Source organism: Abramis brama, assembly GCF_963993115.1.
Source record: "Abramis brama genome assembly, chromosome: 18".
Lineage (NCBI taxonomy): Eukaryota > Metazoa > Chordata > Actinopteri > Cypriniformes > Leuciscidae > Abramis > Abramis brama.
This window is the reverse complement of record NC_139980.1, coordinates 28,470,399-28,614,577: the sequence shown is the minus strand read 5'-3', so window position 1 is coordinate 28,614,577 and position 144,179 is coordinate 28,470,399. Positions and strand designations below refer to the sequence as shown.

Sequence of the window (144,179 nt, the reverse complement as noted above, 5' to 3'; positions counted from 1 at the left end):
GATCTTCAATTCTCGCGCTATAACGTTATGCAGATTTAATGGAGTGCAGCGCGTCACCGAAAGCAACAGATATGAGCTGCATTTTATAGATCATCAGCTAAAATTTCAAAATCAAAGACCGCAATAAGAGAGAGCAGTAACAGCCCTGGTAAGATCATTTAATTTCTTTACTTTTAATGATGAAGATTGTGTGTTAAGCGTCTGCGACTTACTTTCACTTTGATTTGCGATAGTTTGCACGTTGGCTTGATGCAGTTGCTCATCTGCGGTGATGAGCAACGACATGCTATATAACATATAGCCTATAACACGCTCTCACACGTTTTCTTTTTTTTTTTTTAGCATTTTTGGGAGGAGTACAAATTACATATGTGGTTTCAACAACCATATGCATTTACACTTGTCCAGTTTTGTCTGGAATGCGTCTCAGACCTCCTCCTGAAGTGGTTTGAGCGGTCGGATTCAAATCCGTCTCAAATGCGTTTCGGAGGGCATTTAAACCTGGACTTTTCACGATCGGATAGCTATCCGATCTGAGAAAACGTATGAAGTGGCCAGGTGTAAACAGCCCCCATGACAAAAACATACGCACGAAAGCCGAAAACAAACGCTGGTTGGCCTCTCACGTCCAAATTTGACGAAGTGGTGGGGGAAGTGACGTATGCCGTAAAGCAGTCGAATTTTGTAGTTCTTTTTGTGCTCTGGTTACTACCCGAACCCCGAAGTTACATAGTGCCAGTAAAAGCGATACAGACCCCGTCAGGCTATGGCAGACGTGTCATTCAACCTATTGTAAGTCGATGTACCATCACAAGGGTCTTGGAAATATATTATGAAGGTTGAAAAGTTACATAGTGTTGCTTTAACTAATATCAACAAATGAAACCTTAATTGCAATGTGTTCGCTTTACATTGATAAGATCAGTTATATTAATATAATTTGCTATTTACACGCTGACACAGTCTACACATTGTGAAAGAAAATTATATCAGCCTCCTAACCATTTCCCTTCAGGTCTCAGTTCAGTTCTAACCACCACAGTCCCTCAGTAGCAGTAAATCTGAGATGCAGTAGGCCCTACGCTGGTTCTGCCTCACTGGGAATCTGATGGATCACCTCCACCCTGCATATAAGCCATGATCAAGAACGCTAGCCCACACAACTCCCTGGAATACTGATAGGATTACATTCAGATTTCAAAACTTTAGCTTCTGCAAAACTTCTTACACTTTATTCACTTGCAAAAAGCACCAAAACATGGTAGGCCTACTATGGTAAACTTGCCTGCATAATAATAATAATACCAAAAAGTTGTTTCAAAACATTTTAGAATACTGTAAGACCCATGTAAAGGGTTGGAATCTGATAATGTCGGTTTCTTTTTGTGTTTTATGTAACAAAATATTGTATTTCTGTTTGTATACAAAATTGTATATACTGCCCGGCAAAAAAAAATTTGCTTTTTGGATTTAAATAGGCAAATGCTTAAGAGTCTCTGACTGGATCATTATTGCAGATATTATGTTTCTATCATGTTATATGTTCGGCAACAGTTCTTCTAACCCTAATTGACGGAGTTTGCAGCTTTTCATTTCTTAAACAACCATGTAGGAAGACACATATTCCAGGATGAAAATGTCAAGATTCATCAGGCTCAAATTGTGAAAGAATGGTTGGGAGGGAGCATGAAGAATCATTTTCTCTCATGAATTGTCACCAGACCTTAAACTCATTGAAAGTCTTTGGGATGTGCTGGAGTAGACTATGTTCATAATCAAAACATCAGTTTGTATGTCCGCTCAGGAAAGTGATATCTTTGTCTATGTCCTTTAAACACTTAAGGGGATTTCCCATGACAGCGCTTGTCAATGCATTGTCAACTGTAAGTTGCATCTTATTGTTTACAAGTCCCCCTTGTTTCAGTCCCTTTCAATATAAAAGTCTTCGCTACTGACTCACTCATAAAGACAGTCTTTGCTGCCATCTAATGGTGTAATAATGTAGCTAACTTTCACTGAAGTCGAAATCACAATCACTAACCAACCAATACCAATTACTCAATACCAAATGAAATGGTGATACTGTGGTGATACTGGTAGATTATCGCATGGCTGGAAAAGGCTGTCAGCCAATCAGATTCAAGAACCAGAAAGAACTGTTCTATACATATTATATATGCAATTATTAAAGACAAATGTGAGTGAGTCAAAAATGTGAAAAGGATAGATTGATCGAGTGGAGAATGTGTGTGTGTGTTGGCATGGTTAGTGTGAGGATGGGAATCCAAGGCTATTTTGCGAGTGGAGAGATTCTGTATTAATAATGCAATGTTGTGATTGGATGCACTCAAGCCCCATTACTCATCGCTGAGCTGATATAGCTCGCCAGTAGTGTGAAGGTCACTTCACATAATGTGCTGGCTGCTTTTGGTGATAAAATGTGCTGTTTTGTCACCTATGGCCAAACTGCATCTTCTTTTTCTCCTGGGGCCTATACCATGAAACCGGTTTAGGTGGATGTTAGATAGCTATGTGTCAGTTTAGTTTGTGCCAACCCTGGTTTTCATGTACCAGGAAATTGGCTTAGCTTTTAGCAGTGTTCATCGTGCAACTTACAGTCCACGGCTAACCTTCTCCGGGGCAGGTTATGTTCTCTGTAAGAAATCTCAAACCCAAATTGAACCAATCATCTGTGAGCAAAGTGACACATCTCTGATGCAATAAAGTCACTCCCTCAGTTACTCTTGCTCCAAATTAATTATGTTGGGTTTTCATGTTTTATGGGCTTTCCATAGACAGTGATTTTTATACTGTACAAACTGTATATTCTATCCCCTAACTCGGTACCTGTCTCTGAAAACTTTCTGCATTTTTGCATTTAAAAAAAGAAAGATTTATAAGCTGTTTTTTTTGTGGGGACATTTTGTCATTTACACACGCGCGCACACACACACACACACACACCTTATTTTCAAATATCATAACTGGCAATAAAATTGGTAATTTTTGTTTAGAAGGAAGCACTATATTCAGTCACGTAATATATGCAATGACTCCTAGATAGAGTCATGGCATATTAAAACTGCGGCAAATAATTTTCTCACATGCAGGTTCAAATAATGTTGGGAGTGGAAAATGAAATGTATATGAGTGTTTTATGACACTTTTTTTTAAAAATTGATGAAAATGCTTCAGGCCTCCTTTTAAGAGACTCCAATACTAAAATGATTTTATAGACTTGCAGTCCTACAATATGTTCAGCTCTGGAAGATAAAGTAGAATAATTTAGAATTACTTACACAGTAGCCTTTTATAATCTTCAGATATGTATTGTAGATCACGGCTCATTTTTTGACATATGCATATACGCATTTGAATTATACAATAGAAACATGTATATATAAACAACTGTATATATTACAATGGTGACATTAGTCACCATGAAATCAAAATGGGCAATTCTTTTTTTATGCAGTTGCAGTATTTATTATAAGTTACTTATCCCTGCACATCATTACTATTATTTTTAATTCATCTGTCTTTGTAATTTTTAATCAAAATAACTTCCCCTCCCTCTTGCAGCATTGGTTTCAGACACCTCTTCTCTGATGATGTGTTTACTGGCACGAGGGCGGGACAACCTGTCACTAATATGACATCATAGCAGTAGCAAACCCCAACCATCCAATCAATTCCTGATGGACAAAATCAAGTCCCGCCCTACATTTTTTCTTGTTCCATCACAATAGGAAATAAAAGACTATCACAACTCCCGTTTAATGCCTAACTTTAAAGTGTCTCTATTCCTGTATTAAAGTATGCATGGTTCTCTACAACACAATCAGCTGGGAATATATTTATTTTCCTTACCTGCACACCTACAATACTTCACTGAATACATCACAGCCTCTGAAAGTATGATGATAACTTATGTGTATTTAGACATAGTCCCCTTTGAGATTGCAGCTGTGCAGAGCAGTGTCTCTCTCCCATCCGCTCCATTCAGCTGCTTTGAATCATATCATTAGAAACCATTAGAGAGGAAAATCTGTGTCACCTGACCATTTCAGCAGTTCAGTCCCTCTGGCTTCTCCAGAACTGATATGCATCACTATACTTTTCTCCACTCATACAGAATATCCTCATCTCTTCAGTCCACTGCAGGATTTCATGATTTATTACTCTCACAGCTTCAATGCTAATTCCCTGGTGCTTCGCCACTGAAGCTCTTCATATTCTTCTTCCATACACATCCCTTGTAGCAGCTCTGGTCCTCTGTGTTTTATGATGATAAGCCAGACTTTGACTGCAGGAATAAAAGAGAAATTTTGAATGAATCTGATGAAAGAAATACTTTATCTAAACTACAGTGCATTACTACATATAAATCTACAGGATATAAATGTCTGAGACCACATCGGAAATCTGGGATGCAAAATCGAATTTGAATCTTAAAAATTTGACACAATTTAAAGCTGCAGTCCGTAGCTTTTTTGGGTTAAAAATGATCCAAAATAATTTTTTGAGCAAGTACATAACCAGCCAGTGTTCAAAACTATCTGCTTGCCTTAGCTCGATTCTAAACGGTAAGCTTGTAATAATGTTTTTAATTCCAGTGGTACTGGTCGATTTCCGCGGGAAATTCGAGCATGTCTTTGCGTCATTACGTCACATCTGTACACATAAGGTGTCTCGGCTCGTAGGGAGGATGTTGGTGGTGGAGTGACAACTGGAGATTCGCCCGTTGTAAAAACACGAAAGACTTCGGACTTGGGAGAAAAAAAAGAGACTGCAACCGGGCCCATGCGAAAACAAGGATAAATATCAGAAGGGCATTAAATGTAGTCATGCAATGCTGATGTTGTTAACATTAACAATTTGAGAACAAAGTATAATTTGCACGGTTTGACGTGATATGATAAGCGATCGTTAGATTTAATCGGCGCGATTTACTGAAATGCACTGAAATGAACCGATTTAATGACCCCTTAGTTGGTCAGAAGAAAAGTGGATGTTACTTACTTGTTCAGACGACATTTTCTGTTGAAAATTCTTATGTTGGTCATACTTCCAAAAAGTAGAATCTGTGATTGCGAATGACAGTATCCACACCACCAGCGCGGTGATTGACAGCCGCACATTCTCCTCAAAACATTGGATTCATCCGCGCTGTGCCATGCCGAGGCACAACGCACGTAAAGTTGATAATTCCGCGAATAACTGCAATTGCAGATTTCGAACAGAGATGGCGACAAAGAGGAAAAACTGCTGACTGCAGCTTTAAGCAAAGAACATGAAATAAAATTAAGAAATGAGTACGATTCTGCAGTATTACATGGTCTCTATGCTACATTCACACTGTCAGTTTTTGGGATTGACAACTGCATTTACTCGAAGGTGTGAGTCTCGAAATGTCCTGTTTACACAGCAACTTAAAGTACTGTCTCAAATACTGTCTGTATAGACATGCAACAGGAGTCAAGCCTGTATTCTTTTATTTTTTTTAAAGGGCTCTTAACAAAAGTTCATCCGTCAAATCTTCATTAAAGGAACACGCCAACTTTTTGGGACTTGAGCTTATTCGCCGTATCCCCCAGAGTTAGATAAGTCCATACATACCCTTTTCATCTCCGTGCGTGCCGAAACTCTCTCTGACGCACCCACCGCTAGCCTAGCTTAGCACAAAGAACCAAATTGCGTGTGAACGTAACCGTATTAAGGATTAAATCCAGGACTGACAACCGTATTTTGTTGCTGTGTGAATGTGGCCTTAAAACAAGTTAAAGTGTGATGTTCTTGCTTCCAGTGAAGCTGAAGATTCTCTTTAGGACATTCTCAGATCATGCTGGAGAATATGATCATCATTTGTTTATGAAGCTGAAGTGCTGTTGTTATTAAGTAAAAGCAGGGCAAAATAAATACTAAAACATTTTGAAATTCATGTCAAATTGCTGATAATATAATCAGAAATGATGTTTTATTAACAAAGTTCAGGAGGAACATGTTCCAATGATCTATCCAATCAGCAACAATATGCAGCCTTGGTGAATATAATTCTTTCAAAAACATTTACATTTACATTTACATTTAGTCATTTGGCAGACGCTTTTATCCAAAGCGACTTACAAAGCAGGACTAGATTAAGCGGATCATCATGAAGAGGCAAAAACCAAAGCTACGCAAGGAGTGCTCAAGATACAAAGTTCAGGCATTATTCAGAGTAGCATAAGCCCGATAAGTGAGGTTTTTAGAGGGAAAGGGGAGGGGTTTTTTTTTTTTTTTTTTTTTTTTTTTTTTTTTTTTTTTTATGTGGTTAAGTGCTCACGGAAGAGATGGGTTTTCAGATGCTTTTTGAAGGTTGTCAGGGATTCAGCATTCCGGATGAGGGAGGGGAGAGTGTTCCACCAGCATGGAACTGTGAATGAGAATGTTCTGGAAAGTGATTTTGTGGCTCTCTGCGATGGAACCACGAGACGTCGCTCGTTGACTGATCGTAGGCGTCTGGTAGGGATGTAGACTCGTAGGAATGAGTTAAAGTAGGAGGGAGCTGAGCCTGTGATAGATCGGTAAGCAAGCGTCAATGCCTTGAACTTGATGCGAGCAGCGAGAGGTAGCCAGTGCAGAGAGATGAACAGAGGAGTGACGTGGGCCCTCTTGGGCTCGTTGAAGACAAGACGAGCTGCAGCATTCTGGATCATCTGTAGAGGTTTAGTTGCACTTGAAGGAAGACCGGCCAGAAGAGCATTGCAGTAGTCAAGCCTAGAAATGACCAGGGCCTGGACGAGAAGTTGTGTTGCATGCTCAGTTAGGAAAGGCCTGATCTTCCTGATGTTGTGCAGTGCAAACCTGCATGATCGAGCTGTCTTTGAAATGTGATCTGTGAAGGTCAGCTGGTCATCAAATGTTACTCCAAGATTTCGGACCGTCCTTGATGGGGTGATTGAAGATGAATCTAGCTGGATAGTGAAGTCGTGCTGTAGAGATGGATTGGCAGGGAGGACGAGAAGCTCAGTCTTTGGCAGGTTGAGCTGTAGGTGATGTTCCTTCATCCATGCCGAGATGTCCGCCAGACAGCTTGAGACCCGTGCAGCTACTGTGGGATCATCTGGTTGAAACGAGAGGAAGAGCTGTGTGTCATCAGCATAGCAGTGGTAGGAGAAGCCGTGCGCTTGTATGATGTGTCCCAGTGATGTGGTGTAGATGGAGAAGAGGAGGGGTCCAAGAACTGAACCCTGGGGAACCCCTGTGGTCAGCTGATGCGATCTGGATAGCTCGCCTCTCCATGCGACCTTGAAGGACCTACCTGTGAGATAGGACTCAAACCAGTGGAGTGAAGTACCTGTGATGCCCAGTGATGAGAGGCTGGACAGAAGGATCTGATGATTCACAGTGTCGAAGGCAGCAGACAGATCCAGGAGAATGAGGACTGAAGATTTGGAAGCAGCTTTTGCGATCCGTAGGGCTTCTGTGACTGATAGTAGTGCAGTCTCAGTAGAATGGCCTTTCTTGAAGCCGGATTGGTTGACATCCAGCTGGTTGTTTCGAGACAAGAAGGATGTTACTTGGTTGAAAACAGCTCTTTCAAGTGTCTTTGCAATAAATGGTAGGAGGGAGATGGGTCTGTAATTCTCTACAGTTGATGTGTTTAGTGTTGGTTTTTTAAGCAGTGGAGTAACCCGAGCTTGCTTGAATGCTGTAGGGAAGGTGCCAGTATGGAGGGATGAGTTTATGATGTGTGTGAGTGCTGGTAGAAGTGTCGGAGAGATGGCTTGTAGAAGGTGCGAGGGGATGGGGTCTAGAGGACAGGTGGTAGGATGACTGGAGAGGAGAAGTGTAGATACTTCTTCCTCGGTTAGCGGAGAAAAGGAGGACAGAGGGACATTGGCTGAGGAAGGGGTCGGTCTGGGTTCCTGTGTGTGTGGAGCCGAGAACTGATTGCTGATAGTTGTAGTTTTGTTGGTGAAGAAGTTCGCAAAATCGTCAGCAGTTACGGAGGAGGTGGGTGGTGGTGGAGGTGGACAGAGGAGAGAGTTGAATGTCTTGAAAAGTACTCGTGTGTTGGAGGAGCTGTTGATCTTGTTGTGGAAGTATGAAGATTTTGCAGCATGAACATCTACAGAAAAGGAAGAGAGGAGAGATTGATACATACCCAGGTCAGATGCGTCTTTTGATTTGCGCCATTTCCTCTCCGCTGCCCTGAGTTCAGTCCGGTGTTCACGAAGAACCTCAGATAACCAGGGGTTGGAGGGAGTAGCGCGTGCTGGCCTGGAGGAGAGAGGGCAGATAGTGTCTAGAGAAGAGGTTAGAGTGGAGCATAAGGTATCCGTTGCGGTATTCACATCCAGAGATGAGAATTTTGAGGGTGGGGGAAGAGAAGATGACACGGCAGAGGAAAGGTGTGAGGGAGAGAGTGAGCGCAGGTTTCGCCTGAAAGTGACTGGAGGTGGGGTTGGAGGTGCAGGGGTAGAGAGTTGTAGACTGAAAGTAATGAGGAAATGATCTGAAACATGGAGAGGTCTCACCAAGATGTTCTCTGTGGTGCAGTTGCGTGTGTAAACCAGGTCCAGTTGGTTGCCTGATTTGTGAGTACCTGTGGTGATGAGTCGTGTGAGATCGAAGGAGGCTAGGAGGGAGATGAAGTCTGCTGCATGCGGCTTTTCGAGATGGATGTTGAAGTCACCGAAGACTAGGAGTGGGGTGCCGTCCTCAGGGAAAGTGGACAGCAGCACATCCAGCTCATCCACAAAGTTACCCAGCTGACCTGGGGGACGATAAATGACTACAATATGGATCTTAATGGGAGTTGTAAGTGTAATAGCATGATATTCAAATGAGTTGTTGTTGCATAGAGAAGAGAGCGTGGAGTATTTGTAATTGTTAGAAACGAGGAGCCCTGTACCCCCACCCCTCCCAGACTGGCGAGGGGAGTGAGAGAGGGAGAAATTGTTAGAGAGAGCAGCGGGGGTTGCTGAGTCTTCTGGCCGGATCCAGGTCTCAGTCAAGCCTAAGATATTAAGAGAAGAATGAGATGCAAAGGCTGGAATGAAGTCAGCTTTATTGACTGCTGACTGACAATTCCATAGACCCACGGAAAGAGAGAGAGGAGTGTGTGAGGATGAGAGAATGGGACGCAGATTGGCAGTATTGCGCTGCCTTTTGCACGTGATGAAAGGGCGTTGCCGAGAGATAACAGGAATGTATTGAAGGCACATGTTGATTAAGGTGAACAATAAGATAAAAGAGTGAAGGAAAAAGGGAAAAGGAGATACTTAAGTGCCTTTCTGGTGTCCTTGCTCGGTGGAGTCGCGCAGGTAGAGTCGCTGGTCTTTACCCGAGTCGGTCTTCACACGAGGAGGCTGAACACGAGAGCTGAACGCTTCCGCTGACGCTTCCGCGACAGCGCGCAAATTACACAGATATACAGATAATGCTTTCACCGCTTGAGTGAGTACAGCTGTTTCTCTCGGGCAATTAAGTCTGAATAGCGTGAGAATGCGCTGAATCGAAACTCTTCAATAGCAAAGGCTTAAGTGCAAACTAGAAAGCAATATTAATTTTCACTCGCGGCTTCTGTTTAATGTAGCAGCGCGTCTAATTAAAATACAGAATTATGTGAAACTAAAAATACAAAATGAACAGAGAATCGAAGAAGGGCTTACCTGGACTAAAATACAGCACTAAAATAACAGAACAACAGAGAGATCCAGAAAAACACACTTGCGCGCTCTTGCCGTGTCTCTTATGATGAACGCTGGTCCTGGCGAATGAACTGAAGCTTCCTTATTTATATCTATTCGTACAGATGCTGTTTCTCTCGGGCAATTAAGTCTGAATAGCGTGAGAATGCGCTGAATCGAAACTCTTCAATAGCAAAGGCTTAAGTGCAAACTAGAAAGCAATATTAATTTTCACTCGCGGCTTCTGTTTAATGTAGCAGCGCGTCTAATTAAAATACAGAATTATGTGAAACTAAAAATACAAAATGAACAGAGAATCGAAGAAGGGCTTACCTGGACTAAAATACAGCACTAAAATAACAGAACAACAGAGAGATCCAGAAAAACACACTTGCGCGCTCTTGCCGTGTCTCTTATGATGAACGCTGGTCCTGGCGAATGAACTGAAGCTTCCTTATTTATATCTATTCGTACAGATGCTGTTTCTCTCGGGCAATTAAGTCTGAATAGCGTGAGAATGCGCTGAATCGAAACTCTTCAATAGCAAAGGCTTAAGTGCAAACTAGAAAGCAATATTAATTTTCACTCGCGGCTTCTGTTTAATGTAGCAGCGCGTCTAATTAAAATACAGAATTATGTGAAACTAAAAATACAAAATGAACAGAGAATCGAAGAAGGGCTTACCTGGACTAAAATACAGCACTAAAATAACAGAACAACAGAGAGATCCAGAAAAACACACTTGCGCGCTCTTGCCGTGTCTCTTATGATGAACGCTGGTCCTGGCGAATGAACTGAAGCTTCCTTATTTATATCTATTCGTACAGATGCTGTTTCTCTCGGGCAATTAAGTCTGAATAGCGTGAGAATGCGCTGAATCGAAACTCTTCAATAGCAAAGGCTTAAGTGCAAACTAGAAAGCAATATTAATTTTCACTCGCGGCTTCTGTTTAATGTAGCAGCGCGTCTAATTAAAATACAGAATTATGTGAAACTAAAAATACAAAATGAACAGAGAATCGAAGAAGGGCTTACCTGGACTAAAATACAGCACTAAAATAACAGAACAACAGAGAGATCCAGAAAAACACACTTGCGCGCTCTTGCCGTGTCTCTTATGATGAACGCTGGTCCTGGCGAATGAACTGAAGCTTCCTTATTTATATCTATTCGTACAGATGCTGTTTCTCTCGGGCAATTAAGTCTGAATAGCGTGAGAATGCGCTGAATCGAAACTCTTCAATAGCAAAGGCTTAAGTGCAAACTAGAAAGCAATATTAATTTTCACTCGCGGCTTCTGTTTAATGTAGCAGCGCGTCTAATTAAAATACAGAATTATGTGAAACTAAAAATACAAAATGAACAGAGAATCGAAGAAGGGCTTACCTGGACTAAAATACAGCACTAAAATAACAGAACAACAGAGAGATCCAGAAAAACACACTTGCGCGCTCTTGCCGTGTCTCTTATGATGAACGCTGGTCCTGGCGAATGAACTGAAGCTTCCTTATTTATATCTATTCGTACAGATGCTGTTTCTCTCGGGCAATTAAGTCTGAATAGCGTGAGAATGCGCTGAATCGAAACTCTTCAATAGCAAAGGCTTAAGTGCAAACTAGAAAGCAATATTAATTTTCACTCGCGGCTTCTGTTTAATGTAGCAGCGCGTCTAATTAAAATACAGAATTATGTGAAACTAAAAATACAAAATGAACAGAGAATCGAAGAAGGGCTTACCTGGACTAAAATACAGCACTAAAATAACAGAACAACAGAGAGATCCAGAAAAACACACTTGCGCGCTCTTGCCGTGTCTCTTATGATGAACGCTGGTCCTGGCGAATGAACTGAAGCTTCCTTATTTATATCTATTCGTACAGATGCTGTTTCTCTCGGGCAATTAAGTCTGAATAGCGTGAGAATGCGCTGAATCGAAACTCTTCAATAGCAAAGGCTTAAGTGCAAACTAGAAAGCAATATTAATTTTCACTCGCGGCTTCTGTTTAATGTAGCAGCGCGTCTAATTAAAATACAGAATTATGTGAAACTAAAAATACAAAATGAACAGAGAATCGAAGAAGGGCTTACCTGGACTAAAATACAGCACTAAAATAACAGAACAACAGAGAGATCCAGAAAAACACACTTGCGCGCTCTTGCCGTGTCTCTTATGATGAACGCTGGTCCTGGCGAATGAACTGAAGCTTCCTTATTTATATCTATTCGTACAGATGCTGTTTCTCTCGGGCAATTAAGTCTGAATAGCGTGAGAATGCGCTGAATCGAAACTCTTCAATAGCAAAGGCTTAAGTGCAAACTAGAAAGCAATATTAATTTTCACTCGCGGCTTCTGTTTAATGTAGCAGCGCGTCTAATTAAAATACAGAATTATGTGAAACTAAAAATACAAAATGAACAGAGAATCGAAGAAGGGCTTACCTGGACTAAAATACAGCACTAAAATAACAGAACAACAGAGAGATCCAGAAAAACACACTTGCGCGCTCTTGCCGTGTCTCTTATGATGAACGCTGGTCCTGGCGAATGAACTGAAGCTTCCTTATTTATATCTATTCGTACAGATGCTGTTTCTCTCGGGCAATTAAGTCTGAATAGCGTGAGAATGCGCTGAATCGAAACTCTTCAATAGCAAAGGCTTAAGTGCAAACTAGAAAGCAATATTAATTTTCACTCGCGGCTTCTGTTTAATGTAGCAGCGCGTCTAATTAAAATACAGAATTATGTGAAACTAAAAATACAAAATGAACAGAGAATCGAAGAAGGGCTTACCTGGACTAAAATACAGCACTAAAATAACAGAACAACAGAGAGATCCAGAAAAACACACTTGCGCGCTCTTGCCGTGTCTCTTATGATGAACGCTGGTCCTGGCGAATGAACTGAAGCTTCCTTATTTATATCTATTCGTACAGATGCTGTTTCTCTCGGGCAATTAAGTCTGAATAGCGTGAGAATGCGCTGAATCGAAACTCTTCAATAGCAAAGGCTTAAGTGCAAACTAGAAAGCAATATTAATTTTCACTCGCGGCTTCTGTTTAATGTAGCAGCGCGTCTAATTAAAATACAGAATTATGTGAAACTAAAAATACAAAATGAACAGAGAATCGAAGAAGGGCTTACCTGGACTAAAATACAGCACTAAAATAACAGAACAACAGAGAGATCCAGAAAAACACACTTGCGCGCTCTTGCCGTGTCTCTTATGATGAACGCTGGTCCTGGCGAATGAACTGAAGCTTCCTTATTTATATCTATTCGTACAGATGCTGTTTCTCTCGGGCAATTAAGTCTGAATAGCGTGAGAATGCGCTGAATCGAAACTCTTCAATAGCAAAGGCTTAAGTGCAAACTAGAAAGCAATATTAATTTTCACTCGCGGCTTCTGTTTAATGTAGCAGCGCGTCTAATTAAAATACAGAATTATGTGAAACTAAAAATACAAAATGAACAGAGAATCGAAGAAGGGCTTACCTGGACTAAAATACAGCACTAAAATAACAGAACAACAGAGAGATCCAGAAAAACACACTTGCGCGCTCTTGCCGTGTCTCTTATGATGAACGCTGGTCCTGGCGAATGAACTGAAGCTTCCTTATTTATATCTATTCGTACAGATGCTGTTTCTCTCGGGCAATTAAGTCTGAATAGCGTGAGAATGCGCTGAATCGAAACTCTTCAATAGCAAAGGCTTAAGTGCAAACTAGAAAGCAATATTAATTTTCACTCGCGGCTTCTGTTTAATGTAGCAGCGCGTCTAATTAAAATACAGAATTATGTGAAACTAAAAATACAAAATGAACAGAGAATCGAAGAAGGGCTTACCTGGACTAAAATACAGCACTAAAATAACAGAACAACAGAGAGATCCAGAAAAACACACTTGCGCGCTCTTGCCGTGTCTCTTATGATGAACGCTGGTCCTGGCGAATGAACTGAAGCTTCCTTATTTATATCTATTCGTACAGATGCTGTTTCTCTCGGGCAATTAAGTCTGAATAGCGTGAGAATGCGCTGAATCGAAACTCTTCAATAGCAAAGGCTTAAGTGCAAACTAGAAAGCAATATTAATTTTCACTCGCGGCTTCTGTTTAATGTAGCAGCGCGTCTAATTAAAATACAGAATTATGTGAAACTAAAAATACAAAATGAACAGAGAATCGAAGAAGGGCTTACCTGGACTAAAATACAGCACTAAAATAACAGAACAACAGAGAGATCCAGAAAAACACACTTGCGCGCTCTTGCCGTGTCTCTTATGATGAACGCTGGTCCTGGCGAATGAACTGAAGCTTCCTTATTTATATCTATTCGTACAGATGCTGTTTCTCTCGGGCAATTAAGTCTGAATAGCGTGAGAATGCGCTGAATCGAAACTCTTCAATAGCAAAGGCTTAAGTGCAAACTAGAAAGCAATATTAATTTTCACTCGCGGCTTCTGTTTAATGTAGCAGCGCGTCTAATTAAAATACAGAATTATGTGAAACTAAAAATACAAAATGAACAGAGAATCGAAGAAGGGCTTACCTGGACTAAAATACAGCACTAAAATAACAGAACAACAGAGAGATCCAGAAAAACACACTTGCGCGCTCTTGCCGTGTCTCTTATGATGAACGCTGGTCCTGGCGAATGAACTGAAGCTTCCTTATTTATATCTATTCGTACAGATGCTGTTTCTCTCGGGCAATTAAGTCTGAATAGCGTGAGAATGCGCTGAATCGAAACTCTTCAATAGCAAAGGCTTAAGTGCAAACTAGAAAGCAATATTAATTTTCACTCGCGGCTTCTGTTTAATGTAGCAGCGCGTCTAATTAAAATACAGAATTATGTGAAACTAAAAATACAAAATGAACAGAGAATCGAAGAAGGGCTTACCTGGACTAAAATACAGCACTAAAATAACAGAACAACAGAGAGATCCAGAAAAACACACTTGCGCGCTCTTGCCGTGTCTCTTATGATGAACGCTGGTCCTGGCGAATGAACTGAAGCTTCCTTATTTATATCTATTCGTACAGATGCTGTTTCTCTCGGGCAATTAAGTCTGAATAGCGTGAGAATGCGCTGAATCGAAACTCTTCAATAGCAAAGGCTTAAGTGCAAACTAGAAAGCAATATTAATTTTCACTCGCGGCTTCTGTTTAATGTAGCAGCGCGTCTAATTAAAATACAGAATTATGTGAAACTAAAAATACAAAATGAACAGAGAATCGAAGAAGGGCTTACCTGGACTAAAATACAGCACTAAAATAACAGAACAACAGAGAGATCCAGAAAAACACACTTGCGCGCTCTTGCCGTGTCTCTTATGATGAACGCTGGTCCTGGCGAATGAACTGAAGCTTCCTTATTTATATCTATTCGTACAGATGCTGTTTCTCTCGGGCAATTAAGTCTGAATAGCGTGAGAATGCGCTGAATCGAAACTCTTCAATAGCAAAGGCTTAAGTGCAAACTAGAAAGCAATATTAATTTTCACTCGCGGCTTCTGTTTAATGTAGCAGCGCGTCTAATTAAAATACAGAATTATGTGAAACTAAAAATACAAAATGAACAGAGAATCGAAGAAGGGCTTACCTGGACTAAAATACAGCACTAAAATAACAGAACAACAGAGAGATCCAGAAAAACACACTTGCGCGCTCTTGCCGTGTCTCTTATGATGAACGCTGGTCCTGGCGAATGAACTGAAGCTTCCTTATTTATATCTATTCGTACAGATGCTGTTTCTCTCGGGCAATTAAGTCTGAATAGCGTGAGAATGCGCTGAATCGAAACTCTTCAATAGCAAAGGCTTAAGTGCAAACTAGAAAGCAATATTAATTTTCACTCGCGGCTTCTGTTTAATGTAGCAGCGCGTCTAATTAAAATACAGAATTATGTGAAACTAAAAATACAAAATGAACAGAGAATCGAAGAAGGGCTTACCTGGACTAAAATACAGCACTAAAATAACAGAACAACAGAGAGATCCAGAAAAACACACTTGCGCGCTCTTGCCGTGTCTCTTATGATGAACGCTGGTCCTGGCGAATGAACTGAAGCTTCCTTATTTATATCTATTCGTACAGATGCTGTTTCTCTCGGGCAATTAAGTCTGAATAGCGTGAGAATGCGCTGAATCGAAACTCTTCAATAGCAAAGGCTTAAGTGCAAACTAGAAAGCAATATTAATTTTCACTCGCGGCTTCTGTTTAATGTAGCAGCGCGTCTAATTAAAATACAGAATTATGTGAAACTAAAAATACAAAATGAACAGAGAATCGAAGAAGGGCTTACCTGGACTAAAATACAGCACTAAAATAACAGAACAACAGAGAGATCCAGAAAAACACACTTGCGCGCTCTTGCCGTGTCTCTTATGATGAACGCTGGTCCTGGCGAATGAACTGAAGCTTCCTTATTTATATCTATTCGTACAGATGCTGTTTCTCTCGGGCAATTAAGTCTGAATAGCGTGAGAATGCGCTGAATCGAAACTCTTCAATAGCAAAGGCTTAAGTGCAAACTAGAAAGCAATATTAATTTTCACTCGCGGCTTCTGTTTAATGTAGCAGCGCGTCTAATTAAAATACAGAATTATGTGAAACTAAAAATACAAAATGAACAGAGAATCGAAGAAGGGCTTACCTGGACTAAAATACAGCACTAAAATAACAGAACAACAGAGAGATCCAGAAAAACACACTTGCGCGCTCTTGCCGTGTCTCTTATGATGAACGCTGGTCCTGGCGAATGAACTGAAGCTTCCTTATTTATATCTATTCGTACAGATGCTGTTTCTCTCGGGCAATTAAGTCTGAATAGCGTGAGAATGCGCTGAATCGAAACTCTTCAATAGCAAAGGCTTAAGTGCAAACTAGAAAGCAATATTAATTTTCACTCGCGGCTTCTGTTTAATGTAGCAGCGCGTCTAATTAAAATACAGAATTATGTGAAACTAAAAATACAAAATGAACAGAGAATCGAAGAAGGGCTTACCTGGACTAAAATACAGCACTAAAATAACAGAACAACAGAGAGATCCAGAAAAACACACTTGCGCGCTCTTGCCGTGTCTCTTATGATGAACGCTGGTCCTGGCGAATGAACTGAAGCTTCCTTATTTATATCTATTCGTACAGATGCTGTTTCTCTCGGGCAATTAAGTCTGAATAGCGTGAGAATGCGCTGAATCGAAACTCTTCAATAGCAAAGGCTTAAGTGCAAACTAGAAAGCAATATTAATTTTCACTCGCGGCTTCTGTTTAATGTAGCAGCGCGTCTAATTAAAATACAGAATTATGTGAAACTAAAAATACAAAATGAACAGAGAATCGAAGAAGGGCTTACCTGGACTAAAATACAGCACTAAAATAACAGAACAACAGAGAGATCCAGAAAAACACACTTGCGCGCTCTTGCCGTGTCTCTTATGATGAACGCTGGTCCTGGCGAATGAACTGAAGCTTCCTTATTTATATCTATTCGTACAGATGCTGTTTCTCTCGGGCAATTAAGTCTGAATAGCGTGAGAATGCGCTGAATCGAAACTCTTCAATAGCAAAGGCTTAAGTGCAAACTAGAAAGCAATATTAATTTTCACTCGCGGCTTCTGTTTAATGTAGCAGCGCGTCTAATTAAAATACAGAATTATGTGAAACTAAAAATACAAAATGAACAGAGAATCGAAGAAGGGCTTACCTGGACTAAAATACAGCACTAAAATAACAGAACAACAGAGAGATCCAGAAAAACACACTTGCGCGCTCTTGCCGTGTCTCTTATGATGAACGCTGGTCCTGGCGAATGAACTGAAGCTTCCTTATTTATATCTATTCGTACAGATGCTGTTTCTCTCGGGCAATTAAGTCTGAATAGCGTGAGAATGCGCTGAATCGAAACTCTTCAATAGCAAAGGCTTAAGTGCAAACTAGAAAGCAATATTAATTTTCACTCGCGGCTTCTGTTTAATGTAGCAGCGCGTCTAATTAAAATACAGAATTATGTGAAACTAAAAATACAAAATGAACAGAGAATCGAAGAAGGGCTTACCTGGACTAAAATACAGCACTAAAATAACAGAACAACAGAGAGATCCAGAAAAACACACTTGCGCGCTCTTGCCGTGTCTCTTATGATGAACGCTGGTCCTGGCGAATGAACTGAAGCTTCCTTATTTATATCTATTCGTACAGATGCTGTTTCTCTCGGGCAATTAAGTCTGAATAGCGTGAGAATGCGCTGAATCGAAACTCTTCAATAGCAAAGGCTTAAGTGCAAACTAGAAAGCAATATTAATTTTCACTCGCGGCTTCTGTTTAATGTAGCAGCGCGTCTAATTAAAATACAGAATTATGTGAAACTAAAAATACAAAATGAACAGAGAATCGAAGAAGGGCTTACCTGGACTAAAATACAGCACTAAAATAACAGAACAACAGAGAGATCCAGAAAAACACACTTGCGCGCTCTTGCCGTGTCTCTTATGATGAACGCTGGTCCTGGCGAATGAACTGAAGCTTCCTTATTTATATCTATTCGTACAGATGCTGTTTCTCTCGGGCAATTAAGTCTGAATAGCGTGAGAATGCGCTGAATCGAAACTCTTCAATAGCAAAGGCTTAAGTGCAAACTAGAAAGCAATATTAATTTTCACTCGCGGCTTCTGTTTAATGTAGCAGCGCGTCTAATTAAAATACAGAATTATGTGAAACTAAAAATACAAAATGAACAGAGAATCGAAGAAGGGCTTACCTGGACTAAAATACAGCACTAAAATAACAGAACAACAGAGAGATCCAGAAAAACACACTTGCGCGCTCTTGCCGTGTCTCTTATGATGAACGCTGGTCCTGGCGAATGAACTGAAGCTTCCTTATTTATATCTATTCGTACAGATGCTGTTTCTCTCGGGCAATTAAGTCTGAATAGCGTGAGAATGCGCTGAATCGAAACTCTTCAATAGCAAAGGCTTAAGTGCAAACTAGAAAGCAATATTAATTTTCACTCGCGGCTTCTGTTTAATGTAGCAGCGCGTCTAATTAAAATACAGAATTATGTGAAACTAAAAATACAAAATGAACAGAGAATCGAAGAAGGGCTTACCTGGACTAAAATACAGCACTAAAATAACAGAACAACAGAGAGATCCAGAAAAACACACTTGCGCGCTCTTGCCGTGTCTCTTATGATGAACGCTGGTCCTGGCGAATGAACTGAAGCTTCCTTATTTATATCTATTCGTACAGATGCTGTTTCTCTCGGGCAATTAAGTCTGAATAGCGTGAGAATGCGCTGAATCGAAACTCTTCAATAGCAAAGGCTTAAGTGCAAACTAGAAAGCAATATTAATTTTCACTCGCGGCTTCTGTTTAATGTAGCAGCGCGTCTAATTAAAATACAGAATTATGTGAAACTAAAAATACAAAATGAACAGAGAATCGAAGAAGGGCTTACCTGGACTAAAATACAGCACTAAAATAACAGAACAACAGAGAGATCCAGAAAAACACACTTGCGCGCTCTTGCCGTGTCTCTTATGATGAACGCTGGTCCTGGCGAATGAACTGAAGCTTCCTTATTTATATCTATTCGTACAGATGCTGTTTCTCTCGGGCAATTAAGTCTGAATAGCGTGAGAATGCGCTGAATCGAAACTCTTCAATAGCAAAGGCTTAAGTGCAAACTAGAAAGCAATATTAATTTTCACTCGCGGCTTCTGTTTAATGTAGCAGCGCGTCTAATTAAAATACAGAATTATGTGAAACTAAAAATACAAAATGAACAGAGAATCGAAGAAGGGCTTACCTGGACTAAAATACAGCACTAAAATAACAGAACAACAGAGAGATCCAGAAAAACACACTTGCGCGCTCTTGCCGTGTCTCTTATGATGAACGCTGGTCCTGGCGAATGAACTGAAGCTTCCTTATTTATATCTATTCGTACAGATGCTGTTTCTCTCGGGCAATTAAGTCTGAATAGCGTGAGAATGCGCTGAATCGAAACTCTTCAATAGCAAAGGCTTAAGTGCAAACTAGAAAGCAATATTAATTTTCACTCGCGGCTTCTGTTTAATGTAGCAGCGCGTCTAATTAAAATACAGAATTATGTGAAACTAAAAATACAAAATGAACAGAGAATCGAAGAAGGGCTTACCTGGACTAAAATACAGCACTAAAATAACAGAACAACAGAGAGATCCAGAAAAACACACTTGCGCGCTCTTGCCGTGTCTCTTATGATGAACGCTGGTCCTGGCGAATGAACTGAAGCTTCCTTATTTATATCTATTCGTACAGATGCTGTTTCTCTCGGGCAATTAAGTCTGAATAGCGTGAGAATGCGCTGAATCGAAACTCTTCAATAGCAAAGGCTTAAGTGCAAACTAGAAAGCAATATTAATTTTCACTCGCGGCTTCTGTTTAATGTAGCAGCGCGTCTAATTAAAATACAGAATTATGTGAAACTAAAAATACAAAATGAACAGAGAATCGAAGAAGGGCTTACCTGGACTAAAATACAGCACTAAAATAACAGAACAACAGAGAGATCCAGAAAAACACACTTGCGCGCTCTTGCCGTGTCTCTTATGATGAACGCTGGTCCACAAATTTGGTTAAAAAGCCACAAATTTGTAATGGTATCTTATTTTCATTTCTGGGTGAATTTCTCTCAGGTCCAAAATCAACCATATTTGAATGCATAATGTCTATCAAAGCTATAACAATACAATCTTTACACAAACAATTACTTCAACAGAAAGACATTTTAGTTGCTCAAGGGAAGAGAGAGTAAGGTTGAATGGGCCTCATTTACGAAACATCACATTCAATTAGTGTAAAAATGGTTTTGTGAAAGATTTAGACTGAAATCCATTCTGCTCGTGCTTCATGAAGGCCAAATTAACATAAAAAGTCCCACAAAACTTAATGGCCCACATGCAGGGTTTTCAACCAAGGATCTGTGGAGGTACATAAAACAGAATTGTCTTAAACTTTCATGAAATTTGTATCTATTTGATTGAGCATTATCTAATGTACCAATAAGCATTATTTAATGCAATGATTTTAGTTTCTGTTTTTAATGAACATTATAACATGCTACAGTTTTAGTTTCTGTACAGATCTTTTAATAAAGGTTGAAAAAACCCCAGCTCACATCATTGCATCTATATGAGAATGTCAGTCAGTACTAAAATGCATCAGAAATCATCATCATCTCCACACTGATTTTCTATCATCTTTTCTCATTTTATGCTGCCATGCAGATGTGACAGTGCAAAAGCTACAGTTTTCAAAGCATCTCTATAGATTTCAGAGTTCTGTTCATTTATTCATCAGCACTGCTGGGACTCACTTCACAGAAGCAAATCACTGCTGGAGGAGGACATGTGAAGACTCTTTTTCAAAGTGTACCGATCGGGTGCACCAATGGTCCTATCTCAGATGCTTTTTAAAAGAGATTCTAAACTTTCTTATTATTTTACTTTATTTTTTCGCACAATTTCAGGATCATTTGTAAATTATAGATTTCACATCTGGAAGAGAATCACGTGTACGCACATTTGAGAAATGATCTTAGATCAAATGTATGATGGTTTCTATGCACCTTTTTATAAATATATACATTTTATAAATACACCTATGCAAACCTGACAAGACTTCGTCTCCTCACAAACATCTGCAAGCGAGAACGAGAAAGGTGTGCGGGTGTTACAGCAGCAGACAACTGTGACAATCGACTTACATTATGGAGTTGTATGTGAGCATATACACTGTATGAGTGTGTGTGTTCCTTTGAAATATTATAATCAAAACAATTCTTCCAATAAAATACTTAAGTACTTTGAAATTGAAAACAGAGAGAGATCTCAGAGGAGGTTTGTGGAAATCTGAGCAACAGAGAAAGAGCAAATGAGAACTGATTCTCTGTCTCATTCTGTTTTGAAGTTGTGTTCCTTCTATAATTGTTCATTCCTCCTCATCATCCACGTTTGACATTGCTTTTAACTTGTCTCTTATGTATTTTTTATATATATATATAAATATATAGAGTATATCTCCACTGAACAAACCCTCTTCCAGCTACTACTTATTTGATGAAAAAAAACACTTTTCATTTATACAGCACCATCACATCTAAAGTCAAATTATATGGTATCAAATGAATTTGAACAAGGGCAGTTTGAGCTGTGGGAAAGTTTAGAAGGCGTGTAAGAAGGCTTTTGACATCGAATAGGTTTTAGTGAGGGGAAAGATAGCAATTAGTTTCTTAGATACGCTTGATTGAATCTTAAAAATGGATTAATAGCGAAAGAAATGGAATTTCCCTTCACTATAATTAAACTAAAATCTTTGCTGAGCAGTAAAAGTCTTTTTTAATGGACCAAAGGTGGGGGAAAAAACCTGAATATTGAAGACCTTGAGAAGTGGTACATATATCTTTTTATTTTATTTCATGGGATATAAATGTTGTGGAGTGATGTCAAGATTTCATTCCCCTGTTGAATTAAATGTTGCACCCGGTGCACCTGTTACCGTTGCCATGAGCAACGACATTTAGCCAATCACAAATGCAAGCGTTGAAGAAGCAAAAACACCTGCAAGTGATTAAAAATAATCAGGGTGAATACAAAAGGGCGATGGCACTTAAGAAAAATGCTTGCTTAGGCAGGTGATCTGTCAGTCGGCAAAGTCATGACATCATTTTATTGTAATCATGGCATTTACAGCTAAGGTCTAATTGTGTTGAGAACATGAACAAAGCTGAATATATATGCTCACAGCTTACCCTGGGTAATAGATTCCCTAGTTCCAAATCCATCAGCACTATCTCTTTTACATTAGCAATATCTCACAAGTAAGAGTGCAGCACTTCCTGATCATCATAAGCAGAAACAACAACAGCATGACTGCAAGTGTGATATTGCTTTAATATCTAACAGTTCAATAAACAAGACGTTAACATTGAGTAACCTACATTTTAGTCACAATTAGCTTATTTTGTCTCTTCTTGCTCTGTCAGCAAAAAACCCCACAGCAGAACCAAGCTTAAACAGTAGAGCATGGTGCTAAAGAACAGAAAGAACATTTAAATAAGACTAAGGGGTAAAATAATAAACAACAACAATAATAATAGTGTGAAATAACTAACATGTGAAATAGCTAGACTTCTGACAGGAAGGTAAAAATGCAAAAACAGACACTCCACTGGCTTCCTGTTTGAAGAGGACACTAGAGACTTGTTCAGTGCCATACTGCCAGGCAAAACGGTTCAAGCTCAGAGCGCTGCATGCATCAGAACTCAAACTCTGGGACCCTGTGATAATCTCACCTTGGCACAAGTATTAAACTTTAATCACAGTGTCACATTGCATATAAGCTGAAGAGGATATAAGCTCCTCTTAGTCATGGCTGAGGGCCTCTAGATGCGAATCATTCTCAGGGACGAGATTGATGGTGACAAGCCTTAACAGAATAACACGAGGACAGATCTGTTGTTGGAAACCATACATGGCAATCTAAGACAAACATGGCAGTTAAACTGATATAAAACTATAATGTTGGATCTTGAGGCCTCCAGTGAGGTGCTTTGTTTAAAGACTTCTGGGGATAGTTCAACCAAAAACACAAAAGGAGATCTTTTGCAGAAAGTCGGCAGCCAACACTAAAAAAGGGTGATAATTTACAGTATCAAGCTCCAGAAAAGATCAAATTTCATAAAAGTATCATGAAAGTAGTACATGTGTCTTGTGAATTATATTTTTAGTCATTGTTCATAGAAATTCTTGGTCAATGAGCACTACAGAAAAGTACAGCTAATTTTGTGCTTCACAGAATAAAGAATGTCAAAATATTCTTTTTTGAGGTGAACTATTCCTTTAAAAAGATGTTGCAACAGTTTCATGAAATGTCTTTGTGAATATTCATTACATACTGCTTTATTGCATCATAAGTCAAATAATAGCCTATGAACCATTAAATATGAATTTTTAGCTTAAAGTCCTTGCAAAAACTTTTATTCCACTGCCTTTTGCTTCTTAATATTCTACAGTTCTAATAAAATTAAAAGTATAATGTGACTGTGGATGCCTGGATGCTACATCTCACATTCTATTACCCAAAAACATTCCCATTGCGTAGGATTTACAAAGATCACGTCCCCTTGTTGCCTTCATCCATGGCTATTTAATTTAATAGTTTTTTGCCTATTCTGCCTATGAATCTGATGGCATAAAAATTTCATCCATTACCATGGGTAAAAAAGTTCAATTTAATTTCTGTAGAATCATATTAGAATCTCAATTGAAAAACAGAAATCTGAACCAGACTTTTCCAGGCATAAAGGTCATGTTTTTAACTTGTATCAAGGTCAGATGCTGGCAATGGCTTGTACATTAATGTGTATTTTGGGTATTACAAAATAAATTAACTGAATATCCAATGGCAACAGTACTTAATACCCATACCAAATGTCAAGAACAGAGAAAATAAAGATTAAACATGCACAAACAATTAAGTTAACTAAAATGTGGATATTTTCCTTGTGAGAGAATTGTTTTTTTAAAAATACAGTTGCATTATATTTTAAAAATACAGTTGCATTATACATTTGCAATAACAATGCATTTAGGCCTAATTAACTATAGTTATATACTTAAATGTAAGTATTACTTACTTACATTTAAATGTATTCTTTTTCAAATTTTAAAAAGGATTTAAATAAATGTTTTTATAAATTTGTACTCGGTGGTATCAATTTATATAAAAACTTTTTATAGGTACTTTTTTGACAGTAAAATAAAATAAGAATAAAACAAGTAAAATAAAATAAAATGAAATGAAATAATGGAAAACAATAATAATCTTTAATCCAGAGTCCATCCCACCACCGATCCATGAGTTATCTATGAGAACATGCTTACTGAACCGAAGACTCCACTTCACTCTGTATTTACCGCAGCGGTCAGAGCTCAATTAAACAAGCTGGCCTGTTCATGAAGACATCATCACTGACCTGAGCAGTGTACAATGACTCAATGTTTGTGCTTTATGAAGCAGGAAAGCTTTGGAAGTGTTTACCTTCACACTCTCAAATCGATCTGACTTACAATGACCTTATCATCACCTGCAATCATTCTCAGCCCTGAGTGGTAATATGCCTCATGCCCGGCCCTGGTTTGTTTTCACAGACAAATCACCTCACTTCCGACTTACCACAATGCTGGTGTGTGTGTGTGTGTGTGTGTGTGTGCAGTCATGCCAGTAGAATTAGATGGTCCGATGGTGAAGGCTGTACTTCCTGTGATGGATGCGACATTTTAAGGATCTTATTTTCTGATCAGTCCTTACGGAGGTGAAACTGCAGGTCTTTATATTATGCTGAGAGAGCAGGTCCAACCCGTTCTCATCTCAGGGCGTCATATAAGGCCGTTTTGTCACGTCCTTCTGCGTTTTCTGCCCACGCATATAGCACCCTTTTGCGTATATAGATGACACGCACATGGCTTTCAACCAACTTCAGTGTAAAACCATCCGCGATGTAATTACACGCTCAGGGCTTCGCCATCATCAATTCACCTCAACATTGACCGACTGCACAGACTAAAGACGTTTTCAGCAACGACTTATGTTTGCTCTATGATTAGGATTGCTTACACCTAAAATAGGAGGTCATTGTTTTCCATTATTTATCTTTCAAGAGGAGTCTATTTGCCATTTTCAACACCCTTATCGTCTGTGAGAGACGCTCGCGGCTTAACCACCTCCAATGCAACCCACCCGCGTTTTACAGGACGCAGTTGGACTTTGCTAGCCAATTCAAGTGCGTGATATCAGACGCTTTCAGCAACAGTAGCGTGCGTAGGCTACAATTTCGTTTAGTTTTAAATTAGCCTGTGGTAGCCTACTCAATTTAAACTTGAATGTGTGCTAGGTATCCTAACTAAAAACACGACAATATAGGTTCCATCATCCCTTAATTGCCCGCAGGAGTATATTGGCCGAATTCAACACACACCCTTTATCGTGTGTGAGAGACGCTCATGGCTTTCAACCATCAATGCAACCCACAGGCGTTTTACAGGACGCAGTTGGACTCGTCACATATGGACGCTTGGCCAGGATCCCTTGGCGTCACTTGTTAACGCACTGGGTATAGGCGTAATTTTTCAACGTGCAGGGTAGTCCGATCAACATTATAGAACTCTGAACCGGAGCCTGCAGCGTTGAAATTTGACGTCTTGGGTAACACCGCAACCCGTCTGCTGTGTATGGGTCGAGGCTACAATAAATAATAAATAAAAAGGAATAGACTACAATAAATTATCTATGCCAGGGCTAGTCAAATGGCGGCCCCCAGATGATCTTTATCTGGCCCTCCAACTGGTTTTTGATGTTTAAAAACCCTCGCAATGTGATATCAAAGTGCCCTCTGCGCAAAGCTAGCGCGTTCATAGGCAACCGCATTCAGCGGTGAGTTCAACAACGCTCAACTGCAGGTAAAACGGCATTCAAAGGTGAGTTTAACAACGCTCCACGGCGCGTAACAGTTTAAGCGTTTGCTTGTCATACTGGTATAGGTAGGCAGGCCTACACTGCTTTAACTAGAAAATGCTGGGTAACGTATTTTTATCAGAGGTTTGTTGATGTTAATAAATATATATGTAATATGCTACGATTGTGTTCAATTAATCTTTTTATTTTATTTTATTTTTTTATTGATTAAATCCTCTAAATTAATAACGCTGACGTCACTGTATGGGGCGATCCCATGGGCGATCCCAAGGTCCATTGCGATTTTCCACTCGGTAAGTAGAAGAGTTATTTAATAAAGATTTATACTATTCTTAAATTGACACATCAAAAACTGTTGAATCAGGACAAGAAGTTGTGTTTAGAACCCTATGTGTAAGGTGGCAATTTCGTATGACGGTAAATTATACATTATAAAAATGTAGCTTGCTGCACCAAATGTGCAGGCTAGCAAAGCTAATTGAATTCAAGTTAATTTTTGTCGCATATAATCATGTAAGCCAAGGTACTATCATAGGAGAATGTAAGATTTTCAGTATTACATTAGCCCACAACTATTATCCAACATTAGAACAGTGTTGCCAGATTGGTTTGTTTTACAGCCTAATTGTTTAAAATCCACGCAAAATTATATAATTAACACCCAAATAAATCTATAATAAACTATACAAATGAATTCATAACTACTAAATTGTGGCTCATAACAATTTTTCAATATGAAATAAAACAATTAATGTGTTTAATAATGTAATAACTTATAAGTAATGCTGTCATAACTTATTTACTGATTCATATATATATATATATATATATATATATATATATATATATATATATATATATATATATATATATGAAGTTCTGCTGTGGCTTTGTTTGGAACTTTTTTTTTGCGAAATAGACCAAAACTTACATTTATTAACAATTTGTCTAATTTCTGTCTAAAATGTAATTAACAATATTAACTTCTTGTTTATTGAACTATATAAAAGGAATATCACATACAATCTAGCCCATTCTGGCAACACAGATGAAGAGAATACTGGTTTTTTGGTCCCTATTTGACAGCTTCAAAAATTATTTTCAGTCTTACCCCACACCACACACACACACACAAACAAAGGCACTTTTAAGAGCCATGTCCATCTTGTTAATCTGTACTCATCTCTCTCTCTCTCTCTCTCTCTCTCTCTCTCTCTCTCTCTCTCTCTCTCTCTCTCTCTCTCTCTGTTTACATCTATATTTGTTTTATCTGTCCATCTCTTCGTTGTGAGCCTTTCTGTCTGTTTGTGTGTCTGCCCATCACAATGTCCAAGAGTGATTCAGAAATCCAAGAACACCTCATGATCTTGGATAACCTGGTTGATGACCAAGAACTGAAGGATGAGCTCCAAAGTCTTGATGACCTCCTTGGTGAGCTGCAAGAAGAGGAGGCAGCAGCACAAGTGAAGAGACCTGAGCTGAGGGTGGAATGGAGAAAAAGAGACATTACTGGAAATATTGTCTATGCGAGGCCAAGATCAAGCAGGAATCAGTCAAATAAGGGTCAGTATTGTTTTTCATTCACAATATTTTGAAGATCTACATTGTTTAGGCACTTATGAGTGTATCAAATCAAGGAATACATGTATAGCTTGATATGTCATAGAAACAATCAAACCAAAACCAATCATTTGATTTTTTTACATAAAAAGTAGATTTATTAAAGATGTCACTAGTCTTGGATTAAGTGAAAGACACATTAAGGCTAATATTACATATTTGTGTAAAGCAGTATAAACTACAAAGTAGGGATGGGACGGTATGAAAATTTTATATCACGATTATAGTGACCAAAATTATCGCGATTATCAATATTATCACGGTTTTGTTAAAACGAGATGAAAGTTTTTCAAAAAGAGTTGATGATCACACTGAAGACATTTCAAGAAGTTTAATATTTGAAAATCAACAAACAACAAATAAAACAAGCAGCTCTATGCACTTTTTAAAGCAAGATTCTATTATGTGGTATTTCCTTCCTTATAATGACGGTCGTCAATAGCAATGCATTATAACACCGCGCACATCCATTGTAACGGCCGCCTAGTGTTAAGTAGTGTTCATGACATGAATGTTGATGTGCCTTTAAGATAACTTCTTCTATGGCGTACGTTATTGTATGCATGCTGGTTTTATGTGAGCGCGCACGCACAGTGAGAGTGAGATTGCTCGCGCAAAGAGGAAGATGACCTCTACTGCTGACCGTTGTTTTATTATAATGTGTTTACTTCCACTTTGATTTGTAGCGTGTTTTAGAGTGTTTTATTTTCCCTTTTAACATTCGCTCTTCGACATGTATGTGAAGTGTGCGCTTAACTGAGAGAAAACATCTATAAAAGTCTCGTGGAACTAACAGTTCATTTGCACTGTCTTGTATCTGGGTAACGTTAGTATTCAAACTCTCTGACAGACGTTACACCATGATCACAATGGACGCGCTCTCTCGTTTCATTCAAATACAACTTGCCGTCTTGCGTCTCCGTTTTTAATTGTATTTTAAAATTAAATCAGAGTTGATTTATTGTTTACAGAGTTTGATAATATTGTTGTGATGATCATCTTGTCTGAACGATTGTTTTGTACGCTGTAATGGATTTATAAACAGGTAAGATTTAAAACATTAATCTCAATTCAATGTCCCCGTAATTATGTGCTAAAAAAAATCGGTGTAATAAGTGTATAATGAATATAAATTATTATCCCTTAAATGTCACATAGTCTTGTTTGAACTTGTTCGTTCGTCTTTGGCTCAAAGCCACTTGCTGCGAACTTTTCTTTGCGGAAGCTTCACGTTTATTTCAAGTGATTGATATAAAATAGTTCAACTTAAAACAACATTTTATGCCCAATTATTTCCTAGTAGTTTTGGTATTGAGGTCAAAGTTAACTTGCCTTGCGTTCGCTATACAACAGTGGGTAATGGTCACACAAGACGACTCGGCTACTTTCTTGTGCATGTTAGAGCTGACAGGGTGACCATCCTCGATTAAGTTTCCCTCAGGATTTTTGTTAAAGCCAAAATATGACCACACCTCAGAATTGGTTCTCTTAAAAGGCAGAAAAATCTCCCGAGCACGGTCACTGCCTTCCGCAATTCCTTCTTGAATAAAAAAAAACAACAACATTGCGCGCTGCGCCTGCATCAGACTGTTGCTGGCTGAACAGGATCTAAAATCGCGATAATCAAACACGGTTTTAATGATAATTAAATTTTAAACGATATTACTAACCGTCAGTGCATTTTATCGTGGTTTATAGTGAAACCGGTAATCGTCCCATCCCTACTACAAAGTTAGCGCATAAAAATAGTTTAATTGTGGGCTGTATTTACATTCTCAGGAAATCTTGTCAATATGGTCATAATGTCAAATGAGCTAGCCTGGTTACCATTTTACTAAATCTATTGCAAGTTATTGGTCTTGGCAAGGCTGTGTTTGAAACAGTTTGTTCTTCAGAGTGTGTTGTCAATGGCCAGGCAGCTTGTTTCTTTTTAATCTGCTTCTATATTAGCATTCCTATTTGCTGTCATAATCTGTATGACACCTTATATGCAGATAACCAACAGTAATTGGACTGCCCCCATTAGGGTTTGGGAAATAAAAGTGTACTAGTATTTCTCTCTAGCTATATGTTAAACAGTGAGCTTGCACCATTTTAGGCTGGTAACCAGGCCTTGGGACAAGTTATAAATGTTGATTTGTGTTGTTTTTATTCTCTACAGCTGATCACATTCGGAAGACTGATCCTCCCTTCATTGCTCCTGACACTAACTGTGAGGTGGCCTTTATTCCAGAGACTGTTGGTGTGTACTTCATTGTGTTTCCATTAGCCCTTGTATATATATATACTGTATATCTGACAGTGGGTTAGAATGTAAATAAATGTTTCTATTTTAAAATTTGCTAGAATACTGATCCTTTCACAGACAAATGGAGTACACTTTAATATTGTAAAAAAAAAAAAAAAAAAAAAAAAAAAATATATATATATATATATATATATATATATATACATAGGAAATTATTGTTTTTGAATATTCCATACCATTTACAGAGTGTTGGATCTCCAGCACTCACTAAGCGAATCCTCAGGTGATGAGGCATCACCTCTTGAAACCCCAAGAGATCCTCTTCTGGCTTCCTCGAACTGGAGCAAACGACAGTCTCTTTTCGGAGAGGTGGAGGGCAGAGAGACCGCGCCTGGTGAACACGGCTGCGGCACAAGAAAATGTGGCAACACACATCTGCCAACAGTGTGGGAGAAATCCAGCTACTGTCCGGTGTTGTGACTGTCGACCACGTCCCTTCCTCTGTGCTGATTGTGACGTCAGCATGCACACCAGACATGTACTTCACAACAGAGATGCCATGACTGCTGGATTCTTCCAGCCATTGCCTCCAACAACTTTTGTGGTCAACGGCTCTTTCCCATTGTGGTAAGTTCTGGTTTGTGTGTGTACAACATATATCTCATTCTCAGAATAGTTAAGCTCATAAGCTTTACTATTTAAATGATGACTTTTTGTCTCTTATTGTTTTATCTTGAATGTATGTGGATACTCTGTGTCAGTCAGATTTTTGAGCATATCTTGAGTACTTTTTCAGCAATATGCTTCATTGCCATTGATCTATTACAATCTTATATTTCTCAGTCAAAACAAATTAACATAATTCAAGTGTACTGTATGATCTTTTTCAGTCCGGCTTGTACCTGTGGAGATGCCTGACAAAATCTGTGGTTGTTCATCAGAGTCATTGAGGGTTAGTCCAGGAAAGATTGTTGCTGTGGTCACAATGAATGGTAAGAATGTGAAGAACTTTATTTTGTCCTGTTTGAGAAGCATCTTAAAAATAAATATCTATCCATACGCGACTCCCTACACGTTTGACATAGATATAAAACTAAAAATATATGAAGTATACAAAGTAATATATAAATTGTACAAAGAACCCAAACCCTGGTTTACATTACAGTGGATGTGTTTTTGATATTTCCAGGATGACATGATCTAAGCATGCCAGAGTTAATTTGTGAGGCATGCCAATCCACTTGGACTGCTGGAGTTGATGACCTAAACAGAAGTGACTACTGGCCTGCAACCCTTCAATTTGCCACACTTTATGCCACAGATGTCTTTTTTTCATTTGAAGAAATGAAGATGGCGGCACCAGGACTGTCCTGCCAAGCATTTTTAAGAATGCTGAATCAACGAACTGTCCGCTTTGGTCGCGTGAGTATTGAATTTATCTATCCTGCAGTGTTGTTGATATCTTTGAGTTGTTGGTTGATAAGCAAGATCTCAGCAGACAGTTTTCTGAAAAGTTTTTTTGAGTGGGAGGCTGTGCGATTTGAGGTGGACAACATATGCAAGGAAGAGCCCTTCAACTGTCCTGCATGCACCCCAGATATGCTTGCAGTTTCAGTTGATGGAAACCGCAAACATTACCGTTTCAAGAATGCTGCTAGCTACTCCAAACTGTGTATCACAGTGTTTGTATTAATAAGAAAACATAGCTCTTTAATGTGAACTAAGAAATCTCAGATTATAAGTTATCATAAATTGTTGTCCATCACCAATTGTTGTTTTTTATTTTTTTAGATCTGAGGAACAGGCCATTTTTGAAGGCGTCTTCATAGCCAAGGACGAAGACGTGAAAAGATTTGTAGACCACATTCACAACACAAACAAAGATGTAAAATTCTAGATGATAATTAGACTACAGCACTATAATAACCTCTTTCTGAAGAGTTTTAGGAGAGTCTTATTTTAATCAGCAATTTTACATATTGTAGTTCAGTGGAAGAGGTGTTTGTGGAGGGGAGTGGTCAGCAGCCAGAGAGACCTCCCAAAGATCTGCCAGCAAGGTAGACGAGGAGGGATTGGAGCTTGCAGTGTGTCGGCACGGAGTCCTGCTCTGTGCCTTAAATATGTATAGGGGGGACATTTTTGCCTATCCCCTGTACCTGCAAGAAAAGCTGGCCAGTAGGCAAATCACTTTTTTTTGTATGGATGTGACCTGCAAATATTGACCCTACCTCCAAAGAGTTGCAAAAAGCTGTCCAGAGCTCCAGCACCTTCTTAACATGAAGCCATTCCTTTCGGTATTTCATGCCAAAGCCCATGATTTTAAATGCGAGGTAAGGAAGTGTTGCTATGTGATAGAATCACATTATCTAAACTGAACATCTGCAAACATCTGTTTTTTTTATTCTTTTTTTATTTTTTATTCTTAACCAGGTAAAATGGAGTGGGGCATATCAGGACGGTGCTGGTTTAACACTAGGGGAGGAGGTGGAACACTGCAATGCCTGCCTCTCTAGGATTGCAGTAACCACAAAGCATATGTCAAAAGCAGGTAAGATTACCACATACTGCACTAGTTACATCCTTGCATAATAAGTAGGAGGAATATGGTAACATCATATTTTCTGTGTTTGCAGGACGCACAGACATGCTGACTCATGGCCATGCGCTGGAATCAGCAAAAGTTAAACAATCTCACTGACCCGCCGATATCAAAAGGTAATGACATCAATAGAATTAATTTTAGATGTTCAGTACTGCATGTTAGCAGTGTATGAAGCTGTGCATTGGACATTTGTTTTTTTGTTTCTTACCACTGTTTGTTATTGTAGACCACAAAAGCTCTGCAAAGCCAGTTACAAAACCTAGAGTCCATGAAAGCGCAATTGACAGTGACAGTGAGCCAATTGGAAGACTGGATGAATGATTGGGCTGACGGTGAGGAAATGATTACTTGTAATACATTTAGTCACAAATAATTGTAATTGTTACTGTCTGTTGACTGCTTCTGACAAATCTGATACATAATGACACATAACCCACAATGCTTCAAATGTCATTCTGTAACCCCATACTATTTCAGAGATTCTTTGAAGGTTGATGTTTAATACAAATTATTTATCATAAAGGACATCATCTAAGGACAAAGAGAAGGGCGTTTGATATCATCATGTCAGTAAGGAGACTTGAGGAGGAGCAGAAGATTCTTGTTGCAGAGATGGACCACAATTGGAAATCTCTTTCAACTCGTTCCGATGCCCTCAGAGAGCTGTCCTGCTTGTTCTCTAGTGAGACAATGAAAAGTATGTATTTGTAATAAATTACATAAACATAGGGTTGCCCTAGCCCTAATAAATATACACAACAATGATGACTGTTTATAAAGTTTCTAAGGCTGGTCTTATATTCTTGTGTTCCTCTTTAAGATTCGCAATGTGGCCTAAGTGAAGAAGGTTTGAAAGGTCTGCAGAGCATCATCCTCAGAAAGCAGCATCAAATCAGAGAAATGAAGGTGCAAGCAAGAGACTGTTACCTGCACGTTTTGTCTGGAGCAGAGGACAACTTCTTGTACAGTGCTTCAGCTGATGAGTACGACAGTGACAAAATTTCTGATGATGGACTGTAATCTACAAGACAGTAACACCTTTCATACTTCTGGACAATGACCTTAACTATGAATATAAAGCATGTAATAAAATCTGCTTTTTATCACCATAAATATAACCAAAGTGTTACCTCTTATTTCACATACATAGAAATGTGTGCATGCATACCTCTACAACCAGTCAGTGGTGGAAATGAATTGCATTAATTAAAGTACTGTACTGTGTGGTACAGTAACTTTCATTAGTTGAACTGTAGGGTGCTGTATAACAATTGAAACCTGTTAAGAGACATGGAAGAAGCAGATTATAAGGAAGAAAACCATAATGATGAGGAGGAATCATTTTTTTCCCCAACATAATATTCAATGTGCTTTCTGTGTAATCTAGTACAGGTTTCATAGTCAACTGATGTGATTCTGTGGTACTCAAAACATTTCACCACTCAACTGTGTAGATTTATCAGCTGTGACCTGATTAATAGTATAATGTTACAGTTTTCTGAATTTCTAAAACACATTTCTTGAAACCATCACTTACATTCTTAAAACCTTAAACACAAAACCAAATTTTCAAACCACATTCAGAGAACCTCTGACTCTTCTGGCAAAATCAAACAATTGCCTCAAAACCATTTTATCTGTGCTCAAAATCAAACAATGCTTTCAGATCATAAACACAGCGAGTCAGTTTTATAAACACTACAGATCAATCGTTAGACACTACATAAAAAAATGAAGAACAGAATCCGAAACACGCAGTTACCGAAATAAAAGTATATCGTAACTAAGTAAACAAATTTTGCAATTATGTAAAATAAATATAGTAATGACAACTTACAGTAGTAAGGTGAATAAATTGTATACTGTATGCACTGCAAGTATAGTATTGTACTGAATATTGTATAGTATTGAATGTCTGTACATTCAACACTTGCATACTGTGAAAATACAGTGACTCAACTGCAAAAGACAAAAATGTTACAGTAAAAAACTCTAAATGAAAAGCGTTACAGTCACTCAGAAGAGTTGTGCAACTAGAGGAATCAAGGTCAGTGAGAGAGATTTTATTCTGCTTCAGCATCATGTCTTCATGTTGGTCCGGCCTGATGACCTCTTCCACATCACAATGTCATCTCAGGCAAAGGGAAAATCCCTAAAGCAGATCCAGCCTTGACAACATTCTTCACACCTTGCTCTTTCTCATCCTCCTCCTCTTCCTCTTTGTTCACCACCTATTTCACATACTCTTCTTCCTCCTCTCCCTCTTATATTGTTTCCATCCATTGTTGGTAACATTCAGTGCAACATTTTGAGTCAATTTTGGCACTCTGAACTGACATGTATGATGTACAGTTGGTTTGGTCTCATCATTAGAAATAAGTGTGAACAATTTTGAGTTGTTGTGTGTAAACGATGACAACTGTGTTGTCAATATAATCAAAACCTAACACAAGCATGATGTAAATATAGAAAAGGTGGGAAAGAAAAAGAATGTTCAGATATAAATGTGACTCAATACAGTTTGTTGTCCATGATGAAGAGAGTACATATGTGTAGGTTTTACTGCCCTTCCTCCCCCAGGGGTCCCATAGCAACCCCTGGAAGAGCATAAAAATGCACATTCTGCAAAGTCTGCAAATGCAAAGTCTGATAAGCGTATCAAAGTGAAAATTGGTAGGACAATTATTTATGCTATGTTTAATACATAATGTTGGACAGAGATATCTGGCATACATGGAAAGGTGTTAAAAAAGCATTTTAAAAAGTGCTCACAGTAAAATACCAAATTTCAGCCTGGCTCTCAAATATGTCAAAGAGTTTTGTATAATGAACATATTTAGATGTCCCTTTGTTCATTAAAGATTGTATTTATTTAATTCCATTACTAAACTTTTTTAAACTACATTACCCATAAGCCACTATCATTGTGTCCATGGGACGGGCGCTGTAAATTGTAGTTCATTGAAGTGTGTAGTTACACTATAGGGTTAGGATCTCGGTAAACGTGTAATTTCTTTCAATATACAATACCTCATTGTTAACTGACAGTATTACTGACAACATAAAGCCAGCAAAACATAGTTTGCGATATGGAGCGCTTTTTATTCTGACCTAAACGTTTTTACAGAAAACATATCCTACGCTTATGGATAAACTCACAACGTCATCATCAAGTGCTGTGCTTGAAAATATGCAGAACCCAAACTTCAAACCCCCCCAATGTTCAAACCAAATCTACGCCCTTGACTCCACATGAAGACTTTCAGAAACTGTGACAGAGCAAAGGGTGCACCTCGCTGGACACATCCTACGCATGCCCAAACAACACCACCCAAACACAGTGATGAAGTGGACACCACCAGGAGGATGCAGGAGACAGGGAAGACCAAGGAAGACACGGAGACAGATGTTCCACGAAGATCTGAAGAATGTCAGTGTCCCATGGGAAGATGTGAAGAACTTGGCCACGGATTGAATACGTTGGAGGACACTTGTTGCTCAATGTGCCCAGCACAGCACTTGATGATGACGTTGTGAGTTTATCCATAAGCGTGGGATATGTTTTCTGTAAAGAGTGTTGCATAATTAAATGTTAAAAGCATTTTTATGTTATAAGTTCACTGATATGTGGGCATTTCTATGAATAAAAGTATGTCTTTAATAGCAAGCAATAATCATATGAAAATGATTTACATGCAAACGGGACAGTTATCAGCAGTGTAACTGATCTGATTATGACAAAATAATCGAGTATCTGATGTCATGTGACAAGTCAGATAAGCTTTTCCACTCTTGCAAACAGAGGTAGGTTATGAGGTGTGGAGAGACATCATGTATCACTGGAACATAAACAGACGGGGACCAATTTGCAATTAATATAAACTTTCTGACAGTGTGTGTGACATCCGACTACTTTCCAAGAAGTGGCGCAACTGATTTACAAATATCGCGATAAATATGTACAGGAATTGAGGCAGTAGCCAATGACAGCACTAGGAGTAAAAGCTGCAGGATTGTGTACGAGTATACAAATATGTACGATTATCATACGGATTTGACAACTTGTTAAATCTTGTGAATTATTAAGACTTTCAGACTATGTTTGTACTGATTGGGCTATGGGTTTTGTGAGAAAAGTTTTAAGAAACAACAAATGCTTGATAAAATGTTTGATTTAGGGTTAAAACCAACACATACATACCATTGCGAATATTTGCCTTTGCAGCTGTCCGTCTCCTCCGTTTACTTCTCCTCAAACAATAATGGGCTGACTGAGTCCGAAAGGCACTTTTGGTCTTTTCAGCTGAAAAAAGAGAAAAGAAAATATCATTATGTATAATATATAGGATTATTTAAAGGGAAAAGTACTGATTTACCTTACAAATATTGGATGTTACATTATAAAGCATTAAAAGCATAGCAAGTGTTGTGGTTAATATGCATTTACAACAAATATCACTTTAAAACTATCAATACTGAGGTAAAAGCATGGTCAGTTTATTGAGTACTGTCCTTTGCTACACCAATCACAGTAAAACTAAGGTTACTGAGGTTTAAAGCATGGTAAGTTTTGTGGTTACTGTGCATTTACAATAAGTATCACATTAAAACTACCAATAGTGTGGTAAAAGCATGGTACGTTTTGTGATTACTGTCTTTTTACTACACTTATCACAGTAAAACCAATGTTACTGTGGTAAAAGCATGGTAAGTGTTGTTTTACTGTGCTTCTACTACAAATACAACTTTGGAAAGAATTGTACTATTTTTAATCTGATATGAATATCTAGGCCTATAGCACGTCACGTGACAGGCAGTGTTTAATCACCCTATTTTGAATTAGAAAGCAATGAAACGCAAAGTCTCCGTGGAGATGGCAGATGTAATGGCAGATTAATATCCACAAACAGAAAATACATTATATCACACATTATTAGAACAGCGTATTTATTTACTTACCAACATCTGACACACGTGAACTGATGCCAAATATCGCGATGTGCTCGGAACGAGACTTCTTCAGCGCGATTTCCTACTGATAAAATATAATTTTACAAATATAAATAAAATATACAAATATAAATTTTATGATGGCAGGACAATGCAATAGCTACAATAACAGAGAGGTTAACGTCTTTATGGTATTTGGCCGTTTTACCTGCAGTTGAGTGTTGTTAAATTCACCGCTGCGTTGTTAAACTCACCGCTGAATGATCACGTGCGTTGTTAAACTCACCGCTGAACGCACTAAACCTTTGCGGGGAATTTGATATCAGATTGCGAGGGGTTTTAAACATCAAAAACCAGTTGGAGGGCCAGATAAAAATTATCTGGGTGCCGCCATTTGACTCGCCCTGGCATAGATAATATTTTGTAGCCCAATGATAAAAAAGGGAGTAAATAATTAAAACAAAATGAACAGCATTAGCTGCTACGTGTGAAAAGAAACCTGCTTTGGATGTATTATGTTCAGGACAAACGTAATAGCACTGCAATAGATTGGCTATATTAGGTTAAGGACCAACGTAATAGCACTGCTTATATTAGGTTAAGGACCAACGTAATAGCACTGCTTATATGTTGGCATGTAACGTAATTGCGATTTGCAAAATAGTTTCCTCAGAACGTATTTCATGTGATACAGGGTTGCGTATTCAGACTCGGCTATTGTAGCCCACTTTTAGTCAAAACTGATTAATTGTAGTTTTTTTGCCAGGCAGTGCATGAAATGGTTGATATTTCATCACGTTCGCATTGGTAATGATATCTACAAGGTTCACTGTGCCATTTCACGACATGGTCGATCTGTATGGAAGTAAAATAATGTCAAATGGTTTTGAAACAAAAGGCCTGTTGAATTGCACTACTTGAAAAAAAATAGGCATTGCATTAACCATGCTTGCATTTTAATGCATTGTATTTTTAGGGCTTGCAGTTTTATGGGCTTAAATTCAACATGGTTGAATATTTAAGCTGTGAATATTTCAATTAAAAACATTTCAAACACATTTTCATTATTAAAAATTCAATAATCCATATTCACCTTTCATATTTCACTTCCAAAATATTCAAACTGTTTAAAAATACAACCTATAATATTCAACAGGCAATTTTCAGTCCATTTTATTTCGCTTTGCAAATTCGCTTCCACAAATTCAGTGGTTCAAATTCGACAGTAAATTCAACGGAACTGCAGGAAAAGCAGTAGATTACCGAGATACTCTCCATCTGCTGTTAGTCAACCTCACCAGCAGGTGGTGCAAAAGCTCGTGTTGTTGACGAAGACCAGCAACAGTTAGAGCAAGCCATTCATTCATAAAATGAAAATGATTATCTGTGTCAGTATATGCGGAAAAGATGATAAAGACACAGAAGCTGTGTTTATGTTTCATTCAATAACTTCATTGTTACTTTCCCTGTGTAGCCTACATGTCATCAGCTTTCTCTACATGAACAGGATTATAATCGGTTTCCCTCAATACCTCACACTCGAGGATTCCCCTTCTGTCGGGACAAAACGCTTAACGTAGTTTATGGACTAATACAGTGATATAAAAGACCAAACTCGCACCTTATTGGGGATGTAGGCTGTAGGCTAGATGGACTAAGATGAACGTAACGCGCAAAGTTTCATGCAGAGCGTTTCGTGATATACTGGCATAAAATCAACACTTGATCTAACACTTTCTCTTCTCTTTTCTCTTTTCTCTTTTCTCTTCTCTTTTCTCTCTCTCTCTCTCTCTCTCTCTACAGTATATATATATATATATATATATATATATATATATATATATATATATATATATATATAGTATAGTAGGCTATGCACGTGTATTGCATTAGCTTAAACTGGGAAGAGTCATAGCACTTGCATATTGTTGTCCTCCTATTGTTAGTTTAACTGTAAATCGCTTTGGATAAAAGCGTCTGCTAAATAAATGACTAAATGTAGCCTAATAAATGTAAAATTGGCTTGACATAGGACATTCGCACATTTAGGGACCGTCTCAAAAGTTGCATAAAACATTGGCATACACGTTTCTAACTTCAATAGCAAACTTTAATTTATTTGAATAAATATCAAAAATCCAAAGGGTGCGCATTATGTCTGACACTACATGAACACTTTACAGTTGGTTTTATGACTGTAAGTCGTTCTATTCAAATTGAAGTTAGAAACGTGTATACCAAAGTCGTGTACACTTTAGAGACGGTCCCTAAATGTGCGAATGTCCAACGTCAAGCCAACTTTATCACTGGGAAACGCTCAGCATTAAACTTTGCGCGTTATTCTGAGTCAATCTGCTTGCCTGCGAGTTTGGTCTTTTATATCACTGTAATTAGTCCATTAAGCTATACGTTAAGCGTTTTATATGTCCAGCTGGGGAATCCTTAAGTATTGAGGGAAACCCTAATAGCTTGTGTAAGAGCCATAAATCACATTTCTTTATGTAGATGTGGAATAAATAATTGTGTGTATCAAGCAATCAGTAAATAATTAAGAGTAAATAATTTTATATGTGTAATATAATATTTCGTATTGACGATGATGTCATTTCCGGCAATGACGGTTAGTTTTTTCTTGTGATGCAATGTTGGAGCGATACAGTTTTTTGACCGTGTAACATTTTCCAGTTAATTTTGTTATTAAACTTTGCTGAAAGGAAGTTGCTGGACTACGGTATGTTATTCGAGTTCAAATCACGCTCACCCAAAGACGGAGAAGCAACAAAGATGGAAATTTAGACGGATTGCTATCACATTGAAAGTCAAAAAACTCGCTCGGTGGATATGGAAAGTGAAACTGAAGGTGCGCATTTGAATCCGTGACAAGGACGTTAAAAAGGGCTCGTCTGTGAATGAACACTTTAACGTATCGTGGATTATGAATAGTGGACATTGGTGCTTAAATGCTACGGTGGATTTAAACAGCGTCACAGAGAAAAGCGTTGTCACTCATCGAAGTTCCATTATTTGAGGTAACGGACTTTAAACAACTGAGCTATTAAATTTACAAATGCATGTTTGAAGAAGCTGAAATGCACACGTGCTTTTAATCGTGTGCAAGCAGTTTGTGCATTAGTGGAATTAAGATGGCTGAAGGAGAAGAGGATAACGTTGCAGTTTTTGAACACAAGAGGGCGCCTAAACCAACTGAAAGAGCATTAGAGGAGCAATTACACAGACGCATTGGACAGAGAAGAGCGAAATTATCATCTCTTACCAGTAAAATCAACACCATTGAAAAGTTGATGATTGATGAGGATAATCTGCAGAATGTACAAGATTTGATGCAATTTGACTTTGTACAATTGCTAACCGAGTTTAAGGATTTAAATGTACAAGTTCAAGATATTTTGCCTCAAGATGAAAGGATTGCAGATCAACAAAATTGGTTTCAGCCTAAAATGGATTCCATGAGACTTTTTGAAAATAAAACAAAAAACTGGATTGCTGCTGTTGGTGATAAAAAAGGCCAAGATGACAATGTTGATATGGAGGATGATGTTTCGCCTCATGACAGTGCCTCACAAGTATCTGTGTACAAGAGTAAATCTAAAAAGCAGTGTGATTCAGATATAGAAAGTCGATCTGTTTCCTCCTCCGTATCATCTGCATATGCACGTGAAGAATCAAAACGTGCAGCCCTGCTAGCAAGGGCAGCTTCCCTAAAGAAAAAACAACAACTAGAAATCGAAAAGATGCAGCTCATAGCCAAAATGGAGGAACTTGAAATAGAAACAGCGCTTGCAGAAAGCAATGCTAAATTAAAGGTACTGAAAGAACATGAAATCTCAGAAGATGGCAGCCACAGCATGCAATCTAAGTCAAGAAGGGGAGTCCACCAGAAGCCAAAAGAACTGAAAACAGAGCAGACTGATGATTCACCAGGTCATTTATCTGAGAAGAAAAGTAAAATGAAGGCCATTCCAAGTCCAGTGTTTCTTGCACCGCTACAATTAGACACATCAAGAGTCACAGACTACAGTAGTAATCGTCAAGCAGATGACAGCATTATTCAAATTATGCAGAAGCAAAATGAATTAACAGAATTGCTTGTGAAACAGCAGACACAAATTCAGCTTCCAAGTAAAGACATCCAAGTGTTTACTGGTGATCCACTGACGTTCAAATCCTTCATCAGGTCCTTTGAGCATACCATAGAACATAAGACAGACAATGAAAAAGACAAGCTATATTATCTCGAACAATACACCGCTGGAGAGCCACAAGAGATAGTTAGAAGCTGTGAATATATGTCATCAAGCAAAGGTTTTAAAGAAGCAAAACGATTGCTACAAAGGCATTATGGAGACGAGCTAATCATAGCAAGTGCTTATATTGATAAAGCTTTAAAGTGGCCTCAGATTAAGCCTGATGATGGAAAGGCCTTGAGTGCATATGCTCTGTTCCTGATTGGTTGTCGGAATACAATGGAAGATGGAGAGTTCAGGGAGGAAATGGACAATCCTACTAATATGAGAGTTATACTTTCAAAGCTACCATACAAGATGAAAGAAAGGTGGCGATCAGAGGCTTACGACATCAAAGAGCGACAAGGAGTAAGAGCAAGATTTACTCATTTGGTTGACTACATAGATCGTCAAGCTAAAGTGGCCATGGACCCCCTCTTTGGTGACATAATAGACCATCGCAATGTTGTGGCAGCTAAAGTGAATCAGAAAGAGAAATATCCTACTAAAAAAGGAATAACAAGGAGTAGCTTTGCTACCAACATTTGCTTGGAGGAAAGAAAATCTCAATATGTGTCAAGGAAACAGGTCAGCCCACCCAAAATGCTCAATGCCTTTGAGAAACCATGTATGTATTGCACAAAGGATCATGCTCTTGAGTCATGTAGTGAAATAAAGGAGCAGCCACATATGGTGCGTGTGGAATTTCTGAAGTCTAAAGGCTTATGCTTTGGATGCTTAACCCAAGGCCATATTAGTAAAACTTGCAAAAAGAGAATGGAATGTAAAGAATGTTCCCAAAAACATCCAGACATTCTACACATTAAGGAGAACCAAAAAGGAACAAAAGATGTTGAAATACCAGACAGGAAGATCTCATGTGCCCAAGTCTCGCTTAACCACCAATCAGGTGATTACACAGAATCTGGAGGAGATAACTGTGTGCTGTCAATTGTGCCAGTAAAGGTTAAGTCAAACAGGAGTGACAGATATGTAGAAACTTATGCTTTCTTGGATGCAGGAAGTACAGCTACATTTTGTACTGAGGAATTGCAAAGGAAACTGAACCTGAAAGGGAAGCCAACGCAGATTCTACTGAGCACTATGTGTCAAGATAAGCCAGGAGAGCAGAAATTGGTAAACAGTTTCATCCTTACAGACTTGGAAGTGTGTGCATTGGAAGACACAAAGTACTTTGAGTTACCTAAAGTCTTCACACACAGCAGTATCCCTGTTCAAAATGAGAACATTCCTAAACAAGAAGACATCAGAAAATGGCCATACTTAAGCAAAGTAAGCATACCTAATATCGATGCAAATGTAGATCTTCTAATTGGAGCCAACAATTCAAAGGCAATGGAACCGTGGTACATCATAAACAGTCAACAAGATGGACCGTATGCTGTAAAAACTGCACTGGGATGGGTAGTGAACGGACCCATCAAAAAAGAAAGCAACACTTCAGAAAAGTCCAAACTGCCTCATCATTCAGTTAATCGGCTCTCAGTGGTGGAAATAGAGCAATTGTTGATTCAGCAGTACAATTCTGATTTTCCAGAGCGCCACTATGAAGAGAAAGAGGAAATGTCCTTAGAGGACAAACAGTTCATTCAAGCGGTGCAGGAAAAGACTACGTTTGAGAATGGACATTACTGTGTGAAACTACCATTGAAAAATGAAGCAGTCAATATGCCAAACAATCGAAGTGTGGCTGAACTGCGTGCAGCTAACTTGAAGAGAAAGCTTCAAAGGAACTCAAGTTTGCTTGAAGACTACAGTAGCTTTATGAGGAGCATAATAGAGAAAGGATACGCAGTTAAAGTTCCCACAGAACAGCTTGGTCGCAGTGACTGCAGAATGTGGTATATACCACACCACGGGGTATACCACTCAAAGAAAAACAAAATTCGAGTGGTTTTTGATTGTACTACTTCATTTCAAGGCATGTCTCTGAACGGTCAATTGCTTCAAGGTCCAAACCTCACAAACACGCTTGTTGGTGTCCTTACCAGATTTAGAGAAGAACCAATAGCCATGATGGCAGATGTGGAATCGATGTTCTATCAGGTGAGGGTTCCTGAGGAGGACGCAGATCTGCTTCGCTTTCTTTGGTGGCCAGAGGGCAATCTAGACGCACCTATAGAAGAATTTAGGATGATGGTGCATTTATTCGGAGCCACTTCGTCACCTAGCTGTGCCTCTTATGCATTGAAAAGGACAGCAGAGGACAGAAAGGATGTAGCATCTCCAAAGGCTGTTGAAACAGTTTTGCACAATTTCTATGTGGACGACTGCTTGAAATCTGTATCTACAGAACAAGAAGCAATTGACTTAGCAAAGGATGTTAGAAATTTGTGTGCTGAAGGAGGTTTCTGCTTAACAAAGTGGGTAAGCAATAGTAGGAAAGTATTATTGTCCATCCCAGAAGAACAAAGGGCCAGTGGAATAAAGGACCTGGACTTGGATCAGGATTCTCTGCCCATCGAGAGAGCACTTGGCATGCAGTGGTGTACAGAAAAAGACACCTTCACATACGACATCAAGGTACAGGAGAAGCCGTTGAGTAGAAGAGGTATCCTCTCGGTTGTTAATTCAATCTATGATCCTCTTGGTTTTCTGGTGCCACTCATCCTACCAGTCAAGCTCCTTCTAAGGGATATGTGCAAACAAGGATATGGATGGGATGAACAAATTGAGGGCAAGCGTGCTGATAAGTGGGTCAGATGGTTGGAAGATCTAAATTACCTCTCAGACTTCCAGATCAAAAGGTGTGTAAAACCAGAGAAGTTTGGTAATACATCAGAAGCGCAGCTGCATCATTTCTCTGATGCCAGCGAGAATGCTTACGGCACAGCAACTTATCTGGTACTTACCAATGAACAAAATCAAAAACATTGTTCGTTGTTGATGGGTAAGTCAAGAGTTAGCCCACTCAAGCAAATCACAATCCCTAGACTTGAATTGACAGCAGCAACCATAGCCGTCAAGGTAGACAAAATACTAAGACAAGAGCTTCAAATCCCATTACAGCAATCTGTTTTCTGGACAGACAGCACTACAGTGCTTAGCTACATTGACAATGAGAGTGCACGCTTCAAAACGTTCGTAGCAAACAGGATCTCACTGATAAGAGATGCTACTACTCCGTTACAGTGGAGGTATGTCAGAACAACACAAAACCCTGCAGATCAAGCTACCAGAGGTCTTAAAGCGAAGGACTTTATACAAGAGGAAACGTGGGTTAAAGGGCCCAACTTTTTGTTGAAACCAGAAGAAGAATGGCCACAAAGACCGGATCAAATGAGTCAAGGTGCACAACAAGACCCTGAAATCAAAGGTGAATTTAAGGTCAACGTTCTCAACATTAGAGAAAACAATGATATTCTGAGTAAGTTAACTCATTACTACTCAAGCTGGTTTAGTCTGAAAAAGGCAGTGGCATGGATGTTAAGACTCAAGGAAACACTGTCACAATTATGTAAAGCAAGAAGACAGTTTCAAGAATCCATTGCACAATCAGAGAAAGATCCAGAAAAACAATCATCCCTTTTACAGGAGCAGATGCAACAATACAGATCAACAATGGAGAAAAAGTCACTGAGACTGAAGGACTTGAATCAAGCTGAAATTCAGCTCATTCAATACAGTCAAAAACAACAATTTCAGAATGAAATTGAGGCCTTGAGAAAAAATATTCCTGTTAAGAGGAAAAGTCAGCTGTACAAGCTTGATCCTGTGCTTCAAGATGGGATACTAAGAGTGGGTGGTAGACTCAACAGAGCAGCCATGCCAGAGGAATCTAAACATCCTGCAATCCTCTCAAAAGGTTCCAGGGTTTCAACTCTCATTTTAAATGACATTCACCAAAGATGTGGTCACTCTGGTAGAAACTACATGTTATCCACTCTCCGACAAAAATTCTGGATCCCACAAGCCAACTCAGCAATTCGGAAGCTTATACATAAATGCTCAGTTTGTCGCAGATTCAATGGAAGAATTGGAGAGCAAAAAATGGCGAGTTTGCCAGAAGACCGATTGATACCTGATAAACCCCCTTTCACGAACGTGGGCGTGGATTACTTTGGACCCTTCGAGGTAAAACGGGGCCGGAGTACTGTAAAAAGGTACGGAGTGTTGTTCACTTGCCTAACAATCAGAGCAGTACACATTGAGATAGCTGATAGTTTGGACACTGATTCATGCATAAACGCTTTAAGGCGTTTTATAAGTAGAAGAGGACAAGTGTCAGTTATGCGCTCGGACAATGGCACAAATTTTGTCGGCGCAGAAAGAGAGTTGCGAGAAGCACTGAGCAACTTGAACCATAACAAAATCGAAAATGCACTGTTACAAAAAGGGATCGAATGGATATTCAACAGTCCAACTGCTTCTCATCAAGGTGGTGTTTGGGAGCGGCAAATCCGTACCGTAAGAAGGATACTCAACACTCTCTTAAAGGAACAAACTATCAATGATGACAGTCTACATACTATCATGTGTGAAGTGGAAAGCATCATCAACAACAGACCAATAACTAGTACATCAGAAGATCCAAATGACCTTGAGGCTCTGACGCCTAACCATTTATTGTTGTTGAAAACTCAACCAAGCTTACCACCAGGTGTCTTTAACAAGGAGGACCAATATGTGAGAAAGCGTTGGAGGCAAGTCCAGTATCTAGCAGACTTGTTCTGGATAAGATGGACTCGTGAGTACCTGCCCATTCTGCAGGAACGCAGCAAATGGTCAAGATTTAAAAGGAACTTTGAACCTGGTGATGTGGTGTTAGTTGTGGACAGTTCCTCACCTCGCAATTCATGGATAATGGGAAGAGTAATTCAAACTTTACCAGACTCCAATGGAACGGTACGTCGTGTAAAGTTAAAGACCAAGACAAATACACTGGAGAGACCTGTAAATAAGTTGTGCTTAATTCAAGAGGCAATTTAAGATTGCAGATTAACAGAACTATCAAGAGTAAGATAATCAAAGAAAAGGTGAAGAACTAAGCTATTTCTTATGCATAAATGTTCAAGTATAATGGCTCTTTAGTATTAGAATGTTTATAGTAATTGTTTGTTCTCCTGCCCAACCAATTAGGGGCCGGATGTGTAAGAGCCATAAATCACATTTCTTTATGTAGATGTGGAATAAATAATTGTGTGTATCAAGCAATCAGTAAATAATTAAGAGTAAATAATTTTATATGTGTAATATAATATTTCGTATTGACGATGATGTCATTTCCGGCAATGACGGTTAGTTTTTTCTTGTGATGCAATGTTGGGGCGATACAGTTTTTTGACCGTGTAACATTTTCCAGTTAATTTTGTTATTAAACTTTGCTGAAAGGAAGTTGCTGGACTACGGTATGTTATTCGAGTTCAAATCACGCTCACCCAAAGACGGAGAAGCAACAAAGATGGAAATTTAGACGGATTGCTATCACAGCTTGCATGCAGCACATCGCCACAATATAAAGTTAAGGCAACTAAACAACCAAGAGAAATATATGTCAACCTCAAAAATGTAACATTGGATCTGTACATCCGCATCGGGGAATAACATTATAATCTTGTTCACGGTAGAGAAAGATGCTTGTAGGCTACACAGGAAAAGTAACCGTGAATACACTGAATTTAACATAAAACCGCCGTCATAATAATCACAAATACACTTGCATTGCTGTTAAATGAGTTTTATGAATGAATGGCTTGCTCTAACTGTTGCTGGTCTTCGTCAACAACAAGCGCTTTTGCACCTCCTGCTGGTGAGGTTGACTAACAGCAGATGGAGAGTATCTCGGTAATCTACTGCTTTTCCTGCAGTTCCGTTGAATTTACTGTCGAATTTGAACCACTGAATTTGTGGAAGCGAATTTGCAAAGCGAAATAAAATGGACTGAAAATTGCCTGTTGAATATTATAGGTTGTATTTTTAAACAGTTTGAATATTTTGGAAGTGAAATATGAAAGGTGAATATGGATTATTGAATTTTTAATAATGAAAATGTGTTTGAAATGTTTTTAATTGAAATATTCACAGCTTAAATATTCAACCATGTTGAATTTCAGCCCATAAAAATGCAAGCCCTAAAAATACAATGCATTAAAATGCAAGCATGGTTAATGCAATGCCTATTTTTTTTTCAAGTAGTGCAATTCAACAGGCTTTTTGTTTCAAAAACATTTGACAATATAGCTGCAAGCAGCAATACGGGGCCAAGCCCTGCAAGGCAGAGCAAGCAACAGCCGCTGTAGCGCAATGCGGAGCCAGAAGAGCAAAACATCAGAAATTTAATGTACATCAAGCACAGTAAGCACATCAATTACAGCAGCACAGCTAGCATTTAAGCACCAACAGCAGTGCAGAGCCGGAAGGAATTTAAATTATTATTTTATACACAATTTCAAAGTCGCCCCACACTGGTCTCGAACCCACGACCACAATGGTTCGGGATTCATGACGCATGGTTGAACCACTTGCGCCACCCAGAGGACATGTTTTACAAAGCTGCAGAGGAGAGGCTTCAGTGTGTGAATGAGCACACAAAATCATGTTAACGAGATTAGCATGCTAAGCTAACTTAATGCTAATATAGCTTATGATGTGGTACATCCAATGCTGGCAAAATAGATATCCTCAGATTCGACATGACGCAAGGAATCGATAGACACCAATTTTATGATTTTGTGACAAACTGTTCACAAGTTACAGCCTCTGAACCAATTATGGGTTGACCTCATTAAGTTTGCGACATCATAACTTTTTTTTTCCAGTATAGCAAAAAAATCGGGGACAGTACTTTTATGCGGCTCAGTCCGAAGATCATTTGAGTACATGTTTGGACAAAATTAGACCAATTTTGAAGGAGGAGTAGCGAAAAAACTGTTTTACATTCACTCCAATATGGCGGCCAGTCACATTGTTGATAAATAACATATGAGATATCGTTGAAATCGGCATAAGCCAAGGAATATATTGACATAAAGAAATCAAATTTCAAGCAATGTTAGCAAAAGTTATAAGCGTTTTTTCAAAAAACAATGATATCTCTGGAACACTAGGTGGCGCTGTGATCAAATTTCTCAGGTACCTTCGGGCCATGCTAATGATGATCCATACCAAATTTGGTGAAGAAATTTCAAATAGTTTAAAAGATATTGCAAATTATGACATCATTCAAAATGGCGGACACGTGGTACATCCCATCATGGCAAAATCGATATCCACGGATTTGTCATGACCCAAGGAATCGATAGACACCAAGTTTATAATTTTCTGACAAACTGTTCATAAGTTATTGGCCAAAATATGCATTTTCCATATCTCATGACCCGTAGGTGGCGCTGTTCCCAACTTTGGCATGGAACCTCAGATCATGCTTCCGATGAAGTGTACCAATTTTCGTTTCGATTGATCAAAGTTTGGCCGAGCTATAGCTTCTGAACCAATTTTGGGTCGACCTCGTTAAGTTTGCGACGTCATAACTTTTGATCAGAGAAGAATAAAAAAAATCGGGGACAGTACTTTTATGCGGCTCAGTCCGAAGATCATTTGAGTACATGTTTGGACAAAATTAGACCAATTTTGAAGGAGGAGTAGCAAAAAAACTGCATACTGTACTTTTCAAAATGGCCACTACTGTAATGGGCGGAGTCTTAATGTAAGATATTGGTTCTAATCAGCATGATGAGATGAATCAGGTGTACTAAGTTTCATTTTTCTAGATCAAAGGGTTCAAAAGTTATAACCATTTCAATGTTGAATTTTTGAACTGCTGGTGGCGCTATAGAGTTGGACCTAGAGACTCAAAAATTGCTACAATTACTTTTCATTACCATCACTACAAGTGTGCCAAATTTCATCATTTTCCTATGTATGGTTCATAGGGCTGCCATAGACTTCAAGAGGAGGAAGAAGAATAATAATAATAATAATAATAAGAAAACTAACAGATACAATAGGTGCCATAGCCCCTTCGGGGCTTGGCCCCTAATAATAATAAGAAAACTAACAGATACAATAGGTGCCATAGCCCCTTCGGGGCTTGGCCCCTAATAATAAGAAAACTAACAGATACAATAGGTGCCATAGCCCCTTCGGGGCTTGGCCCCTAAATAGCTGCAAGCAGCAATACGGGGCCAAGCCCTGCAAGGCAGAGCAAGCAACAGCCGCTGTAGCGCAATGCGGAGCCAGAAGAGCAAAACATCAGAAATTTAATGTACATCAAGCACAGTAAGCACATCAATTACAGCAGCACAGCTAGCATTTAAGCACCAACAGCAGTGCAGAGCCGGAAGGAATTTAAATTATTATTTTATACACAATTTCAAAGTCGCCCCACACTGGTCTCGAACCCACGACCACAATGGTTCGGGATTCATGACGCATGGTTGAACCACTTGCGCCACCCAGAGGACATGTTTTACAAAGCTGCAGAGGAGAGGCTTCAGTGTGTGAATGAGCACACAAAATCATGTTAACGAGATTAGCATGCTAAGCTAACTTAATGCTAATATAGCTTATGATGTGGTACATCCAATGCTGGCAAAATAGATATCCTCAGATTCGACATGACGCAAGGAATCGATAGACACCAATTTTATGATTTTGTGACAAACTGTTCACAAGTTACAGCCTCTGAACCAATTATGGGTTGACCTCATTAAGTTTGCGACATCATAACTTTTTTTTTCCAGTATAGCAAAAAAATCGGGGACAGTACTTTTATGCGGCTCAGTCCGAAGATCATTTGAGTACATGTTTGGACAAAATTAGACCAATTTTGAAGGAGGAGTAGCGAAAAAACTGTTTTACATTCACTCCAATATGGCGGCCAGTCACATTGTTGATAAATAACATATGAGATATCGTTGAAATCGGCATAAGCCAAGGAATATATTGACATAAAGAAATCAAATTTCAAGCAATGTTAGCAAAAGTTATAAGCGTTTTTTCAAAAAACAATGATATCTCTGGAACACTAGGTGGCGCTGTGATCAAATTTCTCAGGTACCTTCGGGCCATGCTAATGATGATCCATACCAAATTTGGTGAAGAAATTTCAAATAGTTTAAAAGATATTGCAAATTATGACATCATTCAAAATGGCGGACACGTGGTACATCCCATCATGGCAAAATCGATATCCACGGATTTGTCATGACCCAAGGAATCGATAGACACCAAGTTTATAATTTTCTGACAAACTGTTCATAAGTTATTGGCCAAAATATGCATTTTCCATATCTCATGACCCGTAGGTGGCGCTGTTCCCAACTTTGGCATGGAACCTCAGATCATGCTTCCGATGAAGTGTACCAATTTTCGTTTCGATTGATCAAAGTTTGGCCGAGCTATAGCTTCTGAACCAATTTTGGGTCGACCTCGTTAAGTTTGCGACGTCATAACTTTTGATCAGAGAAGAATAAAAAAAATCGGGGACAGTACTTTTATGCGGCTCAGTCCGAAGATCATTTGAGTACATGTTTGGACAAAATTAGACCAATTTTGAAGGAGGAGTAGCAAAAAAACTGCATACTGTACTTTTCAAAATGGCCACTACTGTAATGGGCGGAGTCTTAATGTAAGATATTGGTTCTAATCAGCATGATGAGATGAATCAGGTGTACTAAGTTTCATTTTTCTAGATCAAAGGGTTCAAAAGTTATAACCATTTCAATGTTGAATTTTTGAACTGCTGGTGGCGCTATAGAGTTGGACCTAGAGACTCAAAAATTGCTACAATTACTTTTCATTACCATCACTACAAGTGTGCCAAATTTCATCATTTTCCTATGTATGGTTCATAGGGCTGCCATAGACTTCAAGAGGAGGAAGAAGAATAATAATAATAATAATAAATATAGCTGCAAGCAGCAATACAGGGGCCAAGCCCTTAAACGCACCGCAAGCAGAACAAGTATGGCGCACAGCAAGCACAGCCAGCACATCATGTACATGAAGCACAACAAGTACTGTAAGCACTGCAGCGCAGCATATATTTAAGCACCAACAGCAGTGCGGAGCCAGAAGAACAAAAAGAGCAGAAATTGAATATACATGTAAATGTACATCAAGCACAGCAGCGCAGCAAGCATTTAAGCACCAAAAGCAGTGCAAAGCCGGAAGGAATTGAAATGACAACTTTATACAAAATTTTTATGTTGTTCCACACAGGACTCGAACCCACGACCGGAATGGTTCGGGAATCATGACATGTGGTTTAGCAACTTGCGCCACTCAGAGGACAAAACCGGCAGAGGAGAGGCTTCAGAGTAAGATTAAGGACAAAAAGCATGTTAACCAGATTAGCATGCTAAGCTAGCTTAATGCTAATGTAGCTTATGATTAACCTGATAGCTGAAGCTGAACATTAGAAAGAATGGCATCTGGTTTGCATGCTAACCAATTATTATGCTAAGCTAACTAGCATAAGGCAACAAACACAGGCTAGGTCAACTTCAGAGATGAATATCTCGGGAACGGTAGCAAATATCAAAAATCTGTTCAGTCATTTCTGTGCGGCACAGTCCAAAGAACAACTGATCAAATATTGGACAAAATTGAGCAAGATTTGAAGGAGGAGTAGCGAAAAAACTGTTTTTCATTTGTTCCAATATGGCGGATAGGCACATTGTTGGAAAATGACAAATGAGATACCAACGGAATCAGCATAAGCCAAGGAACATAATGATGTAAATAAATCAAAATTTGAACAATGTTTTCAAAAGTTATAAGTGTTTTTGCAAAAGAGCTAATATCTCTGGAACACTAGGTGGCGCTGTGTTCAGTCTTCTCATGTACCTTCAGGGCATTGTGTCGATCATCCATACTAAATTTTGCGAAGATATATCAAATAGTTTAAAAATTATTGCAAATTATGACAAAATTAAAAATGGCGGACATGTGGTTCATCCGATCTTGGATAATTCGGTATCCACGGATTCGGCATGATGCAAGGAATCCATAGATACCACATTCATGATTTTCTGACAAACTGTTCAAAGGTTATTGGCCAAAATAGCAATTTTTCATATCTCATTACCCGTAGGTGGCGCTGTTTCCAACTTTGGCATGGAACCTCAGGTCATGCTTCTGATGAACTGTACCAATTTTCGTTTCGATTGATGAATTTTTGGCTGAGATACAGCCTCTGAACCAATTTTGGGTCGACCTCGTTAACTTTGCGACATCATAACTTTTTTTTTTCCAGAATAGCAAAAAATTCTGTTTAGTCATTTCTGTCCGGCTCAGTTCAAAGATCATTTGAGCATATGTTTGGACAAAATTAGACCAATTTTGAAGGAGGAGTAGCGAAAAAACTGAATACTGTACTTTTCGAAATTGCCTCTACTGTAATGGGTGGAGTCTTAATGTAAGATATTGGTTCTGATCAGCATGATGAGATGAATCAGGTGTACTAAGTTTCATTTTTCTAGATCAAAGGGTTCAAAAGTTATAACCATTTCAATGTTGAATTTTTGAACTGCTGGTGGCGCTATAGCGTTGGTCCTAGACACTCAAAAATTGCTACAATTACTTTTCATTAGCATCACTACAAGTGTGCGAAATTTCATCATTTTCCTATGTACGGTTCATAGGGCTGCCATAGACTTCCATTGGCGGAAGAAGAAGAAAATTGTTATTCTGACAATAACAATTGCTAATATAGCTGCAAGCAGCAATACGGGGCCAAGCCCCTGAAGGGGCTGTAGTGCAATGCGGAGCCAGAAGAGCAAAAACATCAGAAATTAAATGTACATGTAAATGTACATCAAGCACAGCAAGTACTGTAAGCACAGCAGCACAGCAAACATTTAAGCACCAACAGCAGTGTGGAGCCAGAAGAACAAAAAGAGCAGAAATTGAATATCCATGTAAATGTACATCAAACACAGCAAGCATTTAAGCACCAACAGCAGTGCAGAGCCAGAATGAATTGAAATGAAAACCTTATACCCAATTTTAAAGTTGCCCCACACAGGATTCAAACCCACGACCTGAATTGTTCGGGATTCATGACACGTGGTTTAGCAACTTGCGCCACTCAGAGGACAGAAGTTGCAGAGGAGAGGCTTCAGAGTAAGATTAAGCACAAAAAAATCATGTTAACCAGATTAGCATGCTAAAATAGCTTAATGCTAATGTAGATTATGGTTAACCTGATATCTGAAGAGCCACATTAGAAAGAATGGCATTTGGTTAGCATTTTAACCAATGATTATGCTAAGCTAACTAGCATAATGCAACAAACACAAGCTAGGTCAACTTTGGAGACAAATATCTTGAGAACGGTAGAGAATATCACAAATCTGTTCACTCACTTCTGTGTGGCTCAGTCCAAAGAACATCTGATCAAATTTTGGGCAAAATTGAGCAAAATTTAAAGGAGGAGTAGCGAAAAAACTGTTTTTTATTTGCTCCAATTTGACGGACAGTCACATTGTTGGAAAATGACAAATGAGATATCGTCAGAATCTGCATAAGCCACGGAACATAATGACATAAAGAAATCAAAATTTGAACAATGTTTTCAAAAGTTATAAGCGTTTTTGCATAAGACCTTATATCTCTGGAACACTAGGTGGCGCTGTGTTCAATCTTCTCATGGACCTTCAGGACATTGTGTCGATGATCCATACTAAATTTTGTGAAGATATGTCAAAGAGTTTAAAAGTTATTGCAAACTATGACAAAATTCAAAATGGCGGACACGTGGTTCATCCGATTTTGGATTATTCGGTATCCACGGATTCGACATGATGCAAGGAATCCATAGATACCACATTTATGATTTTCTGACAAACTGTTCAAAAGTTATTGTCCAAAATATCTATTTTTCATATCTCATGACCCGTAGGTGGCGCTGTTCCCAACTTTGGCATGGAACCTCAGATCATGCTTCCGATGAAGTGTACCAATTGTCATTTCGATTGATCAAAGTTTGGCTGAGATACAGCCTCTTAGCCAATTTTGGGTGGACCTCGGTAAGTTTGCGACATCATAACTTTTTTTTTTCCAGTATAGCAAAAAATTCTGTTCAGTCATTTCTATGCGGCTCAGTCCAAAGATCATTTGAGCAAATTTTGGAGAAAATTGGACAAATTTTGAAGGAGGAGTAGCGAAAAAACTGGATACTGTACTTTTCAAAATGGCCACTACTGTAATGGGCGGAGTCTTAATGTAAGGTATTGGTTGTGATCAGCATGATGAGTGGAATCAGGTGTACTAAGTTTCATGTCTCTAGATCAAAGGGTTCAAAAGTTATAACCATTTCAATGTTGAATTTTTGAACTGGTGGTGGCGCTATGGAGTTGGTGCTGGAGACTCAAAAATTGGTCCAATTACTATTCATTACCATCACTAGAAGTGTACCAAATTTCATCATTTTACTATGTACGGTTCATAGGGCTGCCATAGACTTCCATTGGCGGAAGAAGAAGAATATTGTTATTCTGACAATTCCAATTACTAATATAGCTGCAAGCAGCAATACAGGGGCCAAGCCCTGAAGCAGCAGCAACTCTCCCCATCACTCCCCTCCCTGCCCCTCTCCTGATCCCTGCCCCTCTCCTGACCCCTGCCCCTCTCCTGCCCCCTCTGCCCCTCTCCTGCCCTTCCTTGAATTTTTGAACTGGTGGTGGCGCTATAGAGGTGGTCCTAGAGACTCTAAAATTGGTCCAATTGCTATTCATTACAATCACTACAAGTGTGCTAAATTTGAAAAAAAAAAAAAACAGCTGTTTTAGTAGTACAAGTGAAAATGAACTCAATATGAAGATGTTTTATATAAATTTGCTGCATGTTATATTTATGGAGATCCTTTCTCAGATACACATCATGTGTGGAACTAAAACAACTTTTCCACCACTTAAGGCCACAGTACCTCTTCAGTCTGGACATGTGCCACACAGGAATCGAACCCACGACCGTAATGGTTCGGGATTCATGACACATGGTTTAACAACTTGCGCCACTCAGAGGACGTAAATTTCAAAGCTGCAGAGGAGAGGCTTCAGTGTAAGAATAAGCACACAAAAACATGTTAACGAGATTAGCATGCTAAGCTAGCTTAATGCTAATGTAGCTTATGGTTATCCTGATAGCTCTAGAGCCACATTAGAAAGAATGGCATCTGGTTAGCATGCTAACCAATTATTATGCTAAGGTAACTGGCATAAGGCAACATACACAGGCTAGGTCAAATTCGGAGATGAATATCTCAGGAACGGTAGCGAATATCAAAAATCTGTTCAGTCATTTCTGTGCAGCTCAGTCCAAAGAACATCTGATCAAATTTTGGACAAAATTGAGTAAGATTTGAAGGAGGAGTAGCGAAAAAACTGTTTTTCATTTGTTCCAATATGGCGGATAGTCACATTGTTGGAAAATGACAAATGAGATATCGACGGAATCGGCATAAGCCAAAGAATGTAATGACATAAAGAAATCAAAATTTGAACAATATTTACAAAAGTTATAAGCGTTTTTACAAAAGACCTTATATCTCTGGAACACTAGGTGGCGCTGTGCTCAATCTTCTCATGTACTTTCAGGACATTGTGTCGATGATCCATACTAAATTTTGTGAAGATATGTCAAATAGTTTAAAAGTTATTGCAAATTATGACAAAATTCAAAATGGCGGACACGTGGTACATCCCATCCTGGCAAAATCGGTATGCATGGATTTGGCATGACCCAAGGAATCCATAGATACCACATTTATGATTTTCTGACAAACTGTTCAAAAGTTATTGACCAAAATAGCTATTTTCCATATCTCATGACCCGTAGGTGGCGCTGTTCCCAACTTTGGCACGGACCCTCAAACAATGCTTCCAATCAAGTGTATCAATTTTTGTTTCGATTGATCAAACTTTGGCCGAGATACAGCCTCTACACCAATTTTGGGTCAACCTCATTAAGTTTGCGACATCATAACTTTTGAACAAAGATGAATAAAAAAAATCTGTTCAGTCATTTCTATGCGGCTCAGTCCAAAGATCATTTGAGCAAATTTTGGACAAAATTGGACAAATTTTGAAGGAGGAGTAGCGAAAAAACGGAATACTGTACTTTACAAAATGGCTACTACTGTAATGGGCGGAGTCTTAATGTAAGCTATTGATTTTGATCACCATGATGAGATGAATCAAGTGTACTAAGTTTTATTTCTCTAGATCAAAGGGTTCAAAAGTTATAACCATTTCAATGTTGAATTTTTGAACTGGTGGTGGCGCTATAGAGTTGGTCCTAGAGACACCAAATTTGGTCCAATTACTATTCATGGCTATCTCTACAACTGTGCCAAATTTCATCATTTTCCTATGTACGGTTCATAGGGCTGCCATAGACTTCCATTGGCGGAAGAAGAAGAAGAAGAAGAAGAAGAAGAATAATAATAATAAGAAAACTAACAGATACAATAGGTGCCTTGCCCCTTCGGGGCTTGGCCCCTAAATATAGCTGCAAGCAGCAATACAGGGGCCAAGCCCTGAAGCAGCAGCAACTCTCCCCATCACTCCCCTCCCTGCCCCTCTCCTGATCCCTGCCCCTCTCCTGACCCCTGCCCCTCTCCTGCCCCCTCTGCCCCTCTCCTGCCCTTCCTTGAATTTTTGAACTGGTGGTGGCGCTATAGAGGTGGTCCTAGAGACTCTAAAATTGGTCCAATTGCTATTCATTACAATCACTACAAGTGTGCTAAATTTGAAAAAAAAAAAAAACAGCTGTTTTAGTAGTACAAGTGAAAATGAACTCAATATGAAGATGTTTTATATAAATTTGCTGCATGTTATATTTATGGAGATCCTTTCTCAGATACACATCATGTGTGGAACTAAAACAACTTTTCCACCACTTAAGGCCACAGTACCTCTTCAGTCTGGACATGTGCCACACAGGAATCGAACCCACGACCGTAATGGTTCGGGATTCATGACACATGGTTTAACAACTTGCGCCACTCAGAGGACGTAAATTTCAAAGCTGCAGAGGAGAGGCTTCAGTGTAAGAATAAGCACACAAAAACATGTTAACGAGATTAGCATGCTAAGCTAGCTTAATGCTAATGTAGCTTATGGTTATCCTGATAGCTCTAGAGCCACATTAGAAAGAATGGCATCTGGTTAGCATGCTAACCAATTATTATGCTAAGGTAACTGGCATAAGGCAACATACACAGGCTAGGTCAAATTCGGAGATGAATATCTCAGGAACGGTAGCGAATATCAAAAATCTGTTCAGTCATTTCTGTGCAGCTCAGTCCAAAGAACATCTGATCAAATTTTGGACAAAATTGAGTAAGATTTGAAGGAGGAGTAGCGAAAAAACTGTTTTTCATTTGTTCCAATATGGCGGATAGTCACATTGTTGGAAAATGACAAATGAGATATCGACGGAATCGGCATAAGCCAAAGAATGTAATGACATAAAGAAATCAAAATTTGAACAATATTTACAAAAGTTATAAGCGTTTTTACAAAAGACCTTATATCTCTGGAACACTAGGTGGCGCTGTGCTCAATCTTCTCATGTACTTTCAGGACATTGTGTCGATGATCCATACTAAATTTTGTGAAGATATGTCAAATAGTTTAAAAGTTATTGCAAATTATGACAAAATTCAAAATGGCGGACACGTGGTACATCCCATCCTGGCAAAATCGGTATGCATGGATTTGGCATGACCCAAGGAATCCATAGATACCACATTTATGATTTTCTGACAAACTGTTCAAAAGTTATTGACCAAAATAGCTATTTTCCATATCTCATGACCCGTAGGTGGCGCTGTTCCCAACTTTGGCACGGACCCTCAAACAATGCTTCCAATCAAGTGTATCAATTTTTGTTTCGATTGATCAAACTTTGGCCGAGATACAGCCTCTACACCAATTTTGGGTCAACCTCATTAAGTTTGCGACATCATAACTTTTGAACAAAGATGAATAAAAAAAATCTGTTCAGTCATTTCTATGCGGCTCAGTCCAAAGATCATTTGAGCAAATTTTGGACAAAATTGGACAAATTTTGAAGGAGGAGTAGCGAAAAAACGGAATACTGTACTTTACAAAATGGCTACTACTGTAATGGGCGGAGTCTTAATGTAAGCTATTGATTTTGATCACCATGATGAGATGAATCAAGTGTACTAAGTTTTATTTCTCTAGATCAAAGGGTTCAAAAGTTATAACCATTTCAATGTTGAATTTTTGAACTGGTGGTGGCGCTATAGAGTTGGTCCTAGAGACACCAAATTTGGTCCAATTACTATTCATGGCTATCTCTACAACTGTGCCAAATTTCATCATTTTCCTATGTACGGTTCATAGGGCTGCCATAGACTTCCATTGGCGGAAGAAGAAGAAGAAGAAGAAGAAGAAGAATAATAATAATAAGAAAACTAACAGATACAATAGGTGCCTTGCCCCTTCGGGGCTTGGCCCCTAAATATAGCTGCAAGCAGCAATACAGGGGCCAAGCCCTGAAGCAGCAGCAACTCTCCCCATCACTCCCCTCCCTGCCCCTCTCCTGATCCCTGCCCCTCTCCTGACCCCTGCCCCTCTCCTGCCCCCTCTGCCCCTCTCCTGCCCTTCCTTGAATTTTTGAACTGGTGGTGGCGCTATAGAGGTGGTCCTAGAGACTCTAAAATTGGTCCAATTGCTATTCATTACAATCACTACAAGTGTGCTAAATTTGAAAAAAAAAAAAAACAGCTGTTTTAGTAGTACAAGTGAAAATGAACTCAATATGAAGATGTTTTATATAAATTTGCTGCATGTTATATTTATGGAGATCCTTTCTCAGATACACATCATGTGTGGAACTAAAACAACTTTTCCACCACTTAAGGCCACAGTACCTCTTCAGTCTGGACATGTGCCACACAGGAATCGAACCCACGACCGTAATGGTTCGGGATTCATGACACATGGTTTAACAACTTGCGCCACTCAGAGGACGTAAATTTCAAAGCTGCAGAGGAGAGGCTTCAGTGTAAGAATAAGCACACAAAAACATGTTAACGAGATTAGCATGCTAAGCTAGCTTAATGCTAATGTAGCTTATGGTTATCCTGATAGCTCTAGAGCCACATTAGAAAGAATGGCATCTGGTTAGCATGCTAACCAATTATTATGCTAAGGTAACTGGCATAAGGCAACATACACAGGCTAGGTCAAATTCGGAGATGAATATCTCAGGAACGGTAGCGAATATCAAAAATCTGTTCAGTCATTTCTGTGCAGCTCAGTCCAAAGAACATCTGATCAAATTTTGGACAAAATTGAGTAAGATTTGAAGGAGGAGTAGCGAAAAAACTGTTTTTCATTTGTTCCAATATGGCGGATAGTCACATTGTTGGAAAATGACAAATGAGATATCGACGGAATCGGCATAAGCCAAAGAATGTAATGACATAAAGAAATCAAAATTTGAACAATATTTACAAAAGTTATAAGCGTTTTTACAAAAGACCTTATATCTCTGGAACACTAGGTGGCGCTGTGCTCAATCTTCTCATGTACTTTCAGGACATTGTGTCGATGATCCATACTAAATTTTGTGAAGATATGTCAAATAGTTTAAAAGTTATTGCAAATTATGACAAAATTCAAAATGGCGGACACGTGGTACATCCCATCCTGGCAAAATCGGTATGCATGGATTTGGCATGACCCAAGGAATCCATAGATACCACATTTATGATTTTCTGACAAACTGTTCAAAAGTTATTGACCAAAATAGCTATTTTCCATATCTCATGACCCGTAGGTGGCGCTGTTCCCAACTTTGGCACGGACCCTCAAACAATGCTTCCAATCAAGTGTATCAATTTTTGTTTCGATTGATCAAACTTTGGCCGAGATACAGCCTCTACACCAATTTTGGGTCAACCTCATTAAGTTTGCGACATCATAACTTTTGAACAAAGATGAATAAAAAAAATCTGTTCAGTCATTTCTATGCGGCTCAGTCCAAAGATCATTTGAGCAAATTTTGGACAAAATTGGACAAATTTTGAAGGAGGAGTAGCGAAAAAACGGAATACTGTACTTTACAAAATGGCTACTACTGTAATGGGCGGAGTCTTAATGTAAGCTATTGATTTTGATCACCATGATGAGATGAATCAAGTGTACTAAGTTTTATTTCTCTAGATCAAAGGGTTCAAAAGTTATAACCATTTCAATGTTGAATTTTTGAACTGGTGGTGGCGCTATAGAGTTGGTCCTAGAGACACCAAATTTGGTCCAATTACTATTCATGGCTATCTCTACAACTGTGCCAAATTTCATCATTTTCCTATGTACGGTTCATAGGGCTGCCATAGACTTCCATTGGCGGAAGAAGAAGAAGAAGAAGAAGAAGAAGAATAATAATAATAAGAAAACTAACAGATACAATAGGTGCCTTGCCCCTTCGGGGCTTGGCCCCTAAATATAGCTGCAAGCAGCAATACGGGGCCAAGCCCTGCAAGGCAGAGCAAGCAACAGCCGCTGTAGCGCAATGCGGAGCCAGAAGAGCAAAACATCAGAAATTTAATGTACATCAAGCACAGTAAGCACATCAATTACAGCAGCACAGCTAGCATTTAAGCACCAACAGCAGTGCAGAGCCGGAAGGAATTTAAATTATTATTTTATACACAATTTCAAAGTCGCCCCACACTGGTCTCGAACCCACGACCACAATGGTTCGGGATTCATGACGCATGGTTGAACCACTTGCGCCACCCAGAGGACATGTTTTACAAAGCTGCAGAGGAGAGGCTTCAGTGTGTGAATGAGCACACAAAATCATGTTAACGAGATTAGCATGCTAAGCTAACTTAATGCTAATATAGCTTATGATGTGGTACATCCAATGCTGGCAAAATAGATATCCTCAGATTCGACATGACGCAAGGAATCGATAGACACCAATTTTATGATTTTGTGACAAACTGTTCACAAGTTACAGCCTCTGAACCAATTATGGGTCGACCTCATTAAGTTTGCGACATCATAACTTTTTTTTTTTCCACTATAGCAAAAAAATCGGGGACAGTACTTTTATGCGGCTCAGTCCAAAGATCACTTGAGTACATGTTTGGACAAAATTAGACCAATTTTGAAGGAGGAGTAGCGAAAAAACTGTTTTACATTCGCTCCAATATGGCGGCCAGTCACATTGTTGTAAAATAACATATGAGATATCGTTGAAATCGGCATAAGCCAAGGAATATATTGACATAAAGAAATCCAATTTCAAGCAATGTTGGCAAAAGTTATAAGCGTTTTTTCAAAAAACAATGATATCTCTGGAACACTAGGTGGCGCTGTGATCAAACTTCTCATGTACCTTCGGGCCATGCAAATGACGATCCATACCAAATTTGGTGAAGAAATTTCAAATAGTTTAAAAGATATTGCAAATTATGTCAAAATTCAAAATGGCGGACACGTGGTACATCCCATCATGGCAAAATCGATATCCACGGATACGTCATGACCCAAGGAATCGATAGACACCAAGTTTATAATTTTCTGACAATCCGTTCACAAGTTATTGGCCAAAATATGCATTTTCTATATCTCATGACCCATAGGTGGCGCTGTTCCCAACTTCTGCATGGACTCTCAGATCAAGCTTGCAATGAAGCGTACCAATTTTCGTTTCGATTGATCAAAGTTTGGCCGAGATACCGCCGCTGAACCAATTTTAGGTCGACCTTGTTAACTTTGCGACGTCATAACTTTTGATCAGAGAAGAATAAAAAAAATCGGGGACACTATTTTTATGCGGCTCAGTCCGAAGATCATTTGAGCACATGTTTGGACAAAATTAGACCAATTTTGAAGGAGGAGTAGCAAAAAAACTGCATACTGTACTTTTCAAAATGGCCACTACTGTAATGGGCGGAGTCTTAATGTAAGATATTGGTTCTGATCAGCATGATGAGATGAATCAGGTGTACTAAGTTTCATTTTTCTAGATCAAAGGGTTCAAAAGTTATAACCATTTCAATGTTGACTTTTTTAACTGCTGGTGGCGCTATAGAGTTGGTCCTAGAGACTCAAAAATTGCTACATTTACTATTCATGGCCATCACTACAAGTGTGCCAAATTTCATCATTTTCCTATGTACGGTTCATAGGGCTGCCATAGACTCCCATTTGCGGAAGAAGAATTGTTATTCTGACAATAACAATTGCTAATATAGCTGCAAGCAGCAATACGGGGCCAAGCCCTGCAAGGCAGAGCAAGCAACAGCCGCTGTAGCGCAATGCGGAGCCAGAAGAGCAAAACATCAGAAATTTAATGTACATCAAGCACAGTAAGCACATCAATTACAGCAGCACAGCTAGCATTTAAGCACCAACAGCAGTGCAGAGCCGGAAGGAATTTAAATTATTATTTTATACACAATTTCAAAGTCGCCCCACACTGGTCTCGAACCCACGACCACAATGGTTCGGGATTCATGACGCATGGTTGAACCACTTGCGCCACCCAGAGGACATGTTTTACAAAGCTGCAGAGGAGAGGCTTCAGTGTGTGAATGAGCACACAAAATCATGTTAACGAGATTAGCATGCTAAGCTAACTTAATGCTAATATAGCTTATGATGTGGTACATCCAATGCTGGCAAAATAGATATCCTCAGATTCGACATGACGCAAGGAATCGATAGACACCAATTTTATGATTTTGTGACAAACTGTTCACAAGTTACAGCCTCTGAACCAATTATGGGTTGACCTCATTAAGTTTGCGACATCATAACTTTTTTTTTCCAGTATAGCAAAAAAATCGGGGACAGTACTTTTATGCGGCTCAGTCCGAAGATCATTTGAGTACATGTTTGGACAAAATTAGACCAATTTTGAAGGAGGAGTAGCGAAAAAACTGTTTTACATTCACTCCAATATGGCGGCCAGTCACATTGTTGATAAATAACATATGAGATATCGTTGAAATCGGCATAAGCCAAGGAATATATTGACATAAAGAAATCAAATTTCAAGCAATGTTAGCAAAAGTTATAAGCGTTTTTTCAAAAAACAATGATATCTCTGGAACACTAGGTGGCGCTGTGATCAAATTTCTCAGGTACCTTCGGGCCATGCTAATGATGATCCATACCAAATTTGGTGAAGAAATTTCAAATAGTTTAAAAGATATTGCAAATTATGACATCATTCAAAATGGCGGACACGTGGTACATCCCATCATGGCAAAATCGATATCCACGGATTTGTCATGACCCAAGGAATCGATAGACACCAAGTTTATAATTTTCTGACAAACTGTTCATAAGTTATTGGCCAAAATATGCATTTTCCATATCTCATGACCCGTAGGTGGCGCTGTTCCCAACTTTGGCATGGAACCTCAGATCATGCTTCCGATGAAGTGTACCAATTTTCGTTTCGATTGATCAAAGTTTGGCCGAGCTATAGCTTCTGAACCAATTTTGGGTCGACCTCGTTAAGTTTGCGACGTCATAACTTTTGATCAGAGAAGAATAAAAAAAATCGGGGACAGTACTTTTATGCGGCTCAGTCCGAAGATCATTTGAGTACATGTTTGGACAAAATTAGACCAATTTTGAAGGAGGAGTAGCAAAAAAACTGCATACTGTACTTTTCAAAATGGCCACTACTGTAATGGGCGGAGTCTTAATGTAAGATATTGGTTCTAATCAGCATGATGAGATGAATCAGGTGTACTAAGTTTCATTTTTCTAGATCAAAGGGTTCAAAAGTTATAACCATTTCAATGTTGAATTTTTGAACTGCTGGTGGCGCTATAGAGTTGGACCTAGAGACTCAAAAATTGCTACAATTACTTTTCATTACCATCACTACAAGTGTGCCAAATTTCATCATTTTCCTATGTATGGTTCATAGGGCTGCCATAGACTTCAAGAGGAGGAAGAAGAATAATAATAATAAATATAGCTGCAAGCAGCAATACGGGGCCAAGCCCTGCAAGGCAGAGCAAGCAACAGCCGCTGTAGCGCAATGCGGAGCCAGAAGAGCAAAACATCAGAAATTTAATGTACATCAAGCACAGTAAGCACATCAATTACAGCAGCACAGCTAGCATTTAAGCACCAACAGCAGTGCAGAGCCGGAAGGAATTTAAATTATTATTTTATACACAATTTCAAAGTCGCCCCACACTGGTCTCGAACCCACGACCACAATGGTTCGGGATTCATGACGCATGGTTGAACCACTTGCGCCACCCAGAGGACATGTTTTACAAAGCTGCAGAGGAGAGGCTTCAGTGTGTGAATGAGCACACAAAATCATGTTAACGAGATTAGCATGCTAAGCTAACTTAATGCTAATATAGCTTATGATGTGGTACATCCAATGCTGGCAAAATAGATATCCTCAGATTCGACATGACGCAAGGAATCGATAGACACCAATTTTATGATTTTGTGACAAACTGTTCACAAGTTACAGCCTCTGAACCAATTATGGGTTGACCTCATTAAGTTTGCGACATCATAACTTTTTTTTTCCAGTATAGCAAAAAAATCGGGGACAGTACTTTTATGCGGCTCAGTCCGAAGATCATTTGAGTACATGTTTGGACAAAATTAGACCAATTTTGAAGGAGGAGTAGCGAAAAAACTGTTTTACATTCACTCCAATATGGCGGCCAGTCACATTGTTGATAAATAACATATGAGATATCGTTGAAATCGGCATAAGCCAAGGAATATATTGACATAAAGAAATCAAATTTCAAGCAATGTTAGCAAAAGTTATAAGCGTTTTTTCAAAAAACAATGATATCTCTGGAACACTAGGTGGCGCTGTGATCAAATTTCTCAGGTACCTTCGGGCCATGCTAATGATGATCCATACCAAATTTGGTGAAGAAATTTCAAATAGTTTAAAAGATATTGCAAATTATGACATCATTCAAAATGGCGGACACGTGGTACATCCCATCATGGCAAAATCGATATCCACGGATTTGTCATGACCCAAGGAATCGATAGACACCAAGTTTATAATTTTCTGACAAACTGTTCATAAGTTATTGGCCAAAATATGCATTTTCCATATCTCATGACCCGTAGGTGGCGCTGTTCCCAACTTTGGCATGGAACCTCAGATCATGCTTCCGATGAAGTGTACCAATTTTCGTTTCGATTGATCAAAGTTTGGCCGAGCTATAGCTTCTGAACCAATTTTGGGTCGACCTCGTTAAGTTTGCGACGTCATAACTTTTGATCAGAGAAGAATAAAAAAAATCGGGGACAGTACTTTTATGCGGCTCAGTCCGAAGATCATTTGAGTACATGTTTGGACAAAATTAGACCAATTTTGAAGGAGGAGTAGCAAAAAAACTGCATACTGTACTTTTCAAAATGGCCACTACTGTAATGGGCGGAGTCTTAATGTAAGATATTGGTTCTAATCAGCATGATGAGATGAATCAGGTGTACTAAGTTTCATTTTTCTAGATCAAAGGGTTCAAAAGTTATAACCATTTCAATGTTGAATTTTTGAACTGCTGGTGGCGCTATAGAGTTGGACCTAGAGACTCAAAAATTGCTACAATTACTTTTCATTACCATCACTACAAGTGTGCCAAATTTCATCATTTTCCTATGTATGGTTCATAGGGCTGCCATAGACTTCAAGAGGAGGAAGAAGAATAATAATAATAAATATAGCTGCAAGCAGCAATACGGGGCCAAGCCCTGCAAGGCAGAGCAAGCAACAGCCGCTGTAGCGCAATGCGGAGCCAGAAGAGCAAAACATCAGAAATTTAATGTACATCAAGCACAGTAAGCACATCAATTACAGCAGCACAGCTAGCATTTAAGCACCAACAGCAGTGCAGAGCCGGAAGGAATTTAAATTATTATTTTATACACAATTTCAAAGTCGCCCCACACTGGTCTCGAACCCACGACCACAATGGTTCGGGATTCATGACGCATGGTTGAACCACTTGCGCCACCCAGAGGACATGTTTTACAAAGCTGCAGAGGAGAGGCTTCAGTGTGTGAATGAGCACACAAAATCATGTTAACGAGATTAGCATGCTAAGCTAACTTAATGCTAATATAGCTTATGATGTGGTACATCCAATGCTGGCAAAATAGATATCCTCAGATTCGACATGACGCAAGGAATCGATAGACACCAATTTTATGATTTTGTGACAAACTGTTCACAAGTTACAGCCTCTGAACCAATTATGGGTTGACCTCATTAAGTTTGCGACATCATAACTTTTTTTTTCCAGTATAGCAAAAAAATCGGGGACAGTACTTTTATGCGGCTCAGTCCGAAGATCATTTGAGTACATGTTTGGACAAAATTAGACCAATTTTGAAGGAGGAGTAGCGAAAAAACTGTTTTACATTCACTCCAATATGGCGGCCAGTCACATTGTTGATAAATAACATATGAGATATCGTTGAAATCGGCATAAGCCAAGGAATATATTGACATAAAGAAATCAAATTTCAAGCAATGTTAGCAAAAGTTATAAGCGTTTTTTCAAAAAACAATGATATCTCTGGAACACTAGGTGGCGCTGTGATCAAATTTCTCAGGTACCTTCGGGCCATGCTAATGATGATCCATACCAAATTTGGTGAAGAAATTTCAAATAGTTTAAAAGATATTGCAAATTATGACATCATTCAAAATGGCGGACACGTGGTACATCCCATTATGGCAAAATCGATATCCACGGATTTGTCATGACCCAAGGAATCGATAGACACCAAGTTTATAATTTTCTGACAAACTGTTCATAAGTTATTGGCCAAAATATGCATTTTCCATATCTCATGACCCGTAGGTGGCGCTGTTCCCAACTTTGGCATGGAACCTCAGATCATGCTTCCGATGAAGTGTACCAATTTTCGTTTCGATTGATCAAAGTTTGGCCGAGCTATAGCTTCTGAACCAATTTTGGGTCGACCTCGTTAAGTTTGCGACGTCATAACTTTTGATCAGAGAAGAATAAAAAAAATCGGGGACAGTACTTTTATGCGGCTCAGTCCGAAGATCATTTGAGTACATGTTTGGACAAAATTAGACCAATTTTGAAGGAGGAGTAGCAAAAAAACTGCATACTGTACTTTTCAAAATGGCCACTACTGTAATGGGCGGAGTCTTAATGTAAGATATTGGTTCTAATCAGCATGATGAGATGAATCAGGTGTACTAAGTTTCATTTTTCTAGATCAAAGGGTTCAAAAGTTATAACCATTTCAATGTTGAATTTTTGAACTGCTGGTGGCGCTATAGAGTTGGACCTAGAGACTCAAAAATTGCTACAATTACTTTTCATTACCATCACTACAAGTGTGCCAAATTTCATCATTTTCCTATGTATGGTTCATAGGGCTGCCATAGACTTCAAGAGGAGGAAGAAGAATAATAATAATAATAATAATAAGAAAACTAACAGATACAATAGGTGCCATAGCCCCTTCGGGGCTTGGCCCCTAATAATAATAAGAAAACTAACAGATACAATAGGTGCCATAGCCCCTTCGGGGCTTGGCCCCTAATAATAATAAGAAAACTAACAGATACAATAGGTGCCATAGCCCCTTCGGGGCTTGGCCCCTAATAATAATAAGAAAACTAACAGATACAATAGGTGCCATAGCCCCTTCGGGGCTTGGCCCCTAATAATAAGAAAACTAACAGATACAATAGGTGCCATAGCCCCTTCGGGGCTTGGCCCCTAATAATAATAATAAGAAAACTAACAGATACAATAGGTGCCATAGCCCCTTCGGGGCTTGGCCCCTAATAAGAAAACTAACAGATACAATAGGTGCCATAGCCCCTTCGGGGCTTGGCCCCTAAATAGCTGCAAGCAGCAATACGGGGCCAAGCCCTGCAAGGCAGAGCAAGCAACAGCCGCTGTAGCGCAATGCGGAGCCAGAAGAGCAAAACATCAGAAATTTAATGTACATCAAGCACAGTAAGCACATCAATTACAGCAGCACAGCTAGCATTTAAGCACCAACAGCAGTGCAGAGCCGGAAGGAATTTAAATTATTATTTTATACACAATTTCAAAGTCGCCCCACACTGGTCTCGAACCCACGACCACAATGGTTCGGGATTCATGACGCATGGTTGAACCACTTGCGCCACCCAGAGGACATGTTTTACAAAGCTGCAGAGGAGAGGCTTCAGTGTGTGAATGAGCACACAAAATCATGTTAACGAGATTAGCATGCTAAGCTAACTTAATGCTAATATAGCTTATGATGTGGTACATCCAATGCTGGCAAAATAGATATCCTCAGATTCGACATGACGCAAGGAATCGATAGACACCAATTTTATGATTTTGTGACAAACTGTTCACAAGTTACAGCCTCTGAACCAATTATGGGTTGACCTCATTAAGTTTGCGACATCATAACTTTTTTTTTCCAGTAGAGCAAAAAAATCGGGGACAGTACTTTTATGCGGCTCAGTCCGAAGATCATTTGAGTACATATTTGGACAAAATTAGACCAATTTTGAAGGAGGAGTAGCGAAAAAACTGTTTTACATTCGCTCCAATATGGCGGCCAGTCACATTGTTGAAAAATAACATATGAGATATCGTTGAAATCGGCATAAGCCAAGGAATATATTGACATAAAGAAATCAAATTTCAAGCAATGTTGGCAAAAGTTATAAGTGTTTTTTCAAAAAACAATGATATCTCTGGAACACTAGGTGGCGCTGTGATCAAACTTCTCATGTACCTTCGGGCCATGCTAATGATGATCCATACCAAATTTGGTGAAGAAATTTCAAATAGTTTAAAAGATATTGCAAATTATGACATCATTCAAAATGGCGGACACGTGGTACATCCCATTATGGCAAAATCGATATCCACGGATTTGTCATGACCCAAGGAATCGATAGACACCAAGTTTATAATTTTCTGACAAACTGTTCATAAGTTATTGGCCAAAATATGCATTTTCCATATCTCATGACCCGTAGGTGGCGCTGTTCCCAACTTTGGCATGGAACCTCAGATCATGCTTCCGATGAAGTGTACCAATTTTCGTTTCGATTGATCAAAGTTTGGCCGAGCTATAGCTTCTGAACCAATTTTGGGTCGACCTCGTTAAGTTTGCGACATCATAACTTTTGATCAGAGAAGAATAAAAAAAATCGGGGACAGTACTTTTATGCGGCTCAGTCCGAAGATCATTTGAGTACATGTTTGGACAAAATTAGACCAATTTTGAAGGAGGAGTAGCAAAAAAACTGCATACTGTACTTTTCAAAATGGCCACTACTGTAATGGGCGGAGTCTTAATGTAAGATATTGGTTCTAATCAGCATGATGAGATGAATCAGGTGTACTAAGTTTCATTTTTCTAGATCAAAGGGTTCAAAAGTTATAACCATTTCAATGTTGAATTTTTGAACTGCTGGTGGCGCTATAGAGTTGGACCTAGAGACTCAAAAATTGCTACAATTACTTTTCATTACCATCACTACAAGTGTGCCAAATTTCATCATTTTCCTATGTATGGTTCATAGGGCTGCCATAGACTTCAAGAGGAGGAAGAAGAATAATAATAATAATAATAATAAGAAAACTAACAGATACAATAGGTGCCATAGCCCCTTCGGGGCTTGGCCCCTAATAATAATAAGAAAACTAACAGATACAATAGGTGCCATAGCCCCTTCGGGGCTTGGCCCCTAATAATAATAAGAAAACTAACAGATACAATAGGTGCCATAGCCCCTTCGGGGCTTGGCCCCTAATAAGAAAACTAACAGATACAATAGGTGCCATAGCCCCTTCGGGGCTTGGCCCCTAATAAGAAAACTAACAGATACAATAGGTGCCATAGCCCCTTCGGGGCTTGGCCCCTAAATAGCTGCAAGCAGCAATACGGGGCCAAGCCCTGCAAGGCAGAGCAAGCAACAGCCGCTGTAGCGCAATGCGGAGCCAGAAGAGCAAAACATCAGAAATTTAATGTACATCAAGCACAGTAAGCACATCAATTACAGCAGCACAGCTAGCATTTAAGCACCAACAGCAGTGCAGAGCCGGAAGGAATTTAAATTATTATTTTATACACAATTTCAAAGTCGCCCCACACTGGTCTCGAACCCACGACCACAATGGTTCGGGATTCATGACGCATGGTTGAACCACTTGCGCCACCCAGAGGACATGTTTTACAAAGCTGCAGAGGAGAGGCTTCAGTGTGTGAATGAGCACACAAAATCATGTTAACGAGATTAGCATGCTAAGCTAACTTAATGCTAATATAGCTTATGATGTGGTACATCCAATGCTGGCAAAATAGATATCCTCAGATTCGACATGACGCAAGGAATCGATAGACACCAATTTTATGATTTTGTGACAAACTGTTCACAAGTTACAGCCTCTGAACCAATTATGGGTCGACCTCATTAAGTTTGCGACATCATAACTTTTTTTTTCCAGTAGAGCAAAAAAATCGGGGACAGTACTTTTATGCGGCTCAGTCCGAAGATCATTTGAGTACATATTTGGACAAAATTAGACCAATTTTGAAGGAGGAGTAGCGAAAAAACTGTTTTACATTCGCTCCAATATGGCGGCCAGTCACATTGTTGAAAAATAACATATGAGATATCGTTGAAATCGGCATAAGCCAAGGAATATATTGACATAAAGAAATCAAATTTCAAGCAATGTTGGCAAAAGTTATAAGTGTTTTTTCAAAAAACAATGATATCTCTGGAACACTAGGTGGCGCTGTGATCAAACTTCTCATGTACCTTCGGGCCATGCTAATGATGATCCATACCAAATTTGGTGAAGAAATTTCAAATAGTTTAAAAGATATTGCAAATTATGACATCATTCAAAATGGCGGACACGTGGTACATCCCATTATGGCAAAATCGATATCCACGGATTTGTCATGACCCAAGGAATCGATAGACACCAAGTTTATAATTTTCTGACAAACTGTTCATAAGTTATTGGCCAAAATATGCATTTTCCATATCTCATGACCCGTAGGTGGCGCTGTTCCCAACTTTGGCATGGAACCTCAGATCATGCTTCCGATGAAGTGTACCAATTTTCGTTTCGATTGATCAAAGTTTGGCCGAGCTATAGCTTCTGAACCAATTTTGGGTCGACCTCGTTAAGTTTGCGACGTCATAACTTTTGATCAGAGAAGAATAAAAAAAATCGGGGACAGTACTTTTATGCGGCTCAGTCCGAAGATCATTTGAGTACATGTTTGGACAAAATTAGACCAATTTTGAAGGAGGAGTAGCAAAAAAACTGCATACTGTACTTTTCAAAATGGCCACTACTGTAATGGGCGGAGTCTTAATGTAAGATATTGGTTCTAATCAGCATGATGAGATGAATCAGGTGTACTAAGTTTCATTTTTCTAGATCAAAGGGTTCAAAAGTTATAACCATTTCAATGTTGAATTTTTGAACTGCTGGTGGCGCTATAGAGTTGGACCTAGAGACTCAAAAATTGCTACAATTACTTTTCATTACCATCACTACAAGTGTGCCAAATTTCATCATTTTCCTATGTATGGTTCATAGGGCTGCCATAGACTTCAAGAGGAGGAAGAAGAATAATAATAATAATAAATATAGCTGCAAGCAGCAATACGGGGCCAAGCCCTGCAAGGCAGAGCAAGCAACAGCCGCTGTAGCGCAATGCGGAGCCAGAAGAGCAAAACATCAGAAATTTAATGTACATCAAGCACAGTAAGCACATCAATTACAGCAGCACAGCTAGCATTTAAGCACCAACAGCAGTGCAGAGCCGGAAGGAATTTAAATTATTATTTTATACACAATTTCAAAGTCGCCCCACACTGGTCTCGAACCCACGACCACAATGGTTCGGGATTCATGACGCATGGTTGAACCACTTGCGCCACCCAGAGGACATGTTTTACAAAGCTGCAGAGGAGAGGCTTCAGTGTGTGAATGAGCACACAAAATCATGTTAACGAGATTAGCATGCTAAGCTAACTTAATGCTAATATAGCTTATGATGTGGTACATCCAATGCTGGCAAAATAGATATCCTCAGATTCGACATGACGCAAGGAATCGATAGACACCAATTTTATGATTTTGTGACAAACTGTTCACAAGTTACAGCCTCTGAACCAATTATGGGTTGACCTCATTAAGTTTGCGACATCATAACTTTTTTTTTCCAGTATAGCAAAAAAATCGGGGACAGTACTTTTATGCGGCTCAGTCCGAAGATCATTTGAGTACATGTTTGGACAAAATTAGACCAATTTTGAAGGAGGAGTAGCGAAAAAACTGTTTTACATTCACTCCAATATGGCGGCCAGTCACATTGTTGATAAATAACATATGAGATATCGTTGAAATCGGCATAAGCCAAGGAATATATTGACATAAAGAAATCAAATTTCAAGCAATGTTAGCAAAAGTTATAAGCGTTTTTTCAAAAAACAATGATATCTCTGGAACACTAGGTGGCGCTGTGATCAAATTTCTCAGGTACCTTCGGGCCATGCTAATGATGATCCATACCAAATTTGGTGAAGAAATTTCAAATAGTTTAAAAGATATTGCAAATTATGACATCATTCAAAATGGCGGACACGTGGTACATCCCATCATGGCAAAATCGATATCCACGGATTTGTCATGACCCAAGGAATCGATAGACACCAAGTTTATAATTTTCTGACAAACTGTTCATAAGTTATTGGCCAAAATATGCATTTTCCATATCTCATGACCCGTAGGTGGCGCTGTTCCCAACTTTGGCATGGAACCTCAGATCATGCTTCCGATGAAGTGTACCAATTTTCGTTTCGATTGATCAAAGTTTGGCCGAGCTATAGCTTCTGAACCAATTTTGGGTCGACCTCGTTAAGTTTGCGACATCATAACTTTTTTTTTTCCAATATAGCAAAAAAATCGGGGACAGTACTTTTATGCGGCTCAGTCCGAAGATCATTTGAGTACATGTTTGGACAAAATTAGACCAATTTTGAAGGAGGAGTAGCAAAAAAACTGCATACTGTACTTTTCAAAATGGCCACTACTGTAATGGGCGGAGTCTTGATGTAAGATATTGGTTCTGATCAGCATGATGAGATAAATCAGGTGTACTAAGTTTCATTTTTCTAGATCAAAGGGTTCAAAAGTTATAACCATTTCAATGTTGGATTTTTGAACTGCTGGTGGCGCTATAGAGTTGGTCCTAGAGACTCAAAAATTGCTACAATTACTTTTCATTACCATCACTACAAGTGTGCCAAATTTCATCATTTTCCTATGTATGGTTCATAGGGCTGCCATAGACTTCAAGAGGAGGAAGAAGAATAATAATAATAATAATAATAAGAAAACTAACAGATACAATAGGTGCCATAGCCCCTTCGGGGCTTGGCCCCTAATAATAAGAAAACTAACAGATACAATAGGTGCCATAGCCCCTTCGGGGCTTGGCCCCTAAATATAGCTGCAAGCAGCAATACAGGGGCCAAGCCCTGAAGCAGCAGCAACTCTCCCCATCACTCCCCTCCCTGCCCCTCTCCTGATCCCTGCCCCTCTCCTGACCCCTGCCCCTCTCCTGCCCCCTCTGCCCCTCTCCTGCCCTTCCTTGAATTTTTGAACTGGTGGTGGCGCTATAGAGGTGGTCCTAGAGACTCTAAAATTGGTCCAATTGCTATTCATTACAATCACTACAAGTGTGCTAAATTTGAAAAAAAAAAAAAACAGCTGTTTTAGTAGTACAAGTGAAAATGAACTCAATATGAAGATGTTTTATATAAATTTGCTGCATGTTATATTTATGGAGATCCTTTCTCAGATACACATCATGTGTGGAACTAAAACAACTTTTCCACCACTTAAGGCCACAGTACCTCTTCAGTCTGGACATGTGCCACACAGGAATCGAACCCACGACCGTAATGGTTCGGGATTCATGACACATGGTTTAACAACTTGCGCCACTCAGAGGACGTAAATTTCAAAGCTGCAGAGGAGAGGCTTCAGTGTAAGAATAAGCACACAAAAACATGTTAACGAGATTAGCATGCTAAGCTAGCTTAATGCTAATGTAGCTTATGGTTATCCTGATAGCTCTAGAGCCACATTAGAAAGAATGGCATCTGGTTAGCATGCTAACCAATTATTATGCTAAGGTAACTGGCATAAGGCAACATACACAGGCTAGGTCAAATTCGGAGATGAATATCTCAGGAACGGTAGCGAATATCAAAAATCTGTTCAGTCATTTCTGTGCAGCTCAGTCCAAAGAACATCTGATCAAATTTTGGACAAAATTGAGTAAGATTTGAAGGAGGAGTAGCGAAAAAACTGTTTTTCATTTGTTCCAATATGGCGGATAGTCACATTGTTGGAAAATGACAAATGAGATATCGACGGAATCGGCATAAGCCAAAGAATGTAATGACATAAAGAAATCAAAATTTGAACAATATTTACAAAAGTTATAAGCGTTTTTACAAAAGACCTTATATCTCTGGAACACTAGGTGGCGCTGTGCTCAATCTTCTCATGTACTTTCAGGACATTGTGTCGATGATCCATACTAAATTTTGTGAAGATATGTCAAATAGTTTAAAAGTTATTGCAAATTATGACAAAATTCAAAATGGCGGACACGTGGTACATCCCATCCTGGCAAAATCGGTATGCATGGATTTGGCATGACCCAAGGAATCCATAGATACCACATTTATGATTTTCTGACAAACTGTTCAAAAGTTATTGACCAAAATAGCTATTTTCCATATCTCATGACCCGTAGGTGGCGCTGTTCCCAACTTTGGCACGGACCCTCAAACAATGCTTCCAATCAAGTGTATCAATTTTTGTTTCGATTGATCAAACTTTGGCCGAGATACAGCCTCTACACCAATTTTGGGTCAACCTCATTAAGTTTGCGACATCATAACTTTTGAACAAAGATGAATAAAAAAAATCTGTTCAGTCATTTCTATGCGGCTCAGTCCAAAGATCATTTGAGCAAATTTTGGACAAAATTGGACAAATTTTGAAGGAGGAGTAGCGAAAAAACGGAATACTGTACTTTACAAAATGGCTACTACTGTAATGGGCGGAGTCTTAATGTAAGCTATTGATTTTGATCACCATGATGAGATGAATCAAGTGTACTAAGTTTTATTTCTCTAGATCAAAGGGTTCAAAAGTTATAACCATTTCAATGTTGAATTTTTGAACTGGTGGTGGCGCTATAGAGTTGGTCCTAGAGACACCAAATTTGGTCCAATTACTATTCATGGCTATCTCTACAACTGTGCCAAATTTCATCATTTTCCTATGTACGGTTCATAGGGCTGCCATAGACTTCCATTGGCGGAAGAAGAAGAAGAAGAAGAAGAAGAAGAATAATAATAATAAGAAAACTAACAGATACAATAGGTGCCTTGCCCCTTCGGGGCTTGGCCCCTAAATATAGCTGCAAGCAGCAATACAGGGGCCAAGCCGCTGTAGCACAGTAGGGCTGTAGCGCAATGCGGAGCCAGAAGAGCAAAAACAGCAGAAATAGAATGTACATGAAGAACAGATGGGTTCAGAGGTACAGATAGGATGAAATCAAAATGAACAAAAGTTCTGATGAGAACAAACACAGAATGTAGAAAAAACACATTTCTAATCCCAGTGTTAGAAACATTAGTACAGCTTTTACCCAGATGATAAAGGAGTTCAAATGACAATTTTATAATTGCCCCACACTGGTCTCGAACCCACGACCGGAATGGTTCGGGATTCATGACGCATGGTTGAACAGATTGCACCACCCAGAGGACTTGTTTTACAAAGCTTCAGAGCAGAGGCTTCAGTGTAAGAATAAGCACACAAAATCATGTTAACGAGATTAGCATGCTAAGCTAGCTTAATGCTAATGTAGCTTATGGTTAACCTGATAGCTGAAGAGCCACATTAGAAAGAATGGCATCTGGTTAGCATGCTAACCAATTATTATGATAAGTTAACTAGCATAAGGCAAAAAACACAGGCTAGGTCAACTTTGAAGATGAATATCTCGGGAACGGTAGCGAATATCAGAAATCTGTTCAGTCATTTCTGTGCGGCTCAGTCCAAAGATCATCTGATCAAATTTTGGACAAAATTGAGCAAGATTTGAAGGAGGAGTAGCGAAAAAACTGTTTTTCATTTGTTCCAATATGGCGGATAGTCACATTGTTGGAAAATGACAAATGAGATATCAACGGAATCGGCATAAGCCAAGGAACATAATGACGTAAAGAAATCAAAATTTGAACAATGTTTTCAAAAGTTATAAGCATTTTTGCAAAATACCTTATATCCATGGAACACTAGGTGGCGCTGTGTTCAATCTTCTCATGTACCTTCATGACAATGTGTCAATGATCAATGCTAATTTTTGTGAAGATATGTCAAATAGTTTAAAAGTTATTGCAAATTATGACAAAATTCAAAATGGCGGACACGTGGTAGATCCCATCCTGGCAAAATTGGTATCCACGGATTTGGCATGATGCAAGGAATCCATAGATACCACATTTATGATTTTCTGACAAACTGTCCAAAAGTTATTGGCCAAAATAGCAATTTTTCATATCTCATAACCCGTAGGTGGCGCTGTTCCCAACTTTGGCATGGAACCTCAAACCAAGCTTCTGATGAAGTGTACCAATTTTTGTTTCGATTGATCAAACTTTGGCCGAGATACAGCCTCTTAGCCAATTTTGGGTGGACCTCGTCAAGTTTGTGACACCATAACTTTTGAACAAAGATGAATAAAAAAAATCTGTTCAGTCATTTCTGTGCGGCTCAGTCCAAAGATCATTTGAGCAAATTTTGGACAAAATTGGAGAAATTTTGAAGGAGGAGTAGCGAAAAAACGGAATACTGTACTTTACAAAATGGCTACTACTGTAATGGGCGGAGTCTTAATGTAAGCTATTGATTTTGATCACCATGATGAGATGAATCAAGTGTACTAAGTTTTATTTCTCTAGATCAAAGGGTTCAAAAGTTATAACCATTTCAATGTTGAATTTTTGAACTGGTGGTGGCGCTATAGAGTTGGTCCTAGAGACACCAAATTTGGTCCAATTACTATTCATGGCTATCTCTACAACTGTGCCAAATTTCATCATTTTCCTATGTACGGTTCATAGGGCTGCCATAGACTTCCATTGGCGGAAGAAGAAGAAGAAGAAGAAGAAGAAGAATAATAATAATAAGAAAACTAACAGATACAATAGGTGCCTTGCCCCTTCGGGGCTTGGCCCCTAATAAGAAAACTAACAGATACAATAGGTGCCATAGCCCCTTCGGGGCTTGGCCCCTAATAATAATAATAAGAAAACTAACAGATACAATAGGTGCCATAGCCCCTTCGGGGCTTGGCCCCTAATAAGAAAACTAACAGATACAATAGGTGCCATAGCCCCTTCGGGGCTTGGCCCCTAAATAGCTGCAAGCAGCAATACGGGGCCAAGCCCTGCAAGGCAGAGCAAGCAACAGCCGCTGTAGCGCAATGCGGAGCCAGAAGAGCAAAACATCAGAAATTTAATGTACATCAAGCACAGTAAGCACATCAATTACAGCAGCACAGCTAGCATTTAAGCACCAACAGCAGTGCAGAGCCGGAAGGAATTTAAATTATTATTTTATACACAATTTCAAAGTCGCCCCACACTGGTCTCGAACCCACGACCACAATGGTTCGGGATTCATGACGCATGGTTGAACCACTTGCGCCACCCAGAGGACATGTTTTACAAAGCTGCAGAGGAGAGGCTTCAGTGTGTGAATGAGCACACAAAATCATGTTAACGAGATTAGCATGCTAAGCTAACTTAATGCTAATATAGCTTATGATGTGGTACATCCAATGCTGGCAAAATAGATATCCTCAGATTCGACATGACGCAAGGAATCGATAGACACCAATTTTATGATTTTGTGACAAACTGTTCACAAGTTACAGCCTCTGAACCAATTATGGGTTGACCTCATTAAGTTTGCGACATCATAACTTTTTTTTTCCAGTAGAGCAAAAAAATCGGGGACAGTACTTTTATGCGGCTCAGTCCGAAGATCATTTGAGTACATATTTGGACAAAATTAGACCAATTTTGAAGGAGGAGTAGCGAAAAAACTGTTTTACATTCGCTCCAATATGGCGGCCAGTCACATTGTTGAAAAATAACATATGAGATATCGTTGAAATCGGCATAAGCCAAGGAATATATTGACATAAAGAAATCAAATTTCAAGCAATGTTGGCAAAAGTTATAAGTGTTTTTTCAAAAAACAATGATATCTCTGGAACACTAGGTGGCGCTGTGATCAAACTTCTCATGTACCTTCGGGCCATGCTAATGATGATCCATACCAAATTTGGTGAAGAAATTTCAAATAGTTTAAAAGATATTGCAAATTATGACATCATTCAAAATGGCGGACACGTGGTACATCCCATTATGGCAAAATCGATATCCACGGATTTGTCATGACCCAAGGAATCGATAGACACCAAGTTTATAATTTTCTGACAAACTGTTCATAAGTTATTGGCCAAAATATGCATTTTCCATATCTCATGACCCGTAGGTGGCGCTGTTCCCAACTTTGGCATGGAACCTCAGATCATGCTTCCGATGAAGTGTACCAATTTTCGTTTCGATTGATCAAAGTTTGGCCGAGCTATAGCTTCTGAACCAATTTTGGGTCGACCTCGTTAAGTTTGCGACGTCATAACTTTTGATCAGAGAAGAATAAAAAAAATCGGGGACAGTACTTTTATGCGGCTCAGTCCGAAGATCATTTGAGTACATGTTTGGACAAAATTAGACCAATTTTGAAGGAGGAGTAGCAAAAAAACTGCATACTGTACTTTTCAAAATGGCCACTACTGTAATGGGCGGAGTCTTAATGTAAGATATTGGTTCTAATCAGCATGATGAGATGAATCAGGTGTACTAAGTTTCATTTTTCTAGATCAAAGGGTTCAAAAGTTATAACCATTTCAATGTTGAATTTTTGAACTGCTGGTGGCGCTATAGAGTTGGACCTAGAGACTCAAAAATTGCTACAATTACTTTTCATTACCATCACTACAAGTGTGCCAAATTTCATCATTTTCCTATGTATGGTTCATAGGGCTGCCATAGACTTCAAGAGGAGGAAGAAGAATAATAATAATAATAAATATAGCTGCAAGCAGCAATACAGGGGCCAAGCCCTTAAACGCACCGCAAGCAGAACAAGTATGGCGCACAGCAAGCACAGCCAGCACATCATGTACATGAAGCACAACAAGTACTGTAAGCACTGCAGCGCAGCATATATTTAAGCACCAACAGCAGTGCGGAGCCAGAAGAACAAAAAGAGCAGAAATTGAATATACATGTAAATGTACATCAAGCACAGCAGCGCAGCAAGCATTTAAGCACCAAAAGCAGTGCAAAGCCGGAAGGAATTGAAATGACAACTTTATACAAAATTTTTATGTTGTTCCACACAGGACTCGAACCCACGACCGGAATGGTTCGGGAATCATGACATGTGGTTTAGCAACTTGCGCCACTCAGAGGACAAAACCGGCAGAGGAGAGGCTTCAGAGTAAGATTAAGGACAAAAAGCATGTTAACCAGATTAGCATGCTAAGCTAGCTTAATGCTAATGTAGCTTATGATTAACCTGATAGCTGAAGCTGAACATTAGAAAGAATGGCATCTGGTTTGCATGCTAACCAATTATTATGCTAAGCTAACTAGCATAAGGCAACAAACACAGGCTAGGTCAACTTCAGAGATGAATATCTCGGGAACGGTAGCAAATATCAAAAATCTGTTCAGTCATTTCTGTGCGGCACAGTCCAAAGAACAACTGATCAAATATTGGACAAAATTGAGCAAGATTTGAAGGAGGAGTAGCGAAAAAACTGTTTTTCATTTGTTCCAATATGGCGGATAGGCACATTGTTGGAAAATGACAAATGAGATACCAACGGAATCAGCATAAGCCAAGGAACATAATGATGTAAATAAATCAAAATTTGAACAATGTTTTCAAAAGTTATAAGTGTTTTTGCAAAAGAGCTAATATCTCTGGAACACTAGGTGGCGCTGTGTTCAGTCTTCTCATGTACCTTCAGGGCATTGTGTCGATCATCCATACTAAATTTTGCGAAGATATATCAAATAGTTTAAAAATTATTGCAAATTATGACAAAATTAAAAATGGCGGACATGTGGTTCATCCGATCTTGGATAATTCGGTATCCACGGATTCGGCATGATGCAAGGAATCCATAGATACCACATTCATGATTTTCTGACAAACTGTTCAAAGGTTATTGGCCAAAATAGCAATTTTTCATATCTCATTACCCGTAGGTGGCGCTGTTTCCAACTTTGGCATGGAACCTCAGGTCATGCTTCTGATGAACTGTACCAATTTTCGTTTCGATTGATGAATTTTTGGCTGAGATACAGCCTCTGAACCAATTTTGGGTCGACCTCGTTAACTTTGCGACATCATAACTTTTTTTTTTCCAGAATAGCAAAAAATTCTGTTTAGTCATTTCTGTCCGGCTCAGTTCAAAGATCATTTGAGCATATGTTTGGACAAAATTAGACCAATTTTGAAGGAGGAGTAGCGAAAAAACTGAATACTGTACTTTTCGAAATTGCCTCTACTGTAATGGGTGGAGTCTTAATGTAAGATATTGGTTCTGATCAGCATGATGAGATGAATCAGGTGTACTAAGTTTCATTTTTCTAGATCAAAGGGTTCAAAAGTTATAACCATTTCAATGTTGAATTTTTGAACTGCTGGTGGCGCTATAGCGTTGGTCCTAGACACTCAAAAATTGCTACAATTACTTTTCATTAGCATCACTACAAGTGTGCGAAATTTCATCATTTTCCTATGTACGGTTCATAGGGCTGCCATAGACTTCCATTGGCGGAAGAAGAAGAAAATTGTTATTCTGACAATAACAATTGCTAATATAGCTGCAAGCAGCAATACGGGGCCAAGCCCCTGAAGGGGCTGTAGTGCAATGCGGAGCCAGAAGAGCAAAAACATCAGAAATTAAATGTACATGTAAATGTACATCAAGCACAGCAAGTACTGTAAGCACAGCAGCACAGCAAACATTTAAGCACCAACAGCAGTGTGGAGCCAGAAGAACAAAAAGAGCAGAAATTGAATATCCATGTAAATGTACATCAAACACAGCAAGCATTTAAGCACCAACAGCAGTGCAGAGCCAGAATGAATTGAAATGAAAACCTTATACCCAATTTTAAAGTTGCCCCACACAGGATTCAAACCCACGACCTGAATTGTTCGGGATTCATGACACGTGGTTTAGCAACTTGCGCCACTCAGAGGACAGAAGTTGCAGAGGAGAGGCTTCAGAGTAAGATTAAGCACAAAAAAATCATGTTAACCAGATTAGCATGCTAAAATAGCTTAATGCTAATGTAGATTATGGTTAACCTGATATCTGAAGAGCCACATTAGAAAGAATGGCATTTGGTTAGCATTTTAACCAATGATTATGCTAAGCTAACTAGCATAATGCAACAAACACAAGCTAGGTCAACTTTGGAGACAAATATCTTGAGAACGGTAGAGAATATCACAAATCTGTTCACTCACTTCTGTGTGGCTCAGTCCAAAGAACATCTGATCAAATTTTGGGCAAAATTGAGCAAAATTTAAAGGAGGAGTAGCGAAAAAACTGTTTTTTATTTGCTCCAATTTGACGGACAGTCACATTGTTGGAAAATGACAAATGAGATATCGTCAGAATCTGCATAAGCCACGGAACATAATGACATAAAGAAATCAAAATTTGAACAATGTTTTCAAAAGTTATAAGCGTTTTTGCATAAGACCTTATATCTCTGGAACACTAGGTGGCGCTGTGTTCAATCTTCTCATGGACCTTCAGGACATTGTGTCGATGATCCATACTAAATTTTGTGAAGATATGTCAAAGAGTTTAAAAGTTATTGCAAACTATGACAAAATTCAAAATGGCGGACACGTGGTTCATCCGATTTTGGATTATTCGGTATCCACGGATTCGACATGATGCAAGGAATCCATAGATACCACATTTATGATTTTCTGACAAACTGTTCAAAAGTTATTGTCCAAAATATCTATTTTTCATATCTCATGACCCGTAGGTGGCGCTGTTCCCAACTTTGGCATGGAACCTCAGATCATGCTTCCGATGAAGTGTACCAATTGTCATTTCGATTGATCAAAGTTTGGCTGAGATACAGCCTCTTAGCCAATTTTGGGTGGACCTCGGTAAGTTTGCGACATCATAACTTTTTTTTTTCCAGTATAGCAAAAAATTCTGTTCAGTCATTTCTATGCGGCTCAGTCCAAAGATCATTTGAGCAAATTTTGGAGAAAATTGGACAAATTTTGAAGGAGGAGTAGCGAAAAAACTGGATACTGTACTTTTCAAAATGGCCACTACTGTAATGGGCGGAGTCTTAATGTAAGGTATTGGTTGTGATCAGCATGATGAGTGGAATCAGGTGTACTAAGTTTCATGTCTCTAGATCAAAGGGTTCAAAAGTTATAACCATTTCAATGTTGAATTTTTGAACTGGTGGTGGCGCTATGGAGTTGGTGCTGGAGACTCAAAAATTGGTCCAATTACTATTCATTACCATCACTAGAAGTGTACCAAATTTCATCATTTTACTATGTACGGTTCATAGGGCTGCCATAGACTTCCATTGGCGGAAGAAGAAGAATATTGTTATTCTGACAATTCCAATTACTAATATAGCTGCAAGCAGCAATACGGGGCCAAGCCCTGCAAGGCAGAGCAAGCAACAGCCGCTGTAGCGCAATGCGGAGCCAGAAGAGCAAAACATCAGAAATTTAATGTACATCAAGCACAGTAAGCACATCAATTACAGCAGCACAGCTAGCATTTAAGCACCAACAGCAGTGCAGAGCCGGAAGGAATTTAAATTATTATTTTATACACAATTTCAAAGTCGCCCCACACTGGTCTCGAACCCACGACCACAATGGTTCGGGATTCATGACGCATGGTTGAACCACTTGCGCCACCCAGAGGACATGTTTTACAAAGCTGCAGAGGAGAGGCTTCAGTGTGTGAATGAGCACACAAAATCATGTTAACGAGATTAGCATGCTAAGCTAACTTAATGCTAATATAGCTTATGATGTGGTACATCCAATGCTGGCAAAATAGATATCCTCAGATTCGACATGACGCAAGGAATCGATAGACACCAATTTTATGATTTTGTGACAAACTGTTCACAAGTTACAGCCTCTGAACCAATTATGGGTTGACCTCATTAAGTTTGCGACATCATAACTTTTTTTTTCCAGTATAGCAAAAAAATCGGGGACAGTACTTTTATGCGGCTCAGTCCGAAGATCATTTGAGTACATGTTTGGACAAAATTAGACCAATTTTGAAGGAGGAGTAGCGAAAAAACTGTTTTACATTCACTCCAATATGGCGGCCAGTCACATTGTTGATAAATAACATATGAGATATCGTTGAAATCGGCATAAGCCAAGGAATATATTGACATAAAGAAATCAAATTTCAAGCAATGTTAGCAAAAGTTATAAGCGTTTTTTCAAAAAACAATGATATCTCTGGAACACTAGGTGGCGCTGTGATCAAATTTCTCAGGTACCTTCGGGCCATGCTAATGATGATCCATACCAAATTTGGTGAAGAAATTTCAAATAGTTTAAAAGATATTGCAAATTATGACATCATTCAAAATGGCGGACACGTGGTACATCCCATCATGGCAAAATCGATATCCACGGATTTGTCATGACCCAAGGAATCGATAGACACCAAGTTTATAATTTTCTGACAAACTGTTCATAAGTTATTGGCCAAAATATGCATTTTCCATATCTCATGACCCGTAGGTGGCGCTGTTCCCAACTTTGGCATGGAACCTCAGATCATGCTTCCGATGAAGTGTACCAATTTTCGTTTCGATTGATCAAAGTTTGGCCGAGCTATAGCTTCTGAACCAATTTTGGGTCGACCTCGTTAAGTTTGCGACGTCATAACTTTTGATCAGAGAAGAATAAAAAAAATCGGGGACAGTACTTTTATGCGGCTCAGTCCGAAGATCATTTGAGTACATGTTTGGACAAAATTAGACCAATTTTGAAGGAGGAGTAGCAAAAAAACTGCATACTGTACTTTTCAAAATGGCCACTACTGTAATGGGCGGAGTCTTAATGTAAGATATTGGTTCTAATCAGCATGATGAGATGAATCAGGTGTACTAAGTTTCATTTTTCTAGATCAAAGGGTTCAAAAGTTATAACCATTTCAATGTTGAATTTTTGAACTGCTGGTGGCGCTATAGAGTTGGACCTAGAGACTCAAAAATTGCTACAATTACTTTTCATTACCATCACTACAAGTGTGCCAAATTTCATCATTTTCCTATGTATGGTTCATAGGGCTGCCATAGACTTCAAGAGGAGGAAGAAGAATAATAATAATAATAATAATAAGAAAACTAACAGATACAATAGGTGCCATAGCCCCTTCGGGGCTTGGCCCCTAAAAACTAACAGATACAATAGGTGCCATAGCCCCTTCGGGGCTTGGCCCCTAATAAGAAAACTAACAGATACAATAGGTGCCATAGCCCCTTCGGGGCTTGGCCCCTAAATAGCTGCAAGCAGCAATACGGGGCCAAGCCCTGCAAGGCAGAGCAAGCAACAGCCGCTGTAGCGCAATGCGGAGCCAGAAGAGCAAAACATCAGAAATTTAATGTACATCAAGCACAGTAAGCACATCAATTACAGCAGCACAGCTAGCATTTAAGCACCAACAGCAGTGCAGAGCCGGAAGGAATTTAAATTATTATTTTATACACAATTTCAAAGTCGCCCCACACTGGTCTCGAACCCACGACCACAATGGTTCGGGATTCATGACGCATGGTTGAACCACTTGCGCCACCCAGAGGACATGTTTTACAAAGCTGCAGAGGAGAGGCTTCAGTGTGTGAATGAGCACACAAAATCATGTTAACGAGATTAGCATGCTAAGCTAACTTAATGCTAATATAGCTTATGATGTGGTACATCCAATGCTGGCAAAATAGATATCCTCAGATTCGACATGACGCAAGGAATCGATAGACACCAATTTTATGATTTTGTGACAAACTGTTCACAAGTTACAGCCTCTGAACCAATTATGGGTCGACCTCATTAAGTTTGCGACATCATAACTTTTTTTTTCCAGTAGAGCAAAAAAATCGGGGACAGTACTTTTATGCGGCTCAGTCCGAAGATCATTTGAGTACATATTTGGACAAAATTAGACCAATTTTGAAGGAGGAGTAGCGAAAAAACTGTTTTACATTCGCTCCAATATGGCGGCCAGTCACATTGTTGAAAAATAACATATGAGATATCGTTGAAATCGGCATAAGCCAAGGAATATATTGACATAAAGAAATCAAATTTCAAGCAATGTTGGCAAAAGTTATAAGTGTTTTTTCAAAAAACAATGATATCTCTGGAACACTAGGTGGCGCTGTGATCAAACTTCTCATGTACCTTCGGGCCATGCTAATGATGATCCATACCAAATTTGGTGAAGAAATTTCAAATAGTTTAAAAGATATTGCAAATTATGACATCATTCAAAATGGCGGACACGTGGTACATCCCATTATGGCAAAATCGATATCCACGGATTTGTCATGACCCAAGGAATCGATAGACACCAAGTTTATAATTTTCTGACAAACTGTTCATAAGTTATTGGCCAAAATATGCATTTTCCATATCTCATGACCCGTAGGTGGCGCTGTTCCCAACTTTGGCATGGAACCTCAGATCATGCTTCCGATGAAGTGTACCAATTTTCGTTTCGATTGATCAAAGTTTGGCCGAGCTATAGCTTCTGAACCAATTTTGGGTCGACCTCGTTAAGTTTGCGACGTCATAACTTTTGATCAGAGAAGAATAAAAAAAATCGGGGACAGTACTTTTATGCGGCTCAGTCCGAAGATCATTTGAGTACATGTTTGGACAAAATTAGACCAATTTTGAAGGAGGAGTAGCAAAAAAACTGCATACTGTACTTTTCAAAATGGCCACTACTGTAATGGGCGGAGTCTTAATGTAAGATATTGGTTCTAATCAGCATGATGAGATGAATCAGGTGTACTAAGTTTCATTTTTCTAGATCAAAGGGTTCAAAAGTTATAACCATTTCAATGTTGAATTTTTGAACTGCTGGTGGCGCTATAGAGTTGGACCTAGAGACTCAAAAATTGCTACAATTACTTTTCATTACCATCACTACAAGTGTGCCAAATTTCATCATTTTCCTATGTATGGTTCATAGGGCTGCCATAGACTTCAAGAGGAGGAAGAAGAATAATAATAATAATAATAATAAGAAAACTAACAGATACAATAGGTGCCATAGCCCCTTCGGGGCTTGGCCCCTAATAATAAGAAAACTAACAGATACAATAGGTGCCATAGCCCCTTCGGGGCTTGGCCCCTAATAATAATAAGAAAACTAACAGATACAATAGGTGCCATAGCCCCTTCGGGGCTTGGCCCCTAATAAGAAAACTAACAGATACAATAGGTGCCATAGCCCCTTCGGGGCTTGGCCCCTAATAAGAAAACTAACAGATACAATAGGTGCCATAGCCCCTTCGGGGCTTGGCCCCTAAATAGCTGCAAGCAGCAATACGGGGCCAAGCCCTGCAAGGCAGAGCAAGCAACAGCCGCTGTAGCGCAATGCGGAGCCAGAAGAGCAAAACATCAGAAATTTAATGTACATCAAGCACAGTAAGCACATCAATTACAGCAGCACAGCTAGCATTTAAGCACCAACAGCAGTGCAGAGCCGGAAGGAATTTAAATTATTATTTTATACACAATTTCAAAGTCGCCCCACACTGGTCTCGAACCCACGACCACAATGGTTCGGGATTCATGACGCATGGTTGAACCACTTGCGCCACCCAGAGGACATGTTTTACAAAGCTGCAGAGGAGAGGCTTCAGTGTGTGAATGAGCACACAAAATCATGTTAACGAGATTAGCATGCTAAGCTAACTTAATGCTAATATAGCTTATGATGTGGTACATCCAATGCTGGCAAAATAGATATCCTCAGATTCGACATGACGCAAGGAATCGATAGACACCAATTTTATGATTTTGTGACAAACTGTTCACAAGTTACAGCCTCTGAACCAATTATGGGTTGACCTCATTAAGTTTGCGACATCATAACTTTTTTTTTCCAGTATAGCAAAAAAATCGGGGACAGTACTTTTATGCGGCTCAGTCCGAAGATCATTTGAGTACATGTTTGGACAAAATTAGACCAATTTTGAAGGAGGAGTAGCGAAAAAACTGTTTTACATTCACTCCAATATGGCGGCCAGTCACATTGTTGATAAATAACATATGAGATATCGTTGAAATCGGCATAAGCCAAGGAATATATTGACATAAAGAAATCAAATTTCAAGCAATGTTAGCAAAAGTTATAAGCGTTTTTTCAAAAAACAATGATATCTCTGGAACACTAGGTGGCGCTGTGATCAAATTTCTCAGGTACCTTCGGGCCATGCTAATGATGATCCATACCAAATTTGGTGAAGAAATTTCAAATAGTTTAAAAGATATTGCAAATTATGACATCATTCAAAATGGCGGACACGTGGTACATCCCATCATGGCAAAATCGATATCCACGGATTTGTCATGACCCAAGGAATCGATAGACACCAAGTTTATAATTTTCTGACAAACTGTTCATAAGTTATTGGCCAAAATATGCATTTTCCATATCTCATGACCCGTAGGTGGCGCTGTTCCCAACTTTGGCATGGAACCTCAGATCATGCTTCCGATGAAGTGTACCAATTTTCGTTTCGATTGATCAAAGTTTGGCCGAGCTATAGCTTCTGAACCAATTTTGGGTCGACCTCGTTAAGTTTGCGACATCATAACTTTTTTTTTTCCAATATAGCAAAAAAATCGGGGACAGTACTTTTATGCGGCTCAGTCCGAAGATCATTTGAGTACATGTTTGGACAAAATTAGACCAATTTTGAAGGAGGAGTAGCAAAAAAACTGCATACTGTACTTTTCAAAATGGCCACTACTGTAATGGGCGGAGTCTTAATGTAAGATATTGGTTCTAATCAGCATGATGAGATGAATCAGGTGTACTAAGTTTCATTTTTCTAGATCAAAGGGTTCAAAAGTTATAACCATTTCAATGTTGAATTTTTGAACTGCTGGTGGCGCTATAGAGTTGGACCTAGAGACTCAAAAATTGCTACAATTACTTTTCATTACCATCACTACAAGTGTGCCAAATTTCATCATTTTCCTATGTATGGTTCATAGGGCTGCCATAGACTTCAAGAGGAGGAAGAAGAATAATAATAATAATAATAATAAGAAAACTAACAGATACAATAGGTGCCATAGCCCCTTCGGGGCTTGGCCCCTAAATATAGCTGCAAGCAGCAATACGGGGCCAAGCCCTGCAAGGCACAGCAAGCAAAAGCCGCTGTAGCGCAATGCGGAGCCAAAAGAGCAAAACATCAGAAATTTAATGTACATCAAGCACAGCAAGTTCTGTAAGCACATCAATTACAGCAACACAGCAAGCATTTAAGCACCAACAGCAGTGCGGAGCCAGAAGAACAAAAAGAGCAGAAATTGAATATACATGTAAATGTACATCAAGCACAGCAGCGCAGCAAGCATTTAAGCACCAACAGCAGTGCAGAGCCGCAAGAACAAAAACAGCAGAAATTAAATATAAATGTAAATGAAGCACAGCGAGCATTTAAGCACCAACAGCAGTGCAGAGCCGGAAGGAATTTAAATGACAACTTTAAAGTCATCCCACATGGGACTCGAACCCACAACCAGAATGGCTCAGGATTTTAGATTCATGGTTTAGCAGATTGCACCACTCAGAGGACGTATAATCACAACCTTCAGAGGAGAGGCTTCAGTGTAAGAATGAGCACACAAAAGCAAGTTAACCAGATTAGCATGCTAAGCTATCTTAATGCTAATGTAGCTTATAACATGGTACATCCAATCCTGGCAAAATAGATATCCTCGGATTCGACATGACGCAAGGAATCGATAGACACCAATTTTATGATTTTGTGACAAACTGTTCACAAGTTACAGCCTCTGAACCAATTATGGGTCGACCTCATTAAGTTTGCGACATCATAACTTTTTTTTTTCCAGTATAGCAAAAAAATCGGGGACAGTACTTTTATGCGGCTCAGTCCGAAGATCATTTGAGCACATGTTTGGACAAAATTAGACCAATTTTGAAGGAGGAGTAGCGAAAAAACTGTTTTACATTCACTCCAATATGGCGGCCAGTAACATTGTTGAAAAATAACATATGAGATATCGTTGAAATCGGCATAAGCCAAGGAATATATTGCCATAAAGAAATCAAATTTCAAGCAATGTTAGCAAAAGTTATAAGCGTTTTTTCAAAAAACAATGATATCTCTGGAACACTAGGTGGCGCTGTGATCAAACTTCTCAGGTACCTTCGGGCCATGCTAATGACGATCCATACCAAATTTGGTGAAGAAATTTCAAATAGTTTAAAAGATATTGCTAATTATGACAAAATTCAAAATGGCGGACACGTGGTACATCCCATCATGGCAAAATCAATATCCACGGATTCATCATGACCCAAGGAATCGATAGACACCAAGTTTATAATTTTCTGACAAACCGTTCACAAGTTATTGGCCAAAATATGCATTTTCCATATCTCATGACCCGTAGGTGGCGCTGTTCCCAACTTTGGCATGGAACCTCAGATCATGCTTCCGATGAAGTGTACCAATTTTCGTTTCGATTGATCAAAGTTTGGCCGAGATACAGCCGCTGAACCAATTTTAGGTCGACCTTGTTAACTTTGCGACGTCATAACTTTTGATCAGAGAAGAATAAAAAAAATCGGGGACAGTACTTTTATGCGGCTCAGTCCGAAGATCATTTGAGCACATGTTTGGACAAAATTAGACCAATTTTGAAGGAGGAGTAGCAAAAAAACTGCATACTGTACTTTTCAAAATGGCCACTACTGTAATGGGCGGAGTCTTAATGTAAGATATTGGTTCTGATCAGCATGATGAGATGAATCAGGTGTACTAAGTTTCATTTTTCTAGATCAAAGGGTTCAAAAGTTATAACCATTTCAATGTTGAATTTTTGAACTGCTGGTGGCGCTATAGAGTTGGTCCTAGTGACTCAAAAATTGCTACATTTACTAATCATGGCCATCACTACAAGTGTGCCAAATTTCATCATTTTCCTATTTACGGTTCATAGGGCTGCCATAGACTTCCATTGGGAAGAAGAAGAATTGTTATTCTGACAATAACAATTGCTAATATAGCTGCAAGCAGCAATACGGGGCCAAGCCCTGCAAGGCAGAGCAAGCAACAGCCGCTGTAGCGCAATGCGGAGCCAGAAGAGCAAAACATCAGAAATTTAATGTACATCAAGCACAGTAAGCACATCAATTACAGCAGCACAGCTAGCATTTAAGCACCAACAGCAGTGCAGAGCCGGAAGGAATTTAAATTATTATTTTATACACAATTTCAAAGTCGCCCCACACTGGTCTCGAACCCACGACCACAATGGTTCGGGATTCATGACGCATGGTTGAACCACTTGCGCCACCCAGAGGACATGTTTTACAAAGCTGCAGAGGAGAGGCTTCAGTGTGTGAATGAGCACACAAAATCATGTTAACGAGATTAGCATGCTAAGCTAACTTAATGCTAATATAGCTTATGATGTGGTACATCCAATGCTGGCAAAATAGATATCCTCAGATTCGACATGACGCAAGGAATCGATAGACACCAATTTTATGATTTTGTGACAAACTGTTCACAAGTTACAGCCTCTGAACCAATTATGGGTTGACCTCATTAAGTTTGCGACATCATAACTTTTTTTTTCCAGTATAGCAAAAAAATCGGGGACAGTACTTTTATGCGGCTCAGTCCGAAGATCATTTGAGTACATGTTTGGACAAAATTAGACCAATTTTGAAGGAGGAGTAGCGAAAAAACTGTTTTACATTCACTCCAATATGGCGGCCAGTCACATTGTTGATAAATAACATATGAGATATCGTTGAAATCGGCATAAGCCAAGGAATATATTGACATAAAGAAATCAAATTTCAAGCAATGTTAGCAAAAGTTATAAGCGTTTTTTCAAAAAACAATGATATCTCTGGAACACTAGGTGGCGCTGTGATCAAATTTCTCAGGTACCTTCTGGCCATGCTAATGATGATCCATACCAAATTTGGTGAAGAAATTTCAAATAGTTTAAAAGATATTGCAAATTATGACATCATTCAAAATGGCGGACACGTGGTACATCCCATCATGGCAAAATCGATATCCACGGATTTGTCATGACCCAAGGAATCGATAGACACCAAGTTTATAATTTTCTGACAAACTGTTCATAAGTTATTGGCCAAAATATGCATTTTCCATATCTCATGACCCGTAGGTGGCGCTGTTCCCAACTTTGGCATGGAACCTCAGATCATGCTTCCGATGAAGTGTACCAATTTTCGTTTCGATTGATCAAAGTTTGGCCGAGCTATAGCTTCTGAACCAATTTTGGGTCGACCTCGTTAAGTTTGCGACGTCATAACTTTTGATCAGAGAAGAATAAAAAAAATCGGGGACAGTACTTTTATGCGGCTCAGTCCGAAGATCATTTGAGTACATGTTTGGACAAAATTAGACCAATTTTGAAGGAGGAGTAGCAAAAAAACTGCATACTGTACTTTTCAAAATGGCCACTACTGTAATGGGCGGAGTCTTAATGTAAGATATTGGTTCTAATCAGCATGATGAGATGAATCAGGTGTACTAAGTTTCATTTTTCTAGATCAAAGGGTTCAAAAGTTATAACCATTTCAATGTTGAATTTTTGAACTGCTGGTGGCGCTATAGAGTTGGACCTAGAGACTCAAAAATTGCTACAATTACTTTTCATTACCATCACTACAAGTGTGCCAAATTTCATCATTTTCCTATGTATGGTTCATAGGGCTGCCATAGACTTCAAGAGGAGGAAGAAGAATAATAATAATAAATATAGCTGCAAGCAGCAATACAGGGGCCAAGCCCTGAAGCAGCAGCAACTCTCCCCATCACTCCCCTCCCTGCCCCTCTCCTGATCCCTGCCCCTCTCCTGACCCCTGCCCCTCTCCTGCCCCCTCTGCCCCTCTCCTGCCCTTCCTTGAATTTTTGAACTGGTGGTGGCGCTATAGAGGTGGTCCTAGAGACTCTAAAATTGGTCCAATTGCTATTCATTACAATCACTACAAGTGTGCTAAATTTGAAAAAAAAAAAAAACAGCTGTTTTAGTAGTACAAGTGAAAATGAACTCAATATGAAGATGTTTTATATAAATTTGCTGCATGTTATATTTATGGAGATCCTTTCTCAGATACACATCATGTGTGGAACTAAAACAACTTTTCCACCACTTAAGGCCACAGTACCTCTTCAGTCTGGACATGTGCCACACAGGAATCGAACCCACGACCGTAATGGTTCGGGATTCATGACACATGGTTTAACAACTTGCGCCACTCAGAGGACGTAAATTTCAAAGCTGCAGAGGAGAGGCTTCAGTGTAAGAATAAGCACACAAAAACATGTTAACGAGATTAGCATGCTAAGCTAGCTTAATGCTAATGTAGCTTATGGTTATCCTGATAGCTCTAGAGCCACATTAGAAAGAATGGCATCTGGTTAGCATGCTAACCAATTATTATGCTAAGGTAACTGGCATAAGGCAACATACACAGGCTAGGTCAAATTCGGAGATGAATATCTCAGGAACGGTAGCGAATATCAAAAATCTGTTCAGTCATTTCTGTGCAGCTCAGTCCAAAGAACATCTGATCAAATTTTGGACAAAATTGAGTAAGATTTGAAGGAGGAGTAGCGAAAAAACTGTTTTTCATTTGTTCCAATATGGCGGATAGTCACATTGTTGGAAAATGACAAATGAGATATCGACGGAATCGGCATAAGCCAAAGAATGTAATGACATAAAGAAATCAAAATTTGAACAATATTTACAAAAGTTATAAGCGTTTTTACAAAAGACCTTATATCTCTGGAACACTAGGTGGCGCTGTGCTCAATCTTCTCATGTACTTTCAGGACATTGTGTCGATGATCCATACTAAATTTTGTGAAGATATGTCAAATAGTTTAAAAGTTATTGCAAATTATGACAAAATTCAAAATGGCGGACACGTGGTACATCCCATCCTGGCAAAATCGGTATGCATGGATTTGGCATGACCCAAGGAATCCATAGATACCACATTTATGATTTTCTGACAAACTGTTCAAAAGTTATTGACCAAAATAGCTATTTTCCATATCTCATGACCCGTAGGTGGCGCTGTTCCCAACTTTGGCACGGACCCTCAAACAATGCTTCCAATCAAGTGTATCAATTTTTGTTTCGATTGATCAAACTTTGGCCGAGATACAGCCTCTACACCAATTTTGGGTCAACCTCATTAAGTTTGCGACATCATAACTTTTGAACAAAGATGAATAAAAAAAATCTGTTCAGTCATTTCTATGCGGCTCAGTCCAAAGATCATTTGAGCAAATTTTGGACAAAATTGGACAAATTTTGAAGGAGGAGTAGCGAAAAAACGGAATACTGTACTTTACAAAATGGCTACTACTGTAATGGGCGGAGTCTTAATGTAAGCTATTGATTTTGATCACCATGATGAGATGAATCAAGTGTACTAAGTTTTATTTCTCTAGATCAAAGGGTTCAAAAGTTATAACCATTTCAATGTTGAATTTTTGAACTGGTGGTGGCGCTATAGAGTTGGTCCTAGAGACACCAAATTTGGTCCAATTACTATTCATGGCTATCTCTACAACTGTGCCAAATTTCATCATTTTCCTATGTACGGTTCATAGGGCTGCCATAGACTTCCATTGGCGGAAGAAGAAGAAGAAGAAGAAGAAGAAGAATAATAATAATAAGAAAACTAACAGATACAATAGGTGCCTTGCCCCTTCGGGGCTTGGCCCCTAAATATAGCTGCAAGCAGCAATACAGGGGCCAAGCCCTGAAGCAGCAGCAACTCTCCCCATCACTCCCCTCCCTGCCCCTCTCCTGATCCCTGCCCCTCTCCTGACCCCTGCCCCTCTCCTGCCCCCTCTGCCCCTCTCCTGCCCTTCCTTGAATTTTTGAACTGGTGGTGGCGCTATAGAGGTGGTCCTAGAGACTCTAAAATTGGTCCAATTGCTATTCATTACAATCACTACAAGTGTGCTAAATTTGAAAAAAAAAAAAAACAGCTGTTTTAGTAGTACAAGTGAAAATGAACTCAATATGAAGATGTTTTATATAAATTTGCTGCATGTTATATTTATGGAGATCCTTTCTCAGATACACATCATGTGTGGAACTAAAACAACTTTTCCACCACTTAAGGCCACAGTACCTCTTCAGTCTGGACATGTGCCACACAGGAATCGAACCCACGACCGTAATGGTTCGGGATTCATGACACATGGTTTAACAACTTGCGCCACTCAGAGGACGTAAATTTCAAAGCTGCAGAGGAGAGGCTTCAGTGTAAGAATAAGCACACAAAAACATGTTAACGAGATTAGCATGCTAAGCTAGCTTAATGCTAATGTAGCTTATGGTTATCCTGATAGCTCTAGAGCCACATTAGAAAGAATGGCATCTGGTTAGCATGCTAACCAATTATTATGCTAAGGTAACTGGCATAAGGCAACATACACAGGCTAGGTCAAATTCGGAGATGAATATCTCAGGAACGGTAGCGAATATCAAAAATCTGTTCAGTCATTTCTGTGCAGCTCAGTCCAAAGAACATCTGATCAAATTTTGGACAAAATTGAGTAAGATTTGAAGGAGGAGTAGCGAAAAAACTGTTTTTCATTTGTTCCAATATGGCGGATAGTCACATTGTTGGAAAATGACAAATGAGATATCGACGGAATCGGCATAAGCCAAAGAATGTAATGACATAAAGAAATCAAAATTTGAACAATATTTACAAAAGTTATAAGCGTTTTTACAAAAGACCTTATATCTCTGGAACACTAGGTGGCGCTGTGCTCAATCTTCTCATGTACTTTCAGGACATTGTGTCGATGATCCATACTAAATTTTGTGAAGATATGTCAAATAGTTTAAAAGTTATTGCAAATTATGACAAAATTCAAAATGGCGGACACGTGGTACATCCCATCCTGGCAAAATCGGTATGCATGGATTTGGCATGACCCAAGGAATCCATAGATACCACATTTATGATTTTCTGACAAACTGTTCAAAAGTTATTGACCAAAATAGCTATTTTCCATATCTCATGACCCGTAGGTGGCGCTGTTCCCAACTTTGGCACGGACCCTCAAACAATGCTTCCAATCAAGTGTATCAATTTTTGTTTCGATTGATCAAACTTTGGCCGAGATACAGCCTCTACACCAATTTTGGGTCAACCTCATTAAGTTTGCGACATCATAACTTTTGAACAAAGATGAATAAAAAAAATCTGTTCAGTCATTTCTATGCGGCTCAGTCCAAAGATCATTTGAGCAAATTTTGGACAAAATTGGACAAATTTTGAAGGAGGAGTAGCGAAAAAACGGAATACTGTACTTTACAAAATGGCTACTACTGTAATGGGCGGAGTCTTAATGTAAGCTATTGATTTTGATCACCATGATGAGATGAATCAAGTGTACTAAGTTTTATTTCTCTAGATCAAAGGGTTCAAAAGTTATAACCATTTCAATGTTGAATTTTTGAACTGGTGGTGGCGCTATAGAGTTGGTCCTAGAGACACCAAATTTGGTCCAATTACTATTCATGGCTATCTCTACAACTGTGCCAAATTTCATCATTTTCCTATGTACGGTTCATAGGGCTGCCATAGACTTCCATTGGCGGAAGAAGAAGAAGAAGAAGAAGAAGAAGAATAATAATAATAAGAAAACTAACAGATACAATAGGTGCCTTGCCCCTTCGGGGCTTGGCCCCTAAATATAGCTGCAAGCAGCAATACGGGGCCAAGCCCTGCAAGGCAGAGCAAGCAACAGCCGCTGTAGCGCAATGCGGAGCCAGAAGAGCAAAACATCAGAAATTTAATGTACATCAAGCACAGTAAGCACATCAATTACAGCAGCACAGCTAGCATTTAAGCACCAACAGCAGTGCAGAGCCGGAAGGAATTTAAATTATTATTTTATACACAATTTCAAAGTCGCCCCACACTGGTCTCGAACCCACGACCACAATGGTTCGGGATTCATGACGCATGGTTGAACCACTTGCGCCACCCAGAGGACATGTTTTACAAAGCTGCAGAGGAGAGGCTTCAGTGTGTGAATGAGCACACAAAATCATGTTAACGAGATTAGCATGCTAAGCTAACTTAATGCTAATATAGCTTATGATGTGGTACATCCAATGCTGGCAAAATAGATATCCTCAGATTCGACATGACGCAAGGAATCGATAGACACCAATTTTATGATTTTGTGACAAACTGTTCACAAGTTACAGCCTCTGAACCAATTATGGGTCGACCTCATTAAGTTTGCGACATCATAACTTTTTTTTTTTCCACTATAGCAAAAAAATCGGGGACAGTACTTTTATGCGGCTCAGTCCAAAGATCACTTGAGTACATGTTTGGACAAAATTAGACCAATTTTGAAGGAGGAGTAGCGAAAAAACTGTTTTACATTCGCTCCAATATGGCGGCCAGTCACATTGTTGTAAAATAACATATGAGATATCGTTGAAATCGGCATAAGCCAAGGAATATATTGACATAAAGAAATCCAATTTCAAGCAATGTTGGCAAAAGTTATAAGCGTTTTTTCAAAAAACAATGATATCTCTGGAACACTAGGTGGCGCTGTGATCAAACTTCTCATGTACCTTCGGGCCATGCAAATGACGATCCATACCAAATTTGGTGAAGAAATTTCAAATAGTTTAAAAGATATTGCAAATTATGTCAAAATTCAAAATGGCGGACACGTGGTACATCCCATCATGGCAAAATCGATATCCACGGATACGTCATGACCCAAGGAATCGATAGACACCAAGTTTATAATTTTCTGACAATCCGTTCACAAGTTATTGGCCAAAATATGCATTTTCTATATCTCATGACCCATAGGTGGCGCTGTTCCCAACTTCTGCATGGACTCTCAGATCAAGCTTGCAATGAAGCGTACCAATTTTCGTTTCGATTGATCAAAGTTTGGCCGAGATACCGCCGCTGAACCAATTTTAGGTCGACCTTGTTAACTTTGCGACGTCATAACTTTTGATCAGAGAAGAATAAAAAAAATCGGGGACACTATTTTTATGCGGCTCAGTCCGAAGATCATTTGAGCACATGTTTGGACAAAATTAGACCAATTTTGAAGGAGGAGTAGCAAAAAAACTGCATACTGTACTTTTCAAAATGGCCACTACTGTAATGGGCGGAGTCTTAATGTAAGATATTGGTTCTGATCAGCATGATGAGATGAATCAGGTGTACTAAGTTTCATTTTTCTAGATCAAAGGGTTCAAAAGTTATAACCATTTCAATGTTGACTTTTTTAACTGCTGGTGGCGCTATAGAGTTGGTCCTAGAGACTCAAAAATTGCTACATTTACTATTCATGGCCATCACTACAAGTGTGCCAAATTTCATCATTTTCCTATGTACGGTTCATAGGGCTGCCATAGACTCCCATTTGCGGAAGAAGAATTGTTATTCTGACAATAACAATTGCTAATATAGCTGCAAGCAGCAATACGGGGCCAAGCCCTGCAAGGCAGAGCAAGCAACAGCCGCTGTAGCGCAATGCGGAGCCAGAAGAGCAAAACATCAGAAATTTAATGTACATCAAGCACAGTAAGCACATCAATTACAGCAGCACAGCTAGCATTTAAGCACCAACAGCAGTGCAGAGCCGGAAGGAATTTAAATTATTATTTTATACACAATTTCAAAGTCGCCCCACACTGGTCTCGAACCCACGACCACAATGGTTCGGGATTCATGACGCATGGTTGAACCACTTGCGCCACCCAGAGGACATGTTTTACAAAGCTGCAGAGGAGAGGCTTCAGTGTGTGAATGAGCACACAAAATCATGTTAACGAGATTAGCATGCTAAGCTAACTTAATGCTAATATAGCTTATGATGTGGTACATCCAATGCTGGCAAAATAGATATCCTCAGATTCGACATGACGCAAGGAATCGATAGACACCAATTTTATGATTTTGTGACAAACTGTTCACAAGTTACAGCCTCTGAACCAATTATGGGTTGACCTCATTAAGTTTGCGACATCATAACTTTTTTTTTCCAGTATAGCAAAAAAATCGGGGACAGTACTTTTATGCGGCTCAGTCCGAAGATCATTTGAGTACATGTTTGGACAAAATTAGACCAATTTTGAAGGAGGAGTAGCGAAAAAACTGTTTTACATTCACTCCAATATGGCGGCCAGTCACATTGTTGATAAATAACATATGAGATATCGTTGAAATCGGCATAAGCCAAGGAATATATTGACATAAAGAAATCAAATTTCAAGCAATGTTAGCAAAAGTTATAAGCGTTTTTTCAAAAAACAATGATATCTCTGGAACACTAGGTGGCGCTGTGATCAAATTTCTCAGGTACCTTCGGGCCATGCTAATGATGATCCATACCAAATTTGGTGAAGAAATTTCAAATAGTTTAAAAGATATTGCAAATTATGACATCATTCAAAATGGCGGACACGTGGTACATCCCATCATGGCAAAATCGATATCCACGGATTTGTCATGACCCAAGGAATCGATAGACACCAAGTTTATAATTTTCTGACAAACTGTTCATAAGTTATTGGCCAAAATATGCATTTTCCATATCTCATGACCCGTAGGTGGCGCTGTTCCCAACTTTGGCATGGAACCTCAGATCATGCTTCCGATGAAGTGTACCAATTTTCGTTTCGATTGATCAAAGTTTGGCCGAGCTATAGCTTCTGAACCAATTTTGGGTCGACCTCGTTAAGTTTGCGACGTCATAACTTTTGATCAGAGAAGAATAAAAAAAATCGGGGACAGTACTTTTATGCGGCTCAGTCCGAAGATCATTTGAGTACATGTTTGGACAAAATTAGACCAATTTTGAAGGAGGAGTAGCAAAAAAACTGCATACTGTACTTTTCAAAATGGCCACTACTGTAATGGGCGGAGTCTTAATGTAAGATATTGGTTCTAATCAGCATGATGAGATGAATCAGGTGTACTAAGTTTCATTTTTCTAGATCAAAGGGTTCAAAAGTTATAACCATTTCAATGTTGAATTTTTGAACTGCTGGTGGCGCTATAGAGTTGGACCTAGAGACTCAAAAATTGCTACAATTACTTTTCATTACCATCACTACAAGTGTGCCAAATTTCATCATTTTCCTATGTATGGTTCATAGGGCTGCCATAGACTTCAAGAGGAGGAAGAAGAATAATAATAATAATAAATATAGCTGCAAGCAGCAATACGGGGCCAAGCCCTGCAAGGCAGAGCAAGCAACAGCCGCTGTAGCGCAATGCGGAGCCAGAAGAGCAAAACATCAGAAATTTAATGTACATCAAGCACAGTAAGCACATCAATTACAGCAGCACAGCTAGCATTTAAGCACCAACAGCAGTGCAGAGCCGGAAGGAATTTAAATTATTATTTTATACACAATTTCAAAGTCGCCCCACACTGGTCTCGAACCCACGACCACAATGGTTCGGGATTCATGACGCATGGTTGAACCACTTGCGCCACCCAGAGGACATGTTTTACAAAGCTGCAGAGGAGAGGCTTCAGTGTGTGAATGAGCACACAAAATCATGTTAACGAGATTAGCATGCTAAGCTAACTTAATGCTAATATAGCTTATGATGTGGTACATCCAATGCTGGCAAAATAGATATCCTCAGATTCGACATGACGCAAGGAATCGATAGACACCAATTTTATGATTTTGTGACAAACTGTTCACAAGTTACAGCCTCTGAACCAATTATGGGTCGACCTCGTTAAGTTTGCGACATCATAACTTTTTTTTTCCAGTAGAGCAAAAAAATCGGGGACAGTACTTTTATGTGGCTCAGTCCGAAGATCATTTGAGTACATATTTGGACAAAATTAGACCAATTTTGAAGGAGGAGTAGCGAAAAAACTGTTTTACATTCGCTCCAATATGGCGGCCAGTCACATTGTTGAAAAATAACATATGAGATATCGTTGAAATCGGCATAAGCCAAGGAATATATTGACATAAAGAAATCAAATTTCAAGCAATGTTGGCAAAAGTTATAAGTGTTTTTTCAAAAAACAATGATATCTCTGGAACACTAGGTGGCGCTGTGATCAAACTTCTCATGTACCTTCGGGCCATGCTAATGATGATCCATACCAAATTTGGTGAAGAAATTTCAAATAGTTTAAAAGATATTGCAAATTATGACATCATTCAAAATGGCGGACACGTGGTACATCCCATCATGGCAAAATCGATATCCACGGATTTGTCATGACCCAAGGAATCGATAGACACCAAGTTTATAATTTTCTGACAAACTGTTCATAAGTTATTGGCCAAAATATGCATTTTCCATATCTCATGACCCGTAGGTGGCGCTGTTCCCAACTTTGGCATGGAACCTCAGATCATGCTTCCGATGAAGTGTACCAATTTTCGTTTCGATTGATCAAAGTTTGGCCGAGCTATAGCTTCTGAACCAATTTTGGGTCGACCTCGTTAAGTTTGCGACGTCATAACTTTTGATCAGAGAAGAATAAAAAAAATCGGGGAGAGTACTTTTATGCGGCTCAGTCCGAAGATCATTTGAGTACATGTTTGGACAAAATTAGACCAATTTTGAAGGAGGAGTAGCAAAAAAACTGCATACTGTACTTTTCAAAATGGCCACTACTGTAATGGGCGGAGTCTTAATGTAAGATATTGGTTCTAATCAGCATGATGAGATGAATCAGGTGTACTAAGTTTCATTTTTCTAGATCAAAGGGTTCAAAAGTTATAACCATTTCAATGTTGAATTTTTGAACTGCTGGTGGCGCTATAGAGTTGGACCTAGAGACTCAAAAATTGCTACAATTACTTTTCATTACCATCACTACAAGTGTGCCAAATTTCATCATTTTCCTATGTATGGTTCATAGGGCTGCCATAGACTTCAAGAGGAGGAAGAAGAATAATAATAATAATAATAATAAGAAAACTAACAGATACAATAGGTGCCATAGCCCCTTCGGGGCTTGGCCCCTAATAATAAGAAAACTAACAGATACAATAGGTGCCATAGCCCCTTCGGGGCTTGGCCCCTAATAATAATAAGAAAACTAACAGATACAATAGGTGCCATAGCCCCTTCGGGGCTTGGCCCCTAATAATAAGAAAACTAACAGATACAATAGGTGCCATAGCCCCTTCGGGGCTTGGCCCCTAATAATAATAATAAGAAAACTAACAGATACAATAGGTGCCATAGCCCCTTCGGGGCTTGGCCCCTAATAAGAAAACTAACAGATACAATAGGTGCCATAGCCCCTTCGGGGCTTGGCCCCTAAATAGCTGCAAGCAGCAATACGGGGCCAAGCCCTGCAAGGCAGAGCAAGCAACAGCCGCTGTAGCGCAATGCGGAGCCAGAAGAGCAAAACATCAGAAATTTAATGTACATCAAGCACAGTAAGCACATCAATTACAGCAGCACAGCTAGCATTTAAGCACCAACAGCAGTGCAGAGCCGGAAGGAATTTAAATTATTATTTTATACACAATTTCAAAGTCGCCCCACACTGGTCTCGAACCCACGACCACAATGGTTCGGGATTCATGACGCATGGTTGAACCACTTGCGCCACCCAGAGGACATGTTTTACAAAGCTGCAGAGGAGAGGCTTCAGTGTGTGAATGAGCACACAAAATCATGTTAACGAGATTAGCATGCTAAGCTAACTTAATGCTAATATAGCTTATGATGTGGTACATCCAATGCTGGCAAAATAGATATCCTCAGATTCGACATGACGCAAGGAATCGATAGACACCAATTTTATGATTTTGTGACAAACTGTTCACAAGTTACAGCCTCTGAACCAATTATGGGTTGACCTCATTAAGTTTGCGACATCATAACTTTTTTTTTCCAGTAGAGCAAAAAAATCGGGGACAGTACTTTTATGCGGCTCAGTCCGAAGATCATTTGAGTACATATTTGGACAAAATTAGACCAATTTTGAAGGAGGAGTAGCGAAAAAACTGTTTTACATTCGCTCCAATATGGCGGCCAGTCACATTGTTGAAAAATAACATATGAGATATCGTTGAAATCGGCATAAGCCAAGGAATATATTGACATAAAGAAATCAAATTTCAAGCAATGTTGGCAAAAGTTATAAGTGTTTTTTCAAAAAACAATGATATCTCTGGAACACTAGGTGGCGCTGTGATCAAACTTCTCATGTACCTTCGGGCCATGCTAATGATGATCCATACCAAATTTGGTGAAGAAATTTCAAATAGTTTAAAAGATATTGCAAATTATGACATCATTCAAAATGGCGGACACGTGGTACATCCCATTATGGCAAAATCGATATCCACGGATTTGTCATGACCCAAGGAATCGATAGACACCAAGTTTATAATTTTCTGACAAACTGTTCATAAGTTATTGGCCAAAATATGCATTTTCCATATCTCATGACCCGTAGGTGGCGCTGTTCCCAACTTTGGCATGGAACCTCAGATCATGCTTCCGATGAAGTGTACCAATTTTCGTTTCGATTGATCAAAGTTTGGCCGAGCTATAGCTTCTGAACCAATTTTGGGTCGACCTCGTTAAGTTTGCGACATCATAACTTTTGATCAGAGAAGAATAAAAAAAATCGGGGACAGTACTTTTATGCGGCTCAGTCCGAAGATCATTTGAGTACATGTTTGGACAAAATTAGACCAATTTTGAAGGAGGAGTAGCAAAAAAACTGCATACTGTACTTTTCAAAATGGCCACTACTGTAATGGGCGGAGTCTTAATGTAAGATATTGGTTCTAATCAGCATGATGAGATGAATCAGGTGTACTAAGTTTCATTTTTCTAGATCAAAGGGTTCAAAAGTTATAACCATTTCAATGTTGAATTTTTGAACTGCTGGTGGCGCTATAGAGTTGGACCTAGAGACTCAAAAATTGCTACAATTACTTTTCATTACCATCACTACAAGTGTGCCAAATTTCATCATTTTCCTATGTATGGTTCATAGGGCTGCCATAGACTTCAAGAGGAGGAAGAAGAATAATAATAATAATAATAATAAGAAAACTAACAGATACAATAGGTGCCATAGCCCCTTCGGGGCTTGGCCCCTAATAATAATAAGAAAACTAACAGATACAATAGGTGCCATAGCCCCTTCGGGGCTTGGCCCCTAATAATAATAAGAAAACTAACAGATACAATAGGTGCCATAGCCCCTTCGGGGCTTGGCCCCTAATAAGAAAACTAACAGATACAATAGGTGCCATAGCCCCTTCGGGGCTTGGCCCCTAATAAGAAAACTAACAGATACAATAGGTGCCATAGCCCCTTCGGGGCTTGGCCCCTAAATAGCTGCAAGCAGCAATACGGGGCCAAGCCCTGCAAGGCAGAGCAAGCAACAGCCGCTGTAGCGCAATGCGGAGCCAGAAGAGCAAAACATCAGAAATTTAATGTACATCAAGCACAGTAAGCACATCAATTACAGCAGCACAGCTAGCATTTAAGCACCAACAGCAGTGCAGAGCCGGAAGGAATTTAAATTATTATTTTATACACAATTTCAAAGTCGCCCCACACTGGTCTCGAACCCACGACCACAATGGTTCGGGATTCATGACGCATGGTTGAACCACTTGCGCCACCCAGAGGACATGTTTTACAAAGCTGCAGAGGAGAGGCTTCAGTGTGTGAATGAGCACACAAAATCATGTTAACGAGATTAGCATGCTAAGCTAACTTAATGCTAATATAGCTTATGATGTGGTACATCCAATGCTGGCAAAATAGATATCCTCAGATTCGACATGACGCAAGGAATCGATAGACACCAATTTTATGATTTTGTGACAAACTGTTCACAAGTTACAGCCTCTGAACCAATTATGGGTCGACCTCATTAAGTTTGCGACATCATAACTTTTTTTTTCCAGTAGAGCAAAAAAATCGGGGACAGTACTTTTATGCGGCTCAGTCCGAAGATCATTTGAGTACATATTTGGACAAAATTAGACCAATTTTGAAGGAGGAGTAGCGAAAAAACTGTTTTACATTCGCTCCAATATGGCGGCCAGTCACATTGTTGAAAAATAACATATGAGATATCGTTGAAATCGGCATAAGCCAAGGAATATATTGACATAAAGAAATCAAATTTCAAGCAATGTTGGCAAAAGTTATAAGTGTTTTTTCAAAAAACAATGATATCTCTGGAACACTAGGTGGCGCTGTGATCAAACTTCTCATGTACCTTCGGGCCATGCTAATGATGATCCATACCAAATTTGGTGAAGAAATTTCAAATAGTTTAAAAGATATTGCAAATTATGACATCATTCAAAATGGCGGACACGTGGTACATCCCATTATGGCAAAATCGATATCCACGGATTTGTCATGACCCAAGGAATCGATAGACACCAAGTTTATAATTTTCTGACAAACTGTTCATAAGTTATTGGCCAAAATATGCATTTTCCATATCTCATGACCCGTAGGTGGCGCTGTTCCCAACTTTGGCATGGAACCTCAGATCATGCTTCCGATGAAGTGTACCAATTTTCGTTTCGATTGATCAAAGTTTGGCCGAGCTATAGCTTCTGAACCAATTTTGGGTCGACCTCGTTAAGTTTGCGACGTCATAACTTTTGATCAGAGAAGAATAAAAAAAATCGGGGACAGTACTTTTATGCGGCTCAGTCCGAAGATCATTTGAGTACATGTTTGGACAAAATTAGACCAATTTTGAAGGAGGAGTAGCAAAAAAACTGCATACTGTACTTTTCAAAATGGCCACTACTGTAATGGGCGGAGTCTTAATGTAAGATATTGGTTCTAATCAGCATGATGAGATGAATCAGGTGTACTAAGTTTCATTTTTCTAGATCAAAGGGTTCAAAAGTTATAACCATTTCAATGTTGAATTTTTGAACTGCTGGTGGCGCTATAGAGTTGGACCTAGAGACTCAAAAATTGCTACAATTACTTTTCATTACCATCACTACAAGTGTGCCAAATTTCATCATTTTCCTATGTATGGTTCATAGGGCTGCCATAGACTTCAAGAGGAGGAAGAAGAATAATAATAATAAATATAGCTGCAAGCAGCAATACGGGGCCAAGCCCTGCAAGGCAGAGCAAGCAACAGCCGCTGTAGCGCAATGCGGAGCCAGAAGAGCAAAACATCAGAAATTTAATGTACATCAAGCACAGTAAGCACATCAATTACAGCAGCACAGCTAGCATTTAAGCACCAACAGCAGTGCAGAGCCGGAAGGAATTTAAATTATTATTTTATACACAATTTCAAAGTCGCCCCACACTGGTCTCGAACCCACGACCACAATGGTTCGGGATTCATGACGCATGGTTGAACCACTTGCGCCACCCAGAGGACATGTTTTACAAAGCTGCAGAGGAGAGGCTTCAGTGTGTGAATGAGCACACAAAATCATGTTAACGAGATTAGCATGCTAAGCTAACTTAATGCTAATATAGCTTATGATGTGGTACATCCAATGCTGGCAAAATAGATATCCTCAGATTCGACATGACGCAAGGAATTGATAGACACCAATTTTATGATTTTGTGACAAACTGTTCACAAGTTACAGCCTCTGAACCAATTATGGGTTGACCTCATTAAGTTTGCGACATCATAACTTTTTTTTTCGAGTATAGCAAAAAAATCGGGGACAGTACTTTTATGCGGCTCAGTCCGAAGATCATTTGAGTACATGTTTGGACAAAATTAGACCAATTTTGAAGGAGGAGTAGCGAAAAAACTGTTTTACATTCACTCCAATATGGCGGCCAGTCACATTGTTGATAAATAACATATGAGATATCGTTGAAATCGGCATAAGCCAAGGAATATATTGACATAAAGAAATCAAATTTCAAGCAATGTTAGCAAAAGTTATAAGCGTTTTTTCAAAAAACAATGATATCTCTGGAACACTAGGTGGCGCTGTGATCAAATTTCTCAGGTACCTTCGGGCCATGCTAATGATGATCCATACCAAATTTGGTGAAGAAATTTCAAATAGTTTAAAAGATATTGCAAATTATGACATCATTCAAAATGGCGGACACGTGGTACATCCCATCATGGCAAAATCGATATCCACGGATTTGTCATGACCCAAGGAATCGATAGACACCAAGTTTATAATTTTCTGACAAACTGTTCATAAGTTATTGGCCAAAATATGCATTTTCCATATCTCATGACCCGTAGGTGGCGCTGTTCCCAACTTTGGCATGGAACCTCAGATCATGCTTCCGATGAAGTGTACCAATTTTCGTTTCGATTGATCAAAGTTTGGCCGAGCTATAGCTTCTGAACCAATTTTGGGTCGACCTCGTTAAGTTTGCGACGTCATAACTTTTGATCAGAGAAGAATAAAAAAAATCGGGGACAGTACTTTTATGCGGCTCAGTCCGAAGATCATTTGAGTACATGTTTGGACAAAATTAGACCAATTTTGAAGGAGGAGTAGCAAAAAAACTGCATACTGTACTTTTCAAAATGGCCACTACTGTAATGGGCGGAGTCTTAATGTAAGATATTGGTTCTAATCAGCATGATGAGATGAATCAGGTGTACTAAGTTTCATTTTTCTAGATCAAAGGGTTCAAAAGTTATAACCATTTCAATGTTGAATTTTTGAACTGCTGGTGGCGCTATAGAGTTGGACCTAGAGACTCAAAAATTGCTACAATTACTTTTCATTACCATCACTACAAGTGTGCCAAATTTCATCATTTTCCTATGTATGGTTCATAGGGCTGCCATAGACTTCAAGAGGAGGAAGAAGAATAATAATAATAATAATAATAAGAAAACTAACAGATACAATAGGTGCCATAGCCCCTTCGGGGCTTGGCCCCTAATAATAATAAGAAAACTAACAGATACAATAGGTGCCATAGCCCCTTCGGGGCTTGGCCCCTAAATATAGCTGCAAGCAGCAATACAGGGGCCAAGCCCTGAAGCAGCAGCAACTCTCCCCATCACTCCCCTCCCTGCCCCTCTCCTGATCCCTGCCCCTCTCCTGACCCCTGCCCCTCTCCTGCCCCCTCTGCCCCTCTCCTGCCCTTCCTTGAATTTTTGAACTGGTGGTGGCGCTATAGAGGTGGTCCTAGAGACTCTAAAATTGGTCCAATTGCTATTCATTACAATCACTACAAGTGTGCTAAATTTGAAAAAAAAAAAAAACAGCTGTTTTAGTAGTACAAGTGAAAATGAACTCAATATGAAGATGTTTTATATAAATTTGCTGCATGTTATATTTATGGAGATCCTTTCTCAGATACACATCATGTGTGGAACTAAAACAACTTTTCCACCACTTAAGGCCACAGTACCTCTTCAGTCTGGACATGTGCCACACAGGAATCGAACCCACGACCGTAATGGTTCGGGATTCATGACACATGGTTTAACAACTTGCGCCACTCAGAGGACGTAAATTTCAAAGCTGCAGAGGAGAGGCTTCAGTGTAAGAATAAGCACACAAAAACATGTTAACGAGATTAGCATGCTAAGCTAGCTTAATGCTAATGTAGCTTATGGTTATCCTGATAGCTCTAGAGCCACATTAGAAAGAATGGCATCTGGTTAGCATGCTAACCAATTATTATGCTAAGGTAACTGGCATAAGGCAACATACACAGGCTAGGTCAAATTCGGAGATGAATATCTCAGGAACGGTAGCGAATATCAAAAATCTGTTCAGTCATTTCTGTGCAGCTCAGTCCAAAGAACATCTGATCAAATTTTGGACAAAATTGAGTAAGATTTGAAGGAGGAGTAGCGAAAAAACTGTTTTTCATTTGTTCCAATATGGCGGATAGTCACATTGTTGGAAAATGACAAATGAGATATCGACGGAATCGGCATAAGCCAAAGAATGTAATGACATAAAGAAATCAAAATTTGAACAATATTTACAAAAGTTATAAGCGTTTTTACAAAAGACCTTATATCTCTGGAACACTAGGTGGCGCTGTGCTCAATCTTCTCATGTACTTTCAGGACATTGTGTCGATGATCCATACTAAATTTTGTGAAGATATGTCAAATAGTTTAAAAGTTATTGCAAATTATGACAAAATTCAAAATGGCGGACACGTGGTACATCCCATCCTGGCAAAATCGGTATGCATGGATTTGGCATGACCCAAGGAATCCATAGATACCACATTTATGATTTTCTGACAAACTGTTCAAAAGTTATTGACCAAAATAGCTATTTTCCATATCTCATGACCCGTAGGTGGCGCTGTTCCCAACTTTGGCACGGACCCTCAAACAATGCTTCCAATCAAGTGTATCAATTTTTGTTTCGATTGATCAAACTTTGGCCGAGATACAGCCTCTACACCAATTTTGGGTCAACCTCATTAAGTTTGCGACATCATAACTTTTGAACAAAGATGAATAAAAAAAATCTGTTCAGTCATTTCTATGCGGCTCAGTCCAAAGATCATTTGAGCAAATTTTGGACAAAATTGGACAAATTTTGAAGGAGGAGTAGCGAAAAAACGGAATACTGTACTTTACAAAATGGCTACTACTGTAATGGGCGGAGTCTTAATGTAAGCTATTGATTTTGATCACCATGATGAGATGAATCAAGTGTACTAAGTTTTATTTCTCTAGATCAAAGGGTTCAAAAGTTATAACCATTTCAATGTTGAATTTTTGAACTGGTGGTGGCGCTATAGAGTTGGTCCTAGAGACACCAAATTTGGTCCAATTACTATTCATGGCTATCTCTACAACTGTGCCAAATTTCATCATTTTCCTATGTACGGTTCATAGGGCTGCCATAGACTTCCATTGGCGGAAGAAGAAGAAGAAGAAGAAGAAGAAGAATAATAATAATAAGAAAACTAACAGATACAATAGGTGCCTTGCCCCTTCGGGGCTTGGCCCCTAAATATAGCTGCAAGCAGCAATACAGGGGCCAAGCCGCTGTAGCACAGTAGGGCTGTAGCGCAATGCGGAGCCAGAAGAGCAAAAACAGCAGAAATAGAATGTACATGAAGAACAGATGGGTTCAGAGGTACAGATAGGATGAAATCAAAATGAACAAAAGTTCTGATGAGAACAAACACAGAATGTAGAAAAAACACATTTCTAATCCCAGTGTTAGAAACATTAGTACAGCTTTTACCCAGATGATAAAGGAGTTCAAATGACAATTTTATAATTGCCCCACACTGGTCTCGAACCCACGACCGGAATGGTTCGGGATTCATGACGCATGGTTGAACAGATTGCACCACCCAGAGGACTTGTTTTACAAAGCTTCAGAGCAGAGGCTTCAGTGTAAGAATAAGCACACAAAATCATGTTAACGAGATTAGCATGCTAAGCTAGCTTAATGCTAATGTAGCTTATGGTTAACCTGATAGCTGAAGAGCCACATTAGAAAGAATGGCATCTGGTTAGCATGCTAACCAATTATTATGATAAGTTAACTAGCATAAGGCAAAAAACACAGGCTAGGTCAACTTTGAAGATGAATATCTCGGGAACGGTAGCGAATATCAGAAATCTGTTCAGTCATTTCTGTGCGGCTCAGTCCAAAGATCATCTGATCAAATTTTGGACAAAATTGAGCAAGATTTGAAGGAGGAGTAGCGAAAAAACTGTTTTTCATTTGTTCCAATATGGCGGATAGTCACATTGTTGGAAAATGACAAATGAGATATCAACGGAATCGGCATAAGCCAAGGAACATAATGACGTAAAGAAATCAAAATTTGAACAATGTTTTCAAAAGTTATAAGCATTTTTGCAAAATACCTTATATCCATGGAACACTAGGTGGCGCTGTGTTCAATCTTCTCATGTACCTTCATGACAATGTGTCAATGATCAATGCTAATTTTTGTGAAGATATGTCAAATAGTTTAAAAGTTATTGCAAATTATGACAAAATTCAAAATGGCGGACACGTGGTAGATCCCATCCTGGCAAAATTGGTATCCACGGATTTGGCATGATGCAAGGAATCCATAGATACCACATTTATGATTTTCTGACAAACTGTCCAAAAGTTATTGGCCAAAATAGCAATTTTTCATATCTCATAACCCGTAGGTGGCGCTGTTCCCAACTTTGGCATGGAACCTCAAACCAAGCTTCTGATGAAGTGTACCAATTTTTGTTTCGATTGATCAAACTTTGGCCGAGATACAGCCTCTTAGCCAATTTTGGGTGGACCTCGTCAAGTTTGTGACACCATAACTTTTGAACAAAGATGAATAAAAAAAATCTGTTCAGTCATTTCTGTGCGGCTCAGTCCAAAGATCATTTGAGCAAATTTTGGACAAAATTGGAGAAATTTTGAAGGAGGAGTAGCGAAAAAACGGAATACTGTACTTTACAAAATGGCTACTACTGTAATGGGCGGAGTCTTAATGTAAGCTATTGATTTTGATCACCATGATGAGATGAATCAAGTGTACTAAGTTTTATTTCTCTAGATCAAAGGGTTCAAAAGTTATAACCATTTCAATGTTGAATTTTTGAACTGGTGGTGGCGCTATAGAGTTGGTCCTAGAGACACCAAATTTGGTCCAATTACTATTCATGGCTATCTCTACAACTGTGCCAAATTTCATCATTTTCCTATGTACGGTTCATAGGGCTGCCATAGACTTCCATTGGCGGAAGAAGAAGAAGAAGAAGAAGAAGAAGAATAATAATAACTAGAATGTACATTTCCTGAAGAAAATGTGAAGTGGTGCTTGCAGTGGCAAAATTCGCCACTGGGCAGATGCTAACACAATTGACATGTTGTGATACCATGATATACCATATTTTAACATTATTTACCACGATTTACCATGTTTCTAAGATGATGTACTACGATTTACCACATTCCAGCATGATTTACTATGATTAACATGTTGTTAGAATGATGCTAGCAGGAATAGCATGTTGTTAGCATGATTAGCATGTAGCTAGCATGCTTTTAACAAGATGCTAGCATGATTAGCATGTTGCTAGCATGCTTTTAACAAGATGCTAGCATGATTAGCATGTTGCTAGCATGCTTTTAACAAGATGCTAGCATGATTAGCATTTTGCTAGCATGTTTTTAGCTAGATGCTAACATGATTAGCATGTTGTTAGCATTATGCTAGCTTGATTAGCATGTTGCTAGCATGATTAGCATGTTGCTAGCATTATGCTAGCTTGATTAGCATGTTGTTAACATAATGCTAGCATGATTAGCATGTTGCTAGCATGATGCTAGCTTGATTAGCATGTTGTTAGCATAATGCTAGCATGATTAGCATGTTGCTAGCATGATGCTAGCTTGATTAGCATGTTGCCAGCATGATGTTAGCTTGATTAGCATGTTGCCAGCATGTTTTTAGCAAGATGCTGTTGCCAGGTGGTTGCTAGGGTGTTCTGGGTGGTTGCTATGGTGTTGTTAGGCAGTTGCTAAGGTGTTCTGGGTGGTTGCTAGGCAGTTGCTAGGGTATTCTTGGTGGTTGCTAGGCAGTTGCTAGGGCGTTGCTAGGTGGTTGCTAGGGTGTTCTAGGTGGTTGCTATGGTGTTGCTAGGCAGTTGATTTGGTATTATGGGTGGATGCTAGGGCGTTGCTAGGCAGTTGCTAGGGTGTTCTGGGTGGTTACTAGGCAGTTGCTAGGTGTTCTGGGTGGTTGCTAGGCAGTTGCTAGGGTGTTCTGGGTGGTTGCTAGAGTTTTTTGGTGGTTACTAGAGCGTTTCTAAATGTTGCTAGGGTGTTCAGGGTGGTTGCTAAGGTATTTTTGGTAGTTGCTATGGTGTTACTAGGTGGTTGGTAGTTGTCAAATATGGTTACTATGGAGTTTTTATAGAGTTCTTAAAATCTTTAATAACGAGTGCCTTCAGTACGGCACTCGGCCTGCGGCCTCGTGCCTATGGCCGAATAGGCACAAGGCATGGAGTGATTTCGCAAGGCCACGAGTGTAATATTGCTTTAAAAAATAAAATAAAAATAAAAAAATGTTTTTTTTTGGTTTAGGGTGGTTGCTAGGGAGCTCTTAGTGGTTGCTAGGGTGCTGAAACTGGTTGCTAGGGTGTGGCTATGAAGATTTTAGGCCATTACTTATTGGCTGCTTGATAATATAAATCCTCTGAGGGAGAGAGAGAGAGGGAGAGACGCAGGGGTGTCAGGCCCTTTGGAGTGGTGTGTGTGTGAAAACGTCGGTTGGGATTCAAATATTTTTAGAACTCCCAATGTAAAGTCAATGGGACTTTTTTGGCCGCTTTTTCGTCCGCTGTGCGAACATCGTACACCCGATCGCTTAGAAAAGTCATAGCACACCTCTCCTCAATGAGCCGGTCGATTAGACCCCTCACTCAGGGGTCTGTGACAAACGGTGCGGGGCGAGTTTCGCGCCAAACTTTTGTGTGGAAGAATAATAATAAGAAGAACTAGAATGTACATTTCCTGAAGAAAATGTGAAGTGGTGCTTGCAGTGGCAAAACTCGCCACTCGGTTGCTAGGGTGTTGTACATGATTGCATACGAGCCAACAACCATGTCTGTACGATGTTCTGGTGCAGAGATATGGCTTATTCATGTTGTTCAGGTGGTTGCTAGGGTGTTCTGTGTGGTTGCTAGGGTATTCTGGGTGGTTGCTATGGTGTTCTGGGTGGTTGCATGGTGTTGCTAGGCGGTTGCTAGGGTATTCTGGGTGGTTGCTAGGGCGTTGCTAGGGTATTCTGGGTGGTTGCTATGGTGTTGCTAGGCGGTTGCTAGGGTATTCTGGGTGGTTGCTATGGTGTTGCTAGGCGGTTGATAGGGTATTATGGGTGGTTGCTAGGCGGTTGCTAGGGTATTCTTGGTGGTTGCTAGGGCGTTGCTAGGCAGTTGCTAGGGTGTTCTGGGTGGTTGCTATGGTGTTGCTAGGCGGGTGCTAGGGTATTCTAGGTGGTTGCTACGGCGTTGCTAGGCAGTTGCTAGGGTGTTCTGGGTGGTTGCTATGGTGTTGCTAGGCGGTTGCTAGGGTGTTCTGGGTGGTTGCTAGGGCGTTGCTAGGCAGTTGCTAGGGTATTCTGGGTGGTTGCTAGGCGGTTGCTAGGGTATTCTTGGTGGTTGCTAGGGCGTTGCTAGGCAGTTGCTAGGGTGTTCTGGGTGGTTGCTATGGTGTTGCTAGGGTATTCTGGGTTGTTGCTAGGGCGTTGCTAGGCAGTTGCTAGGGTGTTCTGGGTGGTTGTTATGGTGTTGCTAGGCGGTTGCTAGGGTATTCTGGTGGTTGCTAGGGCATTGCTAGGCAGTTGCTAGGGTATTCTGGGTGGTTGCTATGGTGTTGCTAGGCGGTTGCTAGGGTATTCTGGGTGGTTGCTAGGGTATTCTTGGTGGTTGCTAGGCAGTTGCTAGGGTATTCTGGGTGGTTGCTAGGGCGTTGCTAGGCAGTTGCTAGGGTGTTCTGGGTGGTTGCTATGGTGTTGTTAGGCAGTTGCTATGGTATTCTGGGTGGATGCTAGGGCGTTGCTAGGGTGTTCTGGGTGGTTGCTAGGCAGTTGCTAGGTGTTCTGGGTGGTTGCTAGGCAGTTGCTAGGATGTTCTGGGTGGTTGCTAGAGTTTTTTGCTGGCTACTAGAGCATTTCTAGACGTTGCTAGGGTGTTCAGGATGGTTGCTAAGGTATTTTTTTAGTTGCTATGATGTTACTAGGTGGTTGGTAGTTGTCAAAGATGGTTACTATGGAGTTTTTATAGAGTAATTAAAATCTTTAATAACGAGTGCCTTCTGTACGGCACTCGGCCTGCGGCCTCGTGCCTATGGTCGAATAGGCACAAGCATGGAGCAATATCGCAAGGCCACGAGTGTAATATTGCATTAAAAAATACAAAAAAATTAAAAAAAAAATTTTTTTTGGTTTAGGGTGGTTGCTAGGGAGCTCTTAGTGGTTGCTAGGGTGCTGAAACTGGTTGCTAGGGTGTGGCTATGAAGATTTTAGGCCATAAGTTATTGGCTGCTTGATAATATAAATCCTCTGAGGGAGAGAGAGAGGGAGAGACGCAGGGGTGTCAGGCCCTTTGGAGTGGTGTGTGTGTGAAAACGTCGGTTGGGATTCAAATATTTTTAGAACTCCCAATGTAAAGTCAATGGGACTTTTTTGGCCGCTTTTTCGTCCGCTGTGCGAACATCGTACACCCGATCGCTTAGAAAAGTCATAGCACACCTCTCCTCAATGAGCCGGTCGATTTGATGCCTCACTCATAGGTCTGTGACAAACGGTGCGGGGCGAGTTTCGCGCCAAACTTTGTCCAGAATAATAAGAATAAGAATAATAATAATAAGTATGAGCAATAACAATAGTGATGCTTTTAAAAAAGCACCACTAATAAGAAAACTAACAGATACAATAGGTGCCTTGCCCCTTCGGGGCTTGGCCCCTAATAATAAGAAAACTAACAGATACAATAGGTGCCATAGCCCCTTCGGGGCTTGGCCCCTAATTATTTTACTTCCATATGGATTCACTGACCGAAAGGGTTGAGGAACTAAACTCTGCAGGACAGCGGCCCTCCAGGACCGAGATTGGTGAACCCTGCTCTAAACACAGTCGGTTATGTCTTAAATAAAGGAGAACTCCGGTGTCGTGCCGAATTTCTACCCCCGCCAAATTATTACCCCCCTAGTATTGGTAGGTTTAGATTAGTTGTGGGGGAGGGGTTTGGATTAGGGGAGGGGTTAGGATTAGGCAATCAGGTACTGACTTCAACGAGGGGGGTAATAATTTGGCAGGGAGTCGAAATTCGGCACAACACCCTGTCAATTTTAACATTGAGCTCATTTTTTTGTCAATTTGGAGTGCTGTCAATACAGAGAACAACGACAAAAATCGGTGTTGCCTACACCGTGTTATCCTCTTTTTAAAATTTGCACCCTGTTGACTTCAATGGGGCAATATTTAAACCTGCTTTTAGCCTCTTAACGTCCTTGATGTGTCATTACAAGTGCACAGGTCATGTGAGGGATTCCTTCAGAGTGAACACGAGTGAATCTGACTGCAGTAGATGTGAAAGAAATGGATAAAAATGATGTTATTTAAGCCAGCGCAAATAAATACCTGTGTTTACATCCTGTTTTCGGTTGAAGTCCAAAGTAGTCGATTGTCGAGTTCACGCGCATAGGTTTAGTTACCTATGATCACGCGCGTGAACTCGAACAGTAAATGAGGGAGAAAAAGTTAAAATCTGATGCTGCACAAAAACTAACAATGCATCAAAACCAATGTTGTTTCTAATCTTTGACATGTCCGAGACTGTGATAAAAGGTAAAAAAAATTCCAGTCCACAATCACATTTTATATTGAAAATGAGTCATTTTGTGTGTGTTTTTTCCCAAATCAGTGACATCATTTACGAATTTGGCAATTAAAGAGTTAAAATCCTGATTTTTTTTTTAAACATTTAGTATTTTTGAGCAGGACTGAGGTTGATTAATAGATTTATGCAAAAAAAATTGAAAAAAATATTTATCTGATATATTTTTACAGCAGTTTAAAGTAGTGGCTGTTTTCAGCCACAAACATAACGAAAGGGTAGTAAATTTGCCCACAGTGTACTGTTGAGTTTTTGAAAAATTTCAAAGCATTTTCCCAAAATATGTGTCAAAATAAGATTTGTCACCAAAAATCATTCCATTTGCTGAAACACAGAGAAAGTTATGGCCAAATTTAGACTAAAAAATACCCCATAGTGGATGAAAACATCCCCAACAGCACATAAGGGTTAATACTTTTTCAATCCCATTCCACAAAGTCAACCTATAAAATGGGAATGATCCAAAAAAAATATATTAACAAATCAAAATATCTTTTCAAGTCACACTGCAAACTCTGGGACGTGTTTCTCTTTTCCAATCTCAGGAATGCTCCACAGTTGTTGGATGCTTTTTCTACACGCTCTGGCCCATATAGGCAACAATATTTGTCTTTAAAACTAGAAATGTCCAAACTTTTGACTGGTATTGTACTGTGCACATTAAAAAGGCCTATCAAGTGTTTGAATCTTTTCTTTTCTTTTAGTAAATAGTAAAATAGAGTAATAGTGTTTAGTATAACATAAAACATTAATTTGACAGTCACAAACACCATTTGAGTAATCTTTGGTAATTAAATATGATTATTGATATTTAATATTATCGACAAAATAGTTTTTATAGGCCTATATTTTCTGTACCTTAAAAACTATAACTTAAAAATATTATGATTTTGGTGAGACTCTCATTCTCAAGTTTTGAGAACTACATGGAATATCATGAAGAAATTAAACGTTTCATTAATAAAATATTCCACCCCATCTGGTCATGTTTGCCCCATTTACGCATTCCATGGTTAATTTGGATTGAAGGCCAGCCTGGTGTCATTTGGATGGGGGTCTCCGGCATTTCCAATGCGCATCGCTCAACCTGCAAGCAACACACATGGCATTACGCATCCCCAAAACGCGCACAAAATTACCTTGGTCAGCTGTGCGATCTTCTTGCTCATCTTCAGGTGGAGGTCCTGCGTGTATTCGAGGGTTAAACCGGACGGGAAGGACGTGCTGGTGGATGTTGAAGTGGAGGTGCTGTTATATTTCCCCGTCGAAGCGCTGCCAGCGGGGTTGTAGTAATGCTGCCAGCCCGCTCCAGTCGCCATCTTCACGATATTATATTACTATGGCTGTAATATAAAGACTGTAATGGCAAATGGTAAAGGCAGATGATCCTTCGATCCCGATAGAGCAAAATAATGGAGTGACAGTGAAGGCGTTAATCCACAAGAGTCATTATTTCTTCACCCGGATTAAAATCATCTGCTCCTATTGTAGTCTGTTAGATGAGAGAGTTTAACCACACATTTCGTTGGTTTCCTTGCTTCTTGTGAATTGACAGTAGATGTATAGATAGATTTACGATGACGTCACATTTCTCCTGCAACTCCTTACGGCGCCATCTTGTGTGTCAAGTGGGTCAAGCGTTTGTGTTACGGAGCATGATAATATCCTTAATCGGCATTATTCTGAACATGAAAATCATACGATTATTCTCCGTTTGGCTAGAGTTAATGTTCAGTGCTGCTCTTGTGAACATTTAGAGGTTTTGTGCTCTGGAGATGTGGCACTTTATCTAATCATTTCCAAGATGGGCTAGCTAAATGCGCTAGCTCTCATCGGCTGTCAAATCGCTGTACCCAGGCGGCTACTATCGACCAGTGGCGCCTCCCAGGGGGGGCCGCGGCCACCCCCAAAATGACACTGGCCACCCCATTGGCCCCCCCAACCAGAAAGAGTGGAGTTTTTAGTATAGTGATTTTATTTTATAAATTAACATAGACATTAATGAAACACTATATTAAAAAATTAAAATAATAAACTTGTATTATATGAACTGTATAATACGCTCTCAACCTCTCCCCCTCTTTACGTGCATTGCGGCAACTTCGCGCACTTACACGTGCAGCCGCCAGCCGCAATACCGCGAAGCATGCAGCACATGGTTCGTTCAAGTTCAGGAGGATCAAGCATGCAGGAGAGGAAACTTATAATGTAAGTAAAACTTGGTTTTCGTATGTCATATAAAAATTCTGTCATTAATTGCTCACATTCGTGTCATTTCTAAACGTGTAAGACCTCCGTTCATCTTCAGAATGCAAATTAAGACAGCAGAGTATGACGTTCAAGGCCCAGAAAAGTTTCTAGATGATCGAAAAAGTAGTCTATGTGACATCAGTGGTTAAACTGTAATTTTACGAAGCTATACGAGCATACTTGCGCAAATAAAACAAAAATAACAGCTTTATTCCACATTTTCATCTCTGTCTGCGTCACTTGCATGTGTTGGTGGTGGCGCTGACCGACTCGATAACGTAGATTTCATACAGCGTGAGTCTTTCAATTAAATTTAAACAGCTTTATTGGCATGACAGAAACACATTTTGCATTGCCAAAGCATACATAGGCATGGAGAACATATAACAGAGTCTTTTACTCCGTGTGTAAACAAGGCACGGCTCATGTGTTCAATGTCATAACGCCTTTATCTGGGTCGGCACCGTGTATATGCAAATATCCTGGTCCACGCTCCAGTCCAGTCGGTGGCGCCGGCGGTAATGCATCTGTAAGCTGCTTGCCAACAAATCACGAAAGCAACAGCCCCGGCGGTGCCACACGCGTGCGTCATGGTGCGTCACGCGCGCTTCCACAAGTGACGCAGAAGAGACGAAAATGTGGAATAAAGCTGTTATTTTCTTTGATCATCTTGATACTTTTCTGGGCCTTGAATGTAGTAGTGCCCTTGCCAGGGCCGTAGCTAGAGGATTCGGGGCCCCCTGAAAAATTTTTTTTTTTCACTACCCTCACCCTCCACCCCCCACCACTATCATATACTGTACAACAGATGAGCATGGAGGCCCACATACAGTATAACAGAAGAAGGTGTTGTTGTAAAACCTTTATTTTAAAAGTTAAATTTATATAAAAATTACAACTAAAAAGAAATTATTAAATAATAATAAAACCAATTTAAAAAAAGTAACAGCAAAATAATGTTTTTTCCCCCATCAGGGAAACAGTCTGTTATAATTCATAAATCAAAAAGTAAACATTTATACAAGAATGACAAGAATGCAGTCAAATTTAAAAAATAACCTCATTTATTGTTTTATTTTTTAATAAAGATAATATTATTAAATAAAGCTAAAATTTATTCATTCAAGTGCATTCGTGTTTTATTGATGTAGGCTAATAAATACATCATCAGCCGGCAGGTTAGGTGCATAATGCAATGCGTCGTGACTCGTGTCAATTTTTGAACTCTATTTACAATAGTGTAAAAAGACAGGGATTTTGAACACGTAATCATTCGGTCGATTGTGGTGCGCATCGATAATGAAGAGTGAGTAGCCTAGCCTACCCGACAGGCTGTAGACGGTAGTTTTCTTATTTCCAGCGAAATAACAATACAGCTGTCTTCAAAGAACGTCTTGATCGACTGGGATACAACAACTCTCCTGGCCTCCCTCTCATTCTTTTCATAGCATTTCTGGTGCCCTAAGTTATGTTTTCTTTTCCCCTACATTTTCAGTCAATCTCCTGCTCTTCCACCAAGTTCATCGTTAACTTCAGGCACTGCCGCCTCAACTCTGATTGGTTCTGTTCACGAGCTGGGGCGGGACTTACAATTTTATTGGGTCGATCTGATGTTTGTCACTGACTGAATAATTAATAAATACTTTAGATCGGACTAAACCATTTATAGGGAGGTAAGAGAATATTTTGAAAAAATATTTAACCAAATTGCATGTTTTCGTGGTTTTTATTTAAATCTCAGGCATACAACTAATATAAATATTAGAATTATTCACACAACAGGGGCCTATATAGTATAACTGCTGGATTTTGTGGGGCCCCCTGGGCAGTGGGGGCCCCTATAATTGTCACCACCTTTCACCCCACTAGCGACGGCCCTGACCCTTGCTGTCTATGGGAGGGTCAGCTCTCGGATTTCATCAAAAATATCTTAATTTGTGTTCCAAAGATAAACGAAGGTCTTAAGGGTTTGGAACAACATGAGGATGAATATTTAATGACTGATTTTTCATTTTTGGGTTAATTAACCCTTAATATTACTCCATCAATTTGTCTATAAATTATTGCAGATTTGGGTAACATTTAATGCACTGTCATTTGCTCTAAGTTTACAAATGTAGAACAGTTAGTCAGTGTTTCCCATTAATTTATTAGACTATTGTGACAAGTACTATTTTATTAATGTATGTCTAAACAACAGAAACAGAAAATATGCAATTTAAACTCTGACTGGATATTTTCACACAAATATAGGGTTTATGATGATTAATCAAAATGCATATATAAAATGCATTTACATAACCTATGCCTTCTTACACCCTATGCACACAACTCAATATGAATTAGTATATCTTCTTACTCTGCTTTTATATTCTTAAATAATATTCTAAAATATTATTTTATAATTAGTAATTGTAGTATAAATATGTGACTAAGAATAATATGCAATATAACTTGTAAAAAGTTTCTTTGTTAACTGTAAAATGTCTACGGTTAGTTTTCTTTCAACTTTTTACATTGTATTACATTTGCAGCAGTGTAACAATTGTTTTAATAAAGTGATGAGTTAACAATCTACGCTTTCTTGTTTACTTTTATTCTCTGTTGAAATGAATGAGCACTCCAAATAAACAGGCTACTTCCAGTTAAATTGCACAGCAAATATTTTTTTTTTTTTGCTCTATGAATAGTAGTACTGAAGTTTTGAAGCCTATAACGTTATATGCTTGAAAAGTAATGAAAACGCCAAACTTTTTGTCTGCCATTAGATTTAGGCATGCAACAGTATTGTGCCACCCTAACATTTTTGCTGGCCCCTTTTGGCCACCCTATGAAAAAAATCCTGGAGGCGCCACTGCCCATAGAGGCTATGCTGTCAGTAACGGAAAGAGAAAAGATTAGTTCATCTCTCGAACTCTCGAGTCTTCGGGTTTGAGTCCTTCGTTCTTTTGTCATGTGACTTGTCACCGTATTAAATACTAATTCACAACCTTTTTACAAACAAGCGCGTTGTTTTTTTTACAGTTACGTGATGCATTTCTGTTCTCAAATGTATATAGGCTATATTTGTGAATTTCTGTCATGAAGATTATTTTCTGTAACATTGAATATTTAAGAGTTGGTTAATGCAAAGCTTTATCCGTATGATAGCGAAACCACTTTGATGAGACTTGTTTACAGTGGATTATAATTTTCAGTTAATATCATAGACATACAAATATGGGAAATATTTTGACTATTCAAGTTTAACTTCACAAATTCCAAGTCAATTAGACTATTACTAATTTTGAATCAACTGCAATTTATTTTTCTCTATTGAGTTATGATTTTGTTGTTCTTGTGTTATTAATGAATAAAAATCAGTTTAAAAAATTGAAATGAAGTGTTATGTAAAACACCACAGATGCACAAGAAAGCACTTATCTACTGAAGTGGGAATCTGGAACTGTGAATAAATTGAATAAAACAGCAAAATAACAACAACAATAACATCTTCATTAAACAAAAAAGAGATTACCTTAGATAAAGTTTGATTAATATGTACATACAGTACCGGTAAAAGTCTGGACCCATTACTATTTTTAATGTTTTTGAAAGAAGTTTATTATTATGCTCTACAAGCCTGCATTTATTTGATCAAAAATACAGAAAAAACATGAATATTTGAAACATGAAATATATCAAAAATCCTGAAAAAAAAGTATCACAGGTTATAAAATAAATATTAAGCACCATTTCTAACATTTGATAAAAAAATCTGAATATTATAAAGTTTTCTGAAGGATCACGTGACACTAAATTCAGCTTTGCATCACAGAAATATAAAGTATAGTAAAATAGAAAACCATTATTTTAAATAAATCCAGGCTTGATGAACATAAGAGACTTCTTTCAAAAACATTAAAAATAGTAATGTGTCCAAACTTATGTACTGTGTAAGTAAAAATATACTGCTTTTAAAATTAAATGTTGTATAAATAAAAAGGTTAGGAATCATATTTGTTTCAAGTGTTTTTTTTATTGGGGGTGGGGGGCCTCCAACATGAATTTTGCCTAGGGCCTCCTAATGTCTAGAACCGGCCCTGCTAATAACAGAGAATGTATAATCATTACTGGTCGTAATCAGTCCTTCACTGACCAATCAGCGTTCATTAGCAGAATGCTAGCGTGTTATGAGCAACAACAACTCAACCTGTAAGAAATCGAAAGGACATAAGTACTCGTTCATTCAACTTTCGACCTATAACCCATGTTGAACTTGCAAAACCTACAATAAAATCTGAGATTTCTCAACGGCAATCGGGTGAAAGATACACATTTAGCCGTCTAGCCCCATTGACTTCCATTCAGTCTGCACTCGCCCGCGTTCACCCTGTAAATAAATGTTAATATTGTATTTGTTCATTGTTAATACATGCTTATATTAAAGTGAAGTGTATTTGTTAATTTTATAATAAAAACCCTTATCTTTTTAAATGGTTGAATTTGTGTTTCACTGCCAGTTTCTGAGTCATTATAGAAAGACTTATTCAAAATCATTGGAACTCTGCAATTAATTATGGTGAATTTGGTAAACAATGGGAACATTTGAAATGTGAAAAAAACCCCACTTCTATTTCAATTGAAGGGATTGTAGAATGTTTGTTAAAGTGTAAGTTATGTCATTGCTTAATTTGACGTCAGAGATGGGTTTAATAGTTGTTTTTATTTGTTTTTTCTTCATTTCAGAAAAAGCTCCAGAACGTATGAAGAACCCTAATCGTTTCCTCAGGCTCTGGAATGCTACGAAGGGTTTTTTCAGCAGCTGTTCCAGTAGTGCTGTGAATGTTGTGGAGCCTTTTACTCCTGAACCATCATCATCACCTGCTGCAGAACATTCCGGTGTCAAGCCAAATAATGGTAAATCATTTTCTCCATCATTATTTTAAACAGTATCACTCAAAATAAGGCTTGTTTTTACAGAATATTAAAATTCTATGCAATTCTTCTGCAATGTTTCTTATATACTTATAGAATGTCTTAAAGGGACCAAAATAAAGTGAAACCAAAGTAACACTGTGATGTGATCGCTAACATTGATAATTAATATTATAAAAAAATAAATAAAACAAAAACAGTTTTTGATGTCTGAAATGTTCCATCCTCAGGCCGCTCCAGATCCTGGAGTATTGTCTCCACAGATTCTTCTCTGGGCATCACTTCATCTTTAGCTTGGTCCCTCCCTGAGGTAGGACAGGGTTTGTCTAGGTCCGACAGCCTCATAGAGTTGTGTCCTCCGCTGCCAGGTCAAGTTCCAACAGAGACATCAACTGGCCGAACTGTTCAAGGTGCCGTGGAGGCTTCTCCAGTGAACAAGAGCTCAACAGGTGAGACTGAAATAAGGCTGGGCATTCAAAATGAATGATTTTTGTATGTAATATTTAAACTATTGTAATAATATCTGAAATGTGTATCTTTGTAATCATCACATCACAGGAACATAGACACCCAGTCAACAGAACCAGAGAAAATACACAGTGAGAGCATAAATCCCGACGCTCCTCAGGGTCTGGTACCATGTAACGTGTGCGGCCGATTCTTCTTTCCAGACCGGGTGGAGATACACGCGAAAGTGTGTGAGAAAAAGAGGCCTGAGCGCAATGTCTTCGACACTTTCTTTTTCAGAAACATTGGAACAAATAATGAAAGATTTATGAAAACAACCAACATCTGGAGCAAAATGCAGAAAGGAAAGAGAACCACCACATCTGTGACCCTGACCCTGGACTAGAGACCTGCAGTAGACATATAGAATAATAGATAATAGAAAAGGAAGGTGGGATCTTTTACTCCGCTCTAGTCAAATGGGGGCGGAGATGTTTGGTCTCACTATTCCTCCAGGGTGTACCTTCGTGAGTGGGCCTATTGATAAGAAAGATGGATGGTCTATTTGGCCATGATTGATAGATAACAGAGAGAGGCTTATTCATGTAGATACAATTCTGGGACCATAGACGTTGGAACACCTTTTCCCCACCCCTCTATATATATACAGTATATATATAAATACAGAATCTGAATTAAAATGTGTTTGATTTAAGCCTACATTTCAAAATTTTGTGTCATAAAATTTCTTGTTTTAAGCCTTTCGCACGTACGATCACACCGGTGTAATCAGTCTAGGCTGGTCCCTGGAGCGTTAATAATTCTCTTAATAATTCAAAAGAAATAATCACAATATAAATTGAAACAAAATAACAACAATAAGGAAAATAAATCACAGTCAAATTATCTCAGTGTTCACAGAAATCTCAATGTGATATGAGATTGTACTAGTTCTCAGCTCCAGTTCAATGTTCCTTAACGAGATCCTTCTTCCGCAAACTCAAATTAACTCAGGGTTCAGTAGGATAGGAAGAGAAACCATGTACTCGACCCTACCACACAGTTCACAGTGCGATTCTCAGTTCGATCCTTATTTGGGCATGGCTCGCCAGTTCCTGCTTGCACCAACTCTCGAACTTTCGCAGTGAAGCAGGGACATCTCACGTGCAGCTTCCCCGATCCTCGTTCCAGAAAGCAGCATCCAAACTCAGCATATAGAAAATGGCAGACAAAACCAAAAGAAAATCCCGAAAGAATATAAAAAAAAGAAAGAAATGGAAAGCCTTCGGGTTCGGGGAGGGGGAGAAAAAAAAGAAAAAGAAAAGAAAAACCCAACCTTGAAAAAAAACAAGGCCAAAAGTACAATTAGGCCCTTTTCTCAAAAATACACATATTACCACACTTAATATCAATATATTCAACTATTAACGTTTCAAACTTCACTTTTCATATAATATTAACACATTAACTTCTCATTTATATATAAAAACAGGATTTCAAATGACGCGCTAGGCCTCATCTGCTCAATCTACACGTGCGTCACACTCATCCGTTTGCTCAAACTCAGTTATTCGACAAAACCTATAAATTCACATTTCACAAATCATCAAAAATAACTTCTCCCTTTATAATATCACTTATTTAACACATTTATGAAGAAATCTTCTATATTTTTCCCTTTTTTCAGAAGGTTGACTCTTACATACACTTAGCTAAATATAACACACATATCTGGCATTTGAACACATTTTATCGGATATTTATACATAAGAACCTTAGTAATAACAATAAAACGAAAACTTCACTTACCAAGAGTACTCTAATATCAATTAGAAAAAGTTCGCGGCAGCTCTTTCAGCTTTAGGCCCGTACTTCAATGCACGTACAAAAAGCTAGTTTCACTTTTACTCAAAATCAATCATCACAGTATCAAGTTCTGTTTCTATTTCTCAAAATCTTTATGTTCTATATCTCTAAATCTCTCTAAACAAACTACTAGCTCGCTCAGTCTAATTCTTTCTCTTCTCAGATCGCGCTCACTGCTTCTTTTTCGGTGCTTCTCTCGGAAAATGATAATTGCATCATCTCTCGACTCCGATGACTCCACCCACTAAGGCGGCCAACTCTGATTCGTTTATTAGGACCAATCATCGTCTCATTAAATCAAATCACTCTTCTCTAATTTATGTATTCTTATTTTCTCTTTTCTTTACAGATATTTAATAAAATAACTGTTCATTCACATAAGTGTCAGTCTCTTTCTTTTCTATTTCAAAAATAAAAACATCTTTAGTAACCTGGGTTACACCAAACTCCATCACGTGACAGAATAGATGGAAAAAAACCTTGGGAGTAACCAAGGTTTTTTTTCCTTTCTTTTTTTCCACTATAATATTACACAATGTATCGCATTATAAATGTGTATCAAATGTTTTAAAAATGTAAATATAAAATGAAGACAACTTGGGAATGTGTCATCACAGTCTGAAAAGGGTCATCGTTTCCTATGTGATGTTGATGTTGTTGAACTGGTTATTTTTCATAATTTCTTGTTTGCATGATTGTTTAACTGTTTAAATGCTGCTGAAAAGCATATACAGTTTGACAGATTCAATATGCAATTGGGGCATGTTGTCACAAAAGGTAGACGTGTGTCAAAAAAGTACTTAAAATAAACCTTTTGAAATATTAAAACAACAACAAAAAATTTAATAAAGGTCCTTGAAATATAATTTCATACATTTTACTTGATCCTCGGTAGGCTAAACCAAGAGTTTACATGTGCCTAAAGCAAACCTATTTTCAAACACGATCTCTGAAACAAAAATAGAATAGCCTAACGTTTTATTTTTAGCTCCAGTCCACCTACCCGGACGTTTTCAAAATCCCTTTTCCCCCAACGACTTTTGCATTACATCACATCTAGAAAGTGAAAAGAGCAGAGTGGAGGAGAGACAGGAGGCGGAGATCAAAGAGAACCGTGACCAACGGAACTGACGTCACGGCCATAATGTAAACTTTTGAGATGATCCATGGTAACAGACTCAGTGCAGCAACCTCTCGCACAGACACACGCACAGGAACCGACAGAAATGCCTCGAACCTGGATCGCACCTGCACCGGCTCTTACATCCTACAGACGAGCGGCGTTTGGACTCGTTTCAGATGCGCCGTCGGCCTTTTAAACGCGACGCACCTGCCAGGAATCCAAAACATTTCATGTATTCCTCCTATAGATGGGTTTCCGTTTCTCGAATTACCCATTATCCTCTGCGGCGCGCCGCCATGTTGTGTGTCAAAGCTGTCAGTAAGCCACTGGGAGACATGGCTCATTCACTGTGCTGCATTAATAGAAAGCCAGTTAATATAAAGTATTTTTGACTCTTTTGTGTTGAGATAACGATGACAAATTCCTCCAAACTTGGCAACAAGGTGAAGGTTATTTACAGGAACACATTAGACGATGTTTGCAAGGCAAGATATAATGAGAAATTGAGTTATATCGATGGAAAGGATCCTTACACAATGTCGAAAGAGGACTGGTTATGTAGGCTAATCCTGCGGCGTACCCCGATATTCAGGAAATGGACATTGCCAAGTATCTCATCCACACCGTTAGTGCGTGACGAATTAAGAGGAAGAAAGTCTCTGGAAGCATACAATTATTTTGTTAGAATGTGCGAGTTAAAATTTTATGTGGTCGCATTTGTGCAAGTGCATGGTCATACACTACTCAGTTAAATTCACGCATGAATTCTCCTGCATTGAACTTGTTTTAGCGCCCGCCAAAGTCTTATTTGATCGGTGAGTAATGTAGATGAACTGTTTAAGTTATGTTTAACTGAAAGAACGAGCAGAGAGAGAGAGACGGTCGCGCGCGCGCACTCCCTCTCTCTTCGGAGCCAGGCGAACGTGTAAACAAGACTTCACCATCTCCAAACTGAGCGCTGTCTTGCTCTCTCTCCCTCGTGGAAAAGTTAGTCTGGAGCCCTGCATTGACGGTTCACATCGCTGTAGCCAGGCGGCTGATATCTGCACAGCCCTTATTATACGGTACATTTAGACTCAGTGTCAAGACAACACCATCTGCGTAAAAAACACACAACAACAACACAACGCTCCGAACTAATTTAGTGTAGGAGAGAGATGGAGAGCAGAGGCACGGAGCGATGTGCTCCAGGTGTAGCCTCTGCCTCTGGCTCGACCAGCTGATGTGGCCACAGAGAAAGTGATGAAGGTGGACAATCGTCAGAGTGTGCTTCTGCCCAGCCAACACCTCTCAAGGGCTGTGTCGATAGTAGCCGCCTGGGTACAGCGATTTGACAGCCGATGAGAGCTAGCGCATTTAGCTAGCCCATCTTGGAAATGATTAGATAAAGTGTCATATCTCCAGAGCACAAAACCTCTAAATGTTCACAAGAGCAGCACTGAACATTAACTCCAGCCAAACGGAGAATAATCGTATGATTTTCATGTTCAGAATAATGCAGATTAAGGATATTATCATGCTCCGTAACACAAACGCTTGACCCACTTGACACACAAGATGGCGCCGTAAGGAGTTGCAGGAGAAATGTGACGTCATCGTAAATCTATCTATACATCTACTGTCAATTCACAAGAAGCAAGGAAACCAACGAAATGTGTGGTTAAACTCTCTCATCTAACAGACTACAATAGGAGCAGATGATTTTAATCCGGGTGAAGAAATAATGACTCTTGTGGATTAACGCCTTCACTGTCACTCCATTATTTTGCTCTATCGGGATCGAAGGATCATCTGCCTTCACCATTTGCCATTACAGTCTTTATATTACAGCCATAGTAATATAATATCGTGAAGATGGCGACTGGAGCGGGCTGGCAGCATTACTACAACCCCGCTGGCAGCGCTTCGACGGGGAAATATAACAGCACCTCCACTTCAACATCCACCAGCACGTCCTTCCTGTCCGGTTTAACCCTCGAATACACGCAGGACCTCCACCTGAAGATGAGCAAGAAGATCGCACAGCTGACCAAGGTAATTTTGTGCGCGTTTTGGGGATGCGTAATGCCATGTGTGTTGCTTGCAGGTTGAGCGATGCGCATTGGAAATGCTGGAGACCCCCATCCAAATGACACCAGGCTGGCCTTCAATCCAAATTAACCATGGAATGCGTAAATGGGGCAAACATGACCAGATGGGGTGGAATATTTTATTAATGAAACGTTTAATTTCTTCATGATATTCCATGTAGTTCTCAAAACTTGAGAATGAGAGTCTCACCAAAATCATAATATTTTTAAGTTATAGTTTTTAAGGTTCAGAAAATATAGGCCTATAAAAACTATTTTGTCGATAATATTAAATATCAATAATCATATTTAATTACCAAAGATTACTCAAATGGTGTTTGTGACTGTCAAATTAATGTTTTATGTTATACTAAACACTATTACTCTATTTTACTATTTACTAAAAGAAAAGAAAAGATTCAAACACTTGATAGGCCTTTTTAATGTGCACAGTACAATACCAGTCAAAAGTTTGGACATTTCTAGTTTTAAAGACAAATATTGTTGCCTATGGGCCGTGTAGAAAAAGCATCCAACAACTGTGGAGCATTCCTGAGATTGGAAAAGAGAAACACGTCCCAGAGTTTGCAGTGCGACTTGAAAAGATATTTTGATTTGTTAATATATTTTTTTGGATCATTCCCATTTTATAGGTTGACTTTGTGGAATGGGATTGAAAAAGTATTAACCCTTATGTGCTGTTGGGGATGTTTTCATCCACTATGGGGTATTTTTTAGTCTAAATTTGGCCATAACTTTCTCTGTGTTTCAGCAAATGGAATGATTTTTGGTGACAAATCTTATTTTGACACATAATTTGGGAAAATGCTTTGAAATTTTTCAAAAACTCAACAGTACACTGTGGGCAAATTTACTACCCTTTCGTTATGTTTGTGGCTGAAAACAGCCACTACTTTAAACTGCTGTAAAAAAATTTTTCAATTGTTTTTGCATAAATCTATTAAATCAACCTCAATCCTGCTCAAAAATACTAAATGTTTAAAAAAAAAATAAGGATTTTAACTCTTTAATTGCCAAATTCGTAAATGATGTCACTGATTTGGGAAAAAACACACACAAAATGACTCATTTTCAATATAAAATGTGATTGTGGACTGGATTTTTTTTTACCTTTTATCACAGTCTCGGACATGTCAAAGATTAGAAACAACATTGGTTTTGATGCATTGTTAGTTTTTGTGCAGCATCAGATTTGAACTTTTTCTCCCTCATTTACTGTTCGAGTTCACGCGCGTGATCATAGGTAACTAAACCTATGCGCGTGAACTCGACAATCGACTACTTTGGACTTCAACCGAAAACAGGATGTAAACACAGGTATTTGCGCTGGCTTAAATAACATCATTTTTATCCATTTCTTTCACATCTACTGCAGTCAGATTCACTCGTGTTCAGTCTGAAGGAATCCCTCACATGACCTGTGCACTTGTAATGACACATCAAGGACGTTAAGAGGCTAAAAGCAGGTTTAAATATTGCCCCATTGAAGTCAACAGGGTGCAAATTTTAAAAAGAGGATAACACGGTGTAGGCAACACCGATTTTTGTCGTTGTTCTCTGTATTGACAGCACTCCAAATTGACAAAAAAATGAGCTCAATGTTAAAATTGACAGGTGTTGTGCCGAATTTCGACTCCCTGCCAAATTATTACCCCCCTCGTTGAAGTCAGTACCTGATTGCCTAATCCTAACCCCTCCCCTAATCCAAACCCCTCCCCCACAACTAATCTAAACCTACCAATACTTGGGGGATAATAATTTGGCGGGGTAGAAATTCGGCACGACACCGGAGTTCTCCTTTATTTAAGACATAACCGACTGTGTTTAGAGCAGGGTTCACCAATCTCGGTCCTGGAGGGCCGCTGTCCTGCAGAGTTTAGTTCCTCAACCCTTTCGGTCAGTGAATCCACCTCCGCTTTATGAAGCTGCCCCAGTTTCTCCTGGTCTTTGCTGTAGTTGGCGTTCTGGCTTTGGTGTGAACGAAGCAGATAAAAAAAAAAAAAATGTTTGCAATGGTAATGTTAAAATGTCACGGTTTCTACACATTATAACAACTAACTAATTTAAACAATGAACATAACAAAAATAACACGCATATTTACAAGATCGAAGTAGAAATTTGAAGGTTTTCAGAGTGTTGCTCGCCCGTTGCTCTCTGACAGCAGCCTCGTGTAAAATAAAATTGAAAATAGAGGAAATGTGTATCGCGAGATCTGGCTAAAGTGATCTAGTCGCGCAATGCCAGTAGTCCCAGTAGTCATGTCTCAGTAGTGTTTCGATTGTGCCATCTAGCGGTTGAGAAATGCCATTGCATTTGATTTAATTTGAAATGATAGACAGTCATATCGTAGATTGTGTATATGTTATGTTTATGTGTGACAGCAAACATTAAGCTGTGTGAGCGAAAACATTTTTAAGACTAATATTCTTATACTAGCTCGCTGGTCTGAATCAGGGCTATAGCCAAGCCGTACGTAGACCAGATTGCTTTGATTTCGTCAGGTGGGCTAAAGCAGACCGCATATAGCCCGTCCAATTCGGAGCTAAATAGTGACTACAGATCGACCATGTCGTGAAATGGCACATTGAACCTTGTAGATATCATTACCAATGCGAACGTGATGAAATATCAACCATTTCATGCACTGCCTGGCAAAAAAAACTACAATTAATCAGTTTTGACTAAAAGTGGGCTACAATAGCCGAGTCTGAATACGAGCTAAATCGTGGCTACGCACAGCCTACACATATAACATGTAAAATAAAGCAAACCAAACAATTTGTAATCACAGTTGACTTTGCTTACATGATGGAATATCATACATCTCACAAGTTATTTTGGAAAAAAATACATTTATCCAGATTAAATGTTATTTGGGCTAAAAGTGGGTTACTAAGGCGAAAGGGGGTCAAACACAGTATTAGTATGGTGTTCCTAATAATCCTTTAGGTGAGTGTATGTCTTTCTGAATGGGAGCATGATGCTGTATGGTAACTGTAACTGAAGTTGAACGTCTTTTCCAATGTAGCACGCCAGTTGTGGTCCCATACCAGCTAAACACCCTCTGGCTCCGCAAGCTACAGTAGCCTCACCCCAAACTCACAGTTTTGGTTGAGCTGGAAAGAGATTGACAGATCTGAGAAATGTCGTGGCTTTACAGACGCTCTGAAGGGAGGATGGGATCTCATGCTCTCAAAGCTAACTAGCTATTGCTAGCCTCTCCGAAATTGCCTACACTAACGTTAAGCGTTACCAAATAATGAATTTGCATAAACAAACTATGAAGTGTGAGTTATTAGTTTGCACTGGTTGAGTAAAAGCTTCTTAAATGTTGTTGCTTTCCACCATCTTTCACATAGACAGAATTTAGGTATCACTGAGAAATCATTATATGTTGATTTGCTGCTCTAGCAACATTCTTATTATAATCAATGTAGAAAACATATTTGCATGATTCTTTGATGAAAAGAAAGTAAAAAAATAAATAATGTAGTGCATCCTTGCTGAATACTAGTAATAATTTCTTTTTAAAAAACTGACTCCAAATTATTTAACAGTACTGTAACTCATAGTTATGATATTTTTGACTCCCCTTAAGGGAATGCAAATATATTTCCATGAAGGACAATTAATAATGTATCCCCTGTAGAACCCCCTAGACTCTTACCATATCCGGTCGGCAAAACAGCAAAAACGTCCTTCTTGCAAAGGAACGATTCAAGCGCCGTCTTCTGTTCCTGTTTTAGATAAAAAGCCAAGTCTAACTCGTTCATTGTAGCGGCCAAAGCAGTTTCAAACAACTGGTATTCATCCATAGCCATCTTGCAATGTTTACTAATGACTTCGACGTCACAGCGCTGTCGTCATCTGTTTAGCTCGCCTCTGGCCTGCCTATATCAGATAACCTGATGTGATTGGTGCAGCTCAGATCGAGGGGCATATTTAATGACCATCGTTACTCTGGTGTCGAGTAATTCGCTGAGCAAATTCAACTTGTGCTCTCGCGAGAACTCTGGATTACCAGGGTAAAGTTTCTCTGGGAAACACAAACATTTTGCGAGTGAAGGCAAAGTTTCATCGGGGAACGCAAACATTTTGCAAGCGAAGGCAAAGTTTCTCGGGGGAACACAAACATTTTGCAAGCGAAGGCAAAGTTTCTCGGGGGAACACAAACATTTTGCAAGCGAAGGCAAAGTTTCTCGGGGGAACACAAACATTTTGCGAGCGAAGGCAAAGTTTCTTGGGGGAACAAAAACATTTTGCGAGTGAAGGCAAAGTTTCTTGGGGGAACAAAAACATTTTGCGAGCGAAGGCAAAGTTTCTTGGGGGAACAAAAACATTTTGCGAGTGAAGGCAAAGTTTCTCGGGGGAACGAAAACATTTTGCGAGTGAAGGCAAAGTTTCTTGGGGGAACGAAAACATTTTGTGAGTGAAGCCAGAGTTTCTTGGGGAAACGCAAACATTTTACGAGCGAAGGCAAAGTTTCTTGGGGAAACGAAAACATTTAGCAAACAAAGCCAGAGTTTCTCGGGGAAACGCAAACATTTTACGAGCGAAGGCAAAGTTTCATCAGGAAACGCAAACATTTTACGAGCGAAGGCAAATTTTCTTGAACGAAAACATTTTGCGAGCGAAGGCAACGTTTCTTGGGGAACACAAACATTTTGCAAGCAAACGCAAAGTTTATTGGGGGAACACAAACATTTTGTGAGAAAACGCAAAAGCATTAGGCCTAACATATTTGCTACCATCTCTTTTTTTTATTCATGCAGTTTGATTTAAATTGCAAATCTATAATCAGGTTTAAATGGGCAAAATTTTCAGTACAAAGCACAAAGAATAGTAATGTGATGCAAATATCATAAATTACAAAATCCTTTGCACACTTTTTTGATGACACATCAATTCCTCGTGCTTCGCATATCCTTTAAAAGCAATGACCCATGTGTCCATGTTTAATGATAGTCAGACAGGTACGTCAATACTCAGCCGAAGCAATGTAATCTCATTTATGAGGTGCAGCCCGAGCTCCCTAAGGACGAATGAACTTCACTGTGCATGCGCAAGAACAGCAATCATAAACCAACAGATGTGCTGGAGGCTGTGGCTGAGTTAAATCATTTAATGGATTATGGAATATGAATGGGTGCAAACATTAATGTTAAGGCTCAGGTTCAATAAAATATGTGTTTCGTTGCTCACTTTACAGTATTCCTGATCCAGTTTCTTTACAAACGGTTAGACAACAACAAGCACAGATCAAGGACTGCCAGAATCTTGCTTTTTACAAGTATATTACAAGACAAAATAAAATTGCCAACCTTTTACAAAATAGAGGCGTTGGGTACATGAAAATATTACATTTCTCTTCAGTCTTCAATCTTCCAAGCAAACAACTACAGAGTCATTACACTAACAAATAATTCAACACAGATTCACTAAGGAATCAATATGTTAATTCTGTTTGACCATTCATTTCAAAGAAACCAACTCAAAGAGCAACTGGCTCATGATTAAAAATCATGAACTTTTCATAGCGGCATTTGGGTATGTGAAGATATTTGATTTGATTTATCAAAAATACTATTCTTCAAAGCAGACACTAAGAGATCTAGTCATTATCAAAAAAATTATTTAAGACAGCAATATTTAAACCGCTTTTACCAATTCATAAAAAAAAAAGAACTGGCTCATAAATAGAACATATGCAGTACGACTCTCAAGCAAGTTTAACTCTACACATCATCAATATCTAGCTGATGAGATATTTTAGAGAAAATGCATCTTCACTATATGATTGCAATACCTTTTCCAGGGCTGCAAAACTCAATCATCTGATATTTCCAGCTTGTCCTTGACTGTGAGAACTCTGGCTCTAATATCTGAAAATTAATAGCTGAAGCAGGCTTGGGAAACATGCCATTCCCATATCCCAGTTAGGGCTAAGAGGATCACACAAAACAGCAGGTGTTGATAATATTCATTCACAGATTAAACCACATAGCCTATATAACATACAAATGTTAATGTAAGTGAACGTATCAGGATGATCTGCCACCAACCCTAAAAAAAATACTGTATCATACTATTCTGTATATAGATTCTCACTACACGAGCAGAGAAAGTACGCTTAGTATGCTTCAATTTACTCAATATTTCAACTTCAACCAACCTGAGGATGGAGGATGATCATAATTATTTTAGATGACAAATTATAAGCACTGAATTACATGCTATGATGGCATTAAGTGTACAAAAATCAGATGTAGGCTAAGCAAGCTTTAACCCAAGAATGCATGTCCCAAAAACCCTATGAATGCATAAAGGGGGGTCAAAATGAGCCGTACTGGATTCAGCTTAATTAAATAATTATAGAATGTATATGCACAAAATATTTCAATCATGTACATAAACAATAAAAAATAATATTCGTCTATAACTAATATGTGCTTGCTTATGTCAGAAATACAAATGTGCCTAGCAGGCTTTGCAGATTATGTAGATATGATCCTTACAGACAGGACCAGCACATCTCTCACAAGACAGCTTTCGGGCAGATTTTGCTCTGCTTTCTTTTGAGGGAATGAGACCAATACCAGCTGGAAATTTGGACACACCCACACATTCATTATTACTATTAGTATTATTAATACTTTTTCAATCTCATTCCACAAAGTCAACCTATAAAATGGGAATTATCCAAAAAAATATTAACAAATCAAAATATCTTTTCAAGTCACACTGCAAACTCTGGGACGTGTTTCTCTTTTCCAATCTCAGGAATGCTCCACAGTTGTTGGATGCACGCTCCGGCCCATAGGCAACAATATATATTTGTCTTTAAAACTAATTTAAAAAAAGCATTTAAGCATAAGGCTTAAAAAGGTTTTTTGGATGATGAGAAATGGTCAGATGTGTCCAAACTTTTGACTGGTACTGTACTGTGCACATTAAAGAGGCCTATCAAGTGTTTGAATCTTTTCTTTTCTTTTAGTAAATAGTAAAATAGAGTAAATAGTGTATAATTTTAGAGTAAATAATTAAAAAAACACTTGTATAACATAAAACATTAATTTGACAGTCACAAACACCATTTGAGTAATCTTTGGTAATTAAATATGATTATTGATATTTAATATTATCGACAAAATAGTTTTTATAGGCCTATATTTTCTGAACCTTAAAAACTATAACTTAAAAATATTATGATTTTGGTGAGACTCTCATTCTCAAGTTTTGAGAACTACATGGAATATCATGAAGAAATTAAACGTTTCATTAATAAAATATTCCACCCCATCTGGTCATGTTTGCCCCATTTACGCATTCCATGGTTAATTTGGATTGAAGGCCAGCCTGGTGTCATTTGGATGGGGGTCTCCGGCATTTCCAATGCGCATCGCTCAACCTGCAAGCAACACACATGGCATTACGCATCCCCAAACGCGCACAAAATTACCTTGGTCAGCTGTGCGATCTTCTTGCTCATCTTCAGGTGGAGGTCCTGCGTGTATTCGAGGGTTAAACCGGACGGGAAGGACGTGCTGGTGGATGTTGAAGTGGAGGTGCTGTTATATTTCCCCGTCGAAGCGCTGCCAGCGGGGTTGTAGTAATGCTGCCAGCCCGCTCCAGTCGCCATCTTCACGATATTATATTACTATGGCTGTAATATAAAGACTGTAATGGCAAATGGTAAAGGCAGATGATCCTTCGATCCCGATAGAGCAAAATAATGGAGTGACAGTGAAGGCGTTAATCCACAAGAGTCATTATTTCTTCACCCGGATTAAAATCATCTGCTCCTATTGTAGTCTGTTAGATGAGAGAGTTTAACCACACATTTCGTTGGTTTCCTTGCTTCTTGTGAATTGACAGTAGATGTATAGGAGGAATACATTAAATGTTTTGGATTCCTGGCAGGTGCGTCGCGTTTAAAAGGCCGACGGCGCGTCTGAAACGAGTCCAAACGCCGCTCGTCTGTAGGATGTAAGAGCCGGTGCAGGTGCGATCCAGGTTCGAGGCATTTCTGTCGGTTCCTGTGCGTGTGTCTGTGCGAGAGGTTGCTGCACTGAGTCTGTTACCATGGATCATCTCAACAGTTTACATTATGCCAGTGACGTCAGTTCCGTTGGTCACGGTTCTCTTTGATCTCCGCCTCCTGTCTCTCCTCCACTCTGCTCTTTTCACTTTTAGATGTGATGTAATGCAAAAGTCGTTGGGTGAAAAGTGATTTTGAAAACGTCCGGGTAGGTGGACTGGAGCTAAAAATAAAACATTAGGCTATTCTATTTTTGTTTCAGATCGTGTTTGAAAATAGGTTTGCTTTAGGCACATGTAAACTCTTGGTTTAGCCTACTGAGGATCAAGTAAAATGTATGAAATTATAAATAGAGGCCTACATTTAATTATCTTTCAAGGACCTTTATTACATTTGTTTGTTGTTGTTGTTGTTGTTGTTTTAATATTTCAAAAAGTTTATTTTTAAGTACTTTTCTGACACACGTCTACCTTTTGTGACAACATGCCCCAATTGCATATTGAATCTGTGAAACTGTATATGCTTTTCAGCAGCATTTAAACAGTAAAACAACTATGCAAACAAGAAATTATGAAAAATAACCAGTTCAACAACATCAACATCTCATATGAAATGATGACCCTTTTCAGACTGTGATGACGCATTCCCTAAGTTGTCTTCATTTTATATTTTCATTTTTAAAACATTTAATACACGTTTATAATGCTATACATTGTGTAATATTATAGTAAAAAAAAAAGCTTGGTTACTCCCAAGGTTTTTTTTCCATCTATTCTGTCACGTGATGGAGTTTGGCCTCTGGCTTGCTTAGTTGGGGACACTTAATGTTCAACAATATTATTGATCTGACTGAGCTGGATGATGACATTTCTGAAACTAACTAATTTAATAATTGATGAATCAACACTGAACTGACTTAAGCTGAACAACAGCCAAAATGCATTTTTTTTTCTTCTGTTTATCAATCTGTATTGTATAAAGTGCTATTTAAATAAAGGTGACTTGACTTGAGTAAATAAAAAAATTAAAAATTAAAGTTGCAGTGAGGGTGTTTCTAATACAACGGCCGTGGGGCAAATTTGACATAGTAGTCCTATATTTTTCCTTTTTTTGTAAAGTCATGAAAACGCTGTCATGGATTTTTCTTTTGCTATTAGTGCAAATGGAAATCCAAAAATAATATTTGTTGTCATCTCCCGTTCATCGCTAAAAAAGTTTAGTTTACCCATGACGACTTGCGTTTCTGAGAACCCCGGAAATGTGAAAATCGGCTAATGCATTCCTTTACAATCCAATGTGGCCTCCACCTAATAAGAAAATCTTTCTTAATATACTGTGCTGGATATTAAAAATGTCTGCATGCATCCTTGAGGCATCTGAAATTCATGAGCCAATGATTACACTTTGAAATTTAAAATGTGGGCCTTTAGTAGAACTGTGTATGTGCACGTATGCCCATATGCTGTACAACCAATATTGCACATGGACTGCAACTTTGTAGAAATATGAAGGCCACACAATCTATTTTATCATTCTCTGCCACTTTCTCCTCTGGTTATGGTTGAGATGTATGAAAAAGATGGTCCAAGGAATGAATCACCTGGGAGAGCAGGTACTGTCACAAAAGACAAGTGATAAATGGACTGCTATTGTTATTCTCCAAATAGCCTTGCATGGCACAGCCCATGGAGAGAGCACACATAATACCAATGCATTGTTTTGGTTGTGTTGCTGGTGTTGATTTTGCATCTATTGGAGTTATTAGCAAGTCTCACAGGAAGCCAAGATTATCATTTAGAATGCTAGATGAACCAACCTCAAAGGCACCACAAGTGTTGCATTTGTACTGATAGTAAACTATCATTAGCAAAATCTCTCTAGAAATAATTGATTTACAAAAAAAACATTTTTTTAAATACTTTTTTGTTTTTACTTTATGCAAATGTTTGGCAAAAAAGGCAAATGGAAATGCTCTTATATAGTCCAACTTCCTCCAGGGCTCGATTAAATATGACTGACTGCACATCGCTGGCAAAAACGTTGCCCAGCCACACTTTAGTTTCTCTTTTGCATTGAGATAGGAACCACACTGAAATTTTAAAGTTGTACTATAAAATAAATAATTATTTTATTAAAAACTCAATTTCTGTCATATTCAACTTTTGATTAAAGGGTTAGTTCACCCAAAAATGAAAATTCTGTCATTAATTGCTCACCCTCATGTCATTTCAAACCCAGTAGCACCTCACTGCAGTACACGAGATCCAGGGGGCGGAGTTGGATCCAGATCTAAGGGGTGGAGATTGGTAGGTTTAGGGGTGGGTTTAGGGATCAGGGGGTGGAGATGGGTAGGTTTAGGTATACGTAAGGTGGGAGGAGTTGGATCCAATGGAGGGACAGAAATCTCCCAGATTTTAATAAAACATCTTAATTTTTTTTGTCTTCATTTGTGCTTGAAAATTCTGACAGAATTTTCATTTTCATTTGAAGTGTTAGTTCACCCAAAAATTCTGTCATTAATTACTCACCCTCATGTTGTTCCAAACCTGTAAGTCTCTCGTTCATCTTCAGAACACAAATTAAGATATTTTTGATGAAATCTGAGCGCTGTCTCACTGCTTCATAGGCTGCTGGGTAATTGCATCTGCCGGTCCAGAAAAGTTAGTAAAGAAGACAATTTTTAAAATAGTCCAAGTGACTACTGTGGCTCAACCTTAAGTTTATCAAGCGATGAGAATTCTTTTTGTGAAAAAACAACAACAAAAAACGACTTTATTCAACTATTCATTTTCTTCTGTGTGGGCGTCTGACGTGAGTTCACGAGAGCGCCACAGCGCACGTGCTAGAACTGCGAAGATGACGCTCACGATGATTTGATTGGAAAGTGTGAAAGGTAAGCCATTCTTTTTGCATTGATAAGGCACTTTTACGTTTTCTCGTTGGTTTCTCACGATTCGGACATCCAGGAAATGCACATTTTAGAACCTTTTTAAACACTACATCGAGACCCATCTGCATCATCTTCTCAGATCTCGCGCATCTCGTGAACTCGCGTCAGACGCCCACACAGAAGAAAATGAATAGTTGAATAAAGTTTTCCTACTATTTACCTTTGCCTATAGCAGGGGTTTTCATTCTTTTAGATGTCATGGAATTCCAAACATGATCATCCTCATGTGAGGGACCACCACCATTCTAAAATTTAGGCGACTAAATATTTTTTTATGCATAAAGACCTCATTTTTACTGTGAAATATTAACATTATAAATATGTGTAAACTAAATCTCCCCTGAAGGTCACCGTACCCCAGTTTGAAAAGTATGGTCGTGTGGACCTATTGTTGGTATGTTGATTCCTTTGTACATTGTAATGGATTTCTTTCTTAGTAGAATATAGTGTGACTAAATACTGATTTGTTCACAAATAATTACATTATTTTTCTTTTAAAATGTCTACTTTATAATAATACAAATGAGTTTTAAAAGCACTGTCCTTGGTACAGAGGACATTGCATTCAGCTGAGTCGAGTTGCTAGGCAATGACTTGCTAAAGCTCTTAGCCTGTCCATGAAAGATTGAAATGTAAGCAGAAAGAGATAAGCATAAGAGTAGCCAATAACAATTTTCCTGGTGCTTTTTTTCCATAGGTTTCTGGAAAAGATATCACTCTCTGTCCTTTTGAAAACTGCAAAAATAACACTGTGAAATGTACAGTTAACTTGCTATCAGCAATTAGCTGATTAGCCTGTAGTAAACTTCACAGTGTGCTTGCTGTCAATTCAAAGAGCATTAGAATAGTAAAAATCTCAGTAGGCTACTAGAATTGTCATCAGAATAGGATGCTGTATTTTTTTAATCACAGAAAGTGTAAGACTACTGTTAACAGACTGCATAAATGTAGTGTCTGAGCGATCTGAGAGCCATGCAGCTACCACTTTGTCACTTCAAAGTTCATAAAGAGATCAAAATTATATGAATTTAGCGGTTTAGTCCAAATTTTCTGAATGATGAACAGCTTTAATGGTGACACTTTACAATAAGGTTAATTTGTTAAGATCAGTTAACTACATGCTAACAATGAACAATACTTATACAGCATTTATTAATTTTAGTAATTTCAACATTTAGTAATATATTATTAAAATCAAAGGTTGTATTTGTTAACATTAGTTAATGTACTGTGAACTAACATGAGCTGTATTTTTATTACCTAACGTTAACAAATATGAACTAATACAGTATCCAAATATTGCTCCTGGGGTGCGTTTCCCGAAAGCATCGTTAGCCAACTATGATCGCAAGTTCCCTCGTTACCAATAGAGTTCAATGGACATTGCGATGAACTTGCGACCATATTGGCCAACGATGCTTTCGGGAAACGCACCCCTGGTTAGTTCATGTTAGTTAATTAACTAATGTTAACAAATTAACCTTAAAGAGTTACCAATTTAATTGATATATTCAGTTGGGTTTAGAATATGAGCAAATGTTTTATGGGTTTGGAATGAAGCGAGGGTGAGGGAAATAAGCCTAATTGTTTAACAGTTTGCCCTGCGATGAAAAACATGATCCTATGAAAAATGTTTAATGTTTAAAAGTCTTACCTTTGCTGCGTTTTCTTTCGGTATATTGGTGCGTTCAAGTCCTCCTGGCTACTTACGAGGTGGGAAGTCGTGGTTATGACGTCATGTACGTTCAAGTCACTTTCATCGGAGTAAGATGGCGGTGTACTTTCTCTTAATTAATTACAAAAAAATAGAGCAAGTTTCTTAAACTTGCGTTCTAGAAAATGAAGAACAAAGAAATGTGCATCAGGTGTGCTTTGGTTTTTTATGTTTTTAATTAATTTATGAAGCCACTGCAAACTTTATCGTTACATATTACATTGTTATTTTATAATGCTATCATATTCTGTGCAGGCAATTAGCTTACTTCGCTGTAAATAGAAAAGTCTAGCAATATTAAGTAGGCCTATTGTGGTATTCCGCCATGTTTCTCAGTGACACGCCCACAACTTGTAAAGATCGGGGCTTAAAGAAAATACTGAGCTTCCCACTCGTATTTACGACATTGTGGTGGCGTTCATGTGCGCTCAACGATCTTTACGAGATGACTTGAACGCACCATATGATTCCTCATGCCGTAGTTAGCAAGGGAAAGCGAGAAACAGCTAGCGCCCTTTTGCTAACACGCACGATTACAAAATTCCAATTTAATTTTTTTCCAATTCCTTTAACAAACTGATGATGTTATTGATTAAATGTTACTGTAACGGTCACCAGCTGGAGTGCCCTTGAGAGCCACCAGAGGGCACTCCACACCAGACTATTATCACTCTCTCACAAACTACAGTTCCCATAACTCACTTCCCGGACTCATCATCACTGATTGCATTCACCTGTGTCTCATTACCCTGTTAGTCTCCATGTTCACTCATTCACTCACTGCGAACTTTTGTATGTTGTTGCACTGCATTTCCGAGCGTTTTTCCTGGTTTCATGTCTCTTGGTTTTTGGATTTTTTGCCTGTTCTGTGGATTACTCTTTTGCCTCGGACCCCTGCCTGTTTTGTTTGTTTATTTGTTTGTTTGTTTGGACGGCCTACCTGTGTTTTGATCTATTGCCTGTATATTGGATTACGTGTCTGGATTGCCCCTTAATTAAAGCTGCATTTGGATCTCAACCTTCGTGTCTCGGAGCAGTTCGTAACAGTTACCAGATGGGAAATTGATCAATTTTGTGTGCAAATAGTTAATTTTTGTAATAATATGCACAGCTTACTAATTAAGAAGGTGCGCTCTGTCCCAGTGCACACAGGTAACTTTACAAGAGGAAAATGGGGTAGATTGCAAAACAATGAACATTAATTCATTATATGTATTGTATATGGATAGACGACAAACTTTTATTTAATGTACATATTGCTAATCTAGTTAGGAAGCTCAAAGTAAAGATTGGCTTTTATTTTAGAAATAAATCTAGCTTTACTTTTAATGCCAAAAAAAAACTTGTGGAAGCTACTTTTCTGTCTGTGATTGATTATGGTGACATATTATATATGCATGCAGCCTCCTCCATCTTACGGAGTCTTGATTCAGTGTATCATGCGTCTCTACGCTTTATAACAAATGCAAAGTCCCTTACTCACCATTGCATTCTTTATGATCTGGTGGGTTGGACAGCACTGACCACCCGCAGAAAACAGCATTGGTATATTTTTATATATAAAGCCATGCTAGGTAAACTTCCAGCTTACCTCTGTACTCTCCTCTGTCTGAATTCTGCAAGTTATCAGCTACGCTCCTCCAAGTGGTTGCTTTTTAATGTTCCCAGGGTTTGGACAGATTTGGGGAAAACTGCATTTTCATACTATGCACCATGGGCATGGAATAATTTGCAGAAAGATCTTAAACTAGAAACGTGTATATCAATTAATACATTTAAGACCATCATAAAAAATGTGGTAAAGGAGACATGTAGTTGTTTTTCTTGAGAGGTCCTTGTATTTTAATGATTTTTGCATGATTGTATGTATGCAGTATTTTTTTTTTTTTTTTTTTTTTTTTTTTTTATTATGTTGTGTTTATGTATGGCTGCTACCTTGTATGTAGCACTTGTATGTTGTTTATGTATGGCTGCTACCTTGGCCAGGTCTCTCTTGTAAAAGAGATTTTTGATCT

General features: G+C 39.0%; 3 protein-coding genes and 3 long non-coding RNA genes across 10 annotated transcripts; 3 read left to right on the top strand and 3 right to left on the bottom strand.

Moving 5' to 3' along the window:
• Positions 1 to 26,264: 26,264 nt before the first annotated feature.
• On the top strand, positions 26,265 to 31,970 carry LOC311069069 (uncharacterized protein; the record flags this gene model as incomplete). Of its 2 annotated transcripts, XR_014603469.1 has the most annotated exons (7): positions 26,265 to 26,490; positions 27,284 to 27,760; positions 29,979 to 30,059; positions 30,311 to 30,692; positions 30,956 to 31,057; positions 31,255 to 31,487; positions 31,857 to 31,970. XR_014603469.1 is itself a non-coding variant. In XM_084091994.1 (3 exons), the coding sequence occupies 3 exons, from the start codon at positions 27,523 to 27,525 to the stop codon at positions 30,334 to 30,336; spliced, it is 345 nt and encodes a 114-aa protein (XP_083948120.1). In that variant the 3' UTR covers positions 30,337 to 30,441. The 2 variants fall into 2 exon arrangements, 1 of the variants encoding a protein (XP_083948120.1); XM_084091994.1 differs by lacking the exons at positions 26,265 to 26,490; positions 30,956 to 31,057; positions 31,255 to 31,487; positions 31,857 to 31,970 and having other exon boundaries at positions 27,523 to 27,760; positions 30,311 to 30,441.
• Positions 31,971 to 32,275: 305 nt separating this feature from the next.
• Positions 32,276 to 33,598, top strand: LOC311068283. Its single transcript, XR_014603360.1, has 3 exons — positions 32,276 to 32,395; positions 32,496 to 33,364; positions 33,488 to 33,598. It is a non-coding gene; the product is annotated as an uncharacterized lncRNA (long non-coding RNA).
• LOC311068281 (uncharacterized protein) lies at positions 33,209 to 118,491 on the bottom strand. Of its 4 annotated transcripts, XM_084090625.1 has the most exons (5): positions 117,908 to 118,491; positions 37,627 to 37,699; positions 36,869 to 36,970; positions 33,595 to 33,688; positions 33,209 to 33,346 (listed from the first exon to the last, which is right to left on the bottom strand). In XM_084090625.1, the coding sequence occupies exons 1-5, from the start codon at positions 118,085 to 118,087 to the stop codon at positions 33,304 to 33,306; spliced, it is 492 nt and encodes a 163-aa protein (XP_083946751.1). In that variant the 5' UTR covers positions 118,088 to 118,491; the 3' UTR covers positions 33,209 to 33,303. The 4 variants fall into 4 exon arrangements, 2 of the variants coding, with proteins under 2 accessions (XP_083946751.1, XP_083946752.1); XR_014603358.1 differs by lacking the exons at positions 33,209 to 33,346; positions 33,595 to 33,688 and adding an exon at positions 33,712 to 36,232 and having other exon boundaries at positions 37,627 to 37,702; positions 117,908 to 118,489; XR_014603359.1 differs by lacking the exons at positions 33,209 to 33,346; positions 33,595 to 33,688; positions 117,908 to 118,491 and adding exons at positions 33,712 to 36,232; positions 37,826 to 37,908 and having other exon boundaries at positions 37,627 to 37,702.
• Positions 118,492 to 122,974: 4,483 nt separating this feature from the next.
• Positions 122,975 to 125,657, top strand: LOC311069134. Its single transcript, XR_014603483.1, has 2 exons — positions 122,975 to 124,384; positions 124,494 to 125,657. It is a non-coding gene; the product is annotated as an uncharacterized lncRNA (long non-coding RNA).
• On the bottom strand, positions 123,705 to 127,242 carry LOC311069133. Its single transcript, XR_014603482.1, has 2 exons — positions 126,192 to 127,242; positions 123,705 to 125,718 (listed from the first exon to the last, which is right to left on the bottom strand). It is a non-coding gene; the product is annotated as an uncharacterized lncRNA (long non-coding RNA).
• A 3,989-nt stretch (positions 127,243 to 131,231) lies between these two features.
• On the bottom strand, positions 131,232 to 137,676 carry LOC311068282 (uncharacterized protein). The gene is made up of 3 exons (XM_084090627.1): positions 136,922 to 137,676; positions 133,130 to 133,199; positions 131,232 to 131,429 (listed from the first exon to the last, which is right to left on the bottom strand). Exons 1-3 carry the CDS (start codon positions 137,099 to 137,101, stop codon positions 131,359 to 131,361), a joined length of 321 nt encoding a protein of 106 aa, XP_083946753.1. The 5' UTR covers positions 137,102 to 137,676; the 3' UTR covers positions 131,232 to 131,358.
• Between the last annotated feature and the right edge of the window lie 6,503 nt (positions 137,677 to 144,179).

Bases quoted from the DNA above. Each gene is read 5' to 3' on its own strand.
- LOC311068282 (XM_084090627.1), bottom strand. From the start codon at position 137,101: ATGGCGACTGGAGCGGGCTGGCAGCATTACTACAACCCCGCTGGCAGC. The intron at 133,200-136,921 runs GTAATTTTGTGC...TATCTAAAACAG, and splicing joins AGATCGCACAGCTGACCAAG to GAACAGAAGACGGCGCTTGA. The intron at 131,430-133,129 runs GTAAGAGTCTAG...TTCACACCAAAG, and splicing joins TGTTTTGCCGACCGGATATG to CCAGAACGCCAACTACAGCA.
- LOC311068281 (XM_084090625.1), bottom strand. From the start codon at position 118,087: ATGGCGACTGGAGCGGGCTGGCAGCATTACTACAACCCCGCTGGCAGC. The intron at 37,700-117,907 runs GTAATTTTGTGC...TTTTATCAGTAG, and splicing joins AGATCGCACAGCTGACCAAG to GAAATCGCGCTGAAGAAGTC. The intron at 33,347-33,594 runs GTAACAGTCTCT...TTGTCTCACTAG, and splicing joins GCTCCAGACAAAACGTGCAG to AGAACAAGCAGGACAGCTCT.